We start from the raw sequence: 144,179 nt of genomic DNA, 5'->3' as shown, positions 1-144,179 counted from the left end.
GGTATGGGAACTGTATGTCCCTCAATCGCAGGACTCTCCAGAGAGTCGTGTCGACAGCCCAGCACACTACTCAGAACATTTATGAGGACAGGTGTGTGAAAAGGGCCCATAGGATCATTGGGGACCCAAGCCATCCCAACCACAATCTATTCCAGCTGATACCAACTAGGAAACAGTACCACAGCAAAAAAGCCAGGACCAACAGACTCTGAGACAGCTCCTTCCACCAGGCCATCAGACTGATGAACTCATGCAGACTTGAGTACACTGTATATTACATTGACTGTTCTATTTATTATAAATTACTATGATTGCACATGGCACATTTAGATGGAGACCTAATGTAAAGATTTTTACTCCTTATGTATGTAAGGGATGTAAAAAATAAAGTCAATTCAAATCAATCCAATAAACGGAGGACTGGAAGATTAATACAGGGCCCTGGTGGAAGACTTTGTCAAATGATGCAAGCTGACTCATCTGCAGCTCAGCATCAGGAAGTCAAAGGAGATGGTGAAGGACTTTATGAAGACCAAGCCCGCACTGCTGCTTATTACTATTGATGGTGAGGACATGGATGTGGTGTGTGCACCTGGATGATGGACTTGAGTGGATCACCAACATAGAGGCTGTGTACAAGAAGGGTTAGAGTTGCCTCTACTTCCTGAGGAGACTGACGTCCTTTGGCGAATGCAGGCCTTTCCTTCACGTGTTCTGCCAGTCAGTTATCACCAGTACAATCTTCTATGTGGTGGTGTGCTGGGGCAATGGCATCAACATGGTGATGCCTACAGGCTCAATAAACTGATTAGAAAGGCTGGCTCTGTTATAGGAGTCAAACTGGACACACTGGAGACTGTGGTAGAACAAAGGACCTTACAGAAAATCCTGGCAATTCTGGACAATGTTTCCCACCCTCTGTGTGCCACCTTGGCTGAACAGAGGATCACTTTTAGTAACAGACTAAGACAACGGCGCTGTTCCAAAGAGCGCTGTATGAGGTCATTCTTACCCTAGGCCATTAGGCTCTATAGAGACAACCTATAGCTGGGGAAGTGATGACCCCCTCCTGTTTGATCGTGGCAACTAATTTTTTTTATTCTTTCTACTTCTCTTCTAATATTTGTATGTCTGTGCACTTGTAATTCTGCTGTTGCACTGTAACTTCCTTTGTGATAAATGAAGTATCTATTTATCTATCAGAACAAAAGAAAATGTCAACACACACAAAATGCTGGAGGAACTCAGCAGGCCAGGCAGCATCTGCGGGAAAAAGTACAGTCGACATCCCAGGATTTCCAGCATTTGCAGGTTTTCTCGTTTGTGAAAAAAAAGTATACTTTAGTGCACTTAAGACCATAACACATTTGAGCAGAATTAGGCCATTCAGCCGTGGAGTCTGCTCTACTATTCCAACGTGGCTGATTTATTATCCGGATCATTCAATAGGTTTCAGTGAGATCCTCCCTTTCTTCTAAACTCCAGTGAGTACAGCCTTTGAGCCATTAAATGCTTCTCATACGTTAACCCTTTCAATCCCAGAACTATTCTGGTGAACCTCCCCTGGACCCTTTCCAATGCTAGCATATCTTTTCTTAGATAAGGGTCCCAAAACTGCTCACACTACTCCCGAGTGCAGTCTGACCAATGACTTATCAAGTCTCAGCATCACGTCCTCACTCTTATATCTAGTCCTCTCAAAATGAATGCAAATATTGCACTCGTTTTCTTTACTGCCAACTCGACTAACAAGTTAACATTTAGGAAATCTTGCACGATGACTCCCAAGTCCCTTACAGCTCTGATTTTTGAACTTTCTCCCCATTTATAAAATAAAGTACACCCTTATACTTTCTACCAAATTGCACGACCATACACTTCCCTACACAATGTTCCAACTGCCACTTCTTTGGCCATTCTCCCAACTGTCCCTCTGCAGACTCCCTGGTTCCTCAACACCTCCATCTGCCTTTGTATTGTCCACAACCTTAGCCATAAAGCCATCAATTCCGTCATCCAAATCATTTACATATAACCTGAAAAGAAGTGGTCACAAAACCAGCCCCTATAGAACACCACTAGTCACTGGCAGCCGACCAGAAAAGTTCCCGTTTATTCCCACTCTTTATCTTTTTCCAGTCACCCATGTTAGTATCTTCCCTGTAATACCACAAACTCTTGTTAAGCAGTCTCATGTGCGTCACCTTGTCAAAGGCTTTTTGAAAATCCAAGTAAATCCAAGCCACCGACTCTCCTTTGTCTATCCTGCCTGTAATTTCCTCAAAGAATTCCAAAAGAGTTGCCAGGTCAGATTTCCCCTTGAGGAAATCACGCTGACTTAGACCTATTTTATTATGTGCCTCCAAGGAGCTGGAAACGTGATCCTTAATAATGGACTCCAACATCCTCCCAACCACTTAAGTCAGGCTAGCTGGCCTCTAATTCCCTTTCTGCTGCCTCCCTTCCTTCTTAAAGAGAGGAGTAACATTTGGAATTCTCCAGTTCAGAAGTGGGAAGTAAACGGCTGAAGAAGCTGCGATCTAATAGGAGAAGACAATGGACCATGAAAGAAAGAGGAGAGGAACCCATCATCTGCTAGATTGTCTCCTTCCACTCCCTTCCTTTTCAGTCCTAGTGAAGGGTCTTTACCCAAAATGTCAAATTATTCCCTTCTGGAGATGCTTCCTGAGCTCCTCCAGCACTTTGCCTTTCTCTCTCAGTGAGATGCTATGTCTCCTGATTTCCATTTCCTCCCAATGCGCCAATTCCACTCTGGCCCACTGCCCAGTTCCCTGCCATGCCCCATCTGTCTAGGTGACCAGACGTCAGTGGTCCTAGCAACAAAGAATATCACTGCTAAACCAACGACTGGACAGTGGAAGAACCTTTCACCATATTCTAACTGATCAGCAGTAGGACAGACTGCTGGAGCTTGCTTCTGTCTTGTTAGAGGTTGGTTCATCCAGAATTGGGCTGCATAATGGATTAGAGCAGCCAGACACAACCGGGAATACACAAGTGGTGTGGAAGAGCGCAGCTCAGATAACAAGAGCAACACCCTTCTCAGGAACGCATCAATGTGATTAGGTTACTGGACCATTCATCCAGAGGCCTAGAGTATTATGCACAGTTCTAATCACCAACCTCTAGGAAGCACATGACTAAGCCAGAGGGGTACCAAACGACATGGCCTGGAACTGTTTCCACTAGAACAGAGGGGCTTGGGGCTGGCCTTATTAAAGTATAGAATGTGAAACAGTACAGCATAGTATGGGCCCTTCGGGCCATGAACTACCAGTCTTTTCAACACTTATCTTATATGATCAATCCAATCCTTTCCTGCCAAATAGCCCTCCATCTTTCTTTCATTCATGTGTTTATTGAAAATCCCCTCATGTATGTCTCCACTAGCGGACGTAGCAGTGCATTCCATACACCCAACCCTCTGCATAAAGAACTTAACTCTGACATCCCCTTTATACTTTTCTCCAATTATCTTAAAATTATGGCCCCTTGGATTACCCATTTCCACCCTGGGACAAATATCTCTCTAGCTGTTCACTCCATCCCTGCTGCTTATCATTTTTTATAGCTGTGTCAATTCACCTCTCATCCTCCTCTGCTCCAAACTCACTCAATCCATCCTCACAAGACAAGCTCTCTAATCCAGGAGGCATCCTGGTAAATCTCTGCACCCACTCTAAAACTCAACATCAGCCAGACAAAGGAGATGGTGATGGACCTCAGGAAGACTAAGCCTGCATTGCTCCGTCACTATCGATGGTAAGAACGTGGATGCGGTGAGGACCTACAAGTACCTAGGTGTGCACTGGAATGCACCAACACAGAGGCAAGAAGGGTCAGAGTCACCTCTACTTCCTGAGGTTCTTCAGAGTATGCAGGCCTCTCCTTCACATGTCCTACCAGTCAGTTGTCATCAGTACAATCTTCTATGCGGTGGTGTGTCGGGGCAATGGCAACAGGCTCAATAAACTGATTAGAAAGGCTGGCCCTGTTATAGGAGTCAAACTGGACACACTGGAGGCTGTGGTAGAACAAAGGACCCAACAGAAAATCCTGGCAATTCTGGACAATGTTTCTCACCCTCTGCGTGCCACCTTGGCTGAACAGAGGATCACTTTTAGTAACAGACTAAGACAACGGCGCTGCTGCAAAGAGCGCTGTATGAGGTCATTCTTACCCTAGGCCATTAGGCTCTATAGAGACAACCTATAGCTGGGGAAGTAATGACCCCCTCCTGTTAGACTTATTAACCTCCGTTTACCACACCCTGCTATTGCAGACACCCAGTGCAATAAACCATCACTTCTTATCCGAGCAATGTGAATATGCACCCATTACTGTATAATATTGCAGAAATTCTTGCACTATCACCCCATCAGTGTGAATTGTAATCTTTGACTAGTAAATCTTGTACATCTCATTTTTAAAGTAACTTTAAAAAAATTCTTTCTTACTTCTCTAATATTTGTATACCTGTGCACTTGTAATGCTACTGTGACACTGTCATTTTCTTTGTGATCAATAAAGCATCCACATCCTTCTTACAGTATAATGAGGCAACGTCACTCCAAGTTTGGTCCAAAAAGTCGTTTATAGCTGCAACTCTTGAACACAATCTTCCAACTAATGAAGGTCAACGTACTAGATGTCTTCTTAATCAATTGATCAAATAGTGCAGCACCTTTAAGGGATCTAGGTAATTGGACCCCAAGATCCATTTCTCCACACTGTTCTGAACCCTGCACTCTGCCTTCAAGTTCAGTCTTTCAAAGTGCATCACTTCACACTTTTCCAGATTTAATTCCTTCTGCCACTTCTCAGCCCAGTTCTGCATGTTTCATTGTAACCTGTGTCAATCTTCTACCCTATACACACCACCAACTTTCATGTCACCTGCAGACTTACTAATCCACCCTTCCACTTCCTCATCCGAGTCACTTGTGAAATCCATAAACAGCAGGGGTCCCAGAACAGATCCCTGCAGACCACCAGCCATCACTATCCTCCAGGCTGTGTAAACTACCACCCTCTGCCATCTGTGGGCAAGCCAATTCTGAATCCACACAGCCAGGTTTACCTGCACCCTACACCTCCTGACTTTCTGAGTGAGCCTACTGTGGCAAGCTTTGTCAAATCTTAATCAGATTTTTCTGTCCAAAAGCTCATAAGTCCTGCTTCTAAGAATCCTCTCCAATAGTTTGCCCACCTCTGATGTCACTCATTGGTCTGTAATTTCCAGGATTATCCCCATTACATTTCTTGAACAAAGGAATAAGTTTCCACACTCCCTATTTTCTACTATTATTCATGAGGGCAGTGGGGAAGCAAAAATCATCGCTATGGGGCAGTACTAACCTGGGATGTATCACGTCTGGCATCAGGAACATATCGATCCTAACGTTTTTCATAAATTGCAGGATATTGCCTTTAATGCTGTCATATAGCAGTACACAAGCCTGTTTTACACTCTGCTCACATTCATCAAGGTCCCTTTCAATGGTGACAACTATAGCAAACTATTCAATAAAGACCTCCCTTAACTCCGAATCCAGGCCTGTTTCCCCGTTTGGGTGTGATTGGTCCTACCCTCACTCTAGTCACCCTCTTGTTCTTCACATGTGTAGAATGCCTTGGGGTTTCCCTTAATGCTAATACCTTAGCGGGGACTTGCTGGAGGTTCTGGATAGGTTTGTCCCATTGATCAGGGAAAGGATGTAGGGTGAGGGAACCATGATTGACAATAGATGTGGAATATCTAGTCAAGAGGAAGAAAGAAGCATACTAAAGAGGCAGCTATCAGACTGACCTCTAGAGGGTTACAAGGTTGCTGGGAAGGAGCGCAAGAAAGGGTTAAAGAGATACAGGTGACATGAGGAGGTCTTGGCATTAACAGAATTAGGTCATTTGGCCCACTGTCTGCCCACAATTTCATCATAGCTGACCATTTCCCTCTCAGCCCCAATCTCCTGCTTTCTCCACACATCTCTTCATGCCCTGACTCTATCAATCTCTGCCTTAAATACACCCAATGACTTGGCAACCACAGCTGCCTGTGGCAACTAATTCTACAAATTCACCACTCTTGCTAAAGAAATTCCTCATCTCTTTTCTAAGAATGGAGGGCATTCCTAAGCCTGTGTCCTCTGGTCTTGGACTCCCCCACTGTAAGAAACATCCCCCCCTCAACCCACTCTATTGAGGCCTTTCAACATTTGGTATGTTTCAATGTGATCGCCCCTCATTCTTCTAAATTCCAGTGAGTACAGCCCCAGAACCAAACACTCCTCAAATGGTAAGCATTTCAATTCTGCAAACATTTTTGACAGCAACACACACATTGCACCGGAGGAACTCAGCAGGCCAGGCAGCATCCATGGAAAAGAGTACAGTCGACACTTCAGGCCGAAAACTTTTTGCAGGCTTTGTGATTGGATTGTTTTTGTGAGCCTCCTTTGAAACCTCTCCAATGTCAGCTCATCCTTTTTTTAGGTAAGGCACCCACAACTGCTCACAATAGTCCATGAAACCTCACCAGTGCTTTATAAAGCCTCAGCATTACATCCTTGCTTTTATATTCTCATTCTACCATCACATTTGCCTTCCTCACCACTGACTTAACCTGCAAATTAACTTTCAGGGAATCCTGCACGAGGCCTCCCAAGTCCCTTTGTACCTCATATTTCTGAATTTTTTCCTCTCCTTTTAGAAAATGGTCCATGCTTTTATTTCTTCTACCAAAGAGCATGGTCATACATTACCTAACACAGTATTCCATCTGTCACTTCTTTGCTTATTCTCTCAATCAGTCTAAGACCTTCTGACCCTCCACCTATCTTCATATTGTCCTCAGATTTCACCACAAAGCCATCAATTCTGTCATCCAAATCTTTGATAGAACACAAGAAGCATTCCTGACACAGTCCCAGGTGGAACACCATTAGCCACTGGCAGCCAACCAGAGAAGGTTCTTTTTATTCCAACTCTTTACCTCCTGGCAGTCAGCTCATACTCTCTCTATGCCAGTATCTTTTCTGTAATACCATGGCCTTTTAACTTGCTAAGCAGCCTCATGTGTGACACCTTGTCAAAAGCCTTATAAAAATCAAAGTACTGTACAGAACATCCACCAATTCTCCTTTATCTTGCTTGTTATTTCTTCAACAGATTTGTCAGAAACCATGGTTGACTTCAGCCTATTCTACACATAACCCCAAGAACCCTGAAACTACATTGTTAACTATTAACTCCAGCATCAACATGAAGGTCAGACTAACTGGCCTATAGTTTTCTTTCTTCAGCCCCTCTCTCATCTTGAAGAGTGAAGTGACATTTGCCACTTTCCATTTCTCCAGAAACATACTAGACCTATTGATTGCCGAAAGATCATTAATTATGTCACAATTTCTTCAGCAACCTCTTTCAGAACTATGGTGTAGACAATTTGGTCCAGGTAATTCACCTACCTTCAGACCTTTCAGTTTCCCAAGAACCATCTCCCGAATAATAGCAGCCACACTCACTTCTGCCCTGGCACCCAAACTTCCAGCACACCACTAGTATCTTCCTCAACAGACTGATACAAAATACTTCTTCTGTTCATCCATTTCCTTGTCTCCCATTACTAACTCGCTAGCATCATTTTCCAGTAGTCTCATATCTACTCTCACCTTTTTCACACTTTATATATCTGAAGAAACTTTTGGTATCCTCTTTAATATTATCAGCAAGCTTGCCTTCTTATTTCATATTTTCCTTATGACTTCTGCTTTGCCGTAATCCCTGCTATTGTTTCCTTCCAATGAATTCTGGCCAGCTCCTCTCTCATGCCTCTATAATTGGACTCCACTGTAATACTGATACACCCAACTTTAGCTTCTCCTTCTCAAATTGCAGGGTAAATTTCATCATATTATGACTCCAAGGGTTCCTCCCTAATCAATTCCGGTTCATTGCACAACACCAAACCCACAATAGCCTTTCCCCCTGTTGTGATGGAAATGAGAAAGATTCTTTGGGTCTCAAAGGCAAGAGCTCTGGACACAGTTTTAATAATGAGTTTATTTACAAGGGGAGAAAAAGCTTGGGAACGACACAAGTGGCTACAATATTTTCACAAAGGCGCTTAGGATAGAGGACCATGGGAAAAGTCAGGTCTGCAGTACAGGAAAACAGTGTGGGGACGGAGTACAGGTACACATACAAGCAAGGGAAAAGTAATTACAATACCTGCCCCCCTTGACCTTGGCTAGGCACGGCTCCTTGCTAAAGGGACAATAAATGCTCCCACGACCCTAGTCAATGCACACCTTACCACGTGTCTCCTGTGCTGTTCTGCAGTCTTCAACCTGGAGTGAAGCAGGGTCTCTCTGAACTTGCAGCCCATTTCCCTTCCTTCTGACAGTCACCCAGTTACCTGCCTCCTGCAACCTAGGGGTGACTACCTCCATATTGCTCCTATCACTTCCTCAGTCTCCTGTATGAACTGAAGGCCATTGAACTGCACCTCCACTTCCTTAATAGGAGCTGCGGCTCAGTGCACCTGCAGCAGATGTTATTCAAGACTGGAGCTCTCCCAGAATTACATCTCACACACAGAAAAAAACTACTCCTGAAGCCATTCACACTGCACTAACTGCCTCAACAGATGAGGAAGTATATATAAAAAAGAAACTTACTGGCTATTTACCTTGCCAAGCTACTCCAACACTGGCCACTCTGCTTAGCCCTGCCTTATTTTAATTCGTCCTTTCTAATTAACCCAGTTCACTGATCGGGTGCAGTCATCTCCAAAAACTGCCATGAAATTTAATCTTCAGCCACTAACCTTCATGAAGGCTTGTTTGCTCGGCGTTCAGGATGAGGATTAGACTGGCTTCTCCCAAGAAGTAGAGTGGTAGCAGATGGCGAGCTCTCAGATTGGAGGCCTGTGACTAGTGGTGTGCCACAGGGTTTGGTGCTTTGTCACCTACATCAACAAACTGATTTACAATATAGTGAACTGGATCAGCAAATTTGCCAATGACACCAAGATTAGGGGGTGTGGTGAGGAAGGCTACCAAAGTTTGCAGTGGAATATGGACCAACTGGAAAACTGGCAGATGTAATTTAATGCAGACAAATTTGAAGTGTTGCAATTGGCGAGGACAAACCAGGATAGGACTTGCATGGTGAGCTGTAGGGTACTGCAGTAGAACAGAGGGATCTGGGAATACGGATCCTTAATTCCTTGAATGTGGATATATTTGTGAAATAACTTCTGGTACATTGGCCTTCATAAATCAAAGTATGAATACAGGAGTTGGCATTTCATATTGAAGTTGTACAAGACATTGGTGAGTCCTAATTTGGAGTATCATGTTTTGGTCACCTACCTACAGGAAACATGTAAATAAGGTTGAAAGAGTGAAGAGAAAATTTAAGGACATCACTGAGGACCTGAAGCACAGGGAAATGTTGAGTATGTTACGACTATAACCTTTAGAAAAACGAGGGGAGATGTGAGAGGGTTTCAAAAGAGAAAAATGCAAGCAGGCTTTTTTCAGAGGTTGGATGGGATAACTAGAGGTCACCAGTTAGGGATGAAAAATGAAACGTTTCAGTGGTACTTGAGGGGGAACTTCATCAGAGTGTGGAACGAGCTGCCAACACAAGTGGTGCATGTTGGGTTGACTTCAACGCCTAAGAAATTGGATAGGTGTGTAGATGGAATGAGTATGGAGGGCTATGGTTTGAGTGCAAGTCAATGGGACTAGGCAGTTTAGTAGTTTAGACTAGACAGACAAACATACTTTATTGATCCCGAGGGAAATTGGGTTTCATTACAGCTGCACCAACCAAGAATAGTGAAGAAATATAGCAATATAAAACCATAAATAATTAAATAATAAGTTAATCATGCCAAGTGGAAATAAGTCCAGGACCAGCCTATTGGCACAGGGTGTCTGACACTCCGAGGGAGGAGTTGTAAAGTTTGATGGCCACAGGTAGGAATGACTTCCTATGACGCTCAGTGTTACATCTCTGGCTGAATGTACTCCTGTGCCTAACCAGTACATTATGGAGTGGATGGGAGACATTATCCAAGATGGGCATGCAACTTAACAGCATCCTCTTTTCAGACACCATCGTCAGACATCGGCCAAAGGATCTGTTTTTGCACTGTAGCGTTTGATCTCCCTAAGGAACAAGTTTTCTCTTTACAAAGGGTGATGGGTATATGCAACAAGCTGCTAGAGGAAGTGGTCACAGGACACTTGAACAAATACATGGAAAGGAAAGATTTAGAGGGATGTGGACTAGATTCAGGAAAATGAGACTAGCTCAGGTAGGCAACTTAGTCAGCAAGTTCAAAGGATCTGTATCCCTGCTGTAAAATCTGGCGGCTTTTTATATCCACAGCACCTCCACCAGTGCTTCAAAGTGCTTCAATGGCACCAGCTTTGGAGCAGCATAGTCCAGGTAAAAAGATCCTACCTGTGCACCCCTTGTACCAGTTGCTCTTAAACCCCATTAGAGTGGCCTTTAGTTTTCTCCATTAACAATCAACTTTATAATGTGTTGGATCTGGAAAGTCATACCCGTATAGTAGCCAAGTTACTCCGCTCCATGCAATCTCACCGCATAACGAAGCTTTTTTGTAACATGTAAGAAAAGAAAGCAAGCCACCAGAAAATGTGATAACTTTTATTGCGAAGTGAACTCCAAAAACCTAATTATGTAGCTTAGAACTGGATGACTTGGCCCTGCAAAACAAGCAGAGAACAAAGGGCATTAGAAAATATTTAAAATACCATCTCACAGCAACAGCACTAGCCTAGTGACTGTCATTATTCAACACCTTCATCAACAGGGTTAGCTGAAGTATTGCCACAAAGCTGCACCACCACCAGAGGTAACATCCAAAAACTACCTGTTACTGACTGGAATCAGTTCTCGGTGCCCATCGTTTCTGTGCTAAGTGCAGTAGGCTAAAGCTACCACAGGACATTAAAGAGCACCATCTCGATATATAATCACTTTCAGCACCCACCCAATGTCAAACAGCTGGCATCAATTTAGAATTCAGTCCACATCTGCTATAAAAAACTGTACTCTTATAAACCTGACAACCACATATCTATCCAGCAGGACAATTCAGTATCAGAGCCACAAGACCTGACCAAAAAAAAATGCATTCTGACTGCCCCAAGCTCAGACATACCTTTCTCTTCTTGTCTCCTCCAAGCTCAAAGTGCTTGCATCTCTTGATGGCCAGCATTCTCTTGGAGCGACAGCTGGGGTCCACACACTCCAGTCTCAGCACAATCTTCTTTGTGGTCTTGGCCTGAAATCACAATCACCATCAATGCTCGGTCACTCATATCCCAGTGTCACACCCGCGAAGCTACTGACAAAACGCGCAGAATTAATGTCTGTATCCAACAGATCATCATTCGGGATCACACATAAACAGCAAGTAAATGCTTAAAGCAGATTATACTTCTCTAACAGAGAATAATCATAAAGACCAGAATCATACTTGCCTTGTACACAAAAACTCCTAAGTCACAAGCCTATAGATTCCCAAAGGTGGCAGCACAGGCAGAAATACTGCAGATGTTTGGTAACCCATCTGCACTAGCAAGCATATATTGGGCAGTTCTGGTCACTGTACCACAGGAGCAGTGTCACAGTGTAAACAAGATTCATTAGGATGTTGTCTGGTTTTGTTTTGCCTTTAAGATGAGGCAAGCATATATTTAAAAAAAAATCAATGAAAAACACAAAGTGCTGGCAGAACTCAGCAGGCTAGACAGCATCTATGGGAGGAGGTTTTTCGGGCCGAAACCCTTCATCAGGAGTGAAGTAACATGGGATGGTCGAGGGGGGATAAGAAGTGGGGGGAGGGATAAAGTAAGAGAGCTGGGAAGTGATCGGCTGGAGGGAAATGGGCTGGGGGAAGGTGGAGAATTATGGGAAATAAAAGAGAAAGAAAGGTAGGGCTGGGGGGAGAGATTATAGTGAAGGGGGGAAAGAGAGAGCGAAAGAGAACCAGACTAAAATAATGGATAGGGATGGGGGTAAGGGTAAGGGGCAGGGATATCAACGGAGGTTAGTGAGTTGGATGTTCATGCCGGCAGGAAGGAGGCTACCTAGGCGGAAGATAAGGTATTGCTCCATCGACCTGTGTGTGGCCTCATCTTGACGGTAGAGGAGGCCGTGGACATGTCAGAGTGGGAGTGGTCTGTGGAATTGAAGTGCGTGGCCACAGGGATATCCCGCCACTGCAGGAGGACCGAGCGCTGGTGTTCGGCAAAACAGTGGTTTTAGATATCAAAGCTCCCCTCCCCCACACACAACTGGAGGATTTTGGCTTCCATCAAGGGACTGAGGAAGAAATTCTCATGACATATCTAGATGTGCACTTTGACTGCGAAAACACATCAGCTATGGGCTAACTGCTGGCCAGTGGGATTGGTGTAGATGGGTGCTTCATATTCAGCCTGAACATACTGGGCAGAAAGTACCGTGTACATGCTGTGCTGTATAAAGTACTGTATATGTGCTGTGCAAGCACCTGTTAAACCAAATGGGTGCAATGTTCGGTGAGGGTGAGTGACACTTTCTGCCAACATGTAGTGGCCACAATGAATGGGGAAACAACTTCCGATGAAAGGGACCCAATGAACATGAGAGAGCAGTCCAATTTGGACAACTACAGTACACGACAAAACAACTTGTATAGATGGCAATTACTTAAAGTAGCAGGGAGAAATGACATGATCACAAAGTGAGACAGCTTGGGGCATCGGGAGTTCATTCCTAGCATCCCCTGTAAGGAAATTGCACATTCTCTCTGTGGAATGCATGGACTTCCTCCCACAACCCAAAGACATACACGGTTAGCAGGTTTAATTGGTCACTGTAAACTGTCCTGTGACTAAGTGAGGGTTAAATTTGGGATGCTGGGCAGCACAACTTGAAGGGACGGAAGAGCTTTTCCCATACTGTATCTCTAAATTTTAAAAAAATCCACTCTGCACTCCCACTTTACAGTAAAACATCTGAAAAGCCAATCCCAACACCACTGACAGAGGATGTAATTAACCACCAGCTGTGTGGACTCTGTTGGATCAAACTGTTTATTGTTAAGACTGTTTAATTGTTATTTTCCTTGCAACTAAAAAATTAATTGTTGGTATCTTATATAACTACTTATATACAAGCAGAGCAAAGCCTATTCTGCACTGTATTTCAATAACTAAAGTAACCACTTAGTAGGCATCCTACTGGCCACAGTATGAAACTGCAGGTACTCAGTGAGCCCCCTAGTGGTGACATTGGTTATGTTCTGGAAAGCTCTGGAGATTTCTCTTGGTATTGAATTATTGAAATAGATGTTTTCTGACTGGCTGACTTATCTGAAAATTTGAATGGAATTTTTCTTATCTAGGTGTAAAAAGAGCTGACCATGTAGCAACACCATTGTTTGCTTCTATACCCCTTCATTTAATAGACTTCTATCAATGTTTATTTCCAACTCTTTGTTCTATTAACACTTAATAAAACGATTGTGAAGCCTCTTTCCTGGCTTCTGAAAGAACCCTGGACCAAAACCATCAGAATTCAACAATTAGTTCATACACTTATCATTTAGTCATCAAGATTACAAACATTAGTAAGGGGTCTGTGTACGCTAGGTTGGAATCCCAGTTATAGAATTTTCAAATGCGCATTACCAGACGGAGAAAGCTGAACCTGCCTGGTTCGATACGAATGTGCTTCTCAATGTGAAGAGGCTGACAATTGTGATCAGAAAAAAACTCAACAAAATACCGCCCTAAATGAGGTCTTATTGCCTGCCTGTACCTTCTAAAAGATACTACTTTTGAGGTAAATGATAATGCTTCCTCATCATTGTGATACATGTCATTCAAAATATCTACAGTGAAGAATATGAGGCCATGTTCCAGGTGCAGTTCAGAAAGAGTGCTACAGTCAACATCTTTCAAATTAAACAATCTAGGATACTATGTTCTCCTACTGGGAAAAAACAAGGCTTTATAGAAAATTGGTTTGGGGGAATTCCATAAGACAACGGGACAGAATTAGGCCATTCAGCCCATCAAGCATGCGTCGACATTCTATAATGGCTGATCCCAGATCCCACTCAACCCCATACATTTGCCTTGCCATATCCTTTTTTTTGCCCTGACTGATCAGGAAACAATCAGGCTGTGCCATCTAGTTAGTGATATTCCCCCTCCCTGCACCACAGGAAACACCCTCTCCACATCCACCGTATCTTGCCCTTTCAACAATCTGCCCATTTCTTACCCAATTCCTATATCCTAGCAGTTATATGTGGGATTTTCCCAAACTCAAGGTTGCCGGCTATTCTTCAATGGCCACCACAATCAAAGTCCTTCATTTCTGCAAAGTTCTTTAAGATGCATTTTCCCTAAAAATATTCATCAAGTCAAGGGGCTTTTGTGCTTTGTATGTGCTGTTGGATATATTGTGCTTTTGCAGAAGTTTTTACACTTAGTGGTTGTCAGTTTAAATGAACTGACAGAAACATAGCACTGAAGTGAACCAAGTTACTCTCTGCTTACCTTTTTACGAAAAATAGGTTTTGTCTGTCCACCGTAACCACTCTGCTTTCTGTCATAACGCCTCTTACCTGAAAGAGGAGGTACAGTTAGACAGTTACAAAACATGCAAGCCGATCCCCACAGCTATAATTACCCTATATAAGATTAAAATAGCCAAACTCAGCTATGACAAGTAATTAAAACAAAGAGATGGTTACATGAGGGAGAAGAGCTGCTAAAAGACTACTTTGAGACACTTTGGGACACATGACCTTGATCACGTTCAAGAACTCAGAGGACCTGAATGTCCACACCAATGTCGCCACCTTATAAAGACATACATGTACAAGTGTGTCCACACAAAATCATTCAGTCTTCCCAACCAGAAGCCCGGGATGAATAAACAGATTCAAATTCTGAGGATGGCTAGATGGGCAGCATTAAGGACCAGTCATCCAGGAAAAGCATAAAAGGGTTAGGCATGACCTCTAGAAAGCCACCTCTTGTGCAAAGTGGCAATTCCTGACCAAAACTTGAAAGCCATCACCCCTTCAAAGCAAATCTAAACATAAACGTGAATGAGGTTTTACTAACTGAGCTCAATGCCTTTCATGCTCCCTTTGACCAAGAACCCCACTTCCCAGTGATCTGAGGCTGAAGTGAGAGAATTCTTCAAGAGAGTGAAACAGAAAACAGTGGCCCTGGCCAAATACTGAAGACCCCTCTGCTAATCAACTGGCTGAAGTGTTTCCAGACAGCTTCAACCTCTCACTTTGCAGCCTGAGATACCCTTCTACTTCAAGCAGGCTTCAACCTTGAATACTGGTGCCCAAGAGGTACACAGTATCTATTGTCCAGGGCACTTACTTTCACTGGGATGAAGTGCTTCAAGAGGTTGGCCATGAAGCATATCAACTCCTGCTTGAGAAGTAACCCGAATCTGTTCCAAATTGCCTACCATCACAACAGGTCAACAAACAATGCCACTTCATTTCTCTTTGGACTACAGCTCAGCATTCAACATTATCATCCCCTTGGAACTCACTGAGCTCCAAGACACGGGCCTCAGTTCCTCCCTGCGCATCTGAATGCACAATCACCATCAGCACAGGTACACAGGGCAGTGTGCCTAGTCCCATGCTCTACTCACTTTATAATGATGGCTGTGTGGCTAAGTACAACTCCAATGCTGATATTTACGTTTGCTGCTGACATCACTGTTGTCAGCCTAATCAAAGGTAATGGTGAATTGGCATATAGGAAGGAAATAGAAAATCCGGACGACTGATGCCACAATGTTTCATGTCAGCAAAACCATCATTTACTAATTTATTAATTCATGGAATGGGCCCTTCCAGCTGCACTATCCAGCAATTCCCCAATTTAATGCTAATCTAATCATGGACAATTTACAATGACTAATTGTAAATTGGATTATAGGAGGAAACTGGAACACCCAGAGGAAACCCAGTGGTCACAGGGAGAACCTACAAACTCCAATGGCACGAACGGAACCTGGGTCATTGGTACTGTAAAGCATTGTGCTAACCACTACAAATGATAGATCCACAGGCCAACCCCCATTAGGTGAACAGAAGTGCAGCTTTAAATTCCTTGGTGGAACAATATCAGAGGATTTGCCCTGTGATCAGCACACGTGTCATCACAAAGACACAACAGAACCTATAATTTCACAGAAGTTTTCATAGATTTTGCATGTTAGCAAAATCTTGACAAATTTCTATTGGTACACAATGAAGAATATGTTAACTGGTTGCATCACAGCCTGGTATCCAGGAATGAAAAAGACTGCAGCAAGCCCATCGCAGACAAAGTGCTCCCAACCATTAAGCTCACTTTTATGAAGCACTGCCCCAGGAAAGCAACGTGCATCACCAAGGACCTCTACTATCTAGTTCATGCTCTCTTCTTGCTACCACCATCAGGTAGAGGAACAGAAGACTTCAACCCCACACCACTAGGTTCAGGAAGTTATTATCCTATAACCACCAGGCTCCTGAACCAGCACATACAACTTCAATGAAGACTACTCTGAACTAATTCTGTGGCCTACAGACTCTTCCAAAAACTTTACAATTCATGTTCTCAGTGCTACTATTTGCAGGTTGCCTTTTGCACATCAATTGTTTGCCAGTTTTAGTCTATGTATAGTTCTTTTCGCAACATTCTATTGTACTTTCCTGTAAATGCCTGAAAGAAAATGAACTACATACATACTTCAATAAGTTTACATTGAACTTTGAAGCAAAGCTAATTTTTCCACCCAGTTACATATGTAAAATAATCTGCCACATTGAATATAAAATATAGCAAGTTGCAGATGAATAAAGTTTTGCTTCGGCCATAATTGGAGGAATGGGATGTGAACTGGATTGGAATGTATTGGCCATAATATCATCAACAGAGGCTGTTTACAAGGGCTAGAGTCACCTCTACTTCCTGAGGAGACGGAGGTCCTTTGGAGTACAAAGACAACGAAATGCAGATAGCATCTAACCATAAATACAAAGAATAGTGTTATTTACAAAGTGTGAATAAAAAGTGCTACAGCACACAAATATAGAAGTACTAAGACAGTACAATATGGGTGCAATACTGCTTAGCGCTGTGATGTGAGGTTCAGCAGGGTCACAGCCTCAGGGAAGAAGCTCTTCCTGTGCCTACTGATGTGGGAGCAGAGGCTCCTGTAGCGCCTACTCGATGGGAGGAGAGTGAAAAGTCCATGGTTAGGGGGTGAGACGCATCCTTGAAAATGTTTTTCACTTTGCCCAGGTAGCGTTTATGGTAGATGTCCTCAATGGTGGGCAATTGGGTGCCGGTAATTCACTGTATATAGGCCTCCCCTTCACACGTTCGACCAGTCTGCTGTCGCCGGTATAATCTTCAATGCGATGGTGTGCTGGGGCAATGACAGCAACACAGGTGATGCCACCCTGGCTGAACAGTGGAGCACTTTATTAGGTCATTTTCCCCCCTTGGCCATTAGGCTCTATAATGAGTCAACCTTTAGCCGGGAAAGTGATGACCCCCTCCTGTTAAGACTGTTTGAGGTAACCAATTTTTTATTCTTTCCACTTCTCTTCTAATATTTGTACTGCTACTGTGACATTGATCCTTTAGGATCAATAAAGTATTATAAAGAACGACTGAACAAACTTGGATTGTTTCCCTGAAGCGGAGTCCAAGCGGTAGTTTAAGGAGATGTTCAAGACAAGATTTAAAAAAAATAAGAGTGGTAGAAGTTGATACTATAAAGATCTAAACATGAATTTAGACAAGCATGATATATGGATCACATAGGCAGATGGGTTGGTTGGCCTAGCATTCAGCTCTTCAGTGAGGCAGAGCTGGTGGCTCTAGGGACCGTTCCCAGGCTGCAGTGTTCCATCTAATGGAAAGCCCAGATAAAGAGTCAGCATTTGAAAAGAAATTGCTGGAAATCAGTGCCAAGAGAAACAGTTAGCATCTGAGTTTGATAATCCTTCAGCAGAACGAGGAAGAAAACATGAGCTTGTTAACATTCGAAGTGGGTGGGGTGATGTTTTTGATAGGATGTCCATGTAGAAAAGCTGTAAACAAGGTTACCTGGCCGATGAGCAAATGAAAACGTTGGAAAAGGCACATTTTAATTATAATTTCTAGACTTTCCAGTGTTAACTTTTAAACAAGGAGTAGCACCTTCTCAGCAAACAGGTCTCAATGGCCTACAGTCAGCACTCAAACATCTCCAAATGGATTACGCTCTGACTGCTTTTAGTAAACTTACTAAAAGTGGCAGCTTAGTTCACCTTACCCTGTGCATATAAGGAATCCTTTCCCTTCTTGTACTGGGTCACCTTATGGGGCTGGTGCTTACGACATTTCTTGCAGTATGTCCTGCGGGTCTTCGGCACGTTAACCTGAAGGAAGAGGAAAGAAAAAAATGATAACACTTAAACCAGTGCCAAATTGAAGACAAGGCAAAGTAACAAAGTTACACTCTTAAGTCCAAGCACCTCAAGCTTCTCCCTAACAATTCTCATTATCTTATGGTACTGTAGATTTGCAGTCTAAGAACAGTATGCTTTCACAGGATCATTATCTCTCACTGTGAAACTACCCCAGGTTTCAGATGAGCAAGAGGTCACTCATTCCCTCCTGCAATAAACCAACTGTTGGAGGAATGTGACAGGTTGAACAGCATCTGCATAAGGACATTTTGGGTCAAAAAACTGCACCAGGACTGTCTCAGCACCTCTAATTTGGTCTGCCATTGAAAGGATTCTACCTCAGTACCACTTCCCTACCCTATCCCCACACCTCTTGATCTAGTGTACCTTGCAAACAATATCTGAGGTGAGGAACCACTCAGAGTCAGTGACAAACCACTTACCAAATATTCTACTACTATAACCCTGCTCAGTCATGGAAGCATCTTCTCTATCTCAAGTCTGCTGAACTCTTTATGAATGCTATAATAAAACAAACTATGCAGGGAACACTGGTTTAAGTAGGATCTCGGAGAAACAGGTAACATCCTAGATTGAAGACAGGTCTGACCATGGGGGAGCTCTTATCTGAGTTTTTCCCTTCAGATATCCTTCGCGTATCCAATAATCCTTACTTCCAGAAACTTATAAAATATTGATGACTTTTATAGTTTTAAAAGATATTTCTACTCTTTCCTCTGCACTTTTTCAACAACATTGCTTGTCAATCCAATCCCTCTTCACGAGGGAAACCCACCATCGCGCTCCTGGCCCCGCACGGACGGGACACGATCCCGACACCTCTCCTCTTCCATGGGCGGGACACCAACCTTCCCTCCCCGGGTGAACAGTCGCTAAACCCTCTCTCGGGCCTACAAGGCCGCAGGCTCTACTCGGCGTTGCCTTCTGCTTCTTCAACATCGGCCTATTCGGTCAAAGTCCGGACCGCCCCGCGCGCGAGACATGGCAGCGCCACTGTCCACGCCGCTCCCGACCTTTACTGCCGCGGATGCCGGCGGATGATCGCCGGCTCTCAGGCCGCTACTCACCATCTTCTCCCGCTGCCGCCCTGCACCCGGAGAGAGGAGAAAAGGGGCGTGATGACGTCAGCGCGCCGCTTTTAGAGGCGGTGGAATGCTGGGATATCGGAGCCGAACGCCGGGGAGGCTGTCCCAGCAGTAACGGGGGAAGGCCGGGCCGGGCGGAGCGACCCGGTGGGAGAGTGCGGCTGTCCCAGCAGTAACGGGGGAAGGCCGGGCGGAGCGACCCGGAGGGAGAGTCCGGCTGTCCCAGCAGTAAAGGGGGAAGGGAGGGAGGGAGAACGGCACACAACGGGGGAAGGCCGGGCAGGGAGGAGCTGGGGGCTCCAGTCAGAAAAACTGGAGCAGGGTGTCAGCCATTCGGCCTTTCTAATTTACTCCTGAGGTTGATCGTCCTCCTCAGCACCACTATCTTAGTGTTTCACAACTCAAAAAAAAAAGGCCTTTGGTCCTTCATGTGTGTGCAGCCCAATGTACCCACCTATCCCAGGCCTTTGCGCCTCCCTTGGTGTTTTTTCATTGTTATTGTTGGGTAATGTGATGGATGCAAACATAGTGCATAATTCATAACCACCGACATTGAGTTGGGAACAAGAGAAAATCCGCAGATGCTGGAATTGTGAGCAACACACACAAAATGCTAGAGGAACTCAACAGGCCAGGCAGCATCAAGTACAGTAGACGTTTTGGGCCGAGACCCTTCAGCAGGACTGGAGAGAAAAAAGCTGAGTAAGGGAGTTGAAAGATGGGGGGAGACATTGAGGTGGGGTTCACTTTAAGAGCATGGACTGACCTGATGATATAATTATGTGGTTTCTTTTACCACATTTTATATTCTGTGTTTGGAGACAAATAAAGGAGTTGAAAAAGGATCTAGTGTTTTCCCAGAGTATATGATGAATAAACCGTTGTCAGGCTTCTGTACCTGTACCAGGCTGGAAGCCCGAAAAGAGTTTATTTGTCATAAAGTAGTTGTTACAGTTTCCATTAAACTTAAAACGCAGCTGCCGTTTTATTCCTAAAATCCTAGATTGGTGACTCCAATGCTCTAGGACGATTCCAGAGTTATTGAACATGTCTGCCAACACACTCACTTTGAAACTGCCAGAGTTTTGGGAGCAAAATGCCATCATTTGGCTCGTACAAGCCGAGGCACAGTTTGCTCTGCCAACAGCACCAAATTCTACTATGTGGTAGCATTGCTCAGTATTTCCACGGCTACGAGAGTGGTGTGTCTGCTTGAACACCAGCCTGAACATGATAAATACCGATCGCTGAAAACATCATTTACAGAGTTTTGGACTGTCGGAATCTGAGTGCGCCAAACATCTACTCTCCTCAGTGAGCTAAAACATCGGAGCTCATGGACCACGTGCTGTCTCTCCTGGAAAATCACTTTTCATTTTTCTTTTAAGTTTTAGGAGCTCTTCTGCAGAAAATGTCAGATCAAGTTTGCATAGCCCTCACTAATACATCTGTGATGAACTTTAGGCAGCTTGCTAAAATGGCTGCTAGTCTATACTCAGCCAGGCAGCAGTGCATCATTCCTCCTTTCCCTATCTCAATAAGCCCGATCAGCAAGGTCCCCAACATAAGGACACCCACGGCTGCGAAACAGACAATGCTGGGTCTGTGTTTTTACCACACTCGCTTTGGTAAGAACGTGAGGAAGGACTTGACCGCCTTGCAGCTTCGATAGTGCCAGTACATCGGGACATCAGAGGTCTGTGAACACTGAGGGTTCCAGCTGCCAGATTATCTATTGTTCATTACAGACACCATTTCAGGGCACCCGGCTGGAGGCCACCAATGGCAGCAGGATTCAGACCTACGGGACATGACAGGTGACACTTTGCTTCAGTGGGTGATGTTACACATGGGTCTTCGTCCTGCCAGACATTGCTAGACCTCTGCTCAGTGCAGATTTCCTGTGTGCCCAAGAACTGATAGTCAATCTTAAGAACTGCTTACCCTGCTCCCTCAGTAAGTTCCTCACAATGATTCTTTCAAGCGCATGTACCATCTCATGTGAGATTTCTTCAACTGCTGGTCAAATTTCCAAGCCTCACCAAACCCACATTCTCCACTACAGTCACAGAACATGGGGCCAGGCACCACATTTCTTTTACTGGCCTGTCACTCCATGCCCTGCGCGCATAGACTGGACCCAGAAAAGCTGGCAACCACAAAGGCTGAGTTTGCCAACGTGGAAAGGCTTGCTATTGTACACCGGTCGAATAGCCACTGGTCTTTGCCCCTCCATATGGTCCCTAAGGCCACCACCCCGATTGTTACCTGGTCCCACACATCCAAGATTTTTTGGCACATTTAGCTGGAAATTTAATTTCTTTTTCTAAAGTTGACTTAATTAGGGGCTACCATCAGGTGCCTGTGTGCCCAGAGGGCATTCCCAAAATGGCTGCGGTAACCCTGTTTGGCCTCTTTGAGTTTCTGCCCATGCCAAATGCAGCACAGACTTTCCAGCAGCTGATGGACTCTGTATTAAAAGACTTAGATTCTCTTTTTGTTTACCTGCTGTCACGACATGACCATGAACGTGTCCACATACCTCTGGATGAAGCAGAGGCACCTGCTGTTCCTCCACCGTGGAACACAGGACCTGAGCCAGGTGACTCGTCCGAGCTCCAGACAGACTCACAATGCCAGTTTTAGTGAATTCAGGGGGTGAGGGGTGCAGGGGCTGTGTAGGGTAATGTAATTGGTGGAAACATACAGTGTTCACAACCACTGACATTTGTCATGTACCCCGTGATCGAGTTACCGAACCAGCAGAAATGGAATACATGTTGGGAGTCTGGTATTACTGTAAATAATAGTGTTTATTAGTAAACTAAGTAATACAGAACTATAAAAATACAAATACATATGTAACAGGTTAGCAATGATAGTGTGGAAGTGTGGAAATAGGAATCAAAACCAAGCTCTTTCAAAGTCTAGGGGTAAATGAATAGTCTTACAATGGTGCAGAGTTCAGTTTAGGTCAAGGTAGTTGCTGGTGTACCGTTGGAGAGAGAGAGAGAGGTGATGCAGTTGCCATTGAACCTTCCGTTGTCTTCCTGTCCTGTTATGGTCACCGACTGTGACCCCGTACCAGGCACGACCATCCTTCAGTGGTAAGCCTGTCACCCAGGCAAGGGTGGACACACAAACAAGCCCCCACCGGTCGCTCCTTCACACACTGTGAGCCTCTGATGGATTCCCCCGAATTGATCCTCCAAACCCCCACCTTCATGTGGGTGCACAACACTCTTTCAGTGTACCGAGGTGTGTCTTCGCAGACCTGCTTTTTATCATCACTTGCAGGGCACCGGCTGTCCATCACCTGGCCCCGCCTTGCTGTCTCAGCAAGAATCTTACAAGCAGGCAAAGAAAGTGTCCATGGAGCAAAGGTAAACAATCAGCTTAAAGCCATAATATTAGATCATCTCTCTCTCTCTCTCTCTCTCTCTCTCTCTCTCTCTCTCTCTCTCATCTGCAGCAGGATGCCTTCCCCCCTCTTCTCTTTCTCTCTCAGTTGCAGCATAGTTCATGGGGGGGAGTTGAACTCTGGACCCCATCTCAGCTTGGTTTGCTCATCACACATTGAGTTGGGGGTCACTTTAAGAGGCTGGTCTAATGTGATGATGTCATTCCATTTTATTTACACCGCACCCTGTGTTCTGTGTTTGTTTTACAATAATTGAACTGTTCCGATTTCAGTTAAACATACATATGAGAGTCTCTGTCTGCACCACCTCATACCTGTATGTGAAAAGAATCCCCCCCCCACCAGATCCTTTAAAACCCCCTCTCATCTGCGTCCTCTTCATCCCCTCCTACTGAACAGCATTCTCCCCTATCTAACCTCACCAGTTCTGAATAGTCCCAACCAAAAGTGTCAATTGCACCTTCTCTGTAGCTGATACAATTTATTCTGCATATGTGTTTTACCTTGTTCTACCTCAGTGCATGTTGTGACGATTTGAACAGTGTGAACGATAAGATTTTAGACTTATCTCAGTATATGTGACAATAATAAACCAACTTCAATTCCAGTTCCCTCCACAGATGCTGCCTGACACATTGAGTTTTTTTCCAGCATTTTGTGTCTGACCCTTCTCATAATTTTGTATGCCTCTATCAAGTCATCCTGCAGCCTATTCCACTCCAGAAAATCAAGCACAGCCTATCCAGTAAAACTCTGCAATCGAGGTAAAAGTCTTGTGAATTTTTCTGTACCTCCTCCAACAAATGTCCCTCAGTTCCTTTAATAGTCAGAAATACACGGATGAACAAAGTCAGTGGCTGATCCTCCACTGTCTTTGGGGTAGAGTGAAAATCACACGCCTAATTGTAAGTTTGCTGCAGAAGCCATTCACTGGGCCTGGGGAACTGTTACTCCTGCCATCCTGCCGTGTGTTATATCCTGTGAACCTCAGGACTGAATATTGCCCACTTCTTGCTGCGCCAAGTCTGTTCTGTATCAGAATGGAGCTGAAAATTGCATCATGTGCTCCTGACATTATGAGATATAACAGCGAAAGATAGTGGACTCTGGAGCACTGCCCTTTGGAATCCCTGTAGTGATATCCTGGGTCTGTGATGGTTGACTTCCAAATGACCTTAGCCATCTTCCTTTGTTCCAGGTCTAACTCCAGCCAAGTGTGGTTTCCCATTCATTCATGTGTTTCTTATCAGGGCTCCTTCACACCACTTGCCTTGCAATGCTGTGTAATGTCAGGGGCTTTCACTCTCACTTCCTCTCTGAGATTCACTCACCCCTTGGATTCATACTTGGATTAAGGCTATGGTGAACTCTGGAACTACAGTATGTAGAAACACACAACACTGGAAACACTCTGCAGGCCAGCCAGCATCTGTGGGGAGAGAGACGATTAACGTCTTAGGCCACAGATGTTTCTGCAGAACTCTGATACAGGGCTTTGACCTGAAAAGTGAACCATTTCTCTTCTCGAAGTTGCTGTCTGACCTACTGAGTGACCAATATTTTTCAGTTGTTATTTCCAATTTCCAACACCTGTAGCTTCCTGGATTTTAGTGGAACTGTGTGGTTCTGGTAATTTCCCCACTGTGGATGAACAGGAGCTGATGACAGCACTCTGGATGATGCCTTCCATCATTTAGTTGATGATTAAGATCGTCCTTGATGGTAGATATCAGATAGAATGCAATGCCCTGCCCTTTGTAGAAGGTGATAGTGTTGCAGTCTTGCTGAGACAGTTGTCTGGAGGGTCTTCTGGTTCTGGTTCAGGAATGTTAACTGCTCTCGTAGCCCTTGCCACATGCAGAAGCCTTAGGCCTTTCTGTCATCTGTGACAACGATGGCTGGGACCTCATGAGAAAGCTGAGATGGATACTTCACCTAACATAAACATCAAAGATTTAGCAGCTGCTGAAAATCCAGAGTAACACAATACAAAAATGCTGGAGAAGCTCATCAGGTCAGGGAGCATCTATGAAAGGGAATAAACAGTCAACGTGTCAGGCTGAGACCCTTCACCCTTCTGGGATGAAGTTATTCCATCTTCCCTTTGGCAGTCACATGATAGAGAACAGTACCACTGAGAAGGGGATGCCCATGAACAGCCCTCTTTCTGTTAGTTGCTTCATTATCTGTCACCATTCACGAATGGATGTAGCAGGACTTCAGAGGTTCAGTCTGATCTGGGGCTGCTTGTCTTTGTCTATCGCTTGCCATTTTATTGCGTTGTTTATTACAGGTAAACAACAGCTTGCCCTCCATATCATACTGCCCTGGTTTGCATATCTAGACAGTTAGGATGCAACATCCACAGTCAACCTTGATCGACAGAGGCCTTTCATTCTACACGCACAACCCTGCGTTGCCTGAAGAGCCACACTCAGTGTTTTAAGGACGGCTTCTTCCACTCCACCATCGGATGTCTGAATGGTCCATGAGCACATAAAAACCACTTCATGATTCAGCTATTGGTCAGGAACAAATAATTATTATCCCTCAATCATCAGACACTGGAACCAAAAGGGATAACTTCACTCAACTTCACTTGCCCCATCATTGAAATGTTCCCACGACTTACAGACTCACTTTCAAGGACTCTCCATCTCATGTTCTCAATACTTATTGCTTATTTATTTACTATTACTATTTCTTTGTTTTTGCATTTGCACAGTTTATTGTCTTTAGCACACTGAACATTGACATTGGTGTGGTCTTTCATTGATTCTGTTATGGCTATTATTCTATAGATTTATTGATTATGTCTGTAAGAAAATGAATCTCAGGGTTTTATATGGTGACATTGTAGCGGTGTGCTACACGCAGCGCTAAAATAACGACACAGGAGTCGGTAAACTGCAGTCAAAGATAACTTTATTCGAACTAAACAGCCTTGCTTTAAAGCCTCCCTCAACCCGCCCCCCGTGGGCGCAGATGCTCCAAAAGACACGTACTCACAAACCCCCGTAGGCTATCTCCCTTAGCCGGAACGGTGGTTAATTGTGAGCCGGTTCGGGTGTGCCAGGAAATGGGTCGCCACAACATGTACTTTAATAATAAATTTACTTTGAATTTTTATTTATTTATTTTTTAAACAGGGTATATTTTATACCTTGTGCTATACTGTTGGCCAAAAACAGCAAATTTCATGACTTATAAAACTTTGGATGCAAGGAAGATGGAGGACCTGGTGTAGGTAGGAGGGATTTGTGTTTCGGGGTTTTTGATTTGCTTTATAGCTGGTTCAGCACAACATTGTGCACCAAATGGCCTGTTCCTGAGCTGTACTGTTTTTTGTTCCATATGTCAGTGCTAATAAACCTGACGATTGGCTACATCTGCCTCGACTCTCAGCATGCCTTTCCGCAGACTGTATTCAGTCTGGGTTGTTTTCCTGGAATGACAGTGATGCCGAAGGGAGTGATACTTGGGCCAGGTTACTGCTGCTGATGACAGAGCTTTGTGGGTGCAGCATGATCCATGCCAACCACTTTCATTCTCTCCCGGGACCCCTCCACCTCCATTCTGCACAGCACTCCCGGACCCCGAATGTTTCAACAAGTGTAGTCTAGGAGCTCTGTTCCTGTCAGAGGGTCAGCATGAAAGGGTGACGGATGCTGATTCAGTATTAACTTGCAAGACAGAAGTAGGGTATTACTTAAAAATGGAAAAACTGTTGCCAGACCCAGGAAGGTGGAACCAACTGAAAGGACAGAGTGAGCTGCTGGATAGATAATGCACTGTGTACTATACATTCTAATGCACAGCACGTCAGAGTGGCTCTGGAGTTCAGCCTGATAGGAATCTGATTCCAATCATGCTTAGTCACATCTAGCACAGCCCTGCCGTTCGGTTACTGGAAGAACTTCTGACCATTACAGCCCTAAACCCTGAAAATCTCTCCTTGCCTCATGATCCATCTCACACACCTTTGACTATGCAATCTCCTTGTTCCAACTGTTGTGAGTCACCTTTAGAGGTTATAGCACATCCTATTAACCTTCTGTAATTATGAAAGTCTTATTTTTTTAATTTTACTAATGCACATACAGTCACTTCCATTGCAAAGAATAATGCACTCCCAGAATGGCTAAAATGTTCAAAGGTTCATTTATTATCAAAGTATACAACTCTGAAGTTCTTCAGTTCTCCAGGTATCCATGAAACCAAGAAAGAAAAGACAGATGGCATGATCATCAAGCCCCAAATCCTCCCTCCCCACAAAAAAAAACAAAACAGACAGGCACATCAACACCCAAATCCCTTCTGAACAAAAACCCAGCAAAACACATCAGGAACATTGACCCCCAAATATCTCCTCCTGCACAAAAAATGAACTACACAGATCAGGCTCATTGACCCCCAAATTCCCCATTCTGCACAAGAAAAATGAGAAGATTGAGTGAAAAACACAATAAAAATACTATAAGACTGAGAAAACAGTCTCTAGTCCAAGTTCACATCCAAAGTGCAGAAACAGCCTGGCAACACTCTCCAGGTGCAGCAGCAGGCTCTCCACCCCCCCCCCCCCCCGGTATAGAGCAACCAATCAAAAGGCAAGCAGACACTTATTGAGAAAGAATTATGGAAATGTAAATCTTCCTACAAAATAACAATTTGCTTGTATGGTTGGCTAATTTGGGTTCATTTGCATACATAAAATATTTACTGTTCCTTTACTAGTGTTGTTACTTTCTGTGCCTTGTGGTTTATCGGCTGGCAACCTTGCGTTTCTTTAGCATTTTTGTTTTTTATGAGGTTGTGATGCTACTCAATGTCCAACCCAGCATGGATGGAAAGCGTGCAAGGAGCTGGCTGGATTCAAACCCGAGACCACTTGTCCAGTGTGGATGGCTGGCGTTTACTGGTGTAGATCTGTTGAAACACTGTAATATTGATACCATAAAGTATTAAACTCTCTTGTATTATAATCCAATCATAGCATGTAGAAGCCCCAATTCTTAACCTTAATGAATTGAGGAAGCCAAATTACTTTTCTAATTTGGTTAGGCCCTTCCAGCATGTAATTAGTTATTATTATGTTTGACTTAAATTTACAAATAGTGATCTGTAGTCAGAAACACTCCAAGTAGAATTTTGCCCCAGGCAAGATAAGGCACTATCGCAGGAAACAAATGTTCTGACCAGAATCTTTTCTTGGCTTCTATGCACAAATTTATCATGTCAAAACTAACCAAGGAGCTTTGGACTCAGTTCTGTACTTCTGTGCTGTAGTATTAGGGTAGCTGCAAGTTGCTGTGCTGTTGTTTGTGAAACAATTACAAATTAGTTTTGCAATTTTAAAAAATGGCAGACGTTGGAAATATGGAACAAAAATAGAAAATGCTGGAAACTTTCAACAAATCCTGCAGCATTGTGGAGAGAGAGAAGTGTTAAAGTTACAGGTTGAAATTTCTTTATCAAAAGATAACAACCAAATTGTGCACAGCAAGCTCACGGGACCAGCAATGTGATAATAATCTGTTCTCGTGTCATCAACTGAGGAGCAAATATCATGAAAAGCTCTACTGCTCTTCCACAAGGCAGGCTATTAACAACAGAAGTATCTGAAGAAAGTCAGCAAGTACTCTACAGATCAGGCAGCATCTGTGGAGAATCAAATCTGTAGTGGATTGAAATGTCAGCACACTCAAGGAATGGGAGGGAGTTGGTACCTTCAGGGAAAAGATGAGAAAGTTGGTGCCTTCAGAGGAAGATGGTGGAGGCAGAATCTTTGGGGGAGGGGCAGTGAAAAGACATCAACATCTGGAGTCAATGGGCTTTCTTCCAAACCAGATATAGAAGTGTAAACAGACAGGATCATTGAGAGGAAACAACAAACAGAGATGTGATAGGAAGGCAAGAGGGAAAAACAATAAAAGGGACTATGAAAGGTAACAGTGAGTGGTAATGGGTCAAGTGAAACTATGAATATAAATAGCAGAATTACTACCCCTGGCTAATATCCAAAAATGGAAACATGACCTTGAAATCTTTGAACACAGCATATCAAATTCAAAGTAAATCTTATTATCTAACTACATGTATGTCACCATATACAACACTAAGATTCATTTTCTTGTGGGCATTTACAGTTAATACAACAAGACAAACTCAAGCAAAATAATAATAAATGAGTGATAGATATCAAGAACATGAGATGAAGAATCCTTGAAATTGAGTCCATAGGCTGTGGGAACAGTTCAGTGATGGGGTTAGTGAAGTTCTTCCCTTTGGTTTAAGAGCCCGATGGTTGAGGGGTAATAACTGTTCCTGAACTTGGTTGTATGGGTCTTGAGGCTTCTGTGCCTCCTTCCTGATGGCAGCAGTGCAAAGAGAGCATGTACAGCATGTTGGGGTCTCTGATGATGGATGCTGCTTTCCTGTGTCAGACGTAGATTTATCTATTTATTTATTTATTGTGATACAGCGCAGAATAGACCCTTCTGGCTCCCTCAAGCCACGCTGCACACCTGATTTAATCACAGGACAATTTACAATGACCAATTAACTTACCAACCGATAGATTTTGAACTGTGGGGAGAAACTGGAGCACCCGAAGGAAACCCACACAGACACGGGGAGAACATACAAACTCCTTACAGTCAGCAGCAGGAATTGAACCTGGGTCACCTGTACTGCAAAGCATTGTGCTAGCTACTACGCTACCACGCCAGTGCTCAATGGTGGGGAGGACTTTACCCGTGATGGACTGGGCTGTATCTATGTCTTTTTGTTGGCTCTTTCATTCAAGGGCATTGGCATTTCTAAAGCAGGCTGCGATGCAGCCAGTGAATATACTCTCCACCAAAAACCTATAGAAGCTTGTCAAAAATTTGGATGGCATGCTGATGACATAATCATCAGAATCAGCTTCAGGTTTATTATTGTTGGCTTATTCAGTTTGCATTGAGATTTATTTGAACAGCAAGCGGAAGGCATAACCAAAATCCCAATACTAACACAAGTTGAAAAGCAACGGCAGCAAAAACTGGACATCAGAAGTAAAACAGGAAGAGACAGAGAGGGAGAGCATTCTACATCAAACACCTACCATCAGAACAATCACTACCCCTAATTCATTCACTTTCTACTGTAATCCAAACTCAAGAGTGACGACTTAAAGGATGTTCTGCCATCAACTTCTGAGACAGATCACAGGGTCACCAGATGCTGCAGTGATTATCACAGAGGTAGTTTTACTCTGTCTTTCAAAGAATGCATGAAAGGAGTTGAGCTCATCTGGGGGTGAAGCATCACAGCCATTTATGATATCAGGTTTTGCTGTAGAAAGTAATGGCCTGCAAGTTCTGACAGAGCTGATGTACATCTGATTTGCTCTCTAGCCTCAATAGGGAATTTTTTTCACTCTTAAAATAGGCTTCCATAAGTCGTACCTGGACTTCTTGCACAGTTCTGCATTACCAGTCTTGAATACTACAAATTTAGCCCTCGGCAGACTGTGGATCTTTTGGTTCATCCATGGCTTTTGGTCTGGGTATGTCCAATATATTCTCAGAGGCATACATTCAGTCCACACAGGTCTGGATGAAGTTGGTGACAACTATGGCATATCCTTTCAGATTCGAAGATGAAGCCCTGAATATTGTCCAGTCTACCAACTCAAAGCATTTCCATTAGTGCTCCTCTGCCTCCCTTGACCATACTCTTTTGGTCCTCATCACTGGTACTGAGATCTTCATTCTCTGCTTAAACTGGGAGTAGAAGTACTGCCAGGTGATCAGACTTTCCAAAGTGTCGATGTGGGACGCCCCTGGTAAGTGTCTCATTGCTGGTATAACAGTAGGCAAGTGCGGTTCCACAGGTGATATGTTACTATTTGTTCTTGAAACACTTCTTCAAGCTGGCCTGGTTGAAATCCCCTGCAATGATAGGGAAGACATAGATTCCAGTATCTGCAAATATTTATGTCTCCTGCATTTATTGTTCTCAGTTTGGTCTGGAGAAACCAAACACAGGCTGTGCAATCACTTTGCAAAACTCCTATGTTCAGTGTGTAGTGTTCATCATAAGCTTCTTGTTCCATGTCACTCCATCTAGAAATTTACTGACAACACAGCTAAGGGACCGGATATGTCCAAGTATTTGGATAGTCAGGGACTGATTGGGATATTCAACATGGCCTTGTGAGTGATAGGTCATGTTTAACCAATTTTATAGAGATTTTTGTGGATGATTACCAAGAAAGTTAATGAAGGAAAGGTAGTGGATGTTGTCTACATGGTTTTCAGCAAAGCATTTGACAAGGTCCTGCATGGGAGAGTGGTCAAGAAGGTTCAATTGCTTGGCATTCAAGATGAGGTAGTAAATTGGATGAGATATTGGCTTCTCGGGAGAAGCCAGAGAGTGGTAGTAGATGGTTGCCTCTCTGACTGAAGGCCTGTGGCTAGTGGTGTGCTGAAGGGATTGGTGGTGGGTCCATTGCTGTTTGTCATCTATATCAGTGTAGTTGATAACGCGGTTAACTGGATCAGCAAATTTAAGGATGCCACCAAGATTGGGGGTGTAGTGGACAGTGGACAGAAGGATATGGACCAGCTAGAAAAATGGGCTGAAAAATGGCACATGGAACTTAATTCTGGCAAGTGTGAGGTGTTGCACTTAGGGAGGACAAACCAGGGTGGGAATCAGTGGCTGGGCTGACAGAAGTGAGTGGTCATGGCCCAAGTGTAGAGGCAGAGACCCTGAAGTAGATGAATAGTTCACTGAGTTTAGTAAGAACTGTGCAGGAAAAAGGAAAAAAAAACAATAAACACTAGGCCAACAGGGCCATTAACTAAAATTCTCAAACTGAAAGCTAGCATCAACCCTGTGGCTAAGAAGCACTAACTTATTACTAAATGAATACTAGTCCATTACAACGTCAGTCAAAATGGTAGTCTTCTTTCCTGGAATGAGGATGAAGGGAAGCAGGGAGTGTAGATGTTGCTGTGCTTTTGGCCAAGTCCTAACAAGACTGAAACAACAGGAAGGAAGTTAAATACCACCACAATGAAACACTATTTGGCTAGAATGTGCATACTCACAAGCAGGATTGCTAATCCTATTGCACCCTTCCTGAGAGGGTGTGCAGACCCTGTGGCAGAGGGCACTGAAGAATGTGGTAGGACAGAGGGATCTGGGAATACTGATCCATAATTCTTTGAAAGCACATTCTGATAAGTACTTCCCCTTCCCTCCTTCTCTCCTGTAGCATTCTTCATTCTGTTTACCCTCTCACCTTTTCTCTTCTCACCTGCCCATCATTTCCCCCTTCTCCTTCGCTTTCTTCCATGGTCTCCTGCCCTCCCTTATTAGATTCCTTCTTCTTCAGCCCCTTTTATCATCCACCTATCCCATCCCAGCTTCTTACTTCACCATCCTTCTCCCACCCACCTTCCCCCTCACTCAGTGTCACCTACCACCTACTAGCTTGTATTCCTTCCCCTCTCCCCAGTTTCTTATTCTAGCTTCTGCCCCCTTCCTTACCAGTCCTTATGAAGGTCTTGACCAAAGACGTCAACTGTATATCACCTCCATAGACGCTGCCTGAATTCCTCCAGCAGTTTGTGTGTGTTGCAACTGCATTCCGTGTTCTGCAGTTCCCCAAATGTAAACTGAGAGGAAAATGAGCTGATTACCAAAGATTAATTCACAAAAACACCACCAATGAGCAGATACATTTGACTGAAATGTAGCACACAGGTTGTGAGCCTTCCCAATCCAGCATCCACAGAATTCCCTGCATCCCAGTGTTTCTGGTTTTGTTCCGGATATTTGTGACTGCAGCTTTATTCGTTTTCCCTTCACTTGGGCTTAGCTGAATCCCTAAACCATGATGCTCTTCCCTCGCCTATGAATTTGGGATTCACTTGTTCTGAAGGCTTAGGTAAGCAACCTCTCTGCTCGGAGTGAAGACTTTGACCTGTTGTAATAAACACACCACATGCATAATATCAGACTGGAGGGGGCAGCAGGGGAATGTTTATTTAAAATATAATTTAAATGAATGAGGAACTTAGCTAGCTATGAGGTGGAGCTTAGTTGCTTAGTTTGAGAAACTAAATTAGTTACAGAGAGAGGGGAGAGAGAGAAGGAGTGCAGCTGATCATAGAAGTCGTTCATGGGCGGTCTGTAGGTAAGAGAAAGGTTAAGGATTGGTGATTCTTTCTGGGATTGGGAAGGCTCACAACCTGTGTGCTACATTTCAGTCAAATGTGTCTGCTCATTGGTGGTGTTTTTGTGAATTAATCTTTGGTAATCAGCTCATTTTCCTCTCAGTTTACGTTTGGGGAACTGCAGGACTCGGAATGCATTTGCAATGTATTTCTGCCCTCAGCCATGTTGAGTGAATAGTGGAGAGAGAGTCCTGGTACTCTCTCAGTTCCCCTGTCTACTCTGAGAGTATGTCGTGAAGCCTGTATTTCTGTTTAACCCTTTGTGGTCTCTCTTGCCTGTGCAACCTCATCACCAGTTCAGTGCCTCTGCCTGAATTGTGTGCACCCTGGATAGAGTGAGCTGCTTAAGTGTGTTGGATGTTTTCAGGACCCTCAGCAAATGTGCAAACAAAACCCCTATTCTTTGGCAATTCAAACAGGGAATGTGGGACTGTGTTTTTAACACGGTCATCTCTCTCGCTTTGGAGAATGTGCAAACAAAACCCCTATTCTTTGGCAATTCAAACAGGGAATGTGGGACTGTGTTTTTAACACGGTCATCTCTCTCGCTTTGGAGAATGTGCAAACAAAACCCCTATTCTTTGGCAATTCAAACAGGGAATGTGGGACTGTGTTTTTAACACGGTCATCTCTCTCGCTTTGGAGAATGTGCAAACAAAACCCCTATTCTTTGGCTATTCAAACAGGGAATGTGGGACTGTGTTTTTAACACGGTCATCTCTCTCGCTTTGGAGAATGTGCAAACAAAACCCCTATTCTTTGGCTATTCAAACAGGGAATGTGGGACTGTGTTTTTAACACGGTCATCTCTCTCGCTTTGGAGAATGTGCAAACAAAACCCCTATTCTTTGGCAATTCAAACAGGGAATGTGGGACTGTGTTTTTAACACGGTCATCTCTCTCGCTTTGGAGAATGTGCAAACAAAACCCCTATTCTTTGGCTATTCAAACAGGGAATGTGGGACTGTGTTTTTAACACGGTCATCTCTCTCGCTTTGGAGATGTTTCACCCTCAGTACATTATTTCCTTCCTAACTATAATGTAAGCCTTCTTTCAGTCAGTGCAGGGAATGACCCCAGTGACAGAGGTGAGTTAAAGGAGCTATTAAACTAAAATACCAGCTTATCCTTGCAGGTTTATACAAGTGTAAGAAATGAGGGAAGGAGGAGGCATGAACTGCTTAGATAAACCACGGCTAATCCTTGATCCAAACAACACCTTCCTCCCCATTCTCCTAGATTCCCTTAAAGTCTTATCTACAGTAGTATTCTCAGGAACTGTTCCCACAGCCCTCAACAGCAGAGTTGAGAGATCTAACAACTAATCCGCTGCAGCAGAGGTGAGAGTTCCCTCTATTAACCAACATATTTAGCAAACTGTTTACCATGTCAATAGCACACTGAAGTTTGTGCAGATTTTCTGTGCACAACCTGGTATTTTCTTGTACCAAATAATAATGATTAGAAATTCAGAAGTGCAGCCCTGGGACATCCTGAAGTTGGAGAGGACCTAGAACCAGGAAAAGTCTGCTCTACTTTTCCTGATTAATAATCAGAGGACTCTTAAACCAAATCTTCTGTCTGGATGTGCTGCTTGGATTGGGTCAGGCAATCAATAGGTTGTATAAATCATCCCAAGGGCTGGAATAGATATGTAATCAGGCAGCGGACTTTGGTTTAAGCACAAGACCGGAGGATCTCCGAGTAAGTTTGTGGATCTCATACACACAGAGTATATAGAAAGGCTAACTTTCTGACATTGTAAGGCATTAACATTGTGAAACTGTTTGCCTTCATGCCTGACCCCAATGACTGTCAGCAGACGGTTACAAGTTATTGCAGCCAAAGAGAGTTGCACTTGCACTCAATAACATTGGAACTAGTATTAGAATTAGTTTATTATTGTCACATAAACCGAGAAAGGAATCAGTGAAAGGATCGTCTTGCTTACTGTCAAGTCATTACAGAATGCATTGAAGTAAAATAAAAGAAAACAATAACAATGTAGGTAAGATGCAACAGCTACAGAAAATGGTTCCCTAGTGCGATAAAATGGACTCTTGACCTTACAACCTACCTCAGTCTGGTCTCCACTGTATTGTTTTCCTGCACTGCACTTACTCAGTAGCTGCTACGTGACAATAATAACCAATTCCAATATTCTGCACAGAAGTTGCTCCTCTGGAGCAGCAGCGAAATCAGGAACAGGAAACTTGTTATATTCCTGCCACAACTGCAGCTTCATCATGGTCAGCAAATTCAACAGGGTTTCAGGTCTATTGAGCCCCGTTGCCCTGGGATACACAATGCTGCCCTTACTCACAGAGTGTATAGACATATAACGCTCTGAATTGCCTCGGGGTATTTTGATATGCTCTTTGCCTGAGGAATTACCCAGTACCTTAGTCCTCCTCTTGCCCCATATACACTCCCCTCTAACTTTGATAAATGCCCAGAGTTTTGATCATATGCCACTGGCTGCTTTTTAATTAAAATGATGGTACACGAAGATTAAAAGCAAGGGTATGTAGAAATTTCTTCCGTCTGAGCTTGGCAAATCTCTGGAACTCTCTGCCCCTGAGGGTAGTGGATATATTAGATGTATATGACGTTAGATATGCTTAAGGTGGAGATAGATAAATAAGTGAAAGATTGAGGTTATGGGGAAATGGCAACCATGAGCAGTTGAGGCTGGCGCATATCAGCCTTGATCGTACTGAGTGGCTGAGCAGGTGAGTGGCCGACTCCTACTCCTAGTTTCTTGTGTTTTTGTGTGTGGGTGTGAGCGTGTCCAGTCAGGGTCCTATCCAGCCAGCCTAATGTTTTTTTCCAGCACCAGGTACATACGTAGTCTAATGCCCTTCCCTTGGACAACATCGGTGGCGTGGAGAGGGGAGACTTGCATTGTCGGTCTTCCATAAAAAAACAACACTGCCCTGGAAACTTTCCAAGGTGAAAATCCATGGTCTATTGAGATTAATGGAGGCCTACACTACACATATGTAGTGGCATAAATCTTTGTGTAACAACTCTTGACACTGTTTCCAACATAAGCTGGAGTTTACTGGTGCAGAAATGTCTGTCGTCAGCCATCATGAATAAAGAGATCCCAATCTGGTATCTAGCGTGTTGGCCATTTAGAGGGTAACTTAGCTAATCATGGGAATCTTCACAACAGAGCACCAAATTTCACTGGTGGCTGTGCCAAAACATTTCACATGCTTGCCTTTCGATAGAACTAACAGCCTGCACATTTTGGAGCAATCAACCCCTACTTGGCTATTTTAAAGGATGTGTGTGTGTGTGTGGTTCAGCTGCTAGCAGTACTGTAGAACAGGAGTTTCAGTATGAGCATTGCCTGTGGGGAAGGCAGCGTTGAGGACCCAGGGGAGAAAGCAGAAGGATGCACGTGTGTGAAGACTCAATCCCCAGGGAATTTTCAAAGTCATGTGGTTCTCTCTTAACTTCTCTGAAGAGCAGTATCTCTGAAAGCTCCCTTTTGACATGGCGACCATTAATGAGATACGTGGCAATCTGATTCCAGCTGCTTACAGTCCATGATCTGGGCTCGTCTAGATGTGGAGATGAAGTGATTGGGCCTTTCCCAATATCCAGGCTACCAAGATCAGGGGAGGGAAGAGGAGCTGGAGGAAGGATTAGAGATTGAATCTGGTTGGGAGGGGCACCAACAAAAACCAAGACAGAAGGCTAAAAGCAGGACTGCACTCTCGTGTCTAAGCAAGGAACTCAAATGTTTTTTTGTAGGTAGATGGATACTTTATTGATCCCAGATGGAATTACAATGTCACCATAGCATTACAAGTGCACAGATACAAATATTAAGAGAGAAGTAGAAATAATAAAAAATAAGTTACCACAAACAGGAGGGTATCATCACTTCCCCAGCTTTAGGATAATTCTTTATAGAGACTAATGGCCTTTGGAGCAGCGCAGTTGTCTTAGTCTGTTACTGAAAGTGTTCCTCTGTTCAGCTAAGGTTGAAACATTGAGGGTGAGAAACATTGTCCAGAATTGCCAGGATTTTCCATAGGGTTCTCTTGTTCTATTGCAGCCTTCAGTGTGTCCAGTTTGACTCCTATATCAGAGCCAGCCTTTCTAATCAGTTTATTGAGTTAAATGGTCTCTCCTCATTCAAGATCCAAGTAGCTGTTGTTTGTGGCACACATTACACCTTAAGTATATCTGCTGATCCAGCCTCCATGCCAGATTGTTAATTTAGGGAGTCTACAGTAACAGGCAACTTCAGCAGACTGGTGAATAAACATTGGGACTTGAACCACCAGGGCATGGAAGGCTGTGGACCTAATGGAATTAGTACAGTTGGGTGCAATGGTTAGTGTCGACTGCTCTATCTAGTTACATATTACTACAAGACCTACACTACCATACTCACATCACCAGCAAGTGGAGACCACTGTCTACACCAGGCCAGGTTCTGTGCACTACCCTAGTCCAGCAGGTGTGGAGCCATTGTGACTCTTTGCTGTACGCTCTCCGATTTCAGCAGTGCAGCCACAAGAGGAGCACAAGGAAGGGGAGGTGGATGAGTCTGCTTGTGGGGGTCACTATCATTGAAAGAGTCACAGAAGAACAGGAGCTGGATCATATTGCTAGCACAAACCACATCTGGCTATACAGTCAGGCATCTTTTAGTAGCTAGGAGACTGCCTAGGAGAGCCGTTATTTCCTTGTAATGTTCCATCCTCTGCACCAACTATGATCACCAAATGAGACCTCAGAACATTTGCACGTTGCTGGATGCAGGAATGTATTTCCTATGGAGCTACAGATCTGGAGGGTCTGTGCAGTAGGACATCATGGAGTGAGCCGGAGAGAGCTCCTTGTGGACTTTATGCACCGGTTTAAAAGATGCATAGAAATTGTCTGCACTTTGGGAGATCACAGAGTGAGTTGGAGACAGTTCCTTGTGGATTTTACATGCCAGGTTTAAAAAGGAGCTCAAGAACTTCAGAACTTTTTAGGAGACTGCAATCATAACAATCTCTTAGGCACTTGGCAATAAAAAGAAGCAGGGTGCAGGGGGCAGGGTTTCAAATATACAGATCATCGAGATCTCTTCTGGAGAAGGTACAACCTGTACAAAAGGAATAGGTTACATCTAAACCCAAAGGGGATCAATATCCTCGCGGGAAGGTTTGTTAGAGCTATTGAGGAGAGTTTAGACTAATTTGGCAGGTGGATGGGAGCCAGAGTGATAGGATGAAGATGGGATAGTTGGTATACAATTCAATGCTGTGTGTATTAAGACCGTGAGATAATAGGGTAAAATTGCAGTCAGTGAGATGAGTTGAAGTGTAATATTCAGGCAAAATTGAAAAGGGTGCTGAATACACTACTGAAGGCATTATATTTGAATGAATGCAGTGTGCAGAATAAAGTAGATGATCTTGTAGCTCAGTTAGAGACCAGCAGGTATGATGCAGTCATCACTAAGTCATGGCTGAAAGAAGGTCATAGTTGGGATCTTAAAATCCAATGATAAACATTGAATGCAAAGAACAGGCAGGTAGGCAGAGGGGGTGGGTTGGCTCTGCTGGAAAAAAATGAAAATAAATGCACAGTAAGAGCTGACATAGGGATGGAAGATGTAGAATCCTTGTGGGCAGAGTTAAGAAACTTTAAGTGTAAGAAGACCCTAATGGGAGTTATATACAGCCCCCTGAAAAGCAAATCGGATGTGGGATACAAATTACAACAGGAGATAGAAAAGGCATGTAATCAGGGCAATGTTAGAATAGTCATGGGGGATTTTGATTTGCAGGTATATTGGGAAAATTAGGTTGATGCTCGAACCCAAGAGAAAGGAATTTGTAGAATGCCTACAAGGTGGCTTTTTAGACCAGCTTGTGGCTAAGCCCACTAGGGGAAAGGCAATTCTGGACTGGGTGTTGTGTAACGATGCAGATTTGTTTAGGGAGCTTAAAGGAACCTTTAGGAGACAGTGATCATAATATGATAGAATTCACCCTGCAGTTTGAGAGGGAGACGATAATATCAGATGTATCAGTATTACAGTGGATTAAAGGAAAATACAGAGGCATGAGAAAGGAGCCAGACAAAGATGTTTGGAAGGGGCACTAGCAGGGATAACGGCACAACAGCAATGGCTGGAGTTTCTGAGGTAATTAGGAAGGTGCAGTATTCCAAAGATGAAGTATTCTAAAAGGAGGATGAGGCAATCATGGTGACAAGGGAAATCAAAGGGCAGCAGTAAAGCAAATGAAAGGGTATACAATATAGCAAAACTTAGTAAGGAGTAAGAGGATTAGGAAGCTTTTAAAAACAAAAGTAACTAAAAAAGCCATAAGCAGAGAAAAGATGAAATATGAAGGTAAGCTAGTCAACGATGTAAAAGAGGGTAGATAACTTTTTTTTAGGTATATAAAGAGTAAAAGAGAGGTGAGAGTAGATAGTGGACCAAAGGATAATGTTCCTCGAGAGGTAGTAATGGTGGGGGTGGGGGCAAGGAAATGACAGGTGAACTCAATAAGTATTTTGCATCAGTCTTCCCTATGGAAGACACAAGCAGTATGCCAGAAGTTCAGAAGTGTTAGGTGACAGAACTGATCCCAGTTGCTATTACACAGGTGAAGGTTCTTGGGAAACTGAAAGGTGTGAAGATACATAAGTCACCTGGACCAGATGGTTTGCACCCCAGCGTCCTGAAAGTGGTTGTTGAAGAGATTGTGGAGGCATTGGTAACAATTTTTCAAGAATCACTAGATTCTGGAATGGTTCCAGAGGACTGAAAAATTGTAAATGACACTCCACTCTTTAACAAGAGAGAGAGGCAGAAGAAAGCAAATTATTGACCAGCTAGTCTGACTTCAATATTTGGGAAGCTATTGGCCTCATTATTAAGGATGATGTTTCAGGATACTTGGAGGCACTATCATATCATAAATAGACAGCATGGTTTCCATAAGGGGATGCCTTGCCTTACAAAACTGGTAGGAAAGACAAAGGAGAGTCATGGATTTTCAGAAGGTCTTTGACAAGGTCCTCGAATGAACAAGATAAGAGCCCATAATATTAACAGGAAAAATACAAGTACTGTATAGTTAGAAGATTGGCTGACTGGAAGGAAGCAAAGAATGGGAATAAAGTAGACCTTTTCTGGTTGGCTGCAAATGACTAGTGATGTTCCACAGGATCAGTATTGGGACTGCTTCTTTTCATATTAGAAGCCGCAAAATTTGGAAGACATAATTGATGGCTTTGTGGCCAAGTTTGCAGATGATACCAAGATAGGTGGAGGGGCAGGTAGTTTTGAGGAATCAGAGAGTCTGTAGAAGGACTCAAACTGATTGGGATAATGGGCAAAAATGTGGAAGATGGAATATAGTGTAGTGAAGTGTATGATCATGCTTTTTGGTAGAAGGAATAAAGGCATAAGCTATTTTCTGAATGGGGAGAAAATTCAAAAATTGTAAGTACAAAGGGACTTGAGAGTCCTTGTGCAGGATTCCCTGAAGGTTAACTAGCAGGTTGAGTTGGTGGTAAAGAAGACAAATGGTAGCTTGTATTTCAAGAGGACTAGAATATAAGAGCAAGGATGTAAAATGGAGGTTTTATAAGGCATTGGTCAGACTGCACTTGGAGTATTGTGAGCAGACTGGGCCCCTTATCTGAGAAAAGATGTGCTGGCATTGGAGACAGTCCAGAGGAGGTTCTTGAGAATGATTCTAGGTATGAAGGGTTAATACACGAGGACCATGTAATAACTCTTGGGCTGTACTCACTGGAGTTTAGAAGAATGATGAGGGATCTCATTGGAACAATTTGGATATTGAAAGGCCTGGATAGAGAGGTCGTGGAGAGGATGTTTTCTACACTGGGGAGTCTAAGTCCAGAGGATACAACCTTAGAATAGAGGGATGCCCATTTAGAATGGAGATGAGAAAGAATTTATTTAGCCAGAGGGAGGGGAATGTGGAATTTGTTGCTACAGACTTGCTCAGTGGAGGCCAAGGTATTGAGAACTTATAAAGCAGAGCTTGATAGATTCTTGATTAGCCAGGGCATCAAGAGTTACTGGGAGTAGGCAGGAGAATGGGGTTGAATAAATCAGCCATGATGGAATGGTGAAACAGACTCAATGGGACAAATGGCCCAATTCTGCTCCAATCCTTATGGTCTTATCATCCTATACTTGACACTTGCACTTCACTCATTGTGATAGCGAACTCTCACAATGGTCAAGCGACTGGCCAAATGCCTTCAAATACTGAGCTATTGAACAGCATCCATGATGGTCTGTTAATGCAGGCGTCATGGTAACCAAGAATAATGGTATATCTGGTTGAATAGCCACAATGGGTAAGGGTCTACAATCTGAAGTCACCATTATAAACCACTGTTCAATCAGCCAAGGGAGAATCCTCATGGAAATTAACTTCAGGCAGAAATTATTAATGTAATTGAAATGTCTAAGAAGTCCAATGCAATCCAATGATCTCCAGAGCAGAAATCTCATTCTCTTCATGACATTCAGATGTTGAGTGGTTGCCAGAGACACCCAGCGTAGAGCATGGGGATCACACAAAGCTGAGGCTTACCAAAGATGGCCCAGCAGTGAGGGGCAAGCTGCTGTCCTTGCTGCTGCAGCCTTGTCCACTGCCATCAGTCTTTTTGGATCACAGAAGGGTGAGAAATGACTTTTATTTCTGTAATTTGTAGAATGAGGAATAGAGCTCCATTGGCTGTAGTCAAGGAGATCCTTGTTCGGGCCTGCATTTCTTGGAAGTCAGAAGAATGTCCCTATTAAAATATATATGATTGTAATGAGCTTGACAGGATAGGTGTTGAGATCTTCCACTCATGGGAGTATCACAAACACGGGAACCATAGTTACAGGACAGGAACTAGTCTTTTAAAATTGAAGGGTGTAGAAATTTCTGTCAGAGATATTCATACTCAAAAGTGTTTAATTCAAAATTCACGATCCAATATTGTTTAGTGTAATTTTCAATACACAAGCGTAAAGGAGAACAAAATGATTATTACTATAACTTTGATGCAGCACAAAAAAACACAATAAGATAAAGAACACAATAATAATTTAAAAGCACAATAAATATAAATGTATTGTTTTATTGTCAAATGAACCAAGATGCATGAAAAGCTTCTGTTTATACAGATCAAATCATTACACAGTGCATTGAGCTGGAATAAGGTAAAACAGTAACAATGCAGAATAAGTGTAAAAGCTACTGCAGTAAATGATACAGTTCAAGATCATAACTAGGTAGATTGTGAGACCAAGTGTCTATCTTGTGGTACAAGAGATCCATTCCAGAGTTTGATAACAGTTGGATAGAAGTTGTCCTTGAGGCTGCATTCAGAGTTTTGTATCTTCTGTCCAATTGGAAAGGGGAGAAGAGAGAGTGGGTGGGGTCTTTACTGGTACAGTGAGAAGTATACACAGAGTCCATATAGAGGAGGCTGGTTCTTGTGATGTGCTGATCTGTGTCCAGAAGTCTCTGCAGTTTCTTGTGGTCACATACAGAGCAGTTGCCATGACAAGCTGATATGCATCCAGATTTGCTGGACTCCTCTGTTCCCAAAGGCAGTGGAGGCCAGCTCATAACGGCAGAGATTGATACATGCCTGAAAAATCAAGGAACAGGGAGTGGCAGAGAAGAGGAGTTGAGGCTTGTGTAAAACAACCTTGCTCCTAATGAGTGTGGTTGAAAGGCTAAATGGCTTCCTTCCAATCCCGTTTACTTGTATTTTTCTGTGTGGATGTGACCATGTCTAGTCAGGATCCTCGCTAGCTACCCTGATGATTTCCCAGCACCAGTTGCCTACGGAACAGCATAAATCTTTGGGTAACACCTTTCTGACAACAGACTGGATTGAGATTGGGCTTAGTCAGATTAGGTGACACGGAGACTGAGAACTGACTGTTAAACAGGCTTTCTATAGAGATGGGTTGAGAACAGAACATCATCACAAAACTGGGAAATGATGAGAGAGTAGTTTATCTGAAGTTGGAGAATTCAGTATTCATTCTAGTAGGTTGAAAAGTGTTCTGTTGATAAGACGTTGTTCCTCGAGTTTATGTTAGACCTCACTATGGCTGTAGGGGAAGTTGCAAACAGGTTGGAGTGCAAGCGAGGATTGAGAATGAAGTGGGATGGAACAGAAAGCTGAAAATTTCTACCGTGGAAGATAATGTGTTGGCTTTGTGGTTGCTTTACTCAGCCTGGTTATGGGTGCTGGCTTTCAAGGGTAGTGTTCTTCAGATTAGTCCCGGTGCCGTGGGCTTGCAAGATCAGAAATGGTGAGTATGTGGATGAGGCAAGGCTTCAAGTTCTTGGACTACTGGGATCTCCTCTGGGGTAGAAATGGCCTGTATAAGAGGGATGAGATGCACTTGAACCAGAGAATGACCAATATTCTTGCAGGGAGATTTGCTAGTGCTGTAGAAAGGGTTTAACTTCGATCAGCAAATGGTAGGACTCTGAGCAGGAGCAAGTCATGGGATGAAGCATTAGGGAGTGATAGCTGGTCTAGCCATCAGGAACGCAAACCAGACATTAAAGGAAGGAAAGGAATACTGAGTTAAAATGCATTTATCTCAATGTTGAAGTTTAGCAGGTAAGGCAGATCAACTCAGAGTGTGAATTGGTTTTGAGGACTGGGAAGTCACACTCCGAAGCATGTCTGTGAGGAGGGCAGGACTGGTAGTTCAATATTCCAGGATACAGGTGCTACAGGCATGGCAGGTACAGGCAAGCAAGAAGGGGTATTTTGATCACAGGGTACATAACAGCAATACTTAGAATTACATTGCTAAAGGATTGTCCAGTGAGTCCCTCTGGGTAAAACATAGAATTAAGAAGGGAGTGTTCACTCTAGTGGGGCTGTGTTGTAGACCTCCAATATTCAGCTAGAACTTGAGACACAGGTGTGTAGAGAAATTGCTCATAGTTGTCAGAATAAAAAGGTTGTATTGATGGAAGATGTTAATTTCCCTGGTGTTGACTGGGCCACCAAGAGTGTCAAGGGCCAAGGTGGAGTGGAATTTGTGAAGTGTGTCCCGAGTCAGTTACCGAGGACCCGACGGGGGCAATGCTGGAGCTTCTCTTAGGAAACAAGAAAAGACAGGCAACTGAAGTGGTAGTCATGGAGCAGTTTGGCTCTTGTGGCCAAAATTCTATTAGTTTTCAGTTAGTGATGGAAAAGGACAGGACAGGTCCACAAGTTAGGTTCCTAAACTGGGACAGGGCTAACTTTGAGGGAATTTGACAGGATCTCGCAGAGGTTAATTTGGCAAGCCTGTTTGAAAGGAAAGAGATGAAGGTTTAAGAGTGTGATATCAGGTTCCAGCAGCAGTCTGTTCCTGTGAGGCTGTAGAGTAACCCTGGCAAGTTTGGTGAACCTTGATTGACAAGAAAAAGGAAGAAGCATACCTTTGGTTTAGGTTGTTGGGGTTGAGCAAATCCTTAATGACTGTAAAATTATCAAAAATACCATTAAAGGGAAAATCAGAAAAGTGATGAAAGAATCTGAGATGGTTGAGAAAAATCTTAGGATTGATTTTTAATGACCAGTGTTTAATAAGGAGAAAATTATGGTTGTTCAAGAAATACAAGAAACAAGTGGAGATGATTTTGTTTTTTTAAGGTTGGTATAGCCAGGGGAGGTAATGGGGATAAGCTCCCACCTATTTGATGTTGCTGATGGCGTGCATATCAAATAGCTTCTGACAACCAAGTCCATCTCCTGGGCTTCACATGAGGTTTTGCAATTAACCCCGGTGGAAACATTTCTACAGACAGGAGAAGGGGCAAAGGTGGGTTACTGTGTCTTAAAACCAGTTGCTTTGGGCAGACAGGACCGTGGTTGGAAAACTGTGATCTTATACTTCTGCTGCTTTACGACTATACAAATTCATGGGGAAGGCTTTGGGCGTCACGCCTGAGGAAGAATCCAGAGCTGAAGTCCCTAAGCGAGTCTTACGTTGAAGTCAATGCTCACTGGCAACTCCTGTAGCACTGCTGGTACCAAACTGTATCGGTCTCTGCCTTTCCTTTTGACTCATCAGCTACGTAGAGGGGGAGAGCCTGCTACGTGGGAAACAGCTTGCTCTTCATATTGTAATGCCTTGCCTTGTCCACTGGCTTGTGAATTATGTAGACAGCTGGGACATAACATCCATGCTCTCAAAATTTGGAGGACATTCATATTACTAGGGAGGAGATATTTGTAGCTTTACAGTACATTAAAGATAGAGATCTTTTTTAAAATTAAGGTTACCTTTATTTGTCACGTGTACATCAAAGCGTTCAATGAAATGCGCTGTTTCTGTCAAATCAAATCAGCAAAGATTGTGCTGTGTCACCAGCATAGCATGCCCGCCACTCATTAATCCTCAAAGTTCAAAGTAAATTTATGCTGAAATTCAATTTCTTGTGGGCATGCTCAATAAATTCAATAACTGTAATAGAATCAATGAAAGACTGCTCCAACTGGGTGTAAACCAGCGTGCAAAAGACAATAGGTTATGCAAATACAAAAAGAAAAAAATATTCAGGATAATAACATCCCAAAGTCATTAGACCTTAAACAATTAGGCCTACACAACAGTATCTAAGTACACCTTCAGAAAGCCACAGTACCAAGCACCACTAGAATAGTCCGAAGGTTTCTAGCAATTGAGAACTGAGGGTGCTTGACTATCCCTGAACCTCAGGTTTTACCAGTTTGCGATGAGAAAACGATATATATTAATAAATAGATCATAATGTGATAAAGGAAAAACTTTAAACAGAATTTATTTCAAGGCTTAAGAAAATCTGCCAGAGCTCAACAATAAAATATAACAAAGGTAATAAACACTTCCGCAATACCCATATTAACACATTCTTTTGGCATAATATCTTGGTTCAAAACCAATCTGGCAAATTTACAAAGAAAAGTAAAAACTGAAATGACAAATTTTAGAAAAGACTGTGTACACTCGAATGCACTTAGATTAACTCTACCTAAGGCAGAAGGAGGAAGGTGAACAACAGACATAAAAATCTACACAACTGTCAGATAAAACTGAAGAGGATATACTTTCATCAACAAAAACAGGAATCAAGCACTCCACATGAGCTTATGCAATTCTGATAAGAAGTGCACATCACTAAACTTAAATGAGACCACAACCCAGAAAAAATGAAGACATTATCACTATTGAAGAAAAAGCTAACCAATGGAAGAGCATGACTCTCCATTGAAGACACCCCCATGATCTGAACAAACTAGATGTCAACAAGTAAGTGTCGAGCACCTGGCTCAGAGTTGGAGACTTCTTCCCAGAACCAGAGGGGTTCCTTGTGGCAATTAAGGACCATGTGGTTAACACAAAAAAATTATCAAAAATACATAATAAAAGACCAACAAATTCAAGATGATAAATGCAGAAAGTGATTAAAAAAAAAGGCAGAAACAATCCAACACTACAGCATCGTGTAGCAGTTTACACAGGCACAATCAAGTGGCAAATATTATTCATCAAAATCTTGTTTTAAAACACAGTTGCACACCTGCACTGATGGAGATTGTGGAGGAGGTGTTGTTGCCAATCCAATCTGACTGGGGTCCCCAACTGCACAAGGAGATATTGAGACCAAGGTTTTGAAGTTTATTGATTAGTTTTGAGGGGTTGATGGTTTTGAATGCCAAGCTGCAGTCAATAGTGAGCATCCTGACGTATACATCTTTGTATCTTCACCATTACGCTGCCGCGCTACCCCGCGTGGATAAATCATCATGGCCTGACAGAGTGCATCCTCAGACTTTGTGGGAAGCTAGGGAGGAAATTATCAAGGCTGGTGCAGAAATATTCTTTCGTCATTAGCCAGTGGAGAATTTGGAAGGTGGCTAATGTTCTCACCTTGTTGAAAAGGGGAAAGGACAAGCCATGGAGTTACAGGGTGGTCAGCCTGACATCAGTAGTGGATAAGTTACTGGAGGGAATTCTGAGCATCTGGACAGGCAGAGTCTGATTAGGAGGAGTCAGCAAGGCTTTGTGGGTCAGAAGTCTTGCTTGATGAACCTGTTAGAGGTTTTTGAAGAGTTAACCAAAAGGGTAGATGAGGGTACGGTATTGCTCAGAATGGAGGCCAGTGACCAGTGGTGTGCTGCAGGGGTTGGAGTTGGGACCCCTGATATTCATTAATTATATAAATGACCTGGATGTAAATTCAAAAGGATTGATCAGTGAGACATTAGGAGATGTTGCCAACAGTGAAGAAGGTGTTGTAGAATACAGGAGGGGATATTGATCAATTAGGAAAGTGGGCATAAGAGTGGAAAATGATTTTCAATACAGATCACTGTGAGGGATAGAGCTTGGAAAGCCAAACCAGTGTAGAACATACACCATCAATAGTAGGACTCCGGCGAGTGTAAAGGAGCAGAGGGACTTTGGGGTGTAAGTGCACAGTTTGTTGAAAGCAGCATCACAGGTGAAAAAGTCATTATCATGCTGGCCCTCATCAGTCAGGGCATCAAGTATGGGAGTGGGGACATTGTGTTGCTCCTCTATAAGTCATTGGAGGCCACGCTTAGAGTACCAGAAACAGCTTAGGTCACTCTGTTAAAGGAATAATGTGGTTAAACTGGAAAAAGTGGAGAAAAGATTTATGAGGATATTGCCAAGAGCAGAGGGCCTGAGTGGTAGGGAGAGGTTGGCCAAGTTAGTTCTTTTTTCTGTGGAATTTTGAAGAAAGAGGGGTGAACTTAACAAATGTTTGAAATTATGACAGGCATAGATAAGGTGTATGGTAAGTCTTTTACTCAGGGCAGGGGAGTCCAGAACCAGGTGGCCTAGATTTAGGGTGAATCCGGGGTGAGTAAACAGAACAAGCTGCCAAAAGAATTGAGACAGGTTCAACAGTTTCTCTTAAGAAGCACTTGGACAGGTGCATGGCAGGGCGGGGCCTAGAGTGACATGACTGGCTGAGTAAGTGCTGTGGTTAGCATGTACTAGTAGGGCTAAATGGCCTGCTTCCTTGCTGTATTGCTTTATGATCTGAAACTTTGTCCTGACACATGAATGCATGTAGGAATCCTATGACTGTTCTGCCAACCACTCTCTGCATATGTTGATTGGATTTCTTCTGCTTTTCACCACCAGGCTGATGAATATTTATTTCCCAACAGTCTTTGTCCTTAAGGTTCTGTTGTGATTAGTCTAGAGCAGCCTATCCCAACCCTTTTTCCCTGGAAGAACCATTCAAATGATTTTCAGATGTCAGCGAACCCTTGTGTAAAAAAAAATTCAATCTGCAGCTCACAGTATGTTAGCGAGATCAATAAGTTGTAGATATAATAATCAAAAAATAATTGTCAATGCTCTTTTCAGTAGAGAATGAATTTTTAGCCAACCCTTTGTTGAAAATAAAACAGGTGGTTAAGCTTAGCTTACCTTTCTTGAAGTTAATCTTTCTTTCCCTTTCATAAATTTTAAAGACTCATAAGGCAAACATAATATATTTCTGTTAAATAACTGGCTGAAGCCAAAATGGGATTTAATATTTCCAAAGGTAGGCGCAGTAGATTTAACTTAAATAAAGGTTGTAATTGATTTTAGTTAATGCTAGCTGTAACATGAAAATTTATTGACAATGTTGAACAGTAAAGTTCCTAAAAACCATAAGCCAAAGCAATATGACTAAAAATATAACCAAAGACACAATTTTATACAAGACTCTTGGAAAAACATTTTCTTACGAAGTGACATGATCAAGCTCAAATATAGGCCTATGTGTTTGGTTTCTGCTGCACAAATACTCAGCTCTGGGTGGAACTTGAGATAAGCACTCAGAGGCTCTGGAGACTCTAGTGGATCCAGGGCAAGTGACAAATTGGATCAGAAGTTGGTTTGGCAAGGGTGGTGTTGGAGGTTGTTCTTGTGACTGGAACACTGATCCGTGGCAACCACAGGGACTGCTGGTACACTTGGATGTGAATGTAGAGGTGTTGTGCTATTACAGATAATGAAGTAAGTTAACCAAGGCCACTGCAAAATGAAGGATACTTGTCTACATCAGCTGTAGAATTGAATATTTAAACTGGGGTGGCATACTAAACTTTAGAAAGCATTGTCTCGACCTCATGGAGTTTCCTGGGCAGTTTTAGTTGTCTCACCAAATGAAGAATATAATTTTCTTGAAGAAGGTGCAGTGGAGATTTACCAGGGTGTTTCCTGGGCTGGAGCATTGTAGTAATGAAGGAAGACTACATTTGTTTTTCCTGGAGTGAAGGAGGCTGAGTGAAGTATATAAAATCACGAGGGGGATGAATAGGGTAGGTGGTTAGAATCTGCTTCCTATGGTGGGGATGTCTGAGACAAATGTTTATCGATTTAAGGTGAGAGGGAGGAGACTTAGGAAGAACCTGGGGGAGAATTTTTTCACAGGATTCTGGAGAGGTGGTGAAATCAGAGACTCACAATATTTGAGAAGCATTAGGCAAGATGGCAAGGCATGAAAAGCAGGTGAATGGGCTGAGTGTAGGTGAGCACAAAGGTCAGCATGGACACAATGGGCCAAAGGGCTTGCTTCTATGTTGTAAAACTCTTTAACCCTATTTCGAGATGGAGTTGAGATGATATTTTGAGCTGCTGCAACCCTTTTGGTCTAGGTGCTGTTGAGAATACAGACAGTGATGAGAGCAGTGATATATTTCAAAGACAGGTGGTAAAGAGCTCGCAGGTGTGGTGCAAGCCTTGCCCTTGGTGGTAGGGGTCTTGGGAAGGAATTGGAACAGCTTGGCTGGAGTCAGCGTTTGTTGGGTTGCGCAGGTCTTCAGAACCACAGCCGGCATGTGGCCTGGTCTCCGACTCAAGCTGCATCCAGTGCCCCCAGCCAGTTCCTGAGGTGACGTTGGATGCATTGAACCTATCGAAGATTGGCTGCTGTGGAGATGCAGTCCTCGAAAATGAACCAAGACGGCTTAATCCACTCAGCTTTTAAAATGATTAGAGAGTGTTAAAGCTTGCCAAGTTGGAACAGGAAATGAGCTCTTAAAAATGACTTCTATCTGAAACAGGAAGAAACAACAAATAATTGCTTTGTAGGAATTTTTAAATAGTCATCTATAATATCCAAATAGTACTTCATGCAAATTCTACACACACCCTCATAGTTCCTCTATTAATGCAGTATTTGATGTACAAAATGATTAGTTGTAAATAAATTAATGATAGTTGGTACGAGAAGCAGGGAATGCAGCAACATGCTGAGTTGTAAGGAGCTTATCAGCGTTTTAACAGATGGCTTGGTGATAATGTAATCTCGTGAGAGTAATCAGTTGTAGATGGTTTTAGACAGAGCTTTTCTATTAGCTGAGATGAGAATGCTCTTGGAGCTTCCTCCTCCTGTTAGACTACCATTTTCAGTTGGATCCAGGGAGGACTGCAGAGGGATTTGACCCATTAGTCGTGCTATTGTTTGGCTCTGTCAGTTTATACGATTTATCACATATGGTGTCCTTTGTTGGAGCTTCAGCAAACTTCACAATGAGGTTCCATGGTGTCGCCATCTGCAGCCATTGAAACAGGCTGAAAACGATGGGAGGCCATCTTCACTGTGAAGTTACAGATGGTGGTAGAATTCTGCCACATCACACACCCCAGCACCCTGTCTGGGCTTCCAGTCTTGTTCTGAAATGGTTCCACTGTGTCTAGTTATAAAGCTGTGGTCACACCTTCTACCCAGAGAAAGGAAGTTTGGTGGGGCCAGCTCAACACTAGAGTAAGTATTGGGATTGGTCTCGCATGGTGCTGACCAACAGTTCAAAGCAAGGCTGTGCGTTGAGTCCAACTGCATGGGGAACCAACACTACTTGTGTGCAAGAGCTCCACCCCCCCCCCCCGCAGCTATTAGTGGGACAAACCACATGGACTCCTTCCCTTGCAAATGGTGGAGTGTGCAAATATCTTCCAGAGCTTTTCTTCCAACAATATTTGTTAACTTTGGGTAACCTCTTTTTTTTAGTGGATAAACACAGGAGACTGTGGCTCCGCAGAGTCTAGCAGCAGTCAGGATTTTGTCAATTTATCATTTTAAATGAATAACTAAAGTCAAAATGCCCCAGCGCAGTCTGCATTGACTTCCTACTCTGCAAGGGCTGAAACTCAAGTTGCAGTCCAGCATCAACTCACACAGCTCCAGAACAAACTGTAGCTTCCAGCCAGCCCTGAGTATAAGAATAAAAGCAGGAACAAAAGAAATCTACTGACATCTCTCAAACCTCACACTTCTCAACATATCCTAGGGCCAGTAAATTGGTCCCTCCATTCATCAGTGCTGAACCTGTGGTCAGTATTTGGGCTCAGTGGGGCCGTGTTAAATCAATGTTTCATGTTAAACCAGTACTGCATATGAATCAAATGTTAAGTTGCCTGTTAAGCAAGTGCTTCACATTAAACTAGTGCTTTGTATTAAGCCAGGACAACGTGTAAAATAATGTTTCGTATTAAACCAGCTCTATGCATTAAAGCTTACGTTGCACTAAAGACTACTGTGTTAAACCAGAGCTGAGTATTAAGCCAATAGTGTATATTGAAGCCATGCTGCATATTAAATCATTACTTTCTTAACATTCAGTGCAATGTACAATACATCTTTCTCATTTTTTTCTGACCTCCCTCAAAAAACCGACTCCTTCCTGCATGCTAGGGTTCCTCCCAGAGCATTGCAAGGGTTCTGTGTTTTGCTGGCCACTCTCTGGGAAAATGCTGCTCAGCAAACGGACAGCTGATGGTGTTGATACTGATGCACCATCAATAACTCTAGGGGACTGGAAGCCAACGATAGGCTTTTATTAACAGCAAAAGGGAGCACGGAATGTCGAAGACTGAGGGAGGAGCAGTGCCCCAATCGCCTTTATACCGGGGTCTGTGGGAGGAGCCACAGGAGCAGTCAGCAGAGGGGCGAGTCCAGATAGGTATACATAGTTTACCACAGATACCTAGCTGTTACTGTTTCACAAGGAAACACAGCAGCCAGACCTCCAAATTGTCTCTTCCCTCTGTCTGTTAAGGGCAAAAACAAACTATTACACACACCAATGTGGACCTGGCCATTCTACTGAGCCTAAAGAAGCCTATTAAACTTGTGCAACAGTTCAAAGCAGGGCTGTGCATTGAATCAAACTGCATGGGGAACCAACACTACTTGTTTGTGAGAGCTCCCTCCCCCCCCCCCCCCGCAGCTATTAGTGAGGCAAACCACATGGACTCCTCCCCTTGTAAATGGTGGAGTGTGCTTGGCCTATGTCATCCAAGTCGTGCTTTATGGGATCTTTTTAATGCCTCCATGGTCCACACATGAAGAAACTGCATGCATTTAGTGTTTGGGGTTTGGGTAGAGTTTCTTCATGGTACATTGGTGAGCTGGACTTCATTAAAACCTGTGTGGATGAGCGTATGCCCACAAACACTTACTGTACATACCCAAACTAAAAGCTGTGGATGAACCAGGAGGTACGTCATCGGCTGAAGGCTAGATCTGTGGAATTCAAGTCTGGTGACCCAGGTCTGTACCAGAGAACCAGGTATGATTTGCGAAGGGATATTTCAAGGTCAAAGGGACAATTTCAAATGAGTTTGGAGGTGATATCAGATGCATGGCAACTCTGGCAGGGACTGCAAGACATTACTTCCTACAAAGTAAAACCCAATAGTACGAATGGCAGCGATGCTTCGCTACCAGATGAACACAACTACAGCTGTGAAGATCCCTGCCGCACCTGATGACCCTGTGATCTCTGTCTCAGAGGCCGATATTAGACTGTCTTTAAAGAGAGTGAACCCTCGCAAGGCGGAAGGTCCCAATGGAGTTCCTGGTAAGGCTCTGAAAACCTGTGCCAACCAACTAGCAGGAGTATTCAAGGACATTTTCAACCTCTCACTGCTATGGGCAGAAGTTCCCACTTGCTTCAGAAAGGCAACTATTATACCAGTGTCTATGAAGAATAATGTGGGCTCCCTTAATGACTATCACCTGGTAGCACTCACATCGACAGTGATGAAATACTTTGAGAGGTTGGTCATGACTAGACTGAACTCCTGCCTCAGCAAGGACCTGGACCCCCTGCAATTTGCCTATCACCACAATATGTCAATGGCAGATGCGATCTCCATGGCTCTTCACATGGCTTTAGACCAGCTGGACAACACAAACACCTACATCAGGATGCTGTTCATCGACTATAGCTCAGCATTTAATACCATCATTCCCACAATCCTGATAAAGAAATTGCAGAACCTGGGCCTCTATACCTCCATCTGTGATTGGATCCTTGGCTTCCTAACCGGAAGACCACAATCTGTGCGGATTGCTGATAACATCTTCTCCTCGCTGATGATCAACACTGGTGCACCTCAGGGGTGTGTGCTGAGCCCACTGCTCTACTCTCTACATACACAAGACTGTGTGGCCAGGCATAGCTCAAATACCATCTATAAATTTGCTGACGATACAACCATTGTAGGTAGAATCTCAGGTGGTGACGAGAGGGCGTACAGAAGTGAGATATGCCAACGAGTGGAATGGTGTCACAGCAATAACCTGGCACTCAACATCAGTAAGGTGAAAGAGCTGATTATGGACTTCCAGAAGGGTAAGACGAAGGAACACGCATCAATCCTCATAGAGGGAATCAGAAGTGGAGAGAGTGAGTAGCTTTAAGTTCCTGGGTGTCAAGATCTCTGAGGATCTAACCTGGTCCCAACATATCAATGTAGTTATAAAGAAGGCAAGACAGTGGATATACTTTATTAGGAGTTTGCAGAGATTTGGCATGTCAACAAATACACTCAAAAACTTCTATAGTTGTACCGTGGAGAGCATTCTGACAGGCTGCATCACTGTCTGGTACGGAGGGGCTACTGCACAGGACTGAATGAAGCTGCAGACAGTTGTAAATCCACTCAGCTCCATCTTGGGCACTAGCCTACAAAGTACCCAGAACAACTTTAGCGAGCGGTGTCTCAGAAAGGCAGCATCCATTATTAAAGACCTCCAGCACCCAGGGCATGCCCTTTTCTCGCTGTTACCATCAGGTAGGAGGTACAGAAGCCTGAAGGCAGACACTCAGCGATTCAGGAAAAGCTTCTTCCCCTCTGCCATCCGATTCCTAAATGGACATTAAACTCATGAACACTGCCTCACTATTTTTTAATATACAGTATTTCTGTATTTGCATGTTTTAAAAAATCTATTCAATATATGTTAATTGCTTTGTTTATTATTATTATTTTATTTATTATTTTTTTTCTCTGCTAGATTATGTATTGCATTGAAGCGCTGCTGCTAAGTTAAAAAATTTCACGTCACGTGCCGGTGATAAGAAACCTGATTCTGGAATAATGAACTCTGGAAGTATGGTCTACTCATCAGACTGTCCATGTGACAAGAATACTCCTGGAGACCACACTAAACCTTTCACATTTAGTGTCATAACGATGTGCCCTCAAGGAGGGAAAGAGTCACTGCACCCAACCTCCAATAACTTTAAACTCTTAACTGAATCCTGAGTCTCCACTCATCAAACAAAACAAAACTACACCCACCCCCTGCACTTTGGGTGCCCCGAGTTTGAGTGGTATTTTCCTCAACGTTCGCTCTCCAAAACTGTATCAAATAACCTGACCCCATGTTTATCATAACTTTTTTTATTATTTAAAATAAATTTATTTCATAAAAAAAATATATATAGGAAATACAGTACAAAAAGTAAATGTCCTTTTTTACCTTTCAATATTGCATCAGGCCGATACATTTTATGTACAAATCCTTATATTCTCTTCTTAAACAACACACCCTTCCAGTGTCTGTTACACTGGGCCCAGACATTGATGGCAGACTGCAGACTTCCCCAAAAAGCCTTTGTGATGGTTGTACCGAGCCTCCATGCATCCCCAACATACCTAGAATGTATGTGGCAGCCAGCAGCACTCCCTCTCACTGACATCTTGTGCTCCTTCAGACAAGCCAAGGTGTGACTCTTGCCAAGTTGATGGCCTTCCAGAACTTGGAGATTTGTCATGGTGTGGCTCCCTGGGAACAGCTCATACAGTAGATCAACGAGTCCTCTGTTACGCACCTGCTGAGTGCACTTTGATAAGGATTCTTGCATCCTTTCCCAGATATTCATTACATACACGTGGTCCACCGTGAGCAGCCCTGGTCCCATCCTCAGGGCAGCTGTCCTGAGGACAATGTGCTTTGGGAGTGGGTCTCTGAATGTGCAGGAGAGACCTGACAAGATTCACCACATCGTGGCTTTTGCTTTCTGTCCTGGTGCTTTATGGAGTATGATGTGTCAATTGGTGTGGTCAAGAAGCACCAGTACAGATCTATGACCAGATAACCTGGGAAGGAAATTCAAAGCGGGGAATTGTGAGGGACTTGAGGAGGTGATCTTTAGGATGAGGGAAAAGGCATTGACACCTCCTCTGACCACAGTCCTCCTCCCCTCAAACCCCTCTTCCTCATGCTAGCACCTGTGCTCCTCCTCCCACTAACCCCCACACCCTCTTCTCCCCTACCCAGACCTTCTCCTCCCGGTTCTGCAAGGGAGAACTGTGCACATTGTGTGAACTTTAACCTGCAACTGCAACCCTGCACACTGAGAAGCACAGATGTAAACGTGTTGCTCGTGTTTCAGGGAATGTAGTATTTGCAGGATTTCCTGCGGTAAGTGTTATCATAAACCTAAAGAGAGTGCTTCTGCTGCAGATCTCATGACCTCAGATGCCTTGACCAATGAAGTTCCTTTTGAAATGTGCATGTTCTGAATGAGGAAGTAGTCAATGCAGATGAAGTGTCTTCCCAGTCAGATGTGACAGTAACTGGAGAGCACACTATTTTGCCAATAGCACTAAATTTCAAAAGGCACCATTGGAATCATATCCCAAGGAGACATTCTTTTCTATTTTTTAAATTGAAAGACCAAAATATTCATATGTTCACACACAGATACAAATGCACATAGAACCCACTATCTCTCTGTCTGTCTCTCTCTCTCTCACACACACACACACACACACACACACACACACACACACACACACACACACTCACAGAGTTACTGACTGCTAAACTTTTAAATGAATTTTATTAAAACAAAGTTCTACTTCCCATTGTCCAACTCCCCGTGCTTTCCTGTGAGAAGCTGGCCCTGGGGTTGGGAAGTGTGTACAAGTCATCTTTTTCCTATTAGATACTCTGTGTTTGTGCTTCAGCTAAGTTGGCACCTGAAATCCCTCAGCATGAAAGCAGACCCTCTGAACACCCCCCTCAAGTCTGCACTGAATCATCAACCACCATTCAAACTTTCCCATTACTTCATTCTTTTCATATTCTCATCAAGTCTACCATTCTCTTTTTAACAGCAAGGATAATTTAGAGTAGCCAATTAAACCATTGCCTTCTACATCTTTGGGTTGTGGGAGAAAACTAGAGCTCCTGGAGGAAGCTGACATGGCCAGAGGGAGAATATGAAAACTCCACAGAGACTCCACTCCGATAGTTAAATTGCCCTCCTGCATGTTTATTGGAAGGAGCCATGAAAAGCATGCATGGGAAAGGATAAACACGGCAGCACTCTGGGAAAAAGCATCAGTCTGGCTCTGATTGGCAGTTCTTTCAAAGGGCAGTTTGCTCATTGTACGTGTATAGACTTTGGCCTGCAGAGCTTCACACGGGGCAAATGAATGATTCTCCAAGTGTTACACTGATTGGGGTGACACATTAGCTCAAGGCTTTACAGTACAAGTGACCCAGGTGCAAGTCCAGCTACAAACAAGGAGTCTGTACGTTTTCCCCTGACCACGTGGGTTTCCTCCGGGTGCTCCGGGTTCCTCCTACTTTGCATAGGCTTGATCCACAGCAGCTCCAAGAGCACTGTACTACCTCTGTGCTGTGGGGATGGCTAGTGCACTTCTAGGATAACTGAGACCTGGGAAAGCCGGACGTCTGTCTGTGACTCAGTTGACATCGAGCAGTTCTCCAATTTCTGCAAAACTTTTTAATCAGGCAGTGTGAAGGGTCAAGGGGGAAGTTACTCAAACCTGCTGAGCACTGCAGTGGTGTTCTGCACCAAGCCAGAGGTTCAGGCACATTAAAGTCGTCCAACTAGACACGAACATTTGGACTTGCTGCCCAGTCACAAACATCTTTAGCAGAATAGTGGTGTAACTGGCTCCAACACTGTGGAGTTTCAATGCCTAAGGCAAAGCACACTGTCTGTGGTATATTCACCCTTGCAGGCAGAAAACTCACAGATTGCCTTTTCCAACTGTCTGCCAACCTTACCCTGCTTTGACCAACAGAGAAGGAAGGAAACTCTGTCAGGATTAAACAGAGCAAGAGAAGATCAAATCCTTCTCTTGGGGACACATATGGAGAACAGTCAGCACTTACCCGACACTCAGATTACGATGGATGTATATGAGCTGGTCAGCCACTGAGACTGCACGTTGATAATAATCCCTCTGATGTCAGGCTTGGCCTGGAACTCAAACCCCAGCGTCTATAACTTACTTCACTGAGAATCCACTCTCCTTGTAAAGCCCCAGTCTTGAACTCCTTGGCTCCATGCACAAGGTTTTTTAAGCCAAGGAAATGTTCCTCTTCATTTTCCCTTTTAAACAATGTCCACTTAAACTACATCCTACTCACAAATCATTTTAGGAATCATCAATTTGATTACTATTTAACCTTATGGACCGAAGAGAATGGAAGATCACATGGAGAAACCAGTCCATGGGTTCCTTGTTCCGGCATTGTTATGGGAAACCTGCAGAAGATAGCCCTGCCCAGCAATGACACTGAAAGTACGTTTATTATCAAAGTACATATACATTGTACAGCCCTGAGATCTGTCTCCTTATAGGCAGCCACAGAACAATGAAACCCAAGAGAACCCATAAAAAAAGACCAGTGTGCAGAGAGAGGAAAACAAACCATGCAAGCAATAGAAGCAGGTAAATAACTCCCAGATCTAAAGTTCACAGAAGTGAGGAGTCCACTGCCATGAAGACAGATATCACAGCAAACAGTCTAGAAGCCCGTTATTTGCAGGCCACATTCTCAGTTCAGCACAGAGATGAGTAAACCTCACAAGCAGTGAGCTGAACATTGCCCATCCCTCGCCTCCGTCCCAGACACCCTGACCTTTTTGATCTAGCCCGGCACTTAAATCAGTCAAACATCGCCTTGTCCCTCAATCTTGGGTCCAGGCCCCGCTGCCTCACCCTAGGCCTGCAGCTTCACATTGGCTCCAAGTCCGCTCGAACAATGGCCATTCCCTGCTCTTGGTTCCAGGCCCTGCCGCTTTGACTTGGCCTGCACATGCCACACCGCAACCATCCTGCACCTTTCAGAGTTCAGTTCACACCGCAAAAATGAGAGATTGTACAGGACTGAGTCCTGACGAAGGGTCTCGGCCCGAAACATCGACAATGCTTCTCCCTATAGATACTGCCTGGCCTGCTGTGTTCCACCAGCATTTTGTGTGTGTTGCTTGAATTTCCAGCATCTGCAGATTTCCTTGTGTTGGAGTATTTGGTAGTTTTGTTTGCTGCAGTATGTCGTTGCTGTGCTTCACCAGCACCATCTTAAACCGGAGTGACCAGAGGCAGCTGCAGCAGAGTAGATGCCCAGCGATTAAGGTGCTGGACAACTGAAGTGGGACACATAGAGCCATGGAATGGTAATGCCAGGCCTGCACAGCAAGCACCTCCCAGCTTCCACCCAAATCATAACCTGCAGCCTTTCTCAACCACAAGTCCTTTATTCACCCGTGGAACCAGCCAGCCTCAACCAGTTTCTCCTAGACTTCCGTTAGCTTGTTGCCTTATCATTTTCAAGTACCTGTTCTCTTTTGTGTCATGGCCCCTCGTAGCTTGTTATTTTGCAGTTTATTATTAAAAAGATCACTCTGCGCGAGATCGTTTCTGTTGCTCTGCATTTAGGTCAAACCTCCTTTACTTTGCCTGACACAGATGGAAACAGATGGAAACAGCTCCCTTGGGCCAATAACCATGGGGAGAATGAGAAATCGTGGTGTAAGTGAGAGTGATTGTGGTCTGTGCATTCGCTGTACTTAGCTTGGCCCGGTGGCATAGTGAGCCAAGCCACTGACTCAACATTCCAGGGTTCAATTCTGGTTTGCGGTGCAGTAGATGTGGGATCTGCATGTTCTCCTTGTGTCATGGGCTTTCCCGTTTCCTCTCACATCCTCAAGACATGTGGGTTGGTGGACTAATAGTCCACTGTGAATTGTCCCCTATGTGTGAGCGAATGTGGGGGTGAGAATTGTTGAGCATGTGGGGAAAATGAAATGGGTTAGAGTAGGATTAGTGTAAATGGATGATTGATGGTTGGTGTAAATGCAAAGATTCATAGAGAGATTCTGCAAGGTAGCAAGGCCATTCGGCCCACTGCATCCATGCCAACCAACAATCACTAGCTACATTCATCCCATTTTTATCCTGGGATAAAAATGGGATGAATGGAACTAGTGATTGTTAGAAACAGGTCCTTTAGTCCATGTTGCCTCTCTCCATATCTCTATGTGTCCTGCAGAGTACTCTCAGCCCTTCACTGCAGCTGTCCTACAAATCTCTTCTGGGCCCCTGGATTTCAGTTCTTGTGCCTCTGCCTCTTCCTTAGAGTTTCCAGTCTTATCGATTTCACCTTCCTGAGTGATCTCAGGAAATGGCGTTCTCTGCATGGCCATCTTTGTCTGTGAGGAGCTAGAAGAGAAGGAATGATGTAGAAAGACAAGCTGAGGAAATGTCTTCACTCACCCCAGCTGCCCTTTCAGCAGACGGAGTAGGGAAGTGAGCTGGATTCAAATGCTCTGACCGAGGGGCAGTGATGATGGTTTTGAGCATCCAACAGCTGAGACTAGGAAAGAAAGCAGCTTATGAGTTATCAAGGACCAGAAGTGGGTAAGTGGGACTAGTGTAGGAGTGACAAGTCTCCAGTATTCCTAGAGCCAGAGTCATACAGCATACAGCCCTACCTGTTGCCTCTTCATCCATCTCCTGTAATCTCATTTGCCCACATTAGGACCATATCTTTGTGTACCTGGACCCGTAGCTCCTAAGTGGAGCAATAGGTCATCAATGACCTTCCATCTCCATCATCTTCTGAAGTCAATGGTATGTTTGGAGTTCATCAATGTTTCTGTAATCCATTGCATCCCTTTGTACAGAGGTTGGCCTATACAGCTCCTTTATCCGATCCCATCAACTTCTGAGTCAGAAAGTTCCAGACATCAATCATTATCAGTATGAAAAAACTTTCCTTTTAAATCTTATAAAAACACAAAATGCTGGCAGAACTCAGCAGGCCAGACAGCATCTATGGGAGGAGGTAGTGACGAGTTTCGGGCCGAAACCCTTCATCAGGAGCCAGCATTTTGTGTTTTTATTTATTTCCAGCACCTGCAGATTCACTCCTGTTTCCTTTTAAATCTTATTCCTTTCAGTTTAAACCTTGTTTTTGATAAATTTACCATGGGTTAAAAGTTCTGACTTTGCTAATTGTGCCTTTGGTAATTGTACCTACCTCTATCCAGTCATTTCTCTCTGTCTTTGGCTCAGGGAAAACAAACCCAGTCTACCCAACGTTTCCCCATCACTGCAGAAGAGGTTTACCAGCAGCTTTAGACTAGACAGCATGTGCGATAAGGAGAGGTTAGACCAACAGAGTTTGTTTTCTCTGGAGAGGCAGAGGCTGAGAGGAGACCCGATAGAAGTTTGTAAGGTTATGAAAGGTATAGGAAGAGCAGACAGCCAGCGTGTTTTCCCATGGTTGAAATGTCTAATACAGAGGAATGCATTTAAGTTGTTCAACAGGAATGTGCACACGAGTTTTTCTACACAGTGGAGCAGGCATGTATTGCCAGAGTTGTCAGTGGGAAGCGAATTCAAAAGGGGCACTTAAGAGACTCTTAGATAGGTACATTGCCAGCTGGTGGTGTAGCGGCATTGGCTCTGGACTTTCAGACAAATGGCCTTGGGTTCGAATCCGGCCGGCTCCTTGCATGCTTTTCATTGAGCATTGGGCAAGTAACTTGGCCTCGTTAAAAAGCAGACAAAATGCTAAGGAAACTGCAAAGTTGCCACCCAATGTGTCACAAGGCGTGGGGTGGAATGACAACAACAAGATAGACGCATGGGTGTTGCAGAGAATTCAGGAATGTGGACATTGTGTAGGCAGTTTAAATACGAGTTTATTTAGCTTAGCCTGACACTGTAGGCCAAAGGGCCTGTACCAGTGCGGAGACAGTTATGGATCTATGTATCCCGGTGAATCTCCTTTGAATCCTTCTACTGTACCCTTTGTGCTGTAAGGCTGAAGAGTTCTGAGCTGAGAAAGCCTAACAGTCAGCAGGGTTGGGAAGCTGTCTGTTTTGATACTGAAGCTACTTCCTCTTCAGAAACTCCTGCTTTCAGTAAATTGGTGCATCAATTAGAACCAACTGCTGCTTGCAAGCGAACAGATGGAGGTGTGAATACTACGCTGTACACTGAGAGGAATCTTCATTACATTCAACATGGCTAATAATTAAACTGAAACTGTTTGAAACAAGAAAAACTTTGTATCATGTCTTTCCTGTTTTCCATTCATACTAAAGAGATGAGATACCTGCCACTGGTCTCATTGAACTCAGGCAGCTGGCTCGTGCACAGCAAGCTTGCACTAGGAACAGTGTTAAAGTGGGTGGACAGTCTGTTTTTGGTCTAATTTTGGATCAGTTGTTGGCCAGGGCACTGGGGCAATCTGGCTCCTCGACGGATCTACGTTCCCCACTCTCCTCCCAGCCAACTGAGAGAGCTTAGCAGACAGGGAGCATGCCATCAGTGTTTCAGTAGTTCAATTTAATATCAGGGAATATATACAGTATAAAACTTTAAATTCTTATTCTCCACAGACATCCTCAAAACAAAAATTCCCTAAAGAATGGAGGAAAGAAACATCAGAACCTAAGACCCTCCCTCCCCCTTCACACACACCAAGGCTTCGACCCTCCCCCTCTCTCTGCTTGCAACAGCAAAAGTACCAACCCTCCCCTCCCCCACCATACGAACAATAGCAAAAGCCCCCAGAAGGCACATTGATCTAGACTTTACCAAGAACTACCATGCCAAAACTTCGGTATCTCACTAGCGAGTGAGAGAGAGATAGCTCCTGTGACAACGTTCTGACGTTACCGTGTTCTGCCTCATTTTTCCGAGTCCCCCAACTGAAAGAACAGCCGGTTCTCACTCACTTGCCATCACAGAGAAAGAGAGGATTGTTCGAGTGCAGGGGCCTTCTCCCGACAGCAGCACACACCCGTCGCCAAGCTGCCGTCGCCCGTGACACTTCAGTTGCCGACATTGATGAGGAACCAGGTCACCTACAGGCCTGCACACATGTGGTTTACATGGGAGATCAGAGAACATGCCGTGACCGCCTCTGGAAGAACATGAACGGCAAACTAAATGATGCAACTTATGTTAAAGAAGCTATTTATTTTAAGGAGTAACAAACGATCAGCTGAAGAACCGGGTCGAGCTGTGTGGGAGGAAAGAATCCCCTGTACGACAACGCCTCCACTTCCTCAGGAGTCTGCGGAGATTTGGCATGTCGTCAAAAACCTTGGCAAACTTCTGCAGATGTGTGGCGGGAAGTGTGCTGACTGTCTGCATCATAGCCTGGTATGGGAACACCGATGCTTTTGAATGGAAAATCCTATAGAAGGTAGTGGATTTGGCCAGAACGTCACGGGTAAAACCCTCCCCATCACTGAGCACATCTACATGAAATGCTGCTGTAGGAAAGCAGAAACCATCATCAAATATCATCACCATGCAGACCATACTCGTTTCTCTCTGCTGCCATCAGTAGAAGGCACAAGCACCTCCAGGTTCCAGAACAGTTGCTACTCTTCAACGATCGGGCACTTGAACAAAGGAGGATATCTATTGAGATGTTCCCACAACCAATGACCTCACTTTAAGGTGTCTTTATTTTGCTCTCGTTTATTGCTATTTATTTATATTTGCCTTTGCACAATTTGTTGTCTTCCATGGTCTTCCTCTTTCATTGATTCTCTTTACAGTTACTATTCTATAGATTTGCTGAGTATGCCCACAGGAAAAAGAATCTCAGGGTTGTATGTAGTGACATGTACGTTCTCTGATAATAGATTTTACTTTGAACTTTGAGCTGCCAATGTTTTGGATTGAAATCCTGCATGGCGACAGAATCATTTCAGAAGTTACTTTGTGTACAAGCACTTCTACTGCACTCCAAGAATGGGATGTGGGAATAGAATTGTCATGTGGACAGCGGAAGTAGTCAAGTCAACGGGGGTGAAGGAACCAGGAACTGAGATGGATGCTAACCTCTCTACTTGACATTAGGGAATTAAGCTTATGTTGCCCTGGTAACACCTGAGGAGAGGCACTCCCAAGACAATGGACAATGAGGAAAGATATTATCACTCACAGAACTCCTACTTTATAGACAAGAGAAAATCTACAGGTGCTGGAAATCCGAGCAACACACACAAAGTGCTGAAGGAGCTCAGCAGGCCAGACAGCATGTATGGGAAAGAGTACAGTTGATGTTTTCAACTGAGACCCTGCGGGCAGGACTGGAGAAAAATAGATGAGTTAAAAGGGGAGGGAAGGGAGAAGCACAAGGTGACTGGTGAAACTGGGAAGGGGAGGGGTGAAATAAAGAGCTGGGAAGTTGATTGGTGAAAGAGGTACAGGGCTGGAAAAAGGGGAGCCCTATAGGAGAGAACAGAAGGCCATGGGAGAACGAAAACGGGGGAAGGCACCAGAGGGAGGCAATGGGCAGGCAAGAAGATAAGGTGAGAGAGGGAAAGGGGGGTAGGGATGGTGAAGGGGGACATTACCAGAAGTTCAAGAAATCAAAGTTCATGCCAGCAGGTTGGAGGCTATCCAGACAGAATATAAGGTGCTGTTCCTCCAACCTGAGTGTGGCTTCATCACCACAGGGGAGTAGGCCACAGATTGACATACTGGGATGGGAATGGGAAGTGGAATTAAAATGGGTGGCCACCGGGAGATCCCGCTTCTTCTGGTGGATGAAGCGTAGTGCTCGACGAATCAGATCTCAGGATGAGGCTTTTCATTCCAGAACAAAGGAGATGTCCTCCTTTTTCAAAGAAAGGGGCTTCCTTCCTCCACCATCAACATTGCCCTCAACCTCATCTCTTCCATTTCATGTATGTCTGCCCTCACCTCATCTTCCTGTCATCCTACCGGGAATAAGGCTCCTCTTGTCATCACCTACCAACCCACTAGCCTCCATGTCCAGCACATAATTCTCCGGAACTTCCGCCACCTCCAACGGGATCTCACCACCAAACACATCTCCCCCAACTTCAGCTTTCCACAGGGATCACTCCCCACGTGACTCCCTTGTCCATTTGTCCCTCCCCACTGATCTCCCTCCTGGCACTTATCCTTGTAAGCGGAACAAGTGCTACACCTGCCCCTACACCTCCTCCCTCACCACCATCCAGGGCCTTAAATAGTCTTTCCAGGTGAGGAGACACTCCACCTTTCAGTCTGTTGGGGTCATGTGCTGTGTCCGGTGCTCCCAGTGTGGCCTCCTGTGAGACCCGATATCGCTTGGGAGACTGCTTCGCTGAGCATCTATGCTCTGTTTGCCAGAAAAAGCGGGATCTCCCAGTGGCCACACATTTTAATACCACTTCCCATTCCCATTCCGATACGTCCAGCCATGGCCTCCTCCACTGTCGGGATGAGGCCCACTCAGGCTGGAGGAGCAACGCCTTCTATTCCATGTGGACAGCCTCCAACCTGATGGCATGAACATCGATCTCTTCAACTTCCGGTAATTGCCCCCCACCCTCCTTCAGCATTTCCCATCCCCTTTTCCCTCTCTCATCTTATCTCCTCGCCTGCTCATCGCCTCCCTCTGGTGCTCCTCCCTCTTTTCTTTCTTCCATGGTCTTCTGTCCTCTCCTATCAGACTCCCCCTTCTCCAGACCTGTCTCTCTTTCACCAATCAGTTTCCCAGCTCTGTACCACCCTCCCCCTCCTGGTTTCACCTGTCACCTTGTGCTTCTCCCTCCCCTCCACCTCCCACCTTTTAACTCTACTCATCTTTATTTTCTCCAGTCCTGCCGAAGGCTCTTGGCCGAAACTCTTTTCCGTAGATCCTGCCCTGGCCTGCCGAGTTCCTGCAGCACTTTGTGTGTGTTGGTCGCTTTTTCAGATGCTGAGTTTCTCACTTGGGCTTTAGTTAACTTTAATTTGAGTACTGCCGATGGGATCAGGGTGGTGCAATCCAATTCCAAGGCATGTAAGGGTCATAAAGGAGAAGACAGTGTGCCTTCATACTTTATCGTTGTTAGAATCGAATGGAATAAAACTGTTCCTGGCAGGGGTGTCAGTGTACCACCCGTCATATGGAAGACAGGTTCAAATCCACACCAGTGAGGAACAGTTTTTAGGTGGCGCGACGATGCCGCTGTTGGAGCCATTTCCTCACAGCGTCAGAGAGCCAAGTACGACCCCGACCCCGGGTGCTGCCTGTGTGGAGTCTGTCCTTCCTGCGACTGGGTGGCTTTCCTCTGGGAGCTCCAGTTTCACCTCACATCCCAAAGACACGTGGCTTTGTGGGTTAATTTGCCCCTCGCGTGCATGAGGGTGGTAGAGCGGTATCAGTGTGGATTTGAGGAGGAGATTGGCTGGTGTTCAGCGTGGACTGCATCCTGTGCTGTATTTCTCGGAACAGTGGAGTCGGTCTTCAGTGAAGCCAGGGGCCGGCGAAAGCAGAGACTACATGCTGGGTTCCAGAATACGTTCAGGGTTGAGGACTTGCCAGGGACTCTCCTTGAATTGGGGATCTAGCCCTGATTCTAACCAGAACAGGCCGTTGAGTTGACCATAACGGCACCGATAACAACCTCTGCGTCAGGAGCAGGGTAAGGCCACCCGGCCCATCGCCGCTACTCCGCCATTTGTTGGAGTCATGGCTGACCTGCTTTGTAAATTCAGCTCCGCATTCAATCCCCCCCCCAATCACCCTATCCCTGGTAGCATTTCACCCAGCCCTCCCACTACCCCTTTTACTAAGCATCACCTCTCACTGCTTCAAAAATACCCAAAGACTCTGATTCCACTGAAGAGAATTCCAAATGCTCACACCCTCGAGAGAGAGAGAGAGAGAGAGAGAGAGAGAGAGAGAGAGGTCGGATTAAGGTTCTGTGGAAAGGCAGGTTCCAGAACTGATAGTTGTAGGAGAGTGATGGTTCCTTTCTCTACAACCTAACATCACGTACCCGACGCAGACCGGGAGACCATTTCGCTGAACATGTACGCTCTGTCCACCAGAGCAAGCAGGATCTCCCAGTAGCCACACATTTTAACTCCACGTCCCATTCTGATATATCTATCCATGGCCACCTCGACTGTCAACATGAATCCAAACTCAGGTTGGAAGAACAACACCTTATATACCGGCTGGGTAGCCTCCAACCTGATGGCATGAACATTGACTCCTCTAACTTCCGTTAATGCCCCTCCTCTCCTTCTTACCCCATCCCTGACATATTTAGTTGTTTGCCTGTTCTCCATCTCCCTCTGGTGCTCCCCCCCCCTCCACTCCTTTCTTTCTCCTGAGGCCTCCCGTCCCATGATCCTTTCCCTTCTCCAGCTCTGTATCACTTTCACCCATCACCTTTCCAGCTCTTAGCTTCATTCCACCTCCTCCAATCTTCTCCTATCATTTAGCATCTCCCCCTCCCCCTCCTACTTTCAAATCTCTTACTATCTTTCCTTTCAGTTAGTCCTGACGAAGGGTCTCGGCCCAAAACATCGACAGCACTTCTCCCTATAGATGCTGCCTGGCCTGCTGCGTTCCACCAGCATTTTGTGTGTGTTGTTTGAATTTCCAGCATCTGCAGATTTCCTCGTGTTTGTATTTTCTGATATTAACTGGTTTCTCACTCCACAGATGCTAATTGACTGGCTGAGTTCTTCCAGCAATTCTCTTTTTGTTTGAGGTGCTCCCTCACTCATATAAACTCCTGCGAATTCTCAGAATTTTCCTGAGTGCTTTGTTAGAGACTGCAGTGCTGAGGGAGCACCCAACTACCTTGGGAAAGGCCTATTGGAGTGTAGAGAGCAGGAAGTGAGGAAGATCAGCACACTTGGAGGGAGGTTCTGAGAAAAGTGTTGAAGAAGCGGCACGGGGCCAATTGAGATGCAAGGAAAAGATGTAGATACTGGAAATCTGAGGCAAAAATAAGAAAATGCTGGAAACACTCAGCAGAGCAAACAACATCTGTGGAGAGGGAAACACTGAAAGTTTCAAGTCAAAGTTACAATGGAAATGTGCGACAAACAGCAGAGAGTTTTAACGATGGCTGCTCTGTCAGAGGGACATCAATAGGGAGTAAGAAATGCATTCAATGAGAGGGGAAACAACATTGAAGCCATAAGCAAGAGACACATAGAATGGCAGGATATCTGAAATACTGAAGTAAGCCAGGAATAACCAGAGGTCAGGCAGTGTCTGTACAGAGAGAAAGTCACAGAGAGTACTGCACTGTGTGAGGGGCTGTATCGAGAGGGCTTGGCATTGTTGGTGGAGCTGTACTGAGGGAATACTGCATTGTGGGAGGGACGATACTGAGGGAGTGATGTACTCCTGGAGGGACAGTACCAAGGGAGCGATGTACTCCTGGAGGGGTCATATTGAGGGAGTGATGTTCTGGAGGGACAGCACTGAGGGAGTGATGAACCGAAGGGATGGTACTGAGGGAGTGATGTACTGGAGGGACGGTACTGAGGGAGTGATGAACCTGAGGGATGGTACTGAGTGAGAGATGTACTCCTGGAGGGGCAATACAGAGTGAGTGATGTACTGGAGAGACGGTACCGAGGGACTGATGTACTCTTGGAGGGATGGTTTTGAGTGAGTAATGTACTGGATGGACGATACTGAGGGAGTGATGTACTCCTGGAGGAATGGTACTGAGGGAGTGATGAACCGGAGTGATGGTACTGACGGTGTGATGTACTGGAGGGACGGTACTGTGGGAGTGAGGTACTGGAGGGATGGTACTGAGGGAGTGATGTACTGGAGGGATGGTACTGAGGGAGTGATGTACTGGAGGGACAGTACTGAGGGACTGATGTACTGGAGGGATGGTACTGTGGGAGTGATGTACTGGAGGGATGGTACTGAGGGAGTGATGTACTGGAGGGACGGTACTGAGGGAGTGATGTACTGGCTGGATGGTACTGAGGGAGCGATGGTACTGAGGGAGTGATGGTACTGAGGGAGTAAAGTACTCCTGGAGGGACGGTACTGAGGGAGTGATGTATTGGAGGGACGGTACTGAGGGAGTGATGGTACTGAGGGAGTAATGTACTCCTGGAGGGACGGTACTGAGGGAGTGATGTACTGGAGGGACGGTACTGAGGGAGTGATGGTACTGAGGGAGTAATGTACTCCTGGAGGGACGGTAGAGAGGGAGTGATGTACTGGAGGGATGGTACCGCAGGAGTGATGGTACTGAGGGAATAATGTACTCCTGGAGGGACGGTACTGAGGGAGTGATGTATTGGAGGGACGGTACTGAGGGAGTGATGGTACTGAGGGAGTAATGTACTCCTGGAGGGACGGTACTGAGGGAGTGATGTACTGGAGGGACGGTACTGAGGGAGTGATGGTACTGAGGGAGTAATGTACTCCTGGAGGGACGGTAGAGAGGGAGTGATGTACTGGAGGGATGGTACCGCAGGAGTGATGGTACTGAGGGAATAATGTACTCCTGGAGGGACGGTACTGAGGGAGTGATGTACTGGAGGGACGGTACTGAGGGAGTGATGTACTGCAGGGATGGTACTGAGGGAGTGATGCACCATCAATAACTCACACTGAGACGTAAGGCGAGATATCGGCTTTTATTGACTGGAAGAAGGAACCAGGAGTGAGTGTCCATCATGCTATGTCCTGGAGACTGAGGCCGAGCGTCAGGCCTCAGATCGCCTTTATACAGGGGCCTGTGGGAGGAGCCACAGGAGCAGTCAGCAGGGGCGTGGTACTGAGGGAGTAAAGTACTCCTGGAGGGACGGTACTGAGGGAGTGATGTATTGGAGGGACGGTACTGAGGGAGTGATGGTACTGAGGGAGTAATGTACTCCTGGAGGGACGGTACTGAGGGAGTGATGTACTGGGGGGACGGTACTGTGGGAGTGATGTACTGGAGGGATGGTACTGAGGGAGTGATGTACTGGAGGGACGGTACTTTGGGAGTGATGTACAGGAGGGACGGTACTGAGAGAGTGATGTACTGGAGGGACGGTACTGAGGGAGTGATTTGTTGTGATGTTCAGAGGCTGTATCTCTGCTGGTAGCATTTGGAACGTGTGGAGCTGAGAAGGAAGAGTTGCCGAGGCAGAACCTCAGACATGTCGTGGTGGCACTATCGTAGTGAGAAAACTCCCTCCAAGTGATAATGACATTGGAGGTTTACGAACAGCTTCATCCAGGGTAAAATAACTATCGAAAATGTGTACTTATGGAAAGGCACCGAATTTCTTCCATCCATCCCTCCACCTCTGTCTCTCTACCTCCCCCTCCCTTTCTCTCTCTCTCTCCCACTCTTTCCTGCTTTTTCCCTTTCTCTCTCTCTCTTTCTCTCTCAGTCAGCACCTTGTTTTCCTCCCTGTTTGTCTCGTATTGTCACCACCTGTGCAAATGAGTGTCAAGCGGCTTATTTGTAATGTTTTGGTATTCTGATTCGGGTGAAGTGTATTACACGGAGCCTCTGGAAGTGAGTGATGATTTGAATAGGTTCTGTTGAAGTACAGTAGTACCAAGAATTTGTAACCAGGAGTCTGTTGCAAACTGTCACCTCATTATTTCTGATACTAATCAATGTGAAGACTGCTAGAAATTAACTGAGTGATTAGAATCAAAATGCAGAAGCTCTAACCACAGCAGCACAGAGCTCAAAGTGAGGGCACAAATGAGCTGTGAGCCAGAAGCTCTGTCACAGAAGTGGGTGTGGGCCCTTTCACAGAGCCCTGGGGGCAGGGGCCTGACTGATATGAGGACCTCTCTCCCCCCTATCCTCCCCTGCCTCTCCCTCTGACTTTTCTCTTTCGCTAGCTTTCATCTTTTCCATCCCGTTCCCGCTTCTCCTCCTGTCTCCATGTGATTTCTTTACCTGCTCTAGTTCCCTCACTCTTCAGCCTCCTGTTTCCCTCTCCCTCGAGCTGCCTCCCATGCGTGTGACCCTGTCCTGGTTGGTGCAGAATGGCAGCAGTGCACAGGTCGGCTCTACACGTGTGCGAAAGGCCCCGGGACCCACCGGTGGGTGCGGTGACTCACTCTGCAGGTGCTCCTGCCGGCAGCTGGGATCTCGTTACCCGGGGGCCCAGAGGAAGTAACTCGATGTAAAGGGCTGTGTGCACTTCTGTGAAATCAGGAAGGTCCTCGGCTGATTTTACATGGATGCGTTCAAAGGGGAAGCAGTCTTGAACTTGAGCAGATTTGGTTTCCGAGATCTTTGTAAGTTCACTGGATCAGTGTAAGCCAGGCCCAGTGAGCAGGGGACGTATCCTGCTGAGATCAGGAGGTGTTCGGAATCTCTGGTAGCAAAACAAGAGGCAATGTAGCTCTGACCCAGTCTACTCGCTGTAATAATGAAGCACCATCTGCTTTCTAATACTGAATTTATATTGCCTTTCACTTTGCAGGTATGTGTTATTCACTGACGTACTTACATTTGGAGTGGTCTATCAGGACGGCATCCAAAACAAAGCTTTTCACTTTATCTTGGTGCATGTGCCATCAATAAGCCAATTACCAAATACTAGTTACGGCCAGGGTACCATTCAACACAGCAGAGAGCCCGAAATTGTTTCACACTGACTGATGTGCTTTTGGAGGGTGGTGTCAGGAGCAGAGACCAATCAGAACGCTGCGAAGTCACAGTCGGAGTTCGTTACCTTATGCACGAGAACGTGTCTGCAGACTTGCCACCACATTAGAAGCATGTAGCATTATATCTGTGTTTGTAATGAACACATAGCTGGGGTGAGTGGGTGGGGGAGTTCCTGGTTGGGAGCACAGGGGCAAATTGGACTGGGCTTTGTGATATCATGGACAAGAACAGAGGAAGGTTCCTGGGGCCGAGTGGCCCTCTTGCAGTGGGGTGGTCTAAATCAGGCACGATGACTGAGCTCTGTGCCAAGTCGTACTCACACCTCCTGAACCGAGACCTGTGAGACTGCCTGTGTATCAAAGAACTGTGAGGGGCCAGAGCCTCCTGAAATGGGAGGGCTACGTACCCAGTGAAGGCAGGCCAGGGCCATCTGTGACACAGAGGTCAGGGTGCACAGGATCTGAGCACCGTCAGCTCAGCTGTGAGGTTCACTGCTCACAGGCACTGAACAACGATAACCGGAGGGTATCTCAGCCTGGAGACCATGACAAGAGGAAAGAATATAATCCAGGGCTGAGTTATAGGGCAAGAATGGACAGGCCTAGAGCGTATGAGACTGAGAGGTGGTCTCATATGAAGCCATGAGGGGCATCGATTGTATTCAGTTCTCTTTCACAGGTTTGGGGAACCAAGAACTAAAGGGCATGGGCTAAGGTGAAAGGGCAATGACTTAGCAGGGATTTGAGGGGCACCTTTTTCAACAAATGGTGGCGTGTTTGTGGAATGAGGCGGTGGTTGAAGGAGGTGTGATAACAACTGCTAAAAGTCATGTGGACAGCTACGTGGATAGGAAGGGTTTATAAGGTTATTGGCCAAATACAGGCTTGGGTGGGGCATCTTGGTTAGCAAGGACCAGTTGGGCTGATTGGCCTCCTTGCTGAATGACCAGCGGAGAGAAAGTTGGCACCTTCAGGGGAGGAAGGAGAGTATCAGCAGCTTCAGGAGAGGGGCAGTCAGAAGATTCGAGGGAGGGGGAGAGGGAGAGTCTGCAACTTCAGAGGAGGAGAGAACGAATCTCCTCCTGGGCTTTGGAAGGAGGTCTGGTGTGCGGGTGTGTTTCTGTTTCTACTTGAGATGCATTTCCTGTGTATTTGGGGTTGATGTGTTTTGGTGGTTTCTCTCTGTGCAGGCCTACCCCCCTTCAGACAGAGTCATGGAGGAAGTATTCATTAAAAGGTCCCAGCAGAAGAAGAAGACCTCCCCACTCAACTACAAGGAGAGATTGTTCATCCTGACTGACACCAAGATCTCATACTATGAATATTTCAGTGAGCGGATGGTAAGTGAAAACTTTTTAGGAGTTGACTCTGCACCAATCAGTCGAATCACTAAAGATCAGCTTCCATACGATCTCTCAACAACATTCAGTCCACGCCATTCGGCCTCGCTGTCTATGGCCTCCCGCCCGGTTACAACAGGGCCCAATGTAAGCTTGAGAAACAACTTCTCATCCTCCGTCAGGGCACATTGCTTAACCCTGCAGGGGCCGGTAATGAGTTTCCCAGCTACGGATAACCTGCCATGTGTTGTCAATCTCTTCCCTGCTTTCTCTTCCATTTGTATGTCCTGACTCGGTCAGCACCTCCCAGAGGGCTGGGCTATACAACTTCACCCAGGCTTCCCAACATTAGCACCATGCTACTCAGAGAAAGGAGTTAACTGTCTGTGTACTTGGTGTTCATTATTTCACCCCTTCACATGCTCTGTTCCACCCATTCCCCTCTGCCAACTTCCCTACCACTTAGATTAACTCACTTCCTTTCTTCCCCAGTTCTGGTGAAGGGTCCCAACTTGGAAATGTGATCCGTTGCTCTTTTCATAGGTACTGCCTGACTTGCCAAGTGCTTCTTGTGTTTGTTTCGGGATTCCGACATCTGCGGTTTGATTTGCTTTGCCTTGTTTGACAGTCAGTTTAATAATAATAAATAATAAAAAAACTTTATTTATATAGCACCTTTAAGATGCTGGCTCAAGATGGTTTACATAGATTGTAAAGATAAACCAATGTAGTGAAAAAAAATAGAAGACAAAGTTAGAAGCGTTATATAGAATAAAATGTAATCGAATATACCATATACATAAATGTATTCAATATTAAAAGGCATTAAGTGACCCTATAAGAAAGCTGAATTAAAAAGGTAGGTTTTTAGAAGTGTTTTGAAAGGACCCTCTTGTTGCTTATCCAGTTGCTGATCTCCTCCCAGCTCAGGCTGGGTCTTGGTGTACAGGGTTACCCCCACCGGTCGCCACTGAGCAAGAGCCCTGGCATCTCAGGAACCATGGAGAAGGGCTACCTTCTTCAAGCAGTGGAAATCTGAGGGGCCTTCATGGGTCAGATGTTGAGATGTTTCCACCTGTGGGGGAATCATGAACAAGGGGACTTGGTTATCAGATGAGGGGCTGGTCAGTAGGAATTGAGCTGAAGGGAAATGTCTTCACTGAGCATTGGAACTCTGTCCCCAGAGGCCAGATTATTAAATAAATTCAAGTGGAGATAGAGAGCTATTTGAGGAATAGAGGAATTGAGGTTATGGGGAACAGGCAGAGAAGAGGAGTTGGCAAGCCATGATCAGATTGAGTGGTGGAACTCACCTGAGGGGCCAAGCGGCCTCCATCTGCTCTTACTGTCTCCTATTCTTGCCCTGGTTCCAGGTGGATTTGGGCTCTAGTTAATCTGCTGCTGGAACCTGCTGCCTCAGTATCGGCTTTAATGCCTCCTGTGGGTGTTAAGTATAAAGGCAGCGAGGGGCTGTGGCACTACAAGTCAGATGTCGAGCAACCGCTGAGAAACTAACAGGGGTTTCGGCAGTGTCACAGCTTTTCTCACCCTCTTTATGAAGAAGGAAAGCTGTGACTGGCATCTTTATGGAGAGCGGCCACTGCTGAGGCAGCCCGTGAGTGAGCTGTACAGAGAACTGAGTGAGCAGCAGCCCAGGAGCCAGTGAGGGAGTGACAGTGAAGTGGGAACAGGCTCTTTCAGGGGTGGGGTTCGAAATCATGAGGGGTGTGGGGTCACTAAAGTTTCATCTGTTTTCCCTCCAGAAACGGGGAGGCAAGAAAGGTTCGATTGAGCTGGACAAAATCAAATGTGTGGAGATGGTGAGGGCCGAGGAGAACTGTCCGATCGAAAGGCAGTACCCATTCCAGGTCAGTCAGCGTCTATCAGCTTCCTGAAGAATCACTCTTATGATACTGGGATATTGGAAAGGCACACCTCCCTTATTCCTCCCCTGCACCCCCTAACCAGGCAGCGTGTGTGTCCTTGAGCAAGGCACTTACCCACACACTGCTCCTGCACATTTACCGCCCAGCAGCGGCATTTGCTGCAGTACGGACAAGACAAGACAAGACACCAACAGGTCACAGCTGATCCACCCTAGTTTTTGTCTGTATCACTCGATGTTCTACTGATCTCTCTATCATCTCCTGGTATCCCCAGCCTTTGGGGAGATATTGTTTCACTTTAACCTGGAAACGTGCTCTGTGACATTAACACTTAGTGCTTGTCAAGGCCCTTCGTGGTAGGCTTATTCAGAGGATTAAGATGAATGGGCCCACAGACATCTGGTTATTTGCTTATTTATTGCGATACAGAGCGAAATCGGCCCTTTGAACCGCACTGCCCAGCAATTTAACCCTCACCTAATTACAGCACAATTTACAATGACCAATTGATCTATCAACTGGCATGTCTTCGGATGGTGGGAGGAAACCCACGTGGTCACGGTGAGAACGTACAAGCTCCTCACAGACAGAACTCAGCATTGACAGACGGTAGCGGTTGATGGGTTGGAGATCCATGACTAACGGTGACCTCTGCCGTTTGCGATTTATGTAAATAACTCGGATGAGAACGTGGACGGGTGGGTTACTAAGCTTTGCAAAGATTGGTGGTGTTGTGGCGTGCAGTGAGATATAGATCAGTTGCAGATATAGGGGGAGAGAGTTGAACCTGGCCAAGTGTGATGTGTTGCACTTTGAGACATCAAAGGGGCAGTACACAGTTAGTCAAGTCTGCTGTCATACCAGGCGGGACCCTTAACAGTGTTGATACACTGGAGTCCAAATCCATAGCTCCTTTAAAGCGGCTGCATGGGTTGATAGGATGGTAAAGAGAAGGCACATGGTTAGTCGAAACATTCCGTTCAAAATTAAGCTGTGTTGCATCTTTATCAAGCCCTAGTTAGGCTGCATCTGGAGGACAGCTTTCAGTTCTTGGTGCCCCAGTACAGAGAGGATGTGGATCCTTTGTTGAGGGCGCAGGAGAGATTTACCGGGACGCTGCCTGGAGTAGCGGGCATCCGCTACAGAGAACTTGGGTTGTTTTCTCTGGAGTGGCAGAGACTGAGAGATCTAACAGGAGTTTATATTATGAGAGGCATTGTTAAGGTAGACAGCTGGTATCAGTCCAATATATCAAAATCTCTAATCGCAGAGGTGTCTGCCTGTTCAAAGGAGATGTATGGGGCAGGATTTTGATGTAGAAGCTGGTGAAATGCACTGGTGTTGATGATAGTTAAGGCAAATATAATAGAAGCATTTTGATGGGCAAATGAATGTGCAGAGCATGAAGGGATATGTGTTGGAGACTAGTTTAATTAGTTCAGCACAACATCAGCCTGTTTCTGTTCAGTGATAGCCCTGTGCCATTTCTGTCTTTTGCTCTGAATTCTAGCAGAACAATTTGCTTTTCAGTAAACAGATGATCATATCTGGTTAATGAATGAGTGAGATTCTGTTTGCTTTCATGGCTCAGGGACATTGGTACTTCAGAGTTCAACATTGTCAATTGCATCAAGCAATTGTAAAGGTACAGTCATCAGAGTATAGGATTGATTGAGTTAAAATGTTTATTGATCTCATGTTGTCACAGCAGGGAGGTAGTGCTGATAAGCTCCCACTACCTATAAAGTGTTCCAAATGGTGTGCAACTCTAACAACCAAGTCCAGCTCTTGGCCTTCATGTGTGGCTTAGCTGCTAGGCCTGGCAGAACTGTTTCTACTGACAAGAGAAGGGGCAAAGGCAGACTGCAAAGGGGCAAAGACGCCTCAAAACTGGTTGCTTTGGGCGGTTGGGACTCGTCAGTCTTGAACAGCAGCCCACCTAGGAGAAGAAAATTTCTGATTTCAGACTTCCAAGAGAAAAAAATAACCATGTCAGTGAGGGTCAGAGTATTTGCTGGAAATCAGTAAAGGACAGGCCAACCCGTCTCAGACTGATCAAATACCAATTGCAACTGTGGGACGATGGCAATGCGGAACCGCTCAGCAGGAAGGGGAGCGTCCATCGCTGAACAGGCCAGATCTGACCAAAACTGGAAAAGATGCTTATCTGAAGTTGCAGAATTCATTGTTGGGTTCCAACATGTCCAATGGAAGATAAGATATAGAAACTTCTGCCTCCACTGGGGTGCAACTGGCCAGACTAAGCTTACTGTGCCTCACCTAGTACGTGGAATGGCCTACCCCTCTACACCTGGCTCACAGCTGACAGGCAGACCTCAGTTTGTGCGGCTTCAGAGCTGTGTGTCAGACATGGGTATGAGCAGCACTGGGGCCCCCACAGGGGACTGTACTGGCTCCTTCCTGTTCACCCAGACTTTAGATACAACACTGAGTCATATCATCTGCAGAAATTCTCTGATGACTCAGCAATGGTTGAGGATGGGAGGATGAATACAGGGCCCTGGTGGAAGACTTTGTCAAATGATGCAAGCTGAGTCATCTGCAGCTCAGCATCAGGAAGTCAAAGGAGATGGTGAAGGACTTTATGAAGACCAAGCCCGCACTGCTGCTTATTACTATTGATGGTGAGGACATGGATGTGGTGTGTGCACCTGGATGACGGACTTGAGTGGATCACCAACACAGAGGCTGTGTACAAGAAGGGTTAGAGTCGCCTCTACTTCCTGAGGAGACTGACGTCCTTTGGCGAATGCAGGCCTTTCCTTCACGTGTTCTGCCAGTCTGTTGTCATCAGTACAATCTTCTATGCGGTGGTGTGTCGGGGCAATGGCAACAGGCTCAATAAACTGATTAGAAAGGCTGGCCCTGTTATAGGAGTCAAACTGGACACACTGGAGACTGTGGTAGAACAAAGGACCCTACAGAAAATCCTGGCAATTCTGGACAATGTTTCTCACCCTCTGCGTGCCACCTTGGCTGAACAGAGGATCACTTTTAGTAACAGACTAAGACAACGGCGCTGCTCCAAAGAGCGCTGTATGAGGTCATTCTTACCCTCGGCCATTAGGCTCTATAGAGACAACCTATAGCTGGGGAAGTGATGACCCCCTCCTGTTAGACTGATTGAGGTAACGTATTTTTTATTCTTTCTTACTTCTGTTTTAATATTTGTATATTTGTGTATCTGTGCACTTGTAATGCTATTGTGACACTAGTTTCCTTTGGGATTGATAAAGCATCTATCTATCTATGATTGGGCACTGCTCTTGAATTGGAGGCTGGGACTGGACCCTGAGTTTTGAGATCCCTGTAATTAATCTGCTGTTCCTTGTAAGGGACAGGCCTGTTATCCCATTCAGAGACCCTGGAAAGGGGTTGGTTCAGCTCTGACACCATTTCTTCCCAATTCACAGCCTTCTCTGAAAGGAAACAACACACGCTCTCCAATCTAGTGTTGATGGAGGAGATTGTTTCACTTCCCTAAATGTGGACACTGTCCTGAGGACTAACTTGAACGATGCTGTACCTCAGAATGGTGAAGGGTCAAGGGTCAAGGGCAGAGACTCTCTTTCTTGAAGTCCATTTGTAAAGGGGTGATGAACTAATCTGCAGTAACTAATATGCATTCACAGAATGTAATATTTTCCTGGATATTTTAAGGGAATATTTCACCACCTTGCACTTGGAACTGGTGTCCCTTATAAGGGCTCAGAGCTCTCACCTGGGTGGAATTGATCACCCTGTGTGAGCCAGGATAGGGGAGATAATGCAGTGTTTTACTGTGTGAGGTGATGAGCTGATGGAAGGCTGAATGGTCTTCACAGGGTCCTCAGTCAGACGAGGAGAACCGTGCAGCCACAGGGAGCCACCAGCTGATATCCCCATACAGGGAGGGGATGCCATAGCGGGATTACACGCTTGGCTTGAGTGGGGAGGGAGCCATGAAGGTAATGACCCGTTAGGCTGAGCTCCACCCAGAGGCCCCCAGACCCAGATCTGAGAGCATAGGGCAGGACTATAGACACGGGCAAGACACACAGGCATACCATTCTAAATTGATCCAAGCAAACTACCCTCAACCCTCCCCTCTCTCCTCCTGATCTACCCAATTCCTCAAAGATCCGCTACACCCCACTACCTTGCCTCTTTCTTCTTATTTCCCCTCCTCCACCCACTCTATCTGCCTATCACTCACACACTCTTCCCCCTGGGTCCCCTCCCTCAAGCATTCCATACACTCACTCCACTTCCCTTGTTTCATTCCATGCTCCACCTTTCTCTCCTTTCAGACTCTATCATCAGCAGCCCCTTGGCTGGTTGAGCAGCGTCTGAGTGAGAAAAGGAATTGTTGATGCTTTATGTCAAAAATCTGCATCAGGACTGGTCTATTCTTTCAGTCCAGGTGAAGGACTTAACCAGCAACATTGACTGCCCATTCCTCCCAAAGATGCTGCCTGAACCTCTGAGATCCTCCAACAACCTGCTTGTTGCTCTTCCTTCAGGGAAGAGAGATGGAAGCCAGAAAGGTTGCCCAGAAACACAAAAGGTTCTGCAGATGCTGGAAATCCAGAGCAACGCACACACAGGCTGGAGGAACTCAGCATGTCAGGCAGCATCTGTGGGAATGAATAAACAAGCCGAGACTCTTCATCGGTACCGGAAAGAGAGGGGGATGAAGCCAAAGTGGGAATGTGGTGGGGGGGGGGGGGGGAGCATGAAAACTAGAAGGCGATTGTGAAGCCGGGTGAGTGAGGGTGGGGGTGAAGTAAGAAGCAGGGAGGTGTTAGTTGGAAAAGATAAAGGGCTGAAGAAGAAGGATCTGATAGGAGGGGGAGTGGACCATGGGAGAAAGGGAAGGAGGAGGGGCACCACGAGGAAGTGGTATGCAAGTGAGGAGAGGAGATAAGAGGCCAGATTGGGGAATTGAAGAAGGAGAGGGGAGGGGAAAATAGAAATAAATTACCAGAATTTGGAGAAATCAATGTTGATGCCATTAGGCTGGAGGCTACCTGGACAGAATTGAGGTGATGTTCCTCCACTCTGAGAGTGGCCTTATTCTGGCAAAAGAGAAGGCCATGGATTAACACGACAGAATGGGAATGGGGATAGAAATTAAAAGGGTTGGCCATCAGGAAATCCCAGGAGGTGCTTGATAATGAGGACCCCCAGACTACAATGGGTCTCATCAATGTTGAGTAAGCTGTATTGGGAGCAGACGACCCCCATAGATTCACAAATGAAGTGTCGCCTCACCTGGAAGCAGTGTTTTGGGTCTGAACAGGGGAAGTTGAATGGGCTGGGGTAGCAGGTGTGCAGGGATAAGCGGCAGGAGGGGGAAATGGATAAGGGAATCATGGAGCGAGTGATCTCTGCAGAAGGTGGAGAGTGGGGGAGGTAAAGATGAGTCTGATGGTAGAGTCCTGTTGCAGGTGGTGGAAGTTGTGTAAAATGCTGTGTTGGATGTGGAACCTTGGGGTGTGGTAGATGAGGACAAGAGGAACTCTATCCCTGTTAAGCTGGTGGGTTGAGTGTGGCTCTTTGGGAAACAGAGGAGATGTAGTATCAATGGGAACCCTATTCTTTAAAGGAGGACATATCTGATGTCCTGGAAAGGAAAACCTCAGAGTATAGATAGAGTCCATGGAGGCGAGGACTGGTTTTGTGATGTGTGGAGCTGTGTCAACCACTCTCTGCAGTTTCTTGTGGTCACAAGCAAATTAGTTGCTAAACTAAACCTTGATCTACCCAGATCTTTCTGCATTGGTGCTGCTTCCAGCACCCATGCTGAGCTCATCAGCTGTGCCTTCAACGTCCACCCTGTCCTCAAATTTACTTGGTCCATCTCTGACAACTCTCTCCCCTTTATCAATCTCTCTGTCTTCATCTCTGATTACCGATAACTTTTGTAAACCTTCTGTCCCTCACAGATATGATAACTGTTCCTCTTCCCACCCTGTCAAAATGTACTCCCTCACAAAAAATGCTATTCCCTTTTCTCAGTCCCTCTGTCTCCACTGCATCAGTTCTCAGGATGAGGCTTTCGATTCTGGAACATCTTCAAACCACAGGGTTTCCCTCCCTCTGCCATCGATGCTGTCCTTACCTGCATTTCCTCCATTTTCCATTCACTCCATCAGGGGTAGGGCTTCCCTTGTCCTTACCTGTCACCCCGCAAGCCTTCGTATCCAGCATATAATTCTCTGTGACTTTGGCCATCTACAATGGGTTCTTACTACTATGCTGCTCTTTCCCTCCACCACCCCCAGGGATTGCTCTCTACGTGACTCCCTTGTCTTTCCCTCCTGCCACCTCTCCCTGCAAGCGGAACAAGTGCTGCCCCTCCTCCCTCACCACCGTTCCCAAGCACTGCTTCCAGCTGAGGCGACACTTCACCTCCAAGTCTACTGAATCTGGTGCTCCTGGTGTGGACTCCTTTACACCCGAGGTAGACCGGAGAATAGCTTTGTTGAGCGCCCTCACTCCATCCACCACAAAAGGCTGGATTTCCCAGTGGCCGCCCATTTCAATTCAACTTCCCATTCCCATTACAACTTGTTAGTCCATGGCCTCCTCGACTGCCTTGGTGTGGCCAAAAACTCAGGTTGGAAGAGCAATAACTCATATTTTGTCTGGGTAGTCTTCAATCTGATGGCATGAACATTGATTTTAGTAACTCTCAGTAATTTCTGCCCTCTCCCTTCATTCTGTTTCCATTCCCCAATCTGGTTCCACTCTCATCCCTTCTCTTCATCTGCCCATCACCTCTCTCTAGTTCCCTTCCTCCTTCCCTTTCTTCCATTGTCCGCTGTCCTCTCCTATTAGCTCTTCCCTCCTTTTGCTCTTTACCCTTTCCACCTATCACCTCCCAGCTTCTTTCTTCATCCCCTTCCTCCTCCCACCTACCTGTCAGCTGCCAGCTTGTACTCTTTCCCTCACCCGCTCCTGACCCTTCCCTTTCCCAGTCTGGATGAAGGTTTTGGCCCAAAATGCCAACTGTTCATTGCCCTCCTCCAGCATTTTGAGTGTGCTGCTCAAGATTTCCCACATCAGCAGAGTCTCTGGCATGTTCTTGCATCCAGATAGGATGCTTTCTGTGGTGCATCAAGGAAATCTGGTGAGGTTTGACGGAGCTTTGCTAAATTTCATTGGCCTCCTTAGGAAGAAAAGGCTTTCCTGGCTGTGGTGTCTGTGTGGGGAATGGCACGGTGAGAGTTCAGGCCAGTGACCCTGAACCTGCTTGTGTAGTGGCGGGTCTGAGAGCTGAGGTGAGTGTCTGTGTCTGGTCTCTCTGGCTTTTACTTACGCCTGACCTCCTCTTCCGCAGATTGTGTACGACGAAGGCCCTCTCTACGTGTTTGCAAAGAATGAGGACGTGCGCAGCCAGTGGATAAAGGAGTTGAGCAGCAGTTACGTCATGCCACTTTACTAAACCGCACGGTCACAGCCGATTACTGTTAGATGGCCAGTGACGGGGTCTAGTCACTTCCACTGGGAGAACCTTTCCCTCTTGCCATGTGCTGGACTGTTTAGGAATCGCTGGACGTTCTAGGCACCATCCAGAGCAGGGTGACTGTCCCCTGCAGACACTAAGTGTCAGCTTAGATCCAGCTTTGTGTTGTTTTGCTTGTTGACCGCAGCAACCTCGAACTGGAGTAACACACTGATAATTAGAGGAGCTCAGAGGAGCAGGCAGCATCTATGGAGAGAAATGGACAGTCAAGAACTTCCATCGGGACTAAAAGATAGAGGGGAGATAGACAGTATAAAGATGTGGAAAATGATAGGTGGATCACTTCCAGCTATCATCTCATAGAACATAGAAATCAACAGCTCATTACAGGCCCTTCGGCCCACAATGTTCTGCCAACCATGGAACCTACTCTGGAAACTGCCTAGGATTTCCCTACCGCATAGCCCTCTATTTTTCTAAGTTCCATGTACCAATCCAGGAGTCTCTTAAAAGATCCTATTGTCTCTGCCTCCTCCACCATCGCCGGCAGCCCTTTCCATGCATTTACTACTCTCTGTGTAAAAAACTTACCCCTGACATCTCCTCTGTACCTACTTCCAAGCACCTTACAACTATGCCCTCTTGTGTTAGCAATGTCATCCCTGGGAAAAAACCTCTGACTATCCACACGATCAATGCCTCTCATCATCTTGTACACCTCTATCAGGTCACCTCTCATCCTCCGTCGCTCCAAGGAGAAAAGGCCGAGTTCACTCAACCTATTCTCATATGGCATTCTCCCCAATCCAGGCAACATCCTTGTAAATCTCCTCTGCACCCTTTCTATGGTTTCCACATCCTTCCTGTAGTCGACATTTTGGGCTGAGACTGGAAGGGAGGGGGGAAGAAAACAGAATAAGAAGGTGGGGAGGGGAGGAAGGTGTCAGATGATGGGTGAGACTGGGAAAGCAGGAGGACGTGAAGTAAGGAGCTGGGAAGTTGGTAGGTGGAAGAGATAAAGAGCTGGAGAAGGAGGAATCTGATAGGAGAGGGTAGAAGACCAATGAAGAAAGGGAAGGGAGAGAAGCACTTGGGGAAGGTGAGGAGATAAGCTGAGGGAGGGAAAAGGGGATGGGAAATGGTAAAGGTGGTGGGGGGTAGTCAGTTATTTGAAGTTCGAGAAATTGATGTTCATGCCGTCAGGTTGGAAGCTATACAGGCAGAATAGAAGGTGGTGCTCCTCACCTCCACTCTTGGCCAAGCCTCTCTCCCTCAGCCACAAGAAAATAACACTTACCCCTAAATCCCAGCAGTTCAATGCATTTGACAGGAGAAGTGTTGTGATGGAAGCAGACTGGGGAGAACGCAGAGGAGATTCACTGGGACATTGTTTGGATGGGAGGACTTGAGATTGGGGTAAAGTGGATAGGCAGGGGTCATATTCGCTCGAGTGAAGCAGGCTAAAGAAAGACCCGACGGGTAATAAGAGGCTTGGATGAGTTAGATAAGTCAGAATCTTTTTTTTCCCCATGGTAGAGTGCCAACACCAAGAGGGCATCAGTGGGAGAAGTTTCAAAGGGATATGAGGGACTTTTTTTTATGTACAGAGAGCAATGGTATCTAGAACATGTTGCCAGGGGACATGGTGGACTCAAATACAATCACTTCATTTAAGAGACATTCAGACACATACTTGAATAACCAAGATTATAGGAGGGTGCCGTTCTCATGTGGGCAAATTGACTCAGTGTGGGTGGGCAAGAAGATCAGCACAGGCATGATGGGCTGAATGGCCTGCTTGGACCATGGATTGATGCCTCTAATTAACCGGATGTATGTTAGCTTGTTTATAACTGACAGTGTTAGTCTTGGTGATAGCTAGCATCTTGATAATCTGTGATCATTTACAATGAGTTAATCATTGTATAAGCAAGCAGTGAGGTAATAATTTTAGTGATAGATTTGCTTTGTTAATCTCTCTGATAACCTATATTAACCACAGTCTCTCACAAACTACAGAGGTGCTAACAACTAGGTATTCTGCTGGGATTTGCTTGGTGTTAAATGCTGAGTGTACCAGGGCTGATTAAATTCCAGCAACACACGCAAAATGCTGGAGGAACTCAGCAAGCCAGGCAGCTTCTATGGAAACAAATACAGTTGACGCTTCAGGCTGAGACCCTTCATAAGGACTGGAGTAAAAAGAGATGAGTCAGAGTAGGAAGGTGGGGGAGGGGAGGAAGAAACACGAGGTGATAGGTGAGAGTGAGAGGTGGGGGAAGGAGGAGGGGTGAAGGAAAAAGCTGGGAAGTTGGTTGGTGAGAGAGACACAGGGCTGGAGGAGTGGGAATCTGATTGGAGAGGACTAAAAGCCATAGAAGAAAGAAAAGAGGGAGGAGAACCAGAGGGGGGTGATGGGCAAGTAAGGAGATGAGGTGAGAGGGAAATGGGAATGGGGATTGGTGAAGGGGTGGGATTACTGGAAATTTGAGAAATCGATGTTCATGTCATCTGGTTGAAGGCTACCTTGACAGAATATAAGGTGTTGCTCCTCCAACCTGAATGTGGCCTCATCATGACAGTGGAGGAGGCCAGTGGTCGGCATGTCAGAATGGGAATATGAAGTGGGAATTAAAATGGGTGGCATTTCATTGCTCATTAGGGGTGCTAATCCATTGCAGGTCTTATCCAAAAATATTAGTCAAACCAGGTAATCTGATGGTTGGTGGGACAAATTAGAATGTTGACAATAACTATGGAATAGGATAAAAAACTGAAGTTACAAGGAAAATCAGAAAGAACATGAAAAAGATCTGAGCAAGTACTGAATGTTAATGGTTTAGATCTGAATGTAGGAAAACTTTCGGCTGGGATTGGGTGTAAGTATTAAGTGGTGTTGGTTAATGAATCTCAGGGTGTAAGAACCTGCGTAGTTCTCAAAATATGATAATATCAAAATTAATGTCTCTTAAGCTCTCCGATCATTTGTAGGCAGTGAGTGTGTCATAGTTTTACAGCACAGAAACGGGCCACTCGGCCTATCACACCCATGCTGATCTTTGTTGCCTGTCTACATCAATCCAATCTGCTCACATCAGTCTTTCACCCTTCTACCTATTTAAATCCCAGTCTTTTAAGCATAGGGATTGTATCCTATTCCAGCACCTCCTCTGGTAATGAGTTCCAGATACCAACCAGTCTGTGTGAAACGGAAAACTTACCCTTCAGATCCCTTTGATACTCTGTACCCTTACCTCTTTGTTTTTGATACCCTTACCACAAAAAGGGAATAAGGAAAAACAGCTGGGGAAAAGATCTTTACTGTCTCCCTTTCCTGGCCTCTCATAGTCTTATATGCTGGCCTCAGGCCAGCTCCCACCCCCTTTAACTTCATGGAAAACGAACCAGACTGTGCAATATCTCTCCCCACTTGAGATACATGAGAGTGTATCTCCTCTGCACTCTCTCCAGTGCAGTGTCAGTTTCCCTATAATGTGGGAATCAGAACTGCACAGTAAATGTGGCTGAACCAGTTCCATGATTTCCCAATAATGATGCTCTGTGCTCCGACCAGAGCAGGCAAGCATATCATGTGCCCTACCTACCTGTGAGGCCACTCTCAGGTCTCTCTGTTCCCCTGTTGTCCTACAGTTTCCTGTATACTTCTTACCTGTATTTGACTTGTGGTGTTCTGTGTGATCTGGGGAGTTTGATTATATCTGGGTCTGGGTGTGCAATGGATGGGGTGAGACTGCCACCTCTTGTACTGAACTGATCCCCGTCTCGGTTTCAGGGATTCGCTTCAACCAGGAGCTCATGCAGAAATACCACCCTTGTTTTTGGATAGAGGGAGAGTGGTCCTGCTGTCAACAGTCGGCCAAAAATGCCCCTGGGTGCTGCGTTATCCAAGCGCTGAATGCATGTAAGAGTCTCCTGCTTTTCAAAATCATGGCAGATTCTGCCTCCTCCTCCTTACTTGCTGTCCCTGTGACTTGCACGGTTTTATCCATGCAGTCGGGGCCATACCAATGGAAACAGGCCACTTGCACCAACGTGTCTATGGCTAGCAGTATCGCAAAACCATTTTGTCCCATCTGCCCACGTTTAGCTCTAAACCCCTCCTATCAGTGCGGCACTGAAGGAACGCTGCACTGTAACAGCATGAAACAGGCCCTTCGGCCCATTGAGTCCCTTCCGCTATTTACCACTCAGCTGACCAGCATCCTGTTTTATTTTCATGAACTCCCCCACCCCCACCCCAGGATCCTGCCTTTCATCTACCCACTAGGGGCAAGTCACAGCAGCCAATTACCCTACCAATAGGATGTGGGAGCAGCCGGGGTCACAGGTCAGAATCGAACCCTGGTCTCTGGCACTTGGAGGCTGCTGCTCTACCACTGCGCCCTGAAGTTAAATTAAGGCTGCCCAACAACGTGTGGAAGTGGGGCAGAGATGAAGCCTAAAGTCCCAGGAACCACCCTGGAAAGGATTCTCCCCTGTGACGTTAGGGCATTCACGGGAAACACTGTGTACAGATGCTCCCACAAGGTTGGGAGCAGGAATTACGGGGGGATATTTATTACCAGGGAGGATTCCTCCGATTTTAATGTGGGGATCTACTGTACAGAGGTGAAACGGGATTTTAAATGTAACAGCTTATTTGAGGGAACTGCACTCTGTGACAGAGGGTGCGGTGTTCCCTCAGTAGAACCAGTGGGATTGTGCCCAGCTAACAGTTCACACTGGAGGGAAAGGCTTTTAAGGAAGGAAGGGTATATTATAGTAATCCCAAGATATTTTGCTTGCAGTTCAGTCAGCGGGCACGTCCCGGCGGAAATCCAGGAAGCCTCTCCCACCAACCCCGACGGAGCAGCAGGTGAATGATCGTCCTCTGGAAATCCCATTCTGCACACACCCTCTGGATTCCCCCTAACGCTGTGTCCCTGACACACCCCCCTCCACCCCGATCTCCCTCGCTCTCTCCTCCCCACTCTCTGTAGCCTCCAACCTTTACCTCGGGGGGGTGGGGGGTGTTCTTGCCTCTAAATCTCAGTGCTACCAAGCCACTGAGGTGTGAGGTGTGAGTTAATCGCCAAACCCTAGATGTTTTGGAATGCGTCGCCTTGTCCACTTCGGAGAGGTGATGGCTCCCCCCACTTGGACTCTGTCCAATCTAAACGGGAACGTGTGATGGTGTCCTGTATAAAATGGGCACAGCTGAGCAACAACACCCTGTACCTGGAGTGGGGAGGGAGTAGGCGAGGCATGAAAGACTCCCAGTTCCTCATGGGGGGTGGGGGGGGGGCAGAGAACAGCGGAGAGAGGCCAGAGCTAGAACTGCAGTCTCTCCCCATGGGGCGAGGTTTGTACTCCCCTGCCCACCCACCATCCTCCTGCTCCCTGTATCAGGCGTACCCTGCTTAACTAGACCGTTTAACCCCAGGTAATTTATATGGTTAATTACTAATAGAGAATGAGTTAACAATGATTAACCAGTAAGTGCTACTGATATGGCTCTGGCTCCTGCTTTCCCCCACAGGCCATGAGACAAGCGCCGGCTCCGCAGCCCACCTCAGTAACCAAGAAGGTGGTGGTGGCCCTGTATGACTACCAGATCATGAACCCCGAGGATCTGCCCCTCTGCAAGGACGAGGAGTACTTTGTGCTAGATCACAGTGACCACAACTGGTGGCGGGCGAGGGACGCTCATGGGTGTGTGTGCACGCTCAGGCGCTGGGGTTGGGGGCAGCCTCGGGGGAGTGGGCATTGGGCTCCGGGGAGGGGGGCTGGTTAAAACCATGTGGCCCACCCACAGGAGTGTAGTACCTGGGCCAGGTGGGTGATGTGCGACCCCCAGGAACGCATCGGGGGCAACGTCATCACATTGAATTGTAGCGAGAAAGTTCAGCCGTTCTTGCATCTCCCAGCTTTCGTTTCCTGTGGCGTCTTTGCCTTTATGTCAAATGAAGGAGTGTTGTTGATCTGAGCTCAGCAATACTAAGTGAGTGTGAGTGTGAATCGAAATCAGATTTAACATCACCGGCATACGTCAACACATTCATTGTCTTTTGCAGCAATGCAATACATAATAGTTCAGACTATACATTACAATAAGAAATATATGAATTAAGTAAGTAATGCAACAAAGGGGGAAAGAGCAAACGGAGGGTTGTGAGCATCGGTGTGTGGTCCATTCAGAAATCTGATGACAAAGGGGAAGAAACTTACCCGAAACATTGAGCGCGTGTCTTGTACCCCCTCCTTCATTGTAGCAATGAGAAGAGGACGCGTCCTGGGTGATGGAGGTTCTTAATGACGGGTGCTGCCTTTTTAAAGCATGACCTTTTGAAAATGTGCTCGATACTGGGGAGGCTCGTGCTCATGATGGAGCTGACTGACTTTGCATCTTTCTACAGGATTCGCTTGCATGTGTGCACACCTTATATGTGTGCAAATCTGGATGTATTCTCGTGTTTGAGTGTGCACGTGGCTGCACTGGTGTGCACAGGAATGTGTGAGTGTGAATGTATATCTGCCGATGTGTGCTAGCGTGTGTAAATCTTGCAAAAGCTGCTTTTGGTGAGCCCCGTTTCACCTCTGCCCAGGTCTCGGGGCCGCTGCTGATCAGTCGGGCAGGGGGAGATGGGAAAGTGGGTTCCAGGGGTTCAGGACGAGTGGGTTGTGGGAGAGGACGACGAGTTGAGTGAGGGGGAATGGATCGGGAGTGCTAAAGGAGGGGATGACTGGGATTGTGCAGTGGGTCGGTGGGTGGGCAGTGTGATGATCCACTCTGACAAGTGGCTGGTGAGTGTGCTGTGGTGTTGGTGGCAAGAAGAGGAGTGGTTGAGGGAAACTGACCACTTGCTCTTTCTGTTCTGTTCTGCAGGAGGGAAGGTTTCATCCCCAGTAACTACGTGGTGGAGTCCATAAACCAGCTGGAAACCTACGAGTAAGTTGGTGCAGACAAGGTACCCATTACCTCGGGCCAGGGTCAGTGCACGGCGGTACCCCAGCACCACACTGTGCTTGTCCCTGTCTTCCAGTCACCTGGGCCTGGTTTCTTCCTCAGCCATTTCCCCCCAACCAAATCCCTCACACCCCACCCATCTCTGTGGCCCAGTGGTGGAACCAGGCCTTAAGGGGCCATACAATGAGACCCTGCTCCAAAAGGAACTTTACAAACCTGCAGCTGTGGCACAAGCTCCCATTATGCAGCGCAGCCCTTCTGAGTGTAAAATAGCCCACAGTACAGTCTGTCTGACTGTAACATAGCCCACAGTACAGTCTGTCTGACTGTAACATAGCCCACAGTACAGTCTGTCTGACTGTAACATAGCCCACTGTACCGAGCCTTGCCTCAGTCTGGATTCTGTGGCTGTATCTCGAGAGGGCTGAATCCCACAGCCCCATGACTCTGCCGTGAATTCTTCAGCGGTGGAAGGTCCTGTGCAGTAGTCCTGTCTCTGAGATCGGCCCACTTCCCACGCCAGGCCCTGTCCGAGTGGAAGCTGAGCCAGTTCCTCGCTCGCTCTTCCCTAAGGGAATACCATGGTGTACGTAGGGGCGGACTTGCAGGGTGGTGTTGTGTGTGATGGGACCAGAAGCTCCAATCCTTCTTCCTTCGTTGCAGGTGGTACAATAAAGAAATCACAAGAAGTAAAGCAGAGCAGCTTCTGAAGCAGGAGGTAAACATCATCCCCCCTCCTTCTCTGGGCCGTGCGCCAGTAGAGTTGAACCGCCAGTGAGGAGCAAGTATTTGCAAAACAAGTGACGCCCAGTTTACTGTCCAATATTTCCAGGGCAGGATGCCAGAGGTCAGATCCCCTCTGTGGAGCCCTTGGTGGGTCCTGCACAGGGTAAATCTTCCCTTGTGATGCCACGGAACTGTACAGAACTCATCAGGTTTGGTTTCTGCTTTCCGGCGATCACGTTGCTGCCCAAGGAGTCAGTCTGTCTGGGCCGGGGGGTGGGTGGGGGGGTCGGCACCAAAGTGGTGTTGATTCTGCAGATCGGGCCTGCCAGCCACGGCTGCTTGTGTCCGTATACCCTGTCAGGCGTTGTTCCACGTACGATCGCTTTGGGGCCAGCTCGCCCTTCCCCAAGCCCCCTGCAACTTCCCTAAATGAAGGTTATTTTCAGCCTGTGCTGCCAACAGCCTAGCTGCTCTTGTCCTGGTGTTGTGAATGCCATTGTAATGCCCCCAAACACACCAGGAGCAGGCTTGCTGTTTTGTGTACAAATTGATGCTCCGAGATTCCCTTTGACTTGTCCAGGTCTTCATACGTTTTATAGAAAGGAGGCTTCTACCTCAGCTCTGTATTTACTAAAAGGACGTCAATATAGAATGTGGCATCGTTTTCCTGAGTGCCACTGTGGTGCCCAGCAGTCCCGGAATGCCTCCAGAGAGACCATGGACACCCTGTTCTCCTTCTCCAGATACACTGGAGCACGGATATGTTCTCTGAAGTGAGTCAACTAAAGGGCCTGCTGCCTGGAGATGTGAAGTGGCTAGGCCCAGGAGCAGACCAATGGGGAAGTGCCTTGTGTCGGTCAGCACAGTGATGCGTGCTTTCCTTTGCAGGGAAAGGAAGGTGCCTTTCTCCTCAGGAACTCCAGTCAGCCTGGGAAGTACACAATGTCCGTGCTCAGCAAAGCACCAGGGTAGGTCAATCTGTTTTTACTTTCACTGTTTGACTGTGTGGCAACTTTTCAGAGAGCAGAAACAGCAGCAATGCCAGCCCAGTCACAGGGGGACAGATTCACTACAGGAGACAGAGACCAAGGTGCACACTGTGCTATTCTGTGGGGGTGTTGACTTGTGTTGTCGGTCAGTCAACTCAGACAAGGGGTGAGGAAACAGCTGGTGCTGGAGAGCTTTGAAGATCACCATGAGACATTGCGTGCCTCTTGGACAGGCACACTCACCGCATGTCTTATCACATTTTACCTCAATTTGTACCATCAAATGTTATTTTCTGAATCTGAATTGCTTTTGATGGAACCAGTGATGTCCTCTTCCACTGCCTCCCCAGAGAGTCTGCTCCGCTCTCTCACCGCGGGCGAGTCGGGGACTTTGTGTCCTCTGATTCTGGTCCTCCGACCAGGGGTGTCATGGTCAACCCTATCGGTGTTATCAGAGTCCTGGCACAGCTCCTCTCAGAATATGCTCTTCCTCTTAATAACAGCAGGAACTTGACACATGTCCTTTAGAAACCCCTCTAGTTCTCTATTGTCCCTCCTTTCACTCACAGTTTACAGTGAGAAGATTCTTTTTGTCGTTTAATTCCTTCTCATGAGCAGGTCATAGAGCCACAGAGCTCTACAGCACTGAAACAGGCCCTTTGGCCCATCTATTTCATGCCTAGTCCCATTGACTGCACTTAAACCATAGCCCTCCATACCCCTCTCATCAGTGTACCTATCCAAACTACTCTTAAATGTTGAAATTGAACTTGCAACCTCTACTTCTGCTGGTAGCTCAATCCAAACGTCCACCACCCTTTGAGTGAAGAAGCAACACTCCCGTCATGTTCCCTTTAAACATTTCACATTCACCCTTAACTCATGCCCTCTAGTTCTAATCATACCCAACTCTAGTGGTGCTACACTAAATCATGAGTGTAAGTTTTCTCCTAACTTTGAGACTTTGAATGAGTTTCAATGATCAATTAAGGTAAAGAAGCCCTTAGGATATTTAATATGATAGATTTCAAACTACAGTTTCAGGGGGAGAAGCAAAGTATTACAGTTGAGTAAAGGAGGCATGAGAAAGGAGCTGGAAGGGGACCCAACCAAAGATGACAGTAGTGTAGCGATGGCAGGAGTATCTGGGAGCAATCTGGAAGATGCTGGGCAAACTCATCTCAAAGAAGACATAGTCCAAAGGGGGATGAGGCAATGGTGGCTGACCTGGACAGCGCAAAACCAAAAAAGATACAAAATGCAATATTGCAAAAACTAGTGGAAAGTTACAGAACTGGGAAGTTTTAAAGGCAACAGAAGACAATAGAAAAAGGGGAGAAAGGGCAAAATATGTGGGTAAGACAGCTAGCAAAAGGGAATAGCAAACATTATTTTCTGATACCTAAAGAGTAAAACAGAGACAGGAATGGACATTGGACTGCTGGAAAATTACACTGTAGAAGTAGAAACGAGGAACAGAGAAATCACAGATGAACTGAGTAAGTATTTTGCATCAGATTTCACTGTAGAAATCGCGAGCAATATGTCAGTAATTCAAGAGAGCCAGGAGGCAGAAGTGAGTGCACTCTGTTATTCAGGAGAGGTGCTTGGGTAGCTAGGAGATCTGAAGGTGGTTAACTCATCAGGACCAGATGGACTACACTCCTGGGTTCTGACAGAAGATAGTGTAGGCATGAGTAGAGATTGTTCAAGAATCACTAGAGTCCGGCAATGTTCCAGAGGACTGGAAAATTACAAATATCGCTCCACTCATTAGGAAGGAAGGGAGGCATAAGACAGGAAGTCATAGGGCAGTTAGCCTGACTTCAGTGGTTGGGAAGACTTTAGAGACCATTATTAAAGATGAAATTTCTGGGTAATTGGAAATTACCAGGTTTCGTTATTACCATCATGAGGTTCATAGTCAGAGTGGCTTACTGAAGGGGAGATCGTGCCTGGCAAATCTGCTGGAATTCAGTGGATATTGTTTACGTGGATTGGTCAAAGGCTATTGACAACGCACCATATATGAAGCTGCTAAATAAGATAACAGCCTATGCATTACAGGAAAGATCCCAGGGTGGGTAAAAGATTGGCCGACTGGCAGGAGGCAAAGAGTGGGAACAAAGAAACACTGGCTTTCTGCCGGTGACTAGTGGTGTTCTGCAGGGGATGGTGCTGGGACCGCTTCTTTTTACATCATGTCAATGGTTTGGATGATGGAACTGATGGCTTTGTGGCAAGTTTGTGGACATACAGAGGCACAAGTAGTGTTGAAAAAGCAGGGAGTCTGCGGAAGAACTTAGATAAGAGAATGGGTAAAAAAATGGCAGATGGACTTTGGTGTAGTAAAGCTTATGGTCATGCAGCTTGGTAGAAGGACCAACGGTGTAGGTTATTTTCTAAATGGGGAGTGGATTCAGAAATCAAAACTGCAAGGGGACTTGTGAGTCCTAGTGGAAGATTCTTGAAGGTTAACTTGGGTCAATAGTAAGGAAGGTAAATGCAGTGCTAGCATTCATTTGGAAAGGACTACAATATAACTGCAAGGAGGTAAGGCTAAATGTCAGACCTCATTTGGATTACTTGGAACAGTTTTGCGCCCCTTATCTGAAGAAGGACCTGCTGGTGTTGGAGAGGGTCTGGTGGCGGTTTCGAGGCTGATTTGGGGAATGAGAGTGTTAATGTGTGAGGAATGCTTGATTGCTCTGGGTGTGCTGACTGGAGTTCATAAGAACATTGAAACCTATTGAATGTTGATAGAGTGTATATAGAAAGCCCAGACAGAGTGTATGTGGAGAGGACATTTCCCACAGTGGGAGAGTCTAGGACCAGAGGGCATAGCCCCAGAATAGAATTCATCCCTTTAGGACAGAATGAGGAGGAAGTTCTTTAGCAAATGGTGGTGAATCCGTAGAATGCAATGCCATAGATGGCAATGCAGGCCAGGTCACTTAAAACAGAAGTTGATAAGTTCTTCACTAGTAAGAGTGTCAAAGGCTATGGGGAGAAGGCAAGAATTTGGGGATGAGTGGGAATTATAAATCAGTCACAATTGAATGGAAGAACAGACTCAATGGGCTGAATGGCCTACTTCTGCTCTTACGTCTTCTGAGTTTATGGTCTTATAATCCCAAAAACATTGATATCAATTGGAATCAAGGGTAGCAGACCAATCGTAGGCAGTGTAGAAGATAGTAACTGATGAGGGAATCATCTCAGCTCCATTACGATGCCACGGGAACTATTTTGGGCAGATAAAGGCCCATCCATCTTCAACAGCTTCACCAACTCGTGCAGAGGTGGGCATGTTCCGCTTGTCGTGTGCAAACAATGTTCTTGCATGGATGGATTTCTGCACATGAGCATTTCCAACCATAGAATCTGTTCCTAGCACTGACATTGAAAAGCAGCCCCTCCCCCCACCCCAACCAACAATGTCCAGGCCCAGGGAGGGTAGCAAGATTGTCAATGTAATTTGTGTGGTTACAGTGGTAGTACATTATTCCCCAGGCTCATAGATGAGGTAAAGATTCAGCGTCACTATCTACAACATCAATAAGCCTGGATATAATACAATAGTCTCCACTTGCTCACTGTCAGGCTGCTCCCTCATTTTCATAAAGGGTCAATGCATACATGGTCTTTTGCCCAGGGTTGGGAAACCAAGACATAGAAAGCATAGATTTCTAGATGAGAGGGAAAAGATTTAATAGGAACCCGAGGGGCAACTTTTTAAACTCAGAGTGTGCTGCGAATATGGAATGAGCTGTCAGAGGCAGGTACATTAAAAAGCGTTTTGACAGGTACCTGGATAAGAGAGGCTCGGAGGGATATGACCAACTGTGGGCACAGGAGACCAGCTTAGATGGTAATCTTGGTCTGTCTGCACTAGTTGGGCTAAATCCTCTGTTTCTGTGCTCAATGACTCTATGACACTCTGTGATTTTCTAGCAAAAAGCTTCCACTTTGCAGCCCCTCCAGCACCCCGGACGGTTTTTATTCCATTGACTACAGTGGATGTATTGTACATCACTCACAAAATACAACCACTCCAGCACATCTGCTCTCACCAGAGGAACAAGGGCAACAGGCACAATAGAGGCAGCAGCTCTTCCAACCCAGGACCAGGGGCAACAGGCACAATAGAGACAGCAGCTCTTCCAACCCAGGACCAGGGGCAACAGGCACAATAGAGACAGCAACTCTTCCAACCCAGGACCAGGGGCAACAGGCACAATAGAGACAGCAGCTCTTCCAACCCAGGACCAGGGGCAACAGGCACAATAGAGACAGCAGCTCTTCCAACCCAGGACCAGGGGCAACAGGCACAATAGAGACAGCAGCTCTTCCAACCCAGGACCAGGGGGCAACAGGCACAATAGAGACAGCAGCTCTTCCAACCCAGGACCAGGGGCAACAGGCACAATAGAGACAGCAACTCTTCCAACCCAGGACCAGGGGCAACAGGCACAATAGAGACAGCAGCTCTTCCAACCCAGGACCAGGGGCAACAGGCACGATAGAGACAGCAGCTCTTCCAACCCAGGACCAGGGGCAACAGGCACGATAGAGACAGCAGCTCTTCCAACCCAGGACCAGGGGCAACAGGCACGATAGAGACAGCAGCTCTTCCAACCCAGGACCAGGGGCAACAGGCACAATAGAGACAGCAGCTCTTCCAACCCAGGACCAGGGGCAACAGGCACAATAGAGACAGCAGCTCTTCTAACCCAGGACCAGGGGCAACAGGCACAATAGAGACAGCAGCTCTTCCAACCCAGGACCAGGGGCAACAGGCACAATAGAGACAGCAGCTCTTCCAACCCAGGACCAGGGGCAACAGGCACGATAGAGACAGCAGCTCTTCCAACCCAGGACCAGGGGCAATAGGCACGATAGAGACAGCAGCTCTTCCAACCCAGGACCAGGGGCAACAGGCACGATAGAGACAGCAGCTCTTCCAACCCAGGACCAGGGGCAACAGGCACAATAGAGACAGCAGCTCTTCCAACGCAGGCATATATGCTCCTGATGAATATAAACACATTTACTCATTCCTCAGGGGCCCAAGTAACAAATCTCTACACACACCATCAGAGAACTGCCATTTCTTGAAGGCCAACTGTTTCACCCTTGGTGGCTACAGTTGGGTTCTTGGTATGAATAAAAGGAAACCGTAGCCTCTATACCTCTGCCCCCAGTTCACTTGGATACCAGCCTCCGTCTCCACCCCCTACCCAGTCTGATTTTACCACCAAATGTAAATAAGATGTAGCTAGTGCAAAGACTATTTGCATCAAATGAAAGAGCCTGTGTTCTGACAATGGAGACATATTTTCCTTTGCGAGGGTCTTTGCATATTGTATTCAGTGTGGTTACAGCAGGAGGTTCAGTACCAGAGAGGATTTGCCTAGGGTGAAAAGCATAACAAATCAGCCACTATTCTCCAAATCTTCCTCATCCAAATTACACCCAGTGTGAATTCTACAGAACTGGAAAGAACAGTTCATTGTGGGGTGGCCACTGTCTTTGTACCTGTTCTTCCATCCTGCTCAGTAGCACAATTAACACCAGCGCTGCAAGTTCAGTTCAAAATCAAAGTCAAGCCGACTGTTATATGCAGGAAATGAGGTTGAAAGAGCACAGAAATAAATTACAAGGACATTGCCGGTTCTGGAGGACAAAACTTGTCAGGAAAGATTGAACAGGTTAGGACTTTATTTTGTGGAATGTTGAAGACTGAGGGACGATTTAATAGAGGTATGCAAGATTATGAGGGGTATTGATAGGGTAAATGCAAGCAGGCTTTTTCCACTGAGGTTGGGTGGGAATACAACTAGAGGTCATGTGATAAGGGTGAAAGGTGAAAAGTTTAAGGGGAATGTGAGGAGAAACTTCTTCACTCAGAGTGTCGTGGGAGTGCAAGTGGTGTATGCAAGCTCAATTTCAACATTTAAGAGAAGTTTGGATAAGTACATGGATGGTAGGGGTATGAAGGGCTATGGTCCTGGTGCAGCTCGATGGGAGTAGGCAGTTTAAATGGTTTGACATGCACTAGATGGGCTGATAGGCCTGTTTCTGTGCCATACTTGTCTATGACTCGAAGTACAATGTAAAACTTCCTGCAGCATCACAGGCACCTGTCATCAAAGACACAATATTCACAAGAAAATCGTGATTTAACGTACCAAATTTTACGAAGAGCACAATTATAACAAAAGGAAACACTAAGTCCCTTGTCGTGCAGTGTCCAGAGTGGTCGGACTGTAGTGATTAGGGTTGTGAAAGCAGGCACAAGAACTGAATGGCTGAAGGGAACTTAAATCTGGTGGCGAGGGACTTGAGGCTTCTGTACGTTCTCCTCAACCGTAGCTGCAAAAAGATGGCGTTGCTCGGACAGGGAGGGTTAGTGATGTTAAATGTTGCCTTCTTGAGGCAGTACCTCATGTGAGTGAGGAGAGGTGTGCCCGTGATGTAAGGGGCTTACTCCTCTATGCTCTGCAGTTTCTTATGTTACTGCACATCAAATTGCCGTACCATTAATGATGCAAACAGTCAGGATACCCCCAATTTTACAGCAGACCACAAGTGTTCACACCTCTGTGAAATAAGTGTTTTTTTTATGATTCAAGGCTAGATATGATCCCTCCGCCTCTGTGGTTGCTGAAAGCATCTCCTGAAACTGCTGTTTTGAACGTGCTGTAACACAGGCAGCCAGTGCCAGCCCGAGTGAGGTTTGAGGTGAAAAGGGTGGCGGGTAGGGGATGTGAAAGAGACCCGGGCAACAGCTTCTTTCACACAGTGGGTGGTGAGTACATGAAACAAGTAGCAAAGGCTGGTAGAAAGCAGCATTTAAAAGATTATTGGAGAGTAACACAGATAGGAAAAATTTGAAAGGATATGGGACAAACATAGACAAATGTGTGGTTTGGAATAACCCAGAGAGACAATGGTAGAGGCTGGTACAATTACAATATTATAAAGATATTTGGACAGTAACATGGATAGGAAAGGTTTAGAGGAACGTGGGCCAGCCCAAGGCTGATGGGACTAGCTCAGTTAGTCAGCTTGATTGGCGTGGATGGGTTTGGCGGCAGGACCTCTTTCAGAGCTCTGTCGATCTGTGACTGTGCTCCAACCAGACCAGGTGACGTTCTGACCAAGTCTGGGTGGTGGGCAGGTCACATGAGAAACAGAAGTTGGTAGACTGGGGCTTGTGTTTCAGCTGCAGAGTGCCAACGATGCTGGAACTGGCACTGATCAAGTGCATGCTGCAGATGGAGACCAGTTCTCCTTACTACATCCTATCAACATATCCCTCCATCACTAGTACCCACACCCTTCTCCTCACAGAATCCAGATAAGGAGTAATCATTCAGGACCTTCCAGCCTCCTCTGGCTCCATGCAAAGACTACACTTTGTAATAAGGAGACCATTCTTTCACTCTCTACCACCTTGCTCCTAAGATAGATAAGAAGGACTTTGGATATAACCAGCTAGAGGAGTTTCACTGGCCTCTGAATTTCCCTCTTTAATACTATGCTCCACTCTCTATATTCCTCAGGATTATTACAATGGCTCTGGTGGCATCTTTACATCAACAGTGGATGGAGGAAAATACCAGAGACTGCAGATGCTGGAATCTGGAGTGAAAAAACAAGATGGTGGAGGAACAGGGGGTCAGGAGTATCTATGAAGGGAAATGGATATAATGGGAGATATATCAGGCTGAGATTCATCATTTGGACTGAAAGACTGAGGGGAGGGAGCCAACAGGAAAACTTGAGGGAAAGGGGAGGGGTAAGAGGTAGCAGGCGATAGAAGGGATAGGCAGTGGGAGGACAGCATAGCGACAAGAGCTGGCTGGTGATACGTGGAGGCGACGCAGGGCTAAAGATGATGGAATCTCATGAGGGAGGTGGGGAGGGCGGAGGAAGATGGTCGAAGAGGGGAAGTGGTGAGAGGAGTGTATTGGTGATGGGCAGATGGAGAGGGTGGATGGGGGGAAAGAAATCGATGCAGGTTAGGGTGAACTTAGAAAGAACTCGGTAGATGAGGAGGTGAGAGACAAAGGGGGAGTGGAATTAGTTTACCAGAAACTGGAGAAGTTACTGTTCTCATCTTTGGGTTGTAGACTACTCAGGCAGAATATGAGATCCTGTTCCTAGAGTTTGTGTTCAGCCTCAGCAGAGGCGGCCGGGGACAGATTCCCTTCTCTGAAGGACGTTGGAAAATCAGATGAGTTTTATTCCAGTCAGTGTATTGTGTGGGCGCTGCTGGTGATTGCAGTTGTTAAAAACAGCTGCTGTCACGGGATTTGAATTTACATCTTGGATTAGCCACCGAGCAACACAAGCAGTGTGCTGTACCTCGTGAGTGCTGATCAGAGAAAGTGCTTAGTGGAGTGACGTGTAGTCAGAGGTGGCGGAAAAGCATGTGAGATTTTGGGTTTCTGACAATTCGACGCGTGACAATCTGTACCCGGTGGTGAGGACAAGGAGTTTGTTTATTTACTGATTGAGATACGACGGGCCCTTCCAGCCTTTTGAGTGGAGCTGCCCAGCAACCCTCGATTTAACCCCAGCGGGGCAATTTACAATGGTCCATAACCCACTAACCAGTACGTCCTTGGACTGTGGGAGGAAACCCACACATCTCCATGGGGACGATGTACAGGCTTCTTACAAATGACACTGTCAGAACTGAACTCCAAAATCCAACAGCCTGAGCTGTAGTGGCATTGTGCTACCATGGCACCCAAGTTGGAGGGTAGTGGATGAAACTTGTTGTAGAATGGTGAGGCTGAAAGGGTTGAAGTGAGGAGATAGAAACAAAGGGGGAGGAACGTTGAGGAGGCAGAGTGATTGAAGAGCGGGGATGCTGCTGAATCACTGTTAGTTTTGTGTGCCGCTGTTCCTCAGCTTGCAGAACACCACGAGCAAAGTCATAAAGCAAAGAAGTTGTTTGTGAGGCTGCTAATTCGGGACATCCTGTGCACAGATGTCACTCTCAGGTTCCGCTCAACTGGGCCAACTGCACCTTGCCCCTTGGCATCTTCCTGTGGCGGAGAGGCAGCAGACCATGACAAAGGGGGAAGTGGAACCATGAGCTGGTGCTGAATTTCACTGTGAAACATCCACTGCCAGCAGCAGATTTACATTGTAAATTAACGACCCACAACTCGCTGGCTTTACATGTGATCCCCCGTGATACTGTGTGACGGACACACCCCATTTTGCACTGACGATGCAACACACAAAATGCTGGAGGAAGTCAGCAAGTGGGGCAGCATCCATAGAGAGGAATAAGAAGTTAACGTTTCAAGCCAAGCTGCTTTGTCGTTTCCAGAATCTCTGGTGTTTATACTGACAGTGGTCCTTCCTGTGGCACAAGGAGCTTGTGGTTAGATATCAATTTTTCTGATCTGGAATTCTCCTCGTTCTCCTCTCCACACCAACAAACCCCCAAGGTCTCACCGATTCCAGGCTCTGACCCCCAAGTACCGGGTGAGATCTGAAATGCTTCTCTTGTGAAATAAACTGCATTTGCCGAACACTCAGAACTAGCTGCATGCAGCACAGTCAGGTTTCCGCAAGCATTAATAACCGTCTGATTTACATAATCAAACCAATGGTGACTGGTTTTAAATAGCATCGAAATTTCCCTTCTGCACCAGCTCTCCTTAAGTACGGAGAAAAAAGATCGTCAAGTGCCTTTGGAAAGTGTCCTTCCCATTCTAACCATCTCCCAAGGGTGCTCAGAGCTGGGGAGCTGCTCCCATAGGCACCCACAAATGGGAACTAGGTCTAGTTATGGGATAAACCTAGACACCGGTATGTAGCAGAACACCTCTCCAGATGCTGTCTCTCTGTATACTAAGAACACATAGCTGATCGCTGGTGTATCGGCATCTGCACTGGAGTTCAAGGCAAGCAGTCCCAGGTTTGATCCTGGCTACCTTATAACTCTCAAGAGCTCTCTCTGATCCTTGCTTCTTAAATCTTAAGTATGCTTCCTTCTTCCTTTTGACTAGATGTCTCAATGTTTTGGCCTCCTCTGGTCCTCCCCCGCTTCAATGGGGCATACCTATCTAGAACCCTATGCAAGTGCTCTCTAAACAATCTCAATTTCTGTTGTGCATCTCCCTGAGTATATTTGTTCCCAATTTACACTCTCAAGTTTCTGCCTAATAGCATCATAATTCATTCCAATTAAATAGTTTCCCACACAAAATGCTGGAGGAACTCGGTGAGTCAGGCAGCCTCTGTGGAAAAGAATAAACAGGCCTTGGGCTGAGGCCCTTCATCAGGACTGACCTGGTGAGCTCCTCCAGCATTTTTTGTGTGTGTTGCCTTGGATTTCCAGCATCTGCAGACCTTCTCCTGTTTGTAAATACTTTTGCATACCATCTGCTCCTATCCATAGCCAAGGCTATGTTAAAGGTCAGGAAGATGTGGTCACTGTCTCTGAAATGCTCAGCCACTGAGAATTCTCTCACCTGGCCAGGTCCATTGCCTAGTACTAGATCCAGTATGACCTCTCCTCTAGTCAACCTGTCCACATATTGTGACACATCAGAGAAGTGCTGACCCACCAGAATCTTTGGCACTAAGAAGGTGCCAATCAATGTTAGGGGAGCTGAGGTCACCCATGGCAACAGCCCTGCTATTTTTGCACCTTTCCAAAATCTGCCCCCTGATTTGCTCCTCAGTGTCGTTGTTGCTACTGGTGATGGAGCTGGGGGTGGGAGGAGGGGGTGAAGTCTATAAAATACCCCAATAGAGTGATTGCTTCCTTGCTGTTTCTGTCTTACACCCACTTGAACGTACACCATTCCTCCAGGATGTCCTCCCATTCTGCAGCTATGATACTGTTCCTGATTTTTGTGCAGGTGGTACACATTACAGCCACCGTTCACAGGCAAAACTTCAAAGTACGTTTATTATCACCGTATGTATACATTGTACAGCCTTGAGATTCATCTGCATACAGACAGCCACAAAGCAAAGAAACCCCAAAGGTCAGGTGTTGATCATTATTCTGGATAACTTTGTAAGGTGAACGTGTGGAGAATAAATCAGTTCACATAGGATGAGGGTAAATGTTCGCATGCTGTACCTGTCTACGCCTGTATGACGTTGGTTTCCTCCAGATAGGGGTGAAGTACCCATCACGTTCCTCTACTTGCTGGCGATCAGGTGAAATTCTGTGTAACTGAGCACTGATACTAGCCTTCTCTCCACGTTCTTCTTTGCCACCAGGGAACAGAGCGGTAAAGTCAAACACTACACAGTGTGTGTGACACCCAACAACCAGTACTACCTTGCAGAGAAACACACGTTCAACACAATTCCCGAGCTGATCAACTATCACCAGCACAACGCAGCAGGTACAGTCAATGATAGACCTCCCCCACTGTCCTGTGCAGCTCAGTACCGACAGTGTTTTCCAGAGGGTAATATTCAGAATCAGAATCAGGCTTATTATCACTGAAATTTGTTGTTTTGTGACACCGGGATAGTGCTATACATAAAAATATATTATAAGCTTATTTATGAAAACTTAGTTTAAAAACAGAGCAAAGTAGTGAGGTAATGAACATGAGTTCATGGACCATTCAGAGATCTGATGGCAGAGAGGAAGAGGCTTTCCCTAAAATGTTGAGTGTGCGTCTTCAGGCTTCTGCACCTCCATCCTGATGGCAGTAAAGAGAAGTGGTCATGACTTGGGTGGGACTCCTTAATGATGAATGCTGCCTTCTTGAGGCATCAATGTTTGGAAGATGTCCATGGTGAAACCAGCTGAGTTTACAACCCCCGACTTTTCCTCCCTGAAGTTCAGAGTCAATTCCTTGTTCTTACTGATGTTGAGTGCAAGGTTGTTGTTGTGACACACTTCAAACAGCTGATCTAGCTCACTCCTGCTCGGCGTCGGCCGAGTCAACACCAGCAGCCTTCCCTCCTGAGGCAGAAGGTTGGGGGATTACATATACCAACATGTGAGAGGCAGAGACAGGGGACAGCGAGAGTCTTTTTCACAGGGTTAGAATGTCAAATATAAGAGGCCACAACTTTACGGTGAGGAGATTTACAAGACGAGTTGCTCATACAGGGAGGGGAAGGTGCCTGAAATGTACTGACAGGGGAGGTGATTGGCCCAAAAGTTCTTCATGTTGTCTCAGCGAGGCTGGCTGAAATGTACTGTTGAGTGCTGAATTTGGGCATCTCTGCTCGTCTGCTCTTGATGGAAACGTTGCTCCTAGCAACATTTGATGAACGCACTGTTTTGTTGGTCCGCTGCAGGTCTTGTTACGAGGCTACGTCACCCTGTATCTTGGCAGACGAAAAAGGCCCCTTTGACAGCAGGATTTGGTTATGGTAAGTCTTGGCTTTTATGCTTCAAATTTTCCCCAGAATTCCATATAATCCACAACACAACCTCATTCAGTCCTCTTATCTTTCTTTGTCTTAATCCCACCAGTGTTGTTGTTCAGAAACACTTCATTCCCTTCTTAGCCAATCAGTGATGGGCAATGAATGAGGCGTGGAATGAAGGATTCCGGCGGGAATTGTATTTAGACTCCGCTCGCAGCTGTGAGCCATGGAATAGCAGAACGCTACATGCATAAATTTGAAAGACAAATAACAAGATCAAAGTGACTTAAATTGGGGTGACCTTGACATTAGCAAATTCGTCCTGTTGAACAATTAGAAATTCCTGGAATGTGTCCATAGATTATATCACGGATCAAGATCATTTAGATCACCACGTTCACGCCAACCACCAAAGACACATCTGAACTAATCCCATTTACCGGGACTTGGTCGATGGCCTTCAGGGCCTTAGGAAGTCAAGAGCAGATTCAGATATTGCTGAATTACTGTGAAAGTCATTGCCTCCACCAACCTTTGTGACACTGTGTTCCAGTCGCAATTACACTTTAGGGAAATAATGTTCTTAAGGTCTCCTCTGAACCTCTTATTCCTCACCTTAAGCTTTTTCCCTCTGGCTGTAGACCATTCGTAGATGTAATTCTTACTTCCCTAAGTTATTGTGTGTTATGTGTACTGCAGTGCCTCACACGCTTGTCTGGAGAAACATTGTCTTAATTGACGTTATACATGTGTATAGTTCAATGGCAGTAAAATGACTTGACTTGGCTTGACATCTCAGTTACGGGTAAAGGTTTCTACTGCGTTTATCCCTTTCATGGTTTTGTGGAAGTCCATCAGATCCCTTCTCGCTTCCTCCACTCAAGGAAAACAAACACGATATAATTTCCATAAAAAAATATCCCAGCATCAACCAGGAGTCAGTCTACATTAGATTTAGTCTTTGGAAGTGGACTAGAACTGTAACAACATTTTGGTGTATGAATGTTTATCTGAAAGGGGCCATTATTATAGAATATATTGCATGCATTTGCTGGTTGCTGTACTTTAAGAAGGATCTGGCTGTAGAGAGTGCAGAGGAGATTCACCAAGAGAAGAAAGAATTTGTAAGGGGATCTGCAGGGTAAGTTATTTTACACCGAGCAGTGTTGATATCTGGGACATGCTGCTGATGGAGGTGGTGGAATCAGATACAATTACTGTGTTTAAGACATTAAGACAGATACCTTCCACTAACCCAGTCCCCAGGAAGCCAGTGTGTCCTTTCTATTCCAATGTCTGCCATATTAAACAAAGTCAGATTTATTTATTGTGACCATGAGAAAGTCTGCAGATGCTGGAAATCCAAAGCAACACCCACAAAACACTTGGAGGAACTCAGCCGGTCAGGCAGCATCATGGAAATGACATTTCAGACCAAGAATCTTCTTCAGCAGCAATTATTGTGCTACCTTGTTCTGGTTTTCTTCTGACTTGTAATCAAAATCTACTCCTTGTCCAGCCCCATTTGAAGGATCGATCCTAAATTCACACCATTTGCTAGCCTTACTAATCTTAAAACTAACACGGTTCTGAATTTTAATAAAGTGTAAAACCACAAAGAAAATGAAGCATGTATGACTATAATAATGAAAATATATTATAATCCTTTTAGTTGAACATACATTTTCTTGGGAACAGCTTTAGTAAGTTTCCTCAGCTCTTGCTGAATCATCCACCACCAGCGTTCTAAAAATTCTGCATTTTTGCAAAACCAGTGGTTAAAAAATAAAGTTAATTTTTATCAGTGTTTGGAACCATTGTGCTGGGGAAGATTGAGACCGATAGGCTCAGGCATTCTTCTTTCTGAAAATCCATAATGAAGTTTTGCATTAGGATTGAGAATTGCGACATTGCCTCTGCAGTGGTGACTTTGGTAAACACAGCTCTGCAGGATCTGGTGCAACTTTTAACTCACAAACCGAGTTCGATGCTTGCAGAAAGCATGCCGTTGACACATCAGCTGAGATCCATGGTGCTGGTAGGCAGCTGCAAATCTCCCAGTTCCTTGTGAAACCCAGAATGTGGAGGAGAAACCTCACAACGACCAGCAAGGGTTCAAGGAAAGGGCAAATACCATGCTTGTGGGAAGAGGGGGCCCAGGTTAAATGAGCTGCAAAGTCCAACTTCCCCGTTGCTTTTGATTAGACACTACCCTTCATTAGTGGATATGCGACCTAGCACAAGCACAGACAGTGAATTGAAAAACCCCAGTGGCAGGGTATCATGGACAAAGAAAGATAACATGTTCATATTAGCATGGACCCTGCTCAGTTTTTGCTTCTGACTTGAAGTTTCATGTGAGAAGTTTTGAGATGTTAGGCCTCAACAAGAGGAGGTGTGAAATCGGCTTGGGCTGTGGGCAGACAGTTCTATTTTAATCATTTACTTTGCTCATAATTGTAGTCACATCATACAACTATTCTAATAAATAAATGATTCGCTGCATTTTTATGAGGATGTTCAGTCTTTAAAAATGCAATCTTCATCCATATTGCAGACAATTCAATTTCCCGCATATATTATAGAAAATTTCATCCCTGTGGATACTATAAAGAAACCCATCCCTGTGCATATTGTACGGAATCTCATCCCCGTGGATATTGCGGGGAATCTCATTCCCGTGGATATTGTGGGGAATATCATCCCTGTGGATATTGTAGGGAATATCATTCCCGTGGATATTGCGGGGAATCTCATCCCTGTGGATATTGTAGTGAATCTCATTCCCGTGGATATTTTGGGGAATCTCATCCCTGTAGATATTGTAGGCAATAGGAATCCCAGTGTATTTTGTAGGAAATAATAGTTTCTGTGAAAACTGTAGAGAATCCCAATCCCTATATACTGTACATTGTAGGGAATGTTTCATTATATAAGTGTAATGTAGATAAGCAATCTCTATTTATCGATTGAATGCAAAGATTATCAATCCAAAGTTCAAAGTACATTTACTATGAGCAACCTTGAGATCGGTCTCCTTACAGGCAGCTGCAAAATAAAGAAACCAAATAGAACCCATTTTTAAAAAAAACATCAACACCCAATGTACAGAAGGGGGAACAAATTGTGCAAACAATAAAAGTAAGCAAGTAACATTTGGAGCTGGAATTTACAGCCACAAAGCCAGGAGCCCATTAGCTGCAGGCCGCAGCCTCAGTTCTGCACAGAGATGAGTAAACCTCTCAAGCAGCGAGCTGTATGCCAGCCCAGAACCCTGACCACTTCGATCTGGCCAGCCCTCAGGTCGTTCCTCATTTTGGCCCATCCCTGACCTTTCTAATTCGGCTCTGCACTTAAATTGGCCAAACGCCGGCTTGTTCCTTGCTCTGAGGCCCGGGCCCGGGCTCCTCCACCTCACCTTGCCTTGGTTCTGCCACTTTGAGTCACCACTGTCTGCTCCAGCAGTGGCTGAACATTGGCTCATTCCCAGCTCTCGGGTGCAGGACCCACTGCCTCAATGTGGCCCATACACACCACACCAAACCATCCTGCACCCTTGAGACGTCCGTGCACACTGTCAGATCTACAGACGGCTCAAAAGCTCAACTCCAAAAGGGAAGTTACAGGCTACTGATGGCAGTGATTGTGTCCTTGGAAAAAGGGTGATTATTAAATTGCATAGTTTTGTTTACTGCTAACAAGTCGTCACTGTGCTTCACCCATGTTACCTTAAACTGGAAACCCCGTGTATCGTACATTGTGGGAGAAAACAGCCTCGGTGTCTGTTGGAGGGGAAGCAAACTCCCAGAGCTGAAATACTGTGTGGAATAGCAGTTATTTGCTTGATAAAAGGGGTTATTTCTGAAGACCAAAAGCTATGGATAAATGTTATCTTACTAAATTATGCAGCAAATAGTCACTGATCTGGAAACTATTTCTTCATTTACCCAATGAGGCTACGAGATTTGAAGCATGGCTACAGGTTATCAACCTGAAATTCTCTGCCTCCACAGTTGTTGCCTGATTTGCTGAGTTCCTCCAGGACTTGATTTTTTGCTTCAGATTCCAGCTGTCTTGTGTGTCCACACATTCCTGCCATTGGCTCCCTGATAGCCTCCCCCTTCTGTTCCATCTACCCACCATCCGTCCCTCACCACTTCCTTACTTATCAGAGTCCACAATGGGAGGTTGTTATTTTCTCCACGTATCACCTCACCATCTCCAGCTCTCCCTTCCCCACCTGACTCCATCAACCCCTCCCCTCCTGGATCTATTTATCATTTGCCACCTCATTCCTCCCTTCATTCTTCTACGTGGCTCTCTCCTCTTCACACCCTCAGTCCCGACATAGTGTCTTGGCCCAAGATGTTGACTTCCTCCACAGATGTTGCTTGTCCGACTGAGTTCCCCTACCAGTTTGTTTGTTTTTGCTCTAAGGGTAGAACCATAGAAAATTACTGCACAGAAACAAGCCTTTTGGCCCTTCTTGGCTGTGCTGAACCATTTTTCTGCCTAGTCCCACTGACCTGCACCTGGACCATTTCCCTCCCATCCATCTGTTTGTTCTTTGTTACCAGGTGCCTGGGAAATCAATCCAGTGGACCTAACATTCCTGAGGGAGCTGGGAGATGGGCAGTTTGGTGTTGTGAAGCATGGGAAGTGGCGAGGGCAATATGAGGTGGCAATCAAAATGATCAAAGAGGGCTCCATGTCTGAGGACGACTTCATCGATGAGGCAGAGACCATGATGTAAGTATTAAAACTTCCAGAAATGTGGGACTTTCTCCTCAGAGCAGGGACTTTCTCCTCTAGGCCTGAAGTAATGGTGATGTAACCAGAGTGGGCAGAGTGGAGAGGAACCTTCTCAATATCCAACCTCAGCTGCTCCTGTTCTGGCAGTGTTTAATGAGAAGACCACTCTGTTCCTTTCTTGTTTGGCAGCACTATATTTTTTTCCTTTCTGTGAGCGTATTTATTGTTTATTGACATACAGCAAGGAATTGGCCCTTCTGGCCTTTCGAGCCATGCTACTCAGTAACCCCTGACTTAATCCCACCCTAATCACAGGACAATTCATAATGACCACATTCTTTGGAATGTGGGACGAAACCCCCATGGTCACAGAGAGAATGCACAAGCTCCTTACAGACAGTGGAGGCAATTGAACCCGGGTTGTTATTACTGTAAAACGTTGTACTAGCCTGCTATGTGTTATATTAATTTGCTTTGTGCTTCCCCTGTTCCTGTTCCCCTGCTTTGGCATGATGGATTTCAACTGGCAAATGAGGATAATCTGGAATCTCCGGAGTTCGGATTTCAGTGGAGAAACTAAACTCTGATTATATTCCAGCTAGGTTCTGAGACTAGTGCCTATGTGTGAAGTCCTGATGCAGGGTTTCATCCTGAAACATCGACAGCTTCTTTCTTCCCTCTCAGTTCTTCCAGTAGATTGTTTGTTGCTCCAGATACCTGCATCTGCAGTCTCTTGTGTCTACTCCGAGATATACACAGCCCTTGCCAGCAAGGACGGATTTACCAGGATAAAAGGAATGCGTTTATAATGAGGTTAAACATCTGATATATTCCTACCATAATAAAGGCCTGCTATATCACCCGAATGGCACCCAATCTCTCTTCCAGAACTCACTGACCTGCACTCTACACACTGGTCTTTCCCAAAGAAAGATTGCTGATTATATCAGTTCATATTTCTGCTGGTTTTAAGCTCGAAAATGTGATGATGTATTTATTTATTTCCAAAATCTATAAGAGCATTAGAAATAGCAGCAGGAGCTGACATCTTGTACCAGATCCACCATTCAGTAACCTCACACCTAAACAACTTCTAACCAGTTCTTTATCTTGCTTTCTCATGACTGTCTCTCTGTATCTGCTTTTCTCTGGGTAACAGATCTAAGCAGATCCCCTCCATCACTGTGTCTGACAAAGCTGGTGCTCACTCTCAACAACTCTTTCAGACCCTCTGCACCCTCCACATCCTCCAGACCAAAGTTGTAGCCATGGGCCCCAGCTTTGCATGCTTTCTCAGTTTCTAAGTGGCATAGTTCATATTCCAAACTGGAGCTGGCATCACTCCACAACCTTTTCTCTGCTACATCGACAAATGCATTGATATTGCTCTCTGCACCCACGCAGAACTCGTCAACTTTATCAGCTTTGCCTCCAGCTTCCATCTGTCCTCAAATTCCGTTGGTTCATCTCCAAAACCTCCTTCCCCTTTCTTTATCTCTCTGCCTCCTTCTCAGGAGACAGATTGTCCACCCACATCTTCTCCAAACCAATTGACTCACACAGCTACCTCACCTACACCTCTACTCATCCTTCACTCACAGGGATGCTCTCTCCTTCTCTTGGTTCCTCTATCTCTGCTATATCTGTTCTTATGATGTTTTCCATTCCAGGACATCCAAGATATCCACTTTTTTTTTGTAAAACTGAGATTCCCTCCTACTGCATTGACATAGCCTACAAATACAACTCTTCTATTTCTGCCCCTAGCCCATTAACCCTCAGGTATATCAGGGTAGATACTACTAATTTATGAACATCTGCATCCAGCACATCATTCTCAGCAACTTCTGACATAATCCCATTATCTTCCCTTCCCCTCTCCTCTCCTCTTTCTGCAGGGATCACTCCCTCTCTCTCTCTGACCATTCTGCCTGCTTAGTGCTCCCCCTCCAGGCAGTTATCATCTCAAGAGTTACCTCTGCCCCTACATCTCCTCCCTCAGCTCCATTCAAGGCCTTAAGCAATCCTTCCAGGTGAGCCAGGGCTCCACATGTAAATCAGTGGATTACGTCAGGTGCTCCTAGTCTGTCCTTCTCTACATTGGTGTCCTGACACAGATTGGGGAACGCTTTCCTGAGCAGCTTCGCCCATCCACCATAACAGCCAGGATCTCCCAGTGGCCAGCCACTTTGATTCCACTTCCCATTCCCCAGTAACATGTCTAGCCATGGTTTCCTCTACTGCCAAGTTGAGGCTAGATGCAGATTATAGGAACAGCAACTCACAACCTGCCTTGGTAATCTCCAGCTTGACGGCATCAAAATTGACTTCTCGAACTGGTGTAACCATTACATTTTGATTTCCCTTGCTCTGTCACCCCTTCTCTTTTTTCTTTCCTACCTTCTCCATCTTCCATACAATCCTCCCTGCAGTTCTCCTCCTTACTTCCTTCACTTTACTCCACAGTATACTGTCCAATCACTTTCCATCTTCCTCAGCCATTTGTCACTTCCACCAGCTTCCTACTGCCCCTCCCCTCACCTACCTATTTCCCCCCTCAAGACACAACCCACCAGCACTTATTCCACCTGTCCTCCAGCCATCTTCTCTCTTTCTTTCCAGCCCTGATGAAGGGCATCAACCTGAAACACCGAGTGTCCATTTCGTTCCATAGATGCTGCCTGACCTGCTGAGTTCCTCCATCTTCTGTGAGCTGCTCCAGATTTCCAATACCTGCAGGCTGTCTTGTCTATCTCTGTCTGGGAGCAGGCCTCTCTCACAGCCTCTCCAGTCTCATTGATAGTGTACTGAAGGCAGAAAGCCATGGTTTAAATAGGGCAACACGACGCTGGGGCATTTCCAGCTGTAGTTGCAGCAACACACATTTCCAACAAAGAAGGAACAGACAGCACAGTTTGAGGAAATTGTGTAAAATCCCCTCAGGCTATTTCCTCTGTCCAATCGCACACCTGAGGCTGGTCTAGCTTGGCAGGTGAACCCCGTCACTATACTGATCATCTCAGTGCGCACCCACTCAAGTATGGATGGGGTGGATGTAGGAACAGTTCAGCTGCCAGCCTTGCCCCATCTTCACAGGAAATCAATTGCAAATTCAAGGTTTGAAGTTGGAACACCCTTTTCACCCTCCTGAGACAGAACTGAGTTCTCAGACAGCTCACCTTTTAAATGAGGTTTTAAACCCTGCTCTTAACCAAGAAGAATTTGTATGACTGGATATAGTGATGTGAAACCCTGCTGGTTTCCGTGGCTGCTTAAGTCTAGGGAAGACACACTCTGGGCCCACCAAACCCGCAAGATTGAGACTGCTCTCCTACACCAAACCCTAGTTTGTGTGGATGCTGTGTAATTTACAACTCAGTGCCAGGAACTAACATACAGCACTCTGCATACCACTAGAGGAATTATATTTATGAAACCTATTTAACTAAAGGGTTAGTAAAGAAAAGAAAGAAAAATCAAAAAGGGCCCAGTTATAATTAAACAGTCAAAAGTGCACCAGTTGGAGCTCATCTTGAACTTCTCCGTCCCTCACATGTTGGGCCCTCGGTCAGCATGAAAGCACACACCACCTTTCGAACGTCGCTCCCAATCCATCTGCAACAAACGGGTCTCCCACCGGATCGTGTGCTACGACCGGTTCCCCCAGCGTCTCCTCTGGAACAAAAGCCCAAGACCAACCTTAGTGTCCCTCACCAGAGAAACCTCCCCTCAGCTCTCCCATCCTAACTGGATGGCACACATTCCTCCTCATCCCTCATCTTCAACAATAACTCGAACAGGCTGAAAACAGAACACACTGCTCTTCCAGAATTGTTAAATCAAATACCTACAGCAGAACAGGAAAGATGTGAACCGGGGCATTGCAGGTGTTTCCTAGTTGCACTAGTTCTGTTTCTCGTAGCGATCCACAGTGAGTATTGGAATAACAAAGGATCTTTTCTGCAGTGTTCGATTAAATTGAATGAAACTATCATTTCTGTTTCTTGTATCCTGATTATCTCAGCAAGGTTGCCTCTTCCCCGTACACGGCAAAACGTCACAGTGACCAGTGTGTTTTGGAGAGTTTGAGGTGACGTTATCGGATTCTTCACTAGTGAAGAATTCTTTCACCACTAATTGGCTCGAGAGTTGTTCGTCCCAGTAGAGTGCTCCAGCTCCTTCTTCTGTCCCACTGATGTGTAGGCTGCTGTAGATCACCACCCCCCCCCCCCCCCCCCAGCCCTGTGAGGGTGAGCAGAGAGTCTGGGAGGAGGTGGGAGTGTGGGGAGAATAAAAGGGGATTCCAGAAGGATTAGTGTAAGGGGGTTGTTGATGTCAGAACAGACTTGATGGGCTGAAGGGTCTGTTCCCACTTTGTACCTCTGCAGAAATAGATCACAATGGACCATGAAGCTGCAGAAACTGTAAACTCAAGTCACCTTCATCCCTGGCACCTGGCACCAGCCACCAGCTCTCGCAGTATCCTGAGGATATGTATATATACCACAAACAGTCTAACTGGAGGTGTCCATCACTTCCCCAGTCATAAGTTGACTCATTATAGAATCTACTGGCCAAGTGTCAGAATGGCCTCCTATCGTGCTTTTTGGAGCAGCACCGTTGTCTCAGTCTATTACTAAAAGTGCTCAGTCACATTACAGACTCAGCTGCCTCACAATAGCCTAAACGCCAGCAAAAACACTGCAAGATCCGGCAATCCTTACCGCACCGCTGTCATGGCAGGCTTCAGCAAGCCTTGCACCTTACACATTCTCTCTTACTGACATGTGGACTGCAATACAGAATCAGAATTATTATCACTGACACATGTAGCAGCAGAACAGTGCAAAGAGAGGCGAGGGCTGGGCTGGGGCAGGCATGGGGTCAGACCCTGAGGCATTGCCAGTGTCAGCGACTGATCACCTCAGCCATGCCTAGTTGTGAGGAGGAGGTCCCGCCTTTGAGCCACACTCACAAATCCAAAGATGAGGAGTGTGGACCTGAGGCATAAACAGAACATGTGGAACAGTCCACACAATGTACTGGAGGAGCTCAGCAGGCCAGGCAGCATCTATGGAGGGGAATAAATAGTCAATGTTTCAGGCCGAGATCTCTGATGAAGGGTCTTGGCCAGAAACGTTGACTGTTTATTTCTATCACTAGATGCTCCCTGACCTGCTGAGCTCCTCCAGCACGTTGTGTGTATTGCTCTAAATTTCCAGCATCTACAGTGCCTATTGTGTCAATGTGGAACAGTCCCTCTGTTACCAGAATCTGTATCAACATGGGACACAGGCTCAGGCCACAGAATTATGGACAACCCATGAACCTGCTTAAAACATCATGTGTTGGCTCTGTTCTGGCCACTACTGTCCACTCCTACTACCCCAAGATCAAAGAGTAGGATTCCCAGGTACTGAGTGCAGGCCCCTTACCATCATGCTGTACCCGGACACAAGATGAGATTGAGGGATAAACCATCCTGGATAGATTGTGTGATGGCACTTGAGGCTGCCTGTAGGATTAGGCTTCAGTTGTGAGAGGTTGTCTCCCAAGGAGCACTTCGGTCCGATGAGCAATTGTGTCTGGGCAATGGGGATCACTGGATATTCTACACTGATGGTGAGGTTCAGCAAGTAACCCAGCTCTGCTCCTTGGTCCTCCACAGCCATGGCTAGAAAGCAAGGACTGAGTAGTCGGCCACACCACTACCGGTGGATGTCAAGACAAAAAGCCTGCCTTCCCACCACAGGAGCTTTTCAGAATTCTGCGTGTTTCCAGCCAGAGCACGTGGAATCTGCAGAACTCCCCCTTTGCACTGCTGGCTTAAGAGGTCTTCACGTCCAGGGTGCCAGCGGCTCTGTGAAACAGGGAAGTCCTCACCTTTTCCCACAGTCAATCACTGCCAGTGCTGGTCCATGTCAATGACCCTCCCATGGCATGAACTGATCTCACATGCTGGGCAAGGGACTGCACTGGAACCCCTTTTAGAGGAGCCTCCAGGGAGATGAGGGAAGTACAAAGACATCCATCCCCTCATGGGAGTGGATTCCGTTATCCGTCACTGATCACTGTCCTCCTCAGGGCCTTCACTGCTCACAATTACTATGCCAAGGGTATTCATGAAGAATATTGATATTTATGCCCATAATCTTAACAATGTTGACAATAAATGTAGCACAATACATGTGGCAGTAATGAGAACCTCATTGACTATAGTGTACACATAATTCCCACCCCACCCCTCAAAATTGATCTAGGTTGGCTGTTGGTCCACTGGATCCCATTGACAATGTTGTCCCCCAGTGACATCAAACCTGGAGCAATTGGAGTTTCAGAGTGATAAGTTCTGTATGTTTGTTTTTACTTTAAGCGAGGAGTGCACTTATCACATGGTAGCATCATAACATATACAATTCATGTATTATTTCATATAACCTGTAAAGAATGAGTTAAACAAATGAAGAATACTTACTCAATGTATTTACAATATTATTGAAATATTAAATACGCAACACCCCTCTGCTTAGCTATAAACTCCAATTCAATATCCAATGCATCTCAATGATACTCACAGTATACCATATAATCCAGACATTCACAGCATGATAAATTTTAAATTGACCTATTCAGGTCTAAAGATTTAACAACTATGGAAGCATTCTTACTCTTGAGAGATAACATTTTTTTCTAACAAGGAGGATCACTCTGCTATATATGGTCAGTTTCTGTTTTGACGTTGCAATTTTGTTCTTGCTCAAGTTCGTTCCAGACTGCAGCTCAATTGCATCTGTCTGCTGTATCCACTGATTTCAATGGGTACAGCGATTTCCACTGCTTTTTAAAATGTGCTTCAGTTCGGAGCCATTTTTGAGTGCTTCCTTGCAAGATTCCACTAGCTAAATGATCTTTCAGAGCATCATTATGCCTGTCACTGAACTGACACGGCTCAGACAATATCTTCAATTCAGCCATGTACGCTGAATTGGACTCCCCTTGCTTTTGATTCCACTTGTGAAACCTAAAGCATTCTCCAGTCAACAATAGTTTCAGTTCTAAATGCTCCTGCATTACTTTCACAACATCAGCAAAGCTCATTTTGGCTGGTTTGGTTGGAGCAGTTAGACTTCTGAGGAAACTTTATGTCTTTAAATCCAATGCACTCAGCAAAATCGGGACTTGCTTCTCATTGGTTATTTCATTTACTTCATGATACTGCTCAATTTGCTCAGTATACAATATCCAGTTATCTCTTGTGCAATCAAACATGCTAATCTTTCCAATGTAGCCAGTCATTACCGTTCTTTTTAATTTTTGATTTTTTATTATCAGATACTCTCTGAATCATGAATTTGTCCATTTTCTGTCTTGTTTAAAACTCTCTCCCTTCTGAAGAGACATGTGCTGCACTTTTTTTTTTAACTCAAATGTCTCACTGCACTTCAACAGGTAGGAGGTTGTCTCAGGTTTGTTTTCAAAGGTCGAATTTAATGTGATAAAAATGTATACAATATACATCCTGAAATGCTTTTTCTTCACTAACATCCACAAAAACAAATTACCTTGTCACAACTTCTGTTTTGTAACTCCAAAATTTAAAAACTAATTGAAAGGAAAACAAGGGAGCCAGGTGTACTAATGTACAATCATTTTTACTTTAAGTGAGGTGCACAGTTATCATGTGGATGTGTCACGACGTATGCAATTCAGATATTTTTACATTAAACTCGTAATGAAATATTTAAACATGTAAAGAATGCTTACTCAAACAATCTATTTACAATATTACTGAGCTCTGCCCGTACCAGATCATGCTCTGAGCACACCACCAGGCACACGGAGGCTGCTAAGATGCAGGAGACATACAGATGGTCAGTTTGAGAGTGTCTGCCTCCTGGTGAAGAGGCTCGGACCGAAACATCAACTGTACTCTTTTCCATAGATGCTGCCTGGCCTGCTGAGATCCTCTAGGATTTTGTGTGTGTTGCTTGGGAGAGTGCAGAGGGAGCTCCACTCTGTGCCTCACCCTGGGGGGGTGTGACAGGACAACACAGAGGGAGCTCCACTCTGTGCCTCACCCTGGGGGGGGGGTGTGACAGGACGGTGCAGAGGGAGCTCCACTCTGTGCCTCACCCTGGGGGTGTGTGATGGGACGGGAGAGGGCAGAAGGAGCTCCACTCTGTGCATACCCTGGGACGGGAGAGTGCAGAGGGAGCTCCACTCTGTGCCTCACCCTTGGGGGGGGGGGTGTGACAGGACAGCGCAGAGGGAGCTCCACTCTGTGCCTCACCCTGGGGATGTGTGATGGGACGGGAGAGGGCAGAGGGAGATCCACTCTGTGCATACCCTGGGACGTGAGAGTGCAGAGGGAGCTCCACTCTGTGCATACCCTGGGACGGGAGAGGGCAGAGGGAGCTCCACTCTGTGCATACACTGGGACGGGAGAGTGCAGAGGGAGCTGTGGGAATTGTAAGTGGGCTGGCAGGTGCATTGTTGAGTTGGTAAGCCACCATCTCCAATATTTTGTCTTGATAGGAAGCTGAACCATCCCAAGTTGGTGCAGTTATACGGTGTTTGCACTAAACAGCGACCGATCTACATTGTCACTGAGTTCATGTCTAATGGCTGCTTGTTGGACTACCTGAAGAAGTGTGGGAGGAGGCTGAGCAGCCTGCAGCTGCTGGAGATGAGCAAAGACGTATGTGAGGCCATGGCCTACCTGGAGTCTTACAAATTCCTGCACAGGGACCTGGTAAGGATGGAGGGTCAGAGTGTGGGTTGTCCTACCCTCACAGTGAGGGAGTGAGAAACATGTGGGGTCAGCAAGGGAAGATGGGATGTTTACAGTATAAAGGAGCAAGAGGTGACCTGCCACAATCTGCCAATGTTCTTTACCTGTGTCCACATGGTTACCAGGACCTGGGGGCTACGGGTTGTTAGTCAGTCAGAGGGAAATCCCTCAGGGTTGAGACAGGAGGGGGTGTGAGGAAAGGAGACAAAATAGGAGCAGATTGACCCTTAGCAAGGGTAGGAGTAGGAAGAGGGGCTGAGAGAGTCCATGGTTAATGTATGGGCATGGGAACAGACTGGGGATCAGATGTCAATGAGAGTGGGTGAAGGGGGAGTTTCTGTTGGGAGTGGGCCCATCTCTAGTGAGAGAGCGGGCAGGAACCCCATACAGTGAGCAGGGTTGGGCTCTTCCCACACTTTTGGGGAGTAAGGGGAGAGTGGGTTAAGACACAAGGAATGAAGCGGGATCAGAGAATGGAAAACAAGGAATATCTTAGGGGGCTGGGATTAGACAAGAAGAGGATGCAGTTAAAGTGAGGAAGGGACCACCAAGTGAAATGAGGAGCTATGGGGCGGGGGGGGGGGGAGTAACAGAGGGGCCCTCAGTGTCTGTGTGATGAGGGAGGGAGTAGTTAGAGGGAATGTTGGCAGAGAGGGACAGGAGATGGGGAGGGCTGTCAGGAGCAGGGGCATCAGCCACTTGCCTTATTGGGGCTCAGACCTGTTGATCAGAGGCTGTGGAGTAGGGCTAGAGTGGACAGGTGACGGTGCTGTCCCAGGACATCTCTCTGAGGGCAACAGGTAGTGACCAGCAGTCAGGCTGGGTTTGACCAGGGGCCAGAGTCCACGCACTCACTCCTTCCCTTTTCTGCTGTTTTACCGCAGGCAGCCAGGAACTGCCTGGTGGATGAGGCAGGCACGGTGAAGGTGTCTGACTTTGGGCTGAGCAGGTGAGCACATTCATTCCTTCAGGATTATCGCTGGGGGAGGGCACCGCTCCCTGTTCTGCTTGTAGAGAGCAAGTATCAGGCTCCAAGGTGGGTGGGAGGACATCTTGGGGGTTGCAGAGGGTCTCAGCAGGATGGGCAATTCTCAGTCCCTGTGTGGTTTGGCCAAGTTTGCCCTCTAGCCTCGAAGAGGAGGGTTTGGAGGCTTGTGTGCCTCAGTGACCCGGAGAGCTACGTTGGCTGGAGTCATGGCCTTGTTAGGGTCACCCATGCCAAACAGGTCAAGGGGTAGCAGGCAGACTAGGAGTGGTCCACCAGTCCTCCAGGTTTGGGGGTTCAGCTCAGGGCTAACAACCCCGATTGGTAAAACAAAGTTGTTACGGAAACAGCAATGAAAAATCCTTCTGCGTCTGAGAGTGACGGTATTCCTGAGTCTCCACCCGGGACTTTCATGACCGACAGTAACGAAAAACAAGCTACTGACATAATGAAGGAAGCCGTCAACGCTGCCGAGATAGACGACCTTCACTGCTGCCCTAAATGCCAGCAGCGTAAGGGGCAGTAGGGTTATACACCTCTACGCTGAAATCCCCTGCCCCTTTTTGCCCAGATGACTGTTCCATGAACCCTCACTAGATTCTCCAGCTTCTTTATCAGCCCATCTGCCAACATCCACATCACCTTTTCCTCTGGCGTACTGTGAGGAGGAAGCCCCAAGACTACTGCTCTGCTTTACCGTAGGTACGTTCTTGATGACGAGTACACCAGCTCACAGGGCTCCAAGTTCCCCGTGCGATGGTCTCCACCTGAGGTCCTCAACTTCTCTCGATTCAGCAGCAAGTCTGACGTCTGGGCCTTTGGTGAGTACTCCATGGAGTCTCCGTCAAAGGGAGTGAGGAACGGTGCAGACCGTCTTTATTCTGATGTCTGTCCTTGGCCACTCTGCTGGGTTTCTGAGCAACATCACTGGCCAATGTTGGAGTTCTGCTCACCCCACGTGTCACCAAAATAGGCCTTTGGGTCCCGCTGGTCTTTGCCAGTCTGGGTTCTTATTTCACTTGGTTCCATTTTCTTGTGTTTGGTCTATAACCTTCTAAATACTTCCTATCCATGTTTCTATCCAACTGTCTTTTAAATATTGTTACTGTACCTGACTTAACCTCTTCCACTGGCAGTATATTCCACATATATACCTCCTCTGTGTAAAAACAAAATTGCCCCTCTAGTTCCTTATAACTGTTTCCCCTCTTATCTTAAACCCAAACCTTCTAAATGTGCTACGTATCACTATCCGATCTAATATTGTCCTTGTGCTCTAATATAAGAGTTGGAGACATGATCTATAAGGAACCTATGCATCCAATGGGGTTGATCAGAACTGATGCCAACAGCTGCTGGCCTGTACCATCCACATGGTTTCAGTCCCAGCGGTGTTGCAAAAACCATGGAGTGGCACATAACCTGCGGGCAGGAAGATGTGCAAAGTCCACCCCTCCCCACCAGTGCTTGAGAACACATCCACAACTCCCACTGGCCCTGTGGGCAAAAAGGGTCTGATGTGGAAAGGGGCAGTTGGTTGGAGTTGGGGATGGGCGCTGTTGTGGCAGCGTGAATCATCAGAGAATACTTTGGGGGGAGGGGTATCAGAAAGGCCAGTGGATCAGGAACCAGCCAGACTGTGGAATGGGGAGATGGAAGCTCATGACAGGATATAATGCAGAATGACCTAGAATTGAAATGAGAAGTATCACTTTTGGATTGAATAATGCTTAAATATTCCGCAACCTGCAATTAAATTTCCAGGGATCTCTGGTTTCACAAACTGGAAAGAACATGGCAAGAGCAAATGGTCTTCTGGGGTGGGGGCTTTCCACAAATTTAGAGGTGATGCCTTAAAAAGGTGGCGTCCATTATCAAGCACTTCCATTATCCAGGACATGCCCTACTCTCGTTGCTACCATTAGATTCAGGTAGCATCTACATACTATACCATCACACACACTTAATGACTCAGGAACAACTTCTTCCCCTCCACCATCAGAGTTCTGAATGGACAATCAACCCATGAACCCTGCCTCACTATTTTTTGTTGTCTTTTTGCACACTTTATTTATTATATATATTATTGTAATGTATGTTTTTTATTATGTATTGCAATTTGCTGCCGCAAGACAACAAATTTCACAACGTAAAATATGCCAGTGATGTTAAACCTGATTCTTATTCTCACGGGAATGTAATGACACTAAAGCTGTTTTTGAACCCATATGAACCGTAGGACCGTAGGGGAGAGAGAACTGAGAAAAGCCAGGGGCTCCACACTTTCAGGACCTGGAAAAAGTTTACTATTTGTCTGCACTGTATGTAGGAGGAGATCTAATAAAGAATGTGGCAAGAGAGTGATAGAGTGGGCTTCAGTGCTGGGATGAGGAGGGGGTTATGGGGGGGGGAGCAGGGGAAGGAAGTTTGGTGCGGTAACAACAGATATGAATGACGGAATCGTGGTTATACTGAACAGGAACACACCCTATGGCTGATTCTGCCCACACTGACTATTGTACAGTATCTATCTACGTGGATCCTATTTACTCGCATTAGGACTGCAGTTTCTTATCCTGTGGTGATTCAGGTATTTGTCCAGATGCTTCTTAGATATCCTCGGGTCTCTGCCTCCACCACCCCCTTGACTCCAACCACCCTCTGTTTGAAAAAAAATACCCTCGGATCCTCTCTAAGCATCCTCCCTCTCCTGTTCCCACCTGCTTCAGCAATCCTCAACTTGAGGAAAAGTTTCTTACCATCTAACTTGTCTATCCGCCTCTTACCTCCACCAAATCTTCCATCAGTGTCCTCTGCTTCAGAGGAGAAATGAAACAGCCTATCCAGTCTGTCTATATAACTGAAATGGATGCAACATCCTCTGCTCTCTGTCCAGCACAATCACAGCCTTCTTACAATGCAGCAATCAGTACTGCACACAGGACTCCAGTACCGGCTGATTAATATTTAAAATGTTACAACGTCACTCCCCAGCTCTGGGGCACAGTTCAGACAAAACTGCCAAATGCTTTCTCCATCACTCTATCCACACGTGTTGGCACATTCAGGGATTTGTACATATGTTCCAAGGTCACACTGTTGCAACGCACCCTAGTCATACACTTGTTCGAGCAAACTATTTCCCAGTTGCAGGAAGTTTGAGTGAAGCTTTAAAGTTAGCAAGTGGCGTGGAATTCCAAAATTCAGTAAGCAGTGAGGTGGATGTGAAGAGATCAGGATACAGGAGATGTGAGCATAAGGAAAGATTGTGAAACTGCATTGCAACACTTTAGAAGCACAAGGTGCCGTGTTTTGTGGGAAGAATGAGGGCATGTTTAAGGTTAGTTAGTAGAGTGGGTGGTATAAGTCTTTGCAGGTGACGGGCAAAGTTTAGAAGGCTTTAAATAGCCATAGAGTACTAGAGAGTGAGTGGGTTGGGCCTCAGAAGGTCATCTAGTCATCTAGTCAGAGAGTAGCTGGATTCTGGTGTCTTGGGGAAGCAATGTTCAAATGGGAGGTGGCCAAATACCTGAAGTCAAAGTCAAAGTACGTTTATTATCAAAGTATCTATGAGGCTCTCCATTGGTCAGGGTCAGAAACAGACTTAGTGTCACTGGCATATGTCATGAAATTTGTTGCTTTACATTGTAATAAATAATAATTATAAATTACAGTAAGTATATCTTTAAAAAATTAAATTAAACAAGTAGTGCAAGAAGAGAGGAAAGCACTGTCCATGGGTTCATTGCCCATTCAGAAATCCGGTGTCAAGAGTGGAAGAAGCTGTTCCTGAATCAGGCTCCTGTACCTCCTCCTTGTTGGTAGTAGTGAGAAGAGGACATGTTCTAGGAGATGGGAGTCTTTAATGGTGCCTTTTTGAGGCGTTACCTTTTGAAGGTGTCCTGGATGCTGGGGAGGCCAGTGCCCGTGAAACAGCTGGCAGAGTTTGCAACTTGCTGCAGCTTTTTCCGAGCCTGTGCAGTGGTAACTCCATATCAGACAGTGATGCAACCAGTTAGAATGCTGTCCAACTTTCATGTTCCAACATTGTGAATGTCTTTGGTGACATACCAATTCTCCTCAAACTCCTAATGAAATATAGCCACTGTTATTGTAATTGCATCAATATGTTGGGCCCAGGATAGCCCCTCAGAGATGCTGACACCCAGGAACTTGAAACTGCTCACCCTTTCCACTTTCCACTGCTAATCCTGCGATGAGGACTGGTGTGTATTCCCTTGATATCCCCTTCCTGAAGTCCACAGTCAATTCCTTGATCTTACTGATGTTGAATGCAAGGTTGTTGCTGCACGAATGTCAGTCAACATTCCCATCAACACTCCCAAGTTCTATATACCAGGGGCAATTCACAGAACTGCAGGCCTTTGGAATGTGGGAGAAAACCAGAGCATCGGGGTAGAAACTCACACAGTCCATAGAAAGGTCGTGCAAACTCCACGCAGACAGCATCCGAGGTCAGGATTGAACCTGGGTCTCCTGTATTTTCAGGCCGCGGCTCTATCTGTTGCATCACTGAGCTGCCCTGAAGGGAAAAGGAAAGGTTTTGAGGGTAGAGTGTGCAGGGCCAGAGTGGAGGTGTTAGCAGGTGGTAAATGGTAAGTAGTTTATTACGGTCCAGTGAAAAGCCTTTCTTTGCATGCCATCCAGACAGGGCACTCAATATGTGAGGCAGAACAAATGAAGAATTAAAGAACAGTGTTTGATACAGAGGAAGTACTTGTCAACATAACAAAGTACAACAACCCGTCCTCCCTGTCCCCTTGCCTTCTTATTCTGGTGCTTGCTCCCTTTCTATCCAGTCTTGATAAAGGATCTTGGCCTGAAAGGATCCCTTGCCTGAATGCTGCCTGACCTGCTGAGTTCCTCCAGCTTTGTGTGTGTGATTGAGGAAGTACGGTGCCAGTATACATATAAAGTGCAAGGGCCTTGATGAGGTAGGTTGGGAGATCAGGAATATATTGTATGAAAGGTCCGTTCAAGAATCTCATGATCAAGGGGCAGTACTTCAGCCTGGTGGCATGTGTTTTTCAAGCTTTCGTGCCTATTGAGTGATAGGAAAGGGTCAAAGAGAGAATGATCAGGGTGGGAAGAGTCTGATTGCATTGTTACAGGACTTACAGACAAATAAGCCTACCTATAGGCTGAGACAGTTGTAGCATTGGTTAGAACGAGAAGCACCATGAGAAACAAAGATCAAAGGTGATATAGGCACTGCATTACTGTTGGAGTGAGATGAATTGGTTGTTTTAACCATCACTGGAGTTTACTGGTGGTGTCCTCGCTATCAGTTTATTGAAGTGTGTATTCTGTTTCACAGGGGTCCTGATGTGGGAGATCTTCACCATGGGAAAAACTCCATATGAAAGGTTCAGCAATGCCGATGTGGTGGAGCACATCATCCAGGGTCGACGCCTGTACCGGCCACAGCAGGCCACTGAGCACGTCTACAACATCATGTACAGCTGCTGGGATGAAGTAAGGGCCTGGCCTTTTTCAGTGCCAGCTCACTACCCTGTACAAACCCGACGTCCTTTCTTTCCTGTCCCCGACCCTTGGTTTTCTACACTAACAACCCCATCCTTCTGGATCTTCCATTTTCCCTCAGCAGAAAACCCTCCTCCCCCTCCTTCACCTTTCAGCACCCACGTTCCCTCTCACTCCATGGTAGGATGCCATCTTTTGCAAAACGCTGGTTCTTGAAAAGTTCTAGGTGGCTCTGATATCTGCCTCAACCATTCCCTGCAGGTGCTTGAATCAGGCCCACCTCACAGAAGCACATCCCTCAGCTCCAAGGGCTGTGACATTGCACAGGGGCTCACCTGAGGGAGATGGTTTACAAGGTTTAATCACTACAGCTATTCTTTAGAGGCGCAGACATCAGTGTGCACCTCAAGCCAACAGCTCAGGTCCTGAATTAGCAATCTTACCCTGCTGGGGAATAGAAACAGGACAAGAGAGTGGTCATTTAAAACTGAAGTGTGTAGAAATTTCTCCTCTTATTGTGGAAATAAATACATTTTAGAATGATTGAGGGATTGAGGGCTATGGTACAGAAGAAGAGTTGGGGTCAGCATTGATCAGGCATGATCCTGGAGGGGGAGTCTTGAGGGGCTGAATGGCCTTTCCCTGCTCTTACTTTGTTGTGTTCCAGTGAGTGGTAGAAGCCCTTCCAGCAATCCAAAAAACACAGGTCAGGCATGCAGAGTGGGCCCTCCTTGTTAATGAAGCCAGCTCACAGAATCTATCGCAGAGAAAAAAAGAGCCATGGCTTCTTGCAAACTTGCCCTACCCCTAACCATTGTATCTGCCATGGAACCATAAATCTGTTTCTCCCACCATAGATGCTGCCTGATCTGCTGAGTGTATTCCAGCACTATCTGCTTTTTATACCTACTTGGTCTTCCCTGAATCCTCATGTGTTATGTAGCTTTACTTAATGAGCTACACAGTACAGTGGCTCTCTGAGTGATGGTATTTCTCATTGATTCCATTACCTCTATCGACGATTGTCTTGTTCATGGCCCTGGATGTGAGACCCTCGAAATGGAGACATTTCCAATCAACTCAGTCAGACCACTGCTCTGTGTCTGTTCTGGGGAAAGAACACCTCTTCGTGCTCCAACTCTCCAGCTGTTTTAACCAGCCTGTAATTACTGTAACGGAAACAAACACCAGCTCCGATGTCGAGAAACAGAAAATGTTCAGTTTTATACTTCTGATATATGAAGTCAGAAAATTGCAGAGAATTAGATTTACTTCAGCAATGAGTTAAATGGGAGTAGAGCATCCCATTTCGCAGGCTGTGGAGTAAGGAGTGAGGAGTGTGGAGAAAAAGGAGGAGAATAAGGAGAATAGAGCATTATTTCTTCTTCACATTCACCTTTCTCTTTCTCTCCTCCCATTTCTGCTTCTTCGTTGTTTCTTGCTGTTCCTCTGTTTCTCTTTCTCTCTCTTCCCACTACCTACTTCCATCCTTCCCTCTCTCATCCTCTCCTCTCCCCACCGAAGAGATGGGTGTTGGTGTTGGTGTTGGTAGCGATGGACGATACTATTTTCCTGAGGTGGTGGCACCTGTGGTCACGGGCTCCGCAGCAGAAGAGAGGAAACCACTAGCTCCCAGTTAACAGGACAGTGCAGAAGATGAGTAGTGAGCAGTCCTCTGAAAGCAGCATGGAGAGAGCTGGACGTGGGGTCACATTCATGAGAAGACATCAGAGTATGAACAGAGTGGAGAGGACATACCATATGGGGATAATGTAATCAGAGGGAGAGGAAGAGGTATTGAAATGATATATCAAGCTTAGTGATTATTGTCTGTTTCTATTTGCTCCTTGGACTTCTAAGTAACTTCGGTTGCCTAAAGTTCAAGGAACAATCAGACAAGTTGATAGGATCTGTGCTGGAGTGAAGAATTGGGAATCAATAAACCAGCACCGACTGGGATCTAACCAGGGCTTTCACTGGCTTGGGTAACTTACGGAGTTTGAAAGGAGACTTGTCACAGGGGACATGGAACGGACCCAAGTGCAGGACGTAGGCACTGAAGTACTAGGGGCAGGACCGGAATAGCTAGAGGATAAAAAAAGATGGGGAGACGATGGCGTGCAAGGGGAACGCTGGGGTTTAGGCTGGCAAGGCGGGTTCCCGGAGTTCATGGCCAGGTGGGGTCTTGAAGTTCGAGGCAAGACAGAGTCCTCCGCCGGGTAACGGCAATCTGGCTTGACCTACCTGATGGAGGTGAGGGGTAGGAAAGGGGCAGAGTCCTCCAGGCGGGTCGCATAACTCCTTGGCAGGGCCGCCTCCCAGGCATAGACACAGAGGCCTGGGCAAGACATGGGAAACCTGGGCAGGTGCGGGGTACCACCCGTCGGAAGCAAGGGGTAAGAAAGGGGGCAGAGTCCCCCGCCAGGCAACGGCAATCTGGCCTGACCTGCCTGACGGGGGCGAGGGGTCGGAAAGGGACTAGGTCCAGGGTGACTCCTTGACTGACTCACAGAACTCCTTGATTAGCGGCGGGTACTCCAAGCCCGGGCGAACGGCGCCAGCAGGGCAAACATGACACATGGGTCAGAACAGGGAAACAGGGCGACCAGTGCAACACAGGATGACGAGGTCAAAACGGGATGGACAGTCAGACAGCGCGAGCAAGGCAGACCGGACGGAACCGCGGGACCAACACCTACCAGAGAAACAGGTTCAAAGCAGGGTAACAGGACACCCCCACCCCCGACTAGGCTCAGTCCCAGGACCCCTCATAAACACCTGCCAGCCGAATAGGCATCAGGAGTGCCTCCTTAAGCCAAGAAGATCCTAACTGGCTTAAGGGTGACGTGAGGGACGGCTGCAAGACCCGGAGTTCGGAGTCCACAGACCAGATCAAGACCCGGAATGCAGGCTCCGGACCGGACCATGACAAGACTGCCTTAGAACAAGTAATTACAGGCCAGTTAGTCTAATGTCAGCGGTAGAGAAATTCGTAGAAAACATTCCTATGTACAGGATGAATCTGTCTGATTGAATCCCTGATTGAATCAGGGAGAGCCATGGATCAATCATGGATAGTCAGAACAGACTGTTGGTGGGAAATCCTATCTGACTAATTGAATGGTGTTTCTTGAAGGTTACTAAGTTGATGGGGTCATTGGAGCATGTGGTTTACATGTACAGTCCCACATGAAGAGCTGGTTCAAAACATTAGAGCTCTTGGAATCTAGGTTAGATTAATAGCTGATTGGCACTGAAGGTGTTAGTGGACGGCTACTTTTGTGATTAGAAGCTTGTGACCAATGGTTTAACACAGGGATTAATCCTGGGACCACTACTCTTTGTTTAATGGGTATGTCAGAAATATGTAGATTGTTGGAGATGTTGAAAGTGAGGTGAGTGGTTGTAAGCTATAGAATGATATCGATCAGCTGGTAAGCCGAGCAAAGCAATGGTAGATGGAGTTTAACCCTAAACAATGTGAGGTGATGCATGGAACACACACAATGTATCTCAGGACTCCAGAGTGTACTGAGGAACAGAGGGACCCAGGTGAGGAATGCAAAGATCCCTTAATGTGACAGCACTGGTTCACAAACTGAGGCAGTGTGTACTGAGGAACAGAGGGATCCAAGTGAAGGCACTGGTGACAGCACTGGTGGGTGGCTGGTTCACAAACTGAGGCAGTGTGTACTGAGACTGCCTGCGAGGACAGGCTGATGACAGGGCAAAATTGCAGGATGGGTTGCAATGTAAAAGGGGAACAAAAAAAGGGTGATGATTGCAGGACTGAAGATGACATATTTGAATGTGTGCAGTATACAGAAGTTAGATGAACTTGTACAGAAGTTATACAGAACTTATACAAAAGTATACAGAAGTTAGAGATTAGTAGGCATGATATTATGGGCATCACTAATTTGTGGCTGAAAAAAGATTAACATCCAAGGATACACACTGTTTTGAAAGTACAGTCAGGTAGGCAGAGGGGACAGGGCAGTTATTTTGGTTTAATAAATGAAATTAAATCCTTAGAAAGAGGTAACACAGGATTGGTGTAGAATCCTTGTGAACAGAGCTAAGAAACTGCAGGGTTGAAAAGACTCTGAACGATGTACTAAAGGCAGGATGACAGAACTGTGGCTGACAAGGAAAGTCAGAACCAACATAAAAGGCAGAGTGAGGGCATATAATAGAGCAAAAATTAGTGGTAAGGTAGAGGATTGGGAAACTTTTAAAAACCAACAGAAGGCAACTAAAAAAGTCATAAAGAGGGTAAAGATGGAATACAGAGGTAAGCTAGCCAATAATATTAAAGAGGATACCAAAAGGCTCTTCAGATATATAAAAGAGAGCCGAAAGTGGATATTAGCTGGAAAATGATGCCGGAGAGGTAGTCATGGGGTGCAAGGAAATGTCAGATGGATGGACAAATTATTTTGCACCAGTCTTCCCTGTGGAAGACACGAGCAGTATGCTGGAAGTTTGTCAGCAGTGCGTCAGGGGACAGACGTGAGGGAAGTTCCCATTACTCGAGAGAAGGTGCCTGGGAAACTGAAAGGTCTGAAGGTAGATCAGTCACTTGGACCAGATGGTCTACACCACAGGGTTTTGAAGAGGTAGCTGAAGAAATCATGGAGGCATTAGTAATGATCTTTCAAGATTCAGTAAATTTTGGCATGGTTCCAGAAGACTGGGAAATTGCAAAGTGGCACTCCACTTTCCAAGAAGGGAGGGAGGCAAAAGAAAGGAAATTATAGGCCAGTTAGCCTGACCTCATTGGTTGGGAAGAAGTTGATTGATAAGAATGTGATTTCGGGGTACTTGAAGACATCTGATAAAATAGGAAAGATACTAGAATGACGAGAGAACTGGCTGATTGGCAGGAGGCAAAGAGTGGGAATAAAGGGAGAGTTTTCTCTTTGGCTGTCAGTAACTAGTGGTGTTCCACAGGGGTCAGTGTTGGGACCACTTCTTTTTACGTTATAAGTCAATGATTTGGATGATGGAATTGATGGCTTTGTGAACAAGTTTGCCAATGATACGAGGACAGGTGGAGGAGTAGGTAGTGTTGAGGGAGCGAGGAGGCTATAGAAGGACTTAGACAGATTAGAAGAATGGGCAAAGACATGGCAGATGGAATACAGTGTCAGCATGCATATGGTTATGCACTTTGGTAGAAGAAAGTGTAGACTATTTTCTAAATAGAGGGAGAATTCAAAAATCTAACTTGGGAGCCCTCAGGCAGGATTCCCTGGAGGTTAATTTGTAGTTTGAGTTGGTGCTGAGAAAGGTAAATGAAATTTCTAGAAGACCAGAATATAAAAGCAAGCATATAGCTTTGAGGCTTTATAAGGCTCTGGTAAGGGCTCATGTGGAGTACTGTGAGCAGTTTTGGGCCCTTTATCTAAGAAAGGATGCACTGACATTGGAGAGGGTCCAGAGGAGATTCACAAGAATGATTCCAGGAGCGAAAGGGTTCCCATATGAGGACCGATTGTTGGCTCTGGGCCAATGCACTGGAATTCAGAAGAATGATGGTTGCTGGGGGGGGGGGGGGGTGGGTGGAGTGGAATCTCATTGAAATCTATCAAATGCTGTAAGGCCAGATGTGGAGAGGATGTTTCCTGTTGTGGGGGAGTCTAGGACATAGGGCACGGAGACATCCATTTAGAATGGAGATGAGGAGGAATTTCTTTAGCCAGAGGGTGGTATATCTGTGGAATTCACTGCCACAGGTGGCTGTGGAGGCCAAGTCATTGGTAGAGGTTAATGAATTTTTGATTAGTCAGGCCATGAAGGAATACAGGGAAAAGAGAGATTATGGCTGAGAGCGAAATGAATCAGCCACGATGAAATGGTGGAGCACACTTGATGGGCTAAACAACCTAACTCTGCTCCCACATCTAAAGGCCTTATGATGTTGTTTGGTATGGGATTCATACTTCTAATCGAAGTATGGGAGGGGCAGGTGCGAGTCTGTCTGTTTGGGAGCCGGGGTTGGATCGATCTTTGTCTGTCCACAGTCGTTCCAACATGGGTGGTCCTGAGCTGGCATCACCTGATGGAGTCCTTGATCTGCACGAAGCCTCCACACGATGTCAATGTGCTGATCCAGGTTGTGGAGCACCAGGGAGCTTGCAGGACATTACCCGAGATTAATGGTTTTATTTATCAGGACAGGTTGTGAGGCTTGATATGTTTACCCTGAACCGAAGGGGTCTGAGGTTGATAGACGAAGCCTGGCAGGTGAGAAAGGTAGCTGGTAAAATAGGGTAGAGAGCAAGAAATATTTCCTCATGTCAGAGGTGCAGGCATACACGTTTAAAAGCAAGGGGTAAGGAATTTTTATGTGGGATGTTAGAATGAATATGGAATAACATACACAAAATGCTGGAAGAACTCAGCAGCCTGGACAGCAACTATGGAAATGAATAAACTGTCGATATTTTGGGCCAAGACCCTACTTTAAGACTGGAAACAATGGGGGAAGACACCAGAATGAAAAGGTGGGGGGAGGGAGAGGAGGACTAGCTAGCAGGTGATCGGTGAAGCCAGGTGGGTGGGAAAGGTAAAGGGCTGGAGAGGAAGGAATCTTATAGGAGTGGACTGTGGGAGAAAAGGAAGAAGGAGGGGCATCAGGAGTAGGTGAGGAGAAGATAAAAGAGGCCAGAGTGGGGAAAAGAAAAGGAGGGGAGGAGGGGGGAAAGTTTTCTGGATGGACAAATTAATGTTCATGCCATGCCATCAGGTTGGAGGCTACCCAGATGGAATACAAGGGGTTGCTCCTCCAGCCTGAAAGTACCCGCATCGTAGCAAAAGAGGAGGTGCTCCTGGGCTGACGTGTTGACAGGAATGGGGACAGGAGTTAAAATGGTTGGCTACTGAGAAATTCTGCTTTTGGGGGTTGGAGCGGAGGTACTCGACAAAGCTGTCTCCTGATTTATGTCGGGTCTCACCAATGTAGAGGAGGCCGCATCGGGAGCACCTAATACATAGACAAGCCGGACAGATTTGCAGATGGAGTGTTAATCCAGCTGGAAGGACATTTTGGGGCCCTGAATGGAAGTAAGGAAGAAGTTGAATGGGTAGACATAGCCGTTCTGTCACTTAGTGTGTTTGTGCCAGGACAAGGGATGAATGGACAAGGGAATCGTGGAGGGAGGCATCTCTGCAGAAAGCAGTGAGTGGAGGGGAGGTAAAGATACCTTTGGTGGTAGGATCCTGTTGAAGTTGGGGGAAATTGCAGAGAATGATGTGTTAGAGGCAGAGGCTCAAGGGGTGGTAGGTCAGGACAAGAGGAACTCTACCTGTTCAGGAGGTGGGAAGACAGGGTGAGCATGGATGTTCAGGAAATGGAGGAGATGTAGGCAAGGGTAGCATCAGTGGTGGATGAAGGGAAATTTTGTTATTTTAAGAAGGAGGACATATCTGATCTCCTGAAAAGGAAAGCCTCATCCTGGGAATAGATGTGGCAGAGATGAAGAGGTAAGAAAAGGGAATAGCAGTTTTACAAGAAACAGGGTGGGAAGAAGTGTAGTCACGGTAACTGTGGGACTCAGTAGGCTTCTAGAAGATGTCAGTAGACGGGTTGCTTTCAGAGATAGAGACAGAGAGATCAAGAAAGGGGAAGGAGGTGTCAGAAATGGACCAAGTGAATTTAAGGACAGAGTGGAAGCTGAGGGCAAAGTTGATGAAGTGGATGTATGAAGCAGCAAAAATGCAGTCATCAACATAGCACAGGAAGAATTGAGGGTCACTACCAGGGAAGGCTTGGAGCGTGGACTGTTCTATGTAGTCAACAAGGAGACAGGCATAGCTGGGGCCCGTGAGGGTGCCCAAGCCTACCCCAAGTTTGGAGAAAGTGGAAGAGCTGTACGAGAAATTGTTGAGGGTAGGACCAGTCATGCCAAACAGAGGTGGGAGGTGGTGGAGGGGAATTGGTTGGATCTTCTGTGGAGAAAGAAGTGGGGAGCTTTAAGGCCTGCTTGATGGGGGTTAGAAGTGTATAGGGACTGGGCATCCATGAAGAAAATGAGACGATCAGGGCCAGGGAATTGAAATTTGTTGTGGAGATGGAAAGCATGTGAAGTACCGTGGATGTAGGTGGGAAGCCTCTTGGCTCAGTCCCTTTCCCCAAAGGCCGGTGGGAATTTGGAATGAACTACCTCAGGGGTGCTAGAAGCAGAGCATCACAACATTTAAGCCGCATGTAGATGAAGACTTGAATCACCAAGATATAGAAGGCTATGGACGTAAGGCTATTGGGATGTAATGATAAAATTGTACAAGGCATTGGTAAGGCCATATTTGGAGTATTGTGCACAGTTCTGGTCACCGAATTATAGGAAAGATGTCAGCAAAATAGAGAGAGTACAGAGAAGATTTACTAGAATGTTACCTGGGTTTCAGCAGCTAAGTTACATGGGAAAGGTTGAACAAGTTAGGTCTTTATTCTTTGGAGCGTAGAAGGTTGAAGGGCGACTGTATAGAGGTATTTAAAATTTTGAGGGGGATAGATAGAGTTGACGTGGATAGGCTTTTTCCATTGAGAGTAGGGAAGATTCAAACAAGAGGACGTGAGTTGAGAGTTAGGGGGCAGAAGTTTAGGGGTAACACGAGGGGGAATTTCTGTACTCAGAGAGTGGTAGCTGTGTGGAATGAGCTTCCAGTAGAAGTGGTAGAGGCAGGTTCGGTATTATCATTTAAAGTAAAATTGGATAGGTATGTGTACAGGAAAGGAATGGAGGGTTATGGGCTGAGTGCAGGTCTGTGGGACTAGGTGAGAGTAAGCGTTCGGCACGGACTAGAAGGGCCAAGATGGCCTGTTTCCGTGCTGTAATTGTTATATGTTATATGGTTATATGGACTGAGTGCCTGTAAATGGGATTAGTGTCCTGATGAAGGGTCTTGGCCCGAAACTTCGACTGCTTACTCTTTTCCATAGATGGTGCCTGCTCTGCTGAGCTCCTCCAGCATTGCGTGTGTGTTGCTTTGGATTTTCCTAGTGCTTCAGATGGATAATATGGCTGGTATGACAGAGGGTGCAGAAAGTCCTATTTCTCTATTCTATGACTCTGTAGGTATGATGGCCTGGATGCTCTGTGCTGAGCTCAAATCATGGCTCTGTGGTGTTTGAAGTGAATTAATCTGACATGCCAGTTGTTTCATCACAGGCTTTGCCTCATTTTTCACCGATGTGTCCCTTTGCTGTCTGTTGCAGAAAGCAGAGAATCGACCTGCCTTCAGTTTGCTGCTCAGTAACATCCAGGAGCTGGTGGAAGATGACAGTCAGATATGAGCAGCCCAACCACAGTTGGAACCTTCCTTTAACCCTTTGCAACCATTTTGCACGGTGATCTAAGACAGCAACGTTTAAAAGCTCACAGTTTATGTCTATGAACAGAGTTTCGAGCACAAAGGCATTGCCAGGAGAGCATGTACACATAACACACAAAACGCACGTGCACCCTCACTCAAAAGCACAAATGTTCAGCAAAATAAATCCTCAATTCTATTTAAAAAGGCGAGCACTGTGTCGTTAATGTTGCTTCATGTGTGGCTGGAATGCAGGAGGCTCAGATTCCCATCTCCTGGAGATGGGAAGCATTCCAGGAGCGCAGGTCCATCCAGGGAAGAACTGCAAACATTTGAGGGATCCAAGGATTGGAGAGGGTTGGGAACATGGGATAAATGTGGAATCAAAGTTCAATCAAAGTGCGCTATGAGGAGGGAGGGCGAAGAGATGGGGAGGACGAGGAGAGGGGGTGGGTGCAGGGGGGTGAGGAGGGGGGAGGGCGTGAGGAGAGAGGGAGGGCGAAGAGACGGGGAGGACGAGGAGAGGGGGTGGGCGCGGGGGGGGTGAGGAGAGGGGGAGGGCATAAGGAGAGAGGGAGGGCGCTAGGAGAGGGGGAGGGCGTGGAGATGGGGTGGGCGAGGAGAGGGGTGGGTGTGGAGAGAGGGTGGGTGAGGAGACAGGGTGGGTGAGGAGACAGGTTGGGTGAGGAGAGAGGGGAGGGCATGAGGGGAAGTGGTGGGCAAGGAAAGGGGGGTGGGGGCTAGGAGAGGTGGGATGGGTGAAAATGATACAAGTGATAGAAGTAGGACAATGGTACTTTTTCATGCAGGCTCTGAATCAGCGATTGATTTAATATTAGTCGTAGGACCTTAAGTGTTGATGGCAGGCTTTGAAAGAAACAACAATCGGCAGTGATCATTGTGTAGAATAGGAATGGAAATAGTGACAGATCAGGAAAGAATGCTGGAACGCTGGTTACTTGAAAAGAATGATCCAAGTCTTGAGGCTTATTTACAAGGTAACAAATACTAATCCTGTTAATTCTTCAGTAGAATGCTAGAAGTTTAATAGATGATGGAGAGGAATTTAAGAGTTATATGAGGGATTTTGCTGAGAAACTGGATGTGATATGTGTGCAAGAAACCTGGTTTAACCTAATACTAAATTTTATAGTTACTGAATATGATAGTGTAAGAAATCATACTGTGAACGGAAGAAGGGCCCAAAATATCGACTGTTCTTTTCCCTACAGATGCTGCCTGGCCTGCTGAGTTCCTCCAGCATTTTGTGTCTGTTGAGCGGGTGGGTGTACAACTTTTGTTAAAAGGGGTTGATAATCTAGAGAGCTAAAGAAAGGAGAACAACCAGTGCACATAGTATGGAGTATGGAGTACAGTATGGAGAATCGGCAGTTCAATTAAAATCATTAATATCTATAATCCTTGTAAAATATTAGTAGGTTTACTGGAGCAAATTGGTGCCCAGGGAAATACAATATGGTGTGGGGATTTTAATGCACACAGCACAGTGGGGGGGGGGGGGGGTGAGCATAATGACATTAATGGAGCAGTGAGATAAGAACATATGGAAAAGAAAAATCTGTAGTATAAATTATGCAAGTGGGACAATGGTACATTTTAATGCAGGCTCTGAATCAGCAATTGACTTAATATTAGTTATAGGACCTTAAACAGGAATGTGTTGATGGCAGGCTTTGAAAGAAACAACAATCGGCAGTGATCATTATGTAGAATAGGAATGGAAATAGTGACAGATCAGGAAAGAATGCTGGAACGCTGGCTATTTGAAAAGGCTGATTGGGGAAAATTTAAAGAAATAAGTGATCAGGAATTACAGAATATGGAAATCAATCAGGATGCGGATCTTTTGTGACAAGGTTGGAGAAGGGATGACAGTGGCAACAATAAATGTAGTAAGGAAATGGAATAGAGATAAAGAGGAAATGGTGCCATGGTAGACAAAAGAATGTGGGGAAGCAACATTATAATAGAGCACGTAGAATGTTACACAGCACACACAAAAATTAATTGAGTATAAAAAGATGCTAGCAATACTAAGGATGACAATGTGAAAGGTAAAGCAGGGATATTGGGGGAAGTTTTGTGAATCTGTAGAAATATAAACACCCATTGAAGGAGTTTGAAAGATGACAAAAAGAATGAATGGGATCATCAGGGAAATTGGATACTTGGTGTGATGTGATGGGGAGAGAGCTGCAGTATCAAATGGTGAGGAAGCGGAAAAGCTCATGTAAACTTTAGTGAAAATACGGTTTTTACAATATGAGTATTGAAGGAAAAGCAGAAGAGAGGAAACATTATGAGAGAACTTGGAAGCATTGCATTAAAGATAGACAGAAATTTTGAGGGTGCATTAAATGTGATGTTCACCATGATAGAATTGACGAGTGTTCTTAGGAAGGCAAAGAAAACATTCCTTCGGGAGGATCATACATGTTATCTAATTTGAGTGAGAAAGGCAAGGAAGTTATTTTTAAATTATTTCATTATGCATGGGGAAAAAGGAAATCATTCTAAAGCATGAAAAGAAATCATAGTTCCAATATGTAAACCCGGCAAAAATCCTAATAATCTCGCAAGTTATAGACCAATAGTGTTTACCTCACAGATTGATATATTACATTGAGACAAGATGAAGTTGTTTTAAATATCAGAGTGGGCTTAAGAGAAGAAGAGGAATCACAGATCCAGTTTTATGTCTAGAACATGAGGTGAGGATGGCTCAATTGAACAGAGGAAGCGTAGTAGCATTCTTCTTTTGATGTAGAGAAGCATATGATGTGATGTGGAAGGAAGCTTTGATCATTAAATTATATCCATTGGGAATTACGAGGTTGAAAGCTAAATTTGAAAACAAGATTTTTCAGTTGGTGCAAGTAGGGAAATCTATGTCAAGTAAACACATTGTGGAAAATGGAACCCCTCAGGAAAGTATTGTTTGTCCATTATTTGCTATAATGGTTCATGATATATTTTCTAATCTATATAGTAGTATCAGAGTATCATTATTTTTGGATGAAGGAGTGATGTGGAAAAGGGGGGAGGGTACGTGGAATTTATAACACATACATTCCAGAGTCAATATCAGAGTAAAGGAGAAGACTGGATATGAAAATGGGAATTCAGATTTTCAGCCGAGAAATCCAAAATAATGTTTTTTCACAAGGAAGATGATAGAACAACATTTGAAACTAAAACTTTCTGGAATAGAATTAGAAAGTGTGGGTACCTTTAAATTTTCATGAATTTGGTTTGATAAAAGACTCACATTAAGGAAATAATAACCAGAAGTAAGAACGTGTTAAATGCTGTGAGGTGTTTAATAGGAAAGGGATGGGGTGCTAATGGAAAATCCTTGAAAGCAATGTATATATATATATATATATAGGATTAATAAGATCAACACTGGACTATGGAAGAATGGTACATGGATCAGCATCACACTGTGAGCTCAAAAAAATGTATATAATTAAATTAAGGTTGATCAGTGTGGCAATGCAAGTGGAGTTGGGAGAGACACCTCTGGAACTGAGGAGAACACCGCTTGTGTTAACATATTGCGTAAACCCACAAGGGCCAGGAGAAAATCACCCAGTGAAACAGCTTTTAGATCCATTCTGGGAAAAGGAAAGAAAGGAAATCAGAAGTTTTGCATAGACTATTGACGGACAAGCAGAAAGGACAAGAATTAGTAATAAGGTAGTGAATGTTATAGTGCCTTTTCCTGGGGTGCCTCCATGGCTGTGTGAAGCACCAGAGGTAGATCTTAAATTATTCAAATTGAGACAGAAAAATAGAGAAGTGATTTAACTCAATATATAGCTGAACCTTATGTAAGGAGTGATTATTATGGCTATTTACAAATATACACAGATATCCCAAAAATGGTAATAGTAGATTAGGAGTAGTAGTGGTCGTGTCTGATTTTAACATGAACAAGCAGGTGAGGATAAGTGATGAACTCTCAGTGTTTACTGGTGAAATAACAGCTGGACCATTCACTTTGCAGTGGGTGGAGGAAGTGAGACTGATGTGAGTTGTAATATTGGCTGATTGAAGCACAACAATCAGGAATCTAAAAGATTTACATTCAGAGACAAGACCAGACATTATGTGTCAGATAACACCACCTTTATTTAGAATTAAATGATGGGACTGTATGTGTATATGTTTTATGTGGACTCCAGCACACGTAGGGATGTGTAAGCGGCTAAGTTAGTAAAGCAGTCAACTAGACGGGCAAAAGTGGACTATCAAATAAATTACAGCAAAAAAGAAATGAAAAAAACCTTAATAAAATATGTGATGAAAACAACGGTATTAAGAGAAAAGAGGAAGATATCTTTACAGTATCCAGAACGAAGTGGGAATGCAGGAAAGAACAGGAGGGAGGAGGTGATCGTATCGAGATTGAGATTTGGGCACACAGGGTTAAACAGTACATTTTTAATAAAGAAACACGATAATGGGAGGTGTAAATGTTATAATTAACAAGGAATAGTTGAGTATGTACTGGCGCGGTGTCCGAGATAAAAACAAGAGAGATACTTTGTCAGAACCTGATGAAGAGTCTCGGCCCGAAATCGACTGTTTCTACAGCTGCTGTCTGACACGCAGAGATCCTCTCGCATTCCGTGTGCGTCCAGTAGCTGTGCTCACATTGGGTCAGCGTGCCAACTGCAGGCTGCCATGTTGAGGTCAGCGGGCTGTTTCCGGTTCCGGGTGGCGGGCGGCTGAAGGTCGGATCACCGGCGTGGTGGAAAGTCGGCCCGGACTCCCGGAGCCGGTGGTCGGAGGGCGGGTCCGAGGGATGGAGGCCCCGGGCGTATCGGCAGACCCGCACCTGCAGCAGTTCATCGAGGTGGAGAGCCAGAAGCAGAAGTTCCAGCAGCTGGTGCACGGACTGACGGAGCTGTGCTGGGTAACTAGTGTTAACTTATCAGTCTAACTAGTGGTGATCGCGGCTGGATACGAGTGCCTAGTTACTAAACCAGCGCCTAACTAGTAATAGAAGGGGGCTGCGTGATTAATACTAACACCAGCACGAGTTCCTAACTCGTGGTGTCTGGGGCCGGGTTACTAAGATTCCTCAATCTGGAACTGGAGGTGACCAGGTTTTGGAGACTAGACGCAAACTGCGGGTGAAGGGATCCCAGCACCTTGGGGTGACTGATGCTAGTAGTCCCTCTGCCTCGTCACACTTTCAGAGACCAGGGTTCAGTCCTGGCAGCTTCAGTTTCCACCCACATTTCAATGATGTGAAGGGTGGTAGTTGAATTGACCCTTCTGTGAGTGGATGGTGGTGGTGGGGGGGGGGGGGGTAGATTAATGTGGGGAGTGAAAACAGGAGTAGGGTCAAATCAAGTTGCTCCACGATGCAGAATAGGCAATGGGCTAAATGGCCTTGTGCGTTACATAGGTGTGAGGAAGAGTACCACCTATACTGTCAGCAAATCCTAGTCTTGTGGCCAATGGCCTCGGTGTCAGAATATTGGGTTGGGTTTAGACCACAGACATTGGAGTAGAATTAGGCTATTTGGCCCATCAAGGCTGTCTGCCCTTTTATCATGGCCAATCCTTTTCCCTCTCAACCACATTCTGCTACTTCTTCCCGTAACCTTTCATGCCCTGACTAATAACGAGCCTAACAACTTCCACTTCAAACTCAGCTGCTTGTGGCAACAAATTCCACAGGTTCACCAGTTTCTGGCTAAAGAAATTCCTCATCTGCATTCTAAATGGCCATCCCTCTATTCTGAAGCTGTGCCCTCTGGTCTCCCCCCTACCACAGGAAACATCCTCTCCAAATCCAACCTATCAAGGCCTTTCAACATTTGTTAGGTTCCAATGAGATTCCACCCCTCCCCATTCTTCTAAATTCCAGCAAGTAAAGGCCCAGAGTCATCAATTGTTTCTCATATGATAAGCTTTTCATTTCTGGAATCATTCTTGCTGACATCCTTTGAACCCTTTCCAATGTCAGCACATACTTTCTTAGATAAGGAGCCCAATATTGCTCACAGTATTCCAAGTGAGGCCTCACTAGTGCCTTACAAACCCTCAACATTGCATCCTTGGTTTAATATTCTAGTCCTCTTGAAATCAATGCCAACATTGCATTTGCCTTCCTCACCACTGACTCAACCTGCAAATTAGCCTTAAGGAAATCCTGCACAAGGACTCCCAAGCTCCTTGCACCTCTGTTTTTTGAACTTTCTTCTCATTTAGAAAGTAATCTATGCTTTTATTTCTTCTATCAAAATGCACAACCTTATACTTCCCGTCACTATTCCGTCTTCCACTTCTTTGTCCGTTCTCTGAATCTGTCTTTCTGCAGCCTCTCTGCTTCATTAACACTACCTGCCCCTCCACTTATCTTTGTAATGTCTGCAAACTTGGCCACAGAGCCATCAGTTGTCATCCAAATCATTGATATACAATGTAATAAGAAGCAGTCCCAACATCGAGCCCCGCGGTTCACCATTAGTCACTGGCAGCCAATCAGAAAAGGCTCCCTTTCATTCCCACTCTTTGCCTCCTGCTAATCAGCCAATGCTCTAAACATACAAGTATCTTCCTTGTAATACCATGGGCTCTTAGCTTGTTAAGAGTCTCGTACAGCATCCTGTCAAAAGCCTTCTGAAAATCCAAGTACAAAACTTCTACTAATTCTCCTTTGTCTATCTGCTTGTTATTTCCTTGAAGAATTCCAACAGATTTCCCTTGAAACCGTGCTGATCTCAGCCTATTTTATCATGTGCCCCCAAGTATCCCAAAACCCCGTCCTTAACAGTGGACTCCAACGTCTTCCCAACCACTGAGATCAGACTAACTGGCCTGTAATTTTCTTTCTTCTGCCTCTCTCCGTACTTGAAGAGTGGAGTGACAGCTGCAATTTTTGAGTCCTCTGGAATCATGGCAGAACCTATTGATTCTTGAAAGATCATTAGTAATGCCTCCACAATCTCTTCAAGTACCTCTTTCAGACCCTGGGGTGTCGACTATCTACCTAGGTGCCTCCCTAGTATTAGCAACTGCACTCATTTCTGTCCCCGATGCTCTTGAACATCTGGCATACTGCCGGTATCTTCCACCATGAAGCCTAATGCAAAATACTTATTCAGTTCATCCACCATTTCCTCTGCAGCACATTTTCCAGTGGGCCAATATATACTTTCGTCTCTCTTACTCTTTATATATCTGAAAAAACATTTGGTATTCTCTGATATTATTGGCTAGGTTACCTTAATATTTCATCTTCCTCCCACCCCAACCCACCATGGCTTTTTTTAGTTGTCTACTGTTGGTTTTTAAAAGTTTCCCAATTCTCTAACTTCACACTTATTTTTGCTCTATTACATACCCTCTCTTTGGCTTTTATGTTGGCTTTGACTTCTCTTGTCAACCACAGTTGAATCATCCTGTCTTTAGAATACCACCTTGGGATGGATGTATCTATCTTGCGTCTTCCGAATTGCTCCCAGAAACTTCAGCCGTTGCTGCTCTGCCATCATCCCTGCTTGTGTTCCTTTCCAGTCAACTTTGGCCAGCTCCTCTCTCATGCCACTTACACTTACTCTAATACTCTTACATCTGACTTTACCTTCTCCCTCTTAAATTACAGGGTGACTTCTATCATATTATGATCACTGTCTTCTAGGTGTTCCTGTACCTTAAGCTCCCTAATCAAATCTGGTTCATTACACAACACCCAATCCAGAATAGCTGATTCCCTAGTAGCTTCAACCACAAGCTGTTCTTAAAAAGCTCTCAGGATCCAACACTAACCTGATTGTCCCAATATACCGGCATATTGATATCCCCTAAGACTATTAATAACATTTCCCTTTTGACATGCTTTTTCTATCTCCTGTTGTAATGTGTAGCCCATTTTTTGGCTAGTGTTAAGAGGCCTCTCATCAGGGTCTTTTAAACCTTTGCAGTTTCCTAACTGATCAACAAAGATTCTACACCTTCTGAACCTTTGAATCCTCATTCTAAGAATTTGATTTCATTTTTTTAACCAACAGAGTCATGCCAACAGCTCTGCCTACCTGTCTGTCCTTTTGATACAATGTGTATCCTTGGATGTTAAGCTCCCAGCTATAATCTTTTAGCCACAACTCAGTGATTCCCACAACGTCATACCTGCCAGTCTCTTAACTCCGCTACAAGAGCATCTACCTTATTCCGCATACTGTCGCATCCAAATATTACACCTTCAGACCTGTGTCCATCACCTTTTATGATTTTGTCCCCCTTTTTATACTGCAACTCACCCAGTGACTTCAATTTTGCCCTATCATCTGCCTGTCCTTACTGGGTAGTCTTGCTACCTCTGCCTGTAACTAACAGCTGTGCCCTCAGCCCTATCACTCCAGTTCCCATCCTCCTGCTAAGTTAGTTTAAACCCTCCCCAACAGGTCTGGCAAATCTGCCTGCAAGGATATTGGTCCCCCTCGGGTTCAGGTATTTAATGCCAGTGTGCCTTCTCCCCTTCCCCTGCCTAACCCCAGGCAGCTTCCTGTGACACAGCATGTCATCATCAACGCCTGGTATCGTCTATAATTAGAGCGTTTGCTTGTCCAGCATTTACCCAGCCCTGTGCGAGCCAATGAGAACATCGTCCTCTCTGCAACTGGATGTTGGACTTTCCAACCACAGACCTCAGATCATTAGGATGCACAGCTGCTTCTCTCACCCATCATCCTCAACACGGGTGCCACCCAGGGCTGAGTGCTGGGCCTATTGCTGTACACTGCTCACACGTGACTGCATGGCCAACCACACACGTCAAGTTTGCCGATGATACAACAGTCTCATCACCAACAACAATGAGATGGCCTTGAGAGAGGAGGGGGAAGAGCTCGAGGCCTAATGCCAGACCTCTCCCTCAATTTCAGTTAGAGAAAGGAGATGGTTATCTCCTCCAGAAGAGGCCGCACCACTCACACCCGTTTCTACTTTGGTGGCACAGCAGGGTAAACTGCAAGCATTTTCAAACTCGGGCATGCACTTCACACACAAGATCTTATGGCCCCAGAACACATCTTACACAGCCAGGAATGTTCACCAACACCTCTACTTTCTGAGGAGGCTGACGAGAGTTGGACTTTGCACATCAGTACTCGTGACCTTTTACAGATATGCAGTGAAGAGCACCCTAACAAGCTGCATCACTGTGGCAGACAGTACGACACCGGGTAGTCAAAACTGCCCAATGCATCACGAGCACCAGCCTACTCTCCATCAAGGTTATATATACAGAAAGGTGCCAGAAAAAACCCAGTGAAATCATGAATGATCTCACCCACCCTATTCTAGGACCTTTTGTCTCACTCCCATCTGAGAGGAGGCTTTGTAGCACCCATGTCAGGACCACCAGACTGAAGATCAGTTACTTTCCTCAAGCAGTGCCTGATCAACACCTCCAACGACTAACCCACCTTCCACATCAGTTCCCTCCCTCCTCCACTTATCATTTCCTGTCGGTTACCTTATGTACAGACACTTTATGGGCATGCAATCAATCAGTGTACTGTATAATAAGTTATCGTTTGAATTTATATTTATTTTTCTTGTCAGTGTGTTCTTTACCTTGTGTTTTTTTATGCTGTATTGGATCCGGAGTAAGAATTATTTTGCTCTCCTGTACACTTGTGTACTGGAAGTGACATTAATTGATCTTCAATCTGAACATGGGAGAGCAGGCTGCAGACAACCGCGATGCATCTGGGAATGAGCAGAGTGTAGAGAGCATTGGGAATGGATTCCAGTGGAGGTTGGGAGTGTTAACAGTGGAAGGTGCCAGAGTTTGCAGGATAGTTGGTGTGGATTCAGTGTCTGGGGACACAGAAGGATGCCCTGTACCGTTCTCTTTAGTGAGGTTTATGAGTGTGTTTGGGGGACCGTGGTTCTCTGTTTTGGTGATTGCAGGAGTGGAACCTGTGTCCTTTGCATAGGGTGCACCTAATTTTACTTCATCTCGAACGAGGTGTTTGCAAGCTTTGAGGCTTTTACTTGTGGCTCAGTTTGAATCACAGAATTGTTCGGCAAAGGAGACGTGCTTTATGTGAGAGTACTCCCAATCCCACTGCTCTGCCATTTCCCGGTAGTTGGACCTGCTTTATGTGAGTGTACTCCCAATCCCACTGCACTACCATTTCCCAATTGCCCTCCAGGTTCTTTTTCAGACATCAATGTACTTTTGTGTTCCTAGTATTCAGCAAAATCAGGTACTTTGGTTACTTTATACGGAAAGTTGATATGCAACAACTTCTGCTTTCTGTAAAATCACAATGAATAACCATAACAACCACGGACTAGTTCAACTTTTACCTGCCTCACTTCTTTGAAAGTCTCTTCCCTTCTCGCATATTCATGGACACTTTCTGTCCTTCTGCCACCGGTAATGTTTTTTTCCACCACTGAGCAGTGCCTCCCACAAACAGATTGTCTTAGTTTGTAACAAACAAGATGCTGGAGGAACACGGTGGGCAGGCAGCCAATGAGGGAAATGGAGATCTGTCATTTTGGGTTGAGACTGTTCACCAGTCCAGATGAAGGGTCTCAACCCAAAATGTCAACTGTCCATTTCCCTCTTTAGATGCTTCCTGACCCGCTGAACATATTCATATGTTCATATTTAACATATTTAACAAGCGCTTAACATATTTTTATGTTGCTTTTAAGTTCTGCAATCTTGTGTCTGATATTGCTGTGAGCACTTTGAAAGCCACATGAAACATTCCAGTTGTACAGCTGACTGATACCCTGGAAGCTTGTGCCTGTGAGTCTCTGGCTACACCTAGAATTTCTGAAAACCTCTCAGTTGCTAATCTTTCTCTTCCTGCTAGGACAAGTGTATGGATAAACCAGGCCCACGGCTCGATAGCAGAACAGAAACCTGCTTGGTTAACTGTGTGGAACGTTTCATTGACACCAGCCAGTTCATCCTCAATCGACTAGAACAGACGCAGAAAAGCAAAATGTCTTCCGAGAGCTTGAGTGACTAATTGGATGGTCAAGTGGGAGAGTTGATGATACCACAGATCGCCATACTATATGAGACAGGCACCAGAGCTCTCCGATGGCGGTGAGACGCACTGGAGCAACTTCACTGGGCTTGGTAACCCAGAGCTACTCTTAAATGGATCTTATATAATGGTAATGTGTCTCTGAGACTGAGTCCAAATAACATCTTGAAATAAAGCATGGTGGAATTTTTTTACAATAAATTGTGCATAATCATAGCAATGAAATAATGTTTCAGGAGTTGTTTTCAAAATTATTCATGTTGAGAGCAAATAAAGAATCATTTTTATCTTTGAAGAGAGTTGACTGAGATCCTTGGGAGGTGACTGGTATTGGCAAGAATAGTTGGTGGTGGTATGCTGCTGTCTTAACTTTCTGGTGAGGGTACTGTTACGGTGTAATTGATAGCAGATTCTGGGATTTAGACCCAACAATCCAATTTGCAAGTGCTGTTTGACTTGGAATAGGATCTGTAGGAGTTGTGTTCCTGTGTTTCTACAGCCATCTCCTTGACATTGAGCTCACGGGTTTGGGCAATGCTGTCAGCGTAGACTAGCTGAGTGACTGCAGTGTGTCTTGTAGATAGTGCAGTGGTGAAGGATGGTAAATAAGCTGCTTTATCCTGGTATTATAAGTCTCACCCTGAAACATTGACTGCCCTCTTCCCTCTGCAGATGTTGCCTGACCTTCTGTGC

The 144,179-nt window shown here is 45.6% G+C and overlaps 3 protein-coding genes across 4 annotated transcripts; 2 read left to right on the top strand and 1 right to left on the bottom strand.

Moving 5' to 3' along the window:
* Window positions 1–10,692: 10,692 nt before the first annotated feature.
* rpl36a (ribosomal protein L36A) lies at window positions 10,693–19,784 on the bottom strand. Its single transcript, XM_059977363.1, has 5 exons — window positions 19,636–19,784; window positions 18,412–18,517; window positions 14,619–14,686; window positions 11,225–11,347; window positions 10,693–10,766 (listed from the first exon to the last, which is right to left on the bottom strand). Exons 1-5 carry the CDS (start codon window positions 19,636–19,638, stop codon window positions 10,746–10,748), a joined length of 321 nt encoding a protein of 106 aa, XP_059833346.1. The 5' UTR covers window positions 19,639–19,784; the 3' UTR covers window positions 10,693–10,745.
* Window positions 19,785–33,198: 13,414 nt separating this feature from the next.
* btk (Bruton agammaglobulinemia tyrosine kinase) lies at window positions 33,199–132,630 on the top strand. Of its 2 annotated transcripts, XM_059977359.1 has the most exons (18): window positions 33,199–33,263; window positions 72,512–72,661; window positions 74,425–74,529; window positions 81,893–81,974; window positions 85,812–85,940; window positions 86,827–86,894; window positions 87,558–87,730; window positions 88,905–88,967; window positions 89,649–89,703; window positions 90,600–90,679; window positions 101,966–102,093; window positions 103,007–103,081; window positions 107,656–107,827; window positions 116,366–116,582; window positions 117,506–117,570; window positions 118,309–118,427; window positions 122,945–123,102; window positions 132,335–132,630. In XM_059977359.1, exons 2-18 carry the CDS (start codon window positions 72,536–72,538, stop codon window positions 132,410–132,412), a joined length of 1,893 nt encoding a protein of 630 aa, XP_059833342.1. In that variant the 5' UTR covers window positions 33,199–33,263; window positions 72,512–72,535; the 3' UTR covers window positions 132,413–132,630. The 2 variants fall into 2 exon arrangements, with proteins under 2 accessions (XP_059833342.1, XP_059833344.1); XM_059977361.1 differs by lacking the exon at window positions 85,812–85,940.
* A 4,520-nt stretch (window positions 132,631–137,150) lies between these two features.
* Window positions 137,151–143,781, top strand: timm8a (translocase of inner mitochondrial membrane 8 homolog A (yeast)). Its single transcript, XM_059977358.1, has 2 exons — window positions 137,151–137,371; window positions 143,307–143,781. The coding sequence occupies exons 1-2, from the start codon at window positions 137,261–137,263 to the stop codon at window positions 143,463–143,465; spliced, it is 270 nt and encodes an 89-aa protein (XP_059833341.1). The 5' UTR covers window positions 137,151–137,260; the 3' UTR covers window positions 143,466–143,781.
* Window positions 143,782–144,179: the final 398 nt, after the last annotated feature.

Source organism: Hypanus sabinus, chromosome 8 (genome assembly GCF_030144855.1).
Source record: "Hypanus sabinus isolate sHypSab1 chromosome 8, sHypSab1.hap1, whole genome shotgun sequence".
Classification (NCBI taxonomy): domain Eukaryota; kingdom Metazoa; phylum Chordata; class Chondrichthyes; order Myliobatiformes; family Dasyatidae; genus Hypanus; species Hypanus sabinus.
Note: the sequence above shows the minus strand (reverse complement) of the source record. Positions and strands in the feature narration are given on the sequence as shown.

What these genes read in the sequence shown, in the direction of transcription:
- rpl36a (XM_059977363.1), bottom strand. An exon ending in AACCTATTTTTCGTAAAAAG is followed by an intron (nt 11,348 to 14,618) that starts GTAAGCAGAGAG and finishes TTGTGATTTCAG; the next exon opens with GCCAAGACCACAAAGAAGAT. An exon ending in GAGGAGACAAGAAGAGAAAG is followed by an intron (nt 10,767 to 11,224) that starts GTATGTCTGAGC and finishes CTTGTTTTGCAG; the next exon opens with GGCCAAGTCATCCAGTTCTA.
- timm8a (XM_059977358.1), top strand. Translation starts at nt 137,261, where the DNA reads ATGGAGGCCCCGGGCGTATCGGCAGACCCGCACCTGCAGCAGTTCATC. An exon ending in GACTGACGGAGCTGTGCTGG is followed by an intron (nt 137,372 to 143,306) that starts GTAACTAGTGTT and finishes TCTTCCTGCTAG; the next exon opens with GACAAGTGTATGGATAAACC.
- btk (XM_059977359.1), top strand. Translation starts at nt 72,536, where the DNA reads ATGGAGGAAGTATTCATTAAAAGGTCCCAGCAGAAGAAGAAGACCTCC. An exon ending in AATATTTCAGTGAGCGGATG is followed by an intron (nt 72,662 to 74,424) that starts GTAAGTGAAAAC and finishes TTTTCCCTCCAG; the next exon opens with AAACGGGGAGGCAAGAAAGG. An exon ending in GATAAAGGAGTTGAGCAGCA is followed by an intron (nt 81,975 to 85,811) that starts GTTACGTCATGC and finishes TCTCGGTTTCAG; the next exon opens with GGATTCGCTTCAACCAGGAG.